The 144,179-nt window shown below is 39.2% G+C and overlaps 7 protein-coding genes and 2 long non-coding RNA genes across 12 annotated transcripts in view; 4 read left to right on the top strand and 5 right to left on the bottom strand.

The window, feature by feature from the left end:
• Positions 1-31, bottom strand: part of LOC125232976 — a 3,068-nt gene extending 3,037 nt beyond the window's left edge. Inside the window, exon 1 of the mRNA XM_048138839.1 lies at positions 1-31. This exon is cut by the window's left edge and continues 302 nt beyond it. The gene's annotated coding sequence lies outside the window, so the exon portion shown is untranslated.
• Positions 32-181: 150 nt separating this feature from the next.
• On the bottom strand, positions 182-2,655 carry LOC125232977. Its single transcript, XM_048138840.1, has 3 exons — positions 2,385-2,655; positions 1,391-1,460; positions 182-881 (listed from the first exon to the last, which is right to left on the bottom strand). Exons 1-3 carry the CDS (start codon positions 2,631-2,633, stop codon positions 580-582), a joined length of 621 nt encoding a protein of 206 aa, XP_047994797.1. The 5' UTR covers positions 2,634-2,655; the 3' UTR covers positions 182-579.
• Positions 2,656-34,459: 31,804 nt separating this feature from the next.
• LOC125232670 (general odorant-binding protein 83a-like) lies at positions 34,460-58,193 on the top strand. The gene is made up of 6 exons (XM_048138422.1): positions 34,460-34,510; positions 35,631-35,706; positions 40,360-40,412; positions 42,167-42,202; positions 53,099-53,278; positions 58,054-58,193. Exons 1-6 carry the CDS (start codon positions 34,460-34,462, stop codon positions 58,069-58,071), a joined length of 414 nt encoding a protein of 137 aa, XP_047994379.1. The 3' UTR covers positions 58,072-58,193.
• A 5,802-nt stretch (positions 58,194-63,995) lies between these two features.
• On the bottom strand, positions 63,996-67,517 carry LOC125232947 (phosphatidylinositol N-acetylglucosaminyltransferase subunit H-like). The gene is made up of 4 exons (XM_048138797.1): positions 67,153-67,517; positions 65,727-65,851; positions 64,970-65,050; positions 63,996-64,152 (listed from the first exon to the last, which is right to left on the bottom strand). The coding sequence occupies exons 1-4, from the start codon at positions 67,439-67,441 to the stop codon at positions 64,054-64,056; spliced, it is 594 nt and encodes a 197-aa protein (XP_047994754.1). The 5' UTR covers positions 67,442-67,517; the 3' UTR covers positions 63,996-64,053.
• A 596-nt stretch (positions 67,518-68,113) lies between these two features.
• Positions 68,114-72,030, top strand: LOC125232933 (cilia- and flagella-associated protein 36). The gene is made up of 7 exons (XM_048138782.1): positions 68,114-68,285; positions 68,371-68,447; positions 68,576-68,779; positions 69,095-69,231; positions 69,482-69,680; positions 69,813-69,939; positions 71,086-72,030. The coding sequence occupies exons 1-7, from the start codon at positions 68,171-68,173 to the stop codon at positions 71,235-71,237; spliced, it is 1,011 nt and encodes a 336-aa protein (XP_047994739.1). The 5' UTR covers positions 68,114-68,170; the 3' UTR covers positions 71,238-72,030.
• A 308-nt stretch (positions 72,031-72,338) lies between these two features.
• Positions 72,339-75,591, bottom strand: LOC125232791. Its single transcript, XR_007177782.1, has 2 exons — positions 72,746-75,591; positions 72,339-72,643 (listed from the first exon to the last, which is right to left on the bottom strand). It is a non-coding gene; the product is annotated as an uncharacterized LOC125232791 (long non-coding RNA).
• Positions 75,592-77,696: 2,105 nt separating this feature from the next.
• Positions 77,697-94,350, bottom strand: LOC125232550 (serine/threonine-protein phosphatase 4 regulatory subunit 3). 4 transcript variants are annotated; one of them, XR_007177761.1, is made up of 11 exons: positions 94,305-94,350; positions 93,506-93,919; positions 92,138-93,073; positions 91,711-91,903; positions 90,988-91,130; positions 90,111-90,286; positions 88,756-88,946; positions 85,680-85,895; positions 84,606-84,739; positions 81,934-82,084; positions 77,697-78,739 (listed from the first exon to the last, which is right to left on the bottom strand). XR_007177761.1 is itself a non-coding variant. In XM_048138257.1 (10 exons), the coding sequence occupies exons 2-10, from the start codon at positions 93,800-93,802 to the stop codon at positions 81,986-81,988; spliced, it is 2,385 nt and encodes a 794-aa protein (XP_047994214.1). In that variant the 5' UTR covers positions 93,803-93,919; positions 94,305-94,350; the 3' UTR covers positions 81,305-81,985. The 4 variants fall into 4 exon arrangements, 3 of the variants coding, with proteins under 3 accessions (XP_047994214.1, XP_047994217.1, XP_047994216.1); XM_048138257.1 differs by lacking the exon at positions 77,697-78,739 and having other exon boundaries at positions 81,305-82,084; XM_048138260.1 differs by lacking the exon at positions 77,697-78,739 and having other exon boundaries at positions 81,305-82,084; positions 84,633-84,739.
• Positions 94,351-95,014: 664 nt separating this feature from the next.
• On the top strand, positions 95,015-137,860 carry LOC125232309 (INO80 complex subunit D-B-like). Its single transcript, XM_048137935.1, has 18 exons — positions 95,015-95,119; positions 95,430-95,556; positions 95,637-96,418; positions 102,624-102,839; positions 123,340-123,506; positions 130,365-130,480; positions 130,979-131,228; positions 132,377-132,518; positions 133,568-133,678; positions 134,755-134,853; positions 136,445-136,566; positions 136,644-136,745; positions 136,823-136,924; positions 137,002-137,103; positions 137,181-137,282; positions 137,360-137,461; positions 137,539-137,640; positions 137,849-137,860. Exons 2-18 carry the CDS (start codon positions 95,525-95,527, stop codon positions 137,858-137,860), a joined length of 2,661 nt encoding a protein of 886 aa, XP_047993892.1. The 5' UTR covers positions 95,015-95,119; positions 95,430-95,524.
• A 25-nt stretch (positions 137,861-137,885) lies between these two features.
• On the top strand, positions 137,886-138,802 carry LOC125232405. Its single transcript, XR_007177739.1, has 2 exons — positions 137,886-137,998; positions 138,514-138,802. It is a non-coding gene; the product is annotated as an uncharacterized LOC125232405 (long non-coding RNA).
• Positions 138,803-144,179: the final 5,377 nt, after the last annotated feature.

Below are 144,179 nucleotides of genomic sequence, written 5' to 3'. Positions count from 1 at the left end.
GTATCTACAAGTACAGAAGGCTCACTCCTTTGATGATCACAAAACGCCGCCATTCTAAATTCTTATCGAATATATGTGTGAAAAAATATATTCTATTTACACCCGATGTATTTACACCAGAGCAAGACTGTTTAGCTTTTGACATTAGTTTTGTAAGTAAAAGGTTAATTAAACAATAAAACTGTGTTAAAAATGTATTTACACCAGATTACTGTCTAGCTTGTGACATTAGTTCTGACCAAAAACGGCAAGAACTTCGTCAGCGAAAACACGGAGGTCGATGCCATTCTCAAGCAGAGTATCTGCCTCCTGCTGGAACTGAGGAGTGTCCAGCAGAGCGGAGAAAGGTGGCTCTCCATTCGTCAGAGAAGAGGTTGTCGATAGCGCTCTTGAACTCTTCATCTTCCTCCTTCTTCTGTTGGAAGAGGGCGTCCAGCTTCGCTTTAGGGAAGAGGGTCATTCTATCCTTGATGAAGGAAGTCTAGTGGTACGTTATGGAAATAGGTTATTTAGACAATAAAACTGAATATAATGTGTAAAAAAATGTATTTACACCAGATAACTGTCTAGCTTGTGACATTAGTTCTGACCAAAAACGGCAAGAATTTCGTCGGCGAAAACACGGAGGTCGATGCCATTCTCAAGCAGAGTATCTGCCTCCTGCTGGAACTGAGGAGTGTCCAGCAGAGCGGAGAAGGTGGCTCTCCATTCGTCAGAGAAGAGGTTGTCGATAGCGCTCTTGAACTCTTCATCTTCCTCCTTCTTCTGTTGGAAGAGGGCATCCAGCTTCTCTTTGGGGAAGAGAGCGATGCTGTCTTGGATGAAGGAGGTTAGAGAGGTTCCGGAGGCCTGGCGGGTGCGGCGGGCGCTGGGGATGGCGTCTGTAGAAATAGAGAAAAGCCTTTAGAGTATCTGGTAAAACATGAGAAACGTAAGAAAATTGTGGAAATTAAGAAAGAGGCTTTGGATCAGACGTATATAGTACAGGGTGGCCCAAAAATACGTTGACAAACGTTTGTATAATTATTTTCTGTCCTTACACGAATGATTGTCCTACAAATTAAAATGTGGAACCTTAATAATTGTTGACCAAATTAATCGCACCGTCTTCAAAATATATTCCTTTGGCTTTGAAGTACAAATGCAAATATTAGAACAAAAAAATATTGCACATTCGTCTAACTTATTGCACGTATAACTTGTAAAATATCCTAATTCTTTGTCAACGTAATTTTGGGCCATCCTGTATACTCGTACCTACTTAGAATTGAACGAGATAGGCTGATATACAGGATAGCCTGGAGATCACGTGACACTACTACTGTACTGGGTACTAATAGGGACGAAAGTGAGGGTAGTCTACCTCCGTCTTATTTAAAAAAATACTTACTGACAACTTTGTCGAGTATATCCAAGAAGAAGGTAATGTCGATATTGTCGGCCTCAAGGAAGCCAACAACCTGTAGAAAAAAGCAAAACATGAAGGTAAACTTGGCTAAAATTGGGCAATTAGTATTAGAAAAGAGAAGTTGTAAGGACATCATAGACATAGACATAGACATAGACATTTTATTAATAATATTATAAATATTACACGTTCATCAATAAAATTATTTAACAGCAATTAAATTAAGATTATTACAATTTCAGTCTAGTTATAATTTCGAATATTTAATTGAAAGATGCATTCATTGATATTACATATGATATGTCATTTAGATTTGTTAATTTGATTTTATACATAATTATTATTTTATTCTAATATTATAAGTTATTTGGTAGGTCAAAGAAATATTTTATGTCATAGAAGGAGTACTCTAAGAGCCATCTTCTTAACTTTTTTAAAAATTGGTGGGTACTGCCTGCATTTTTTATTTCTGCTGGTAGTTTGTTGAAGACTCTAGGTCCTATGTGAGACATGATTTTAGACGACTTAGTCAGTTTGGTAGTATGAGTTTGGAGTTGATTTTTCGAGCCCTGTCTGGTGCGAGTGATTTTTTTGAACGGGTAAGAGTCCAAATTTTCATCTTGGTGTTAGGTAGGCTAGGTCGAATTTTAACTTCAAACAATTACAAAATGTCGAGTTTCCGTCTCATTTTCAACCTGAGTGTAGTATTTTTATAAATGTATGCATTGCACAATATATCATTTAAATACAAACGTACCTTCTTATCCCCTTATTCATAAACGTTCACTAAGTTATCAAGCCGATAAAATTCGTTTGTCCCTTTCTATCGCACCTATACGTCGGAAAGGGACAAACAAACTTTATCGGCTTGATAACTTTAGAGTACGTTTATCAATAAGGGGGATAGTCAGTCGCGTAATGTTTTAATTTACCCTCAATAGATCTCATGAGATTTATTTAAATAAGAACAACTTACAGCTTGGAACTCAGGCAGCGACTCCATCTCCTGAACGATATCCTTGAAGCCAGCCGTCTGCATGTAGCTCAACGCATTATTGAAGTCATCAAACTCTCGGTACGCTGTCATCAGCTCCTCAATCTGGTCTCCTGTCTCCTGCATGATCAAGTCAAGGAAGTCTTGGAAGTGTTCATGGAAGTCCTTCCTAGGCTGTGGAGCCGAAGCTACCAGGGCAACAAGGGCGAACAAGCAAACGGCTACCTTCATTTTGGACTAATGACTGATAGTGAACGGAATTTTTAGGCGTTTTTATACTGATCTGATGGTTTATCTGTCTGTCTGAATCAGCACTTGAGATGTAACCTTATCTATTCGTATACATGTCTTGTCTAGCGACCAAGAACGATTTAATACTGAACTGACAAATAAATAAATATTATAGGACATTCTTACACAGATTGACTGAGGCCCACGGTAAGCTCAAGAAGGCTTGTGTTGTGGGTACTCAGACAACGACATATATAATATATAAATACTTATATACATAGAAAACTTCCATGACTCAGGAACAAATATCTGTGCTCATCACACAAATTTATAAATGCCCTTACCGGGATTCGAACCCGAGACCGCGGCGTACCAGGCAGGTTCACTACCGACTGCGCCAGACCGGTCGTCAAAGCCCATACAAAAAAGTGTACCCCTGAAATATATAGCCCTTTTAGGCTTAATAATAATATAATAATAATAAATCATTTATTTAAGACCAACGTCACACCTCGGACACTGGCGATCAAATATATGAAAGAGGCGCGTTCCTAGCACACAGTCTAAGCTCGTGTAGGTGAACTCGTACTATGCTTGTATGAGTGACATATGACAGATCGACTGTTCGCGTTTTTGACAGGCGGTAACTGTGAGGTAACCGAGAGGGGGTGGGCGGCAATTTCAGCGGGGAGCGGGAGTGGCCATACTGTACGATAGTACTCTTTATTATACTGTGCCAACGTGGATCATAGTGTTAGTAACATAAATAATCTTAGTCTAGTGTTAGTTTATACAGAAACTTAATAGCTAGGTTATCTATTCCTGCGTGCGTGCAACAAGCAGCAGGCATTCAAATATAGGCAGTCAAACCTATTCGCTCACATATTCAGAATACTGTTGGAGCTAGCCCGGACACTTCGCACAAGCGATGTCGCTCGCTTGCGCATGGTGGTGTAGAAGCAGTCTACCCGCGCCTCCGCGAACATCCCCGATGCACTGCAGCTTAAAACTAGATGGCGCTGTTTGCAGCCTGGAAGTGGCCAAAATTATTTTTTCTCCAGATATTTTTGCGCGTTTTTATGTTTTATAAGAACAAATGACATATTGCTTTATTTTAAAATCATGCCATGTAGGCATCATCAGTGTAGTTATGATAGTATTTAATAGGTGGCGCTAAAAAATCGAGGTACGATTCTTAGTATGAAGTACGTAAATCCTATATAAATGATCCTTTGCTATCGACGAAGGATCCTTATCCTTATTTTTCGATAAGGACTTTTTAATTTGAAATGACTACAGAAATTCGCCCTTATCGAAGTTGAAACTTGACGACCAGGTGCCGTAGCCGAATGGTATTTCTGCGACGCGAAACGAAAACGAAATGCCGCTAAAGGTAGTCTGGCTCTGTCGCGCCAATACGCAAGAGCGATAGAGATAGATATCTACGAGCGTTTCGTTTCGTTAGCGTCTGTCTGGGCTATCGCGTAGTGACCCTGATGCCTGCTGCCGCGGTCCTGGGTGGATTCTGAGAGCAATGTGTGCGATGAGCACAGATATTTGGTTTCAACACAGAATATACAGGGTGTAAACCTAATACGGGCGAACCTCTTAACGGTGGTGAGTATAGGACGTATAAAATGTAATTAGATAACTTTTACTTAAAATTGATATATTTTTTTTATCTATACAAATTAATTCGGCCCGCAACGTAATGCAAACACACTCCCGTTAAACGCTCGTTGACAGTTGTCATTGATTGTCATCGCAACCACGTTTACAGTACATTGCTGATGAGATTTTTTTCAAAAATTAATTATGGGGTGAAAATTAAGAGTAAATCAAAAACACCTCTTAATTAATGATAACAATATTGAATTATACGCCTGGTTTCATTTATCGCCCTTATTACGTTTACGCGCTGTATAATAATACAAGTACAGAAGGCCCACTGCTTTGATTTTCACAAAATGCCGCCTTTTAAATGCCTACAAAATTCTAACAAAGAAACGAGCCGCACGTGCGCAGCGTCGGACGATAGGGTTGCCTATGGATTAAAACGAATTAATACTCCGATAAATTAATGTTATACTATTATATTCCAGTCTTGGGTACATTATAGGTATACATATATACAGTGATATATTTTTGTTTAAGTCCTAACATCACAAGCCTTATTGAATTTTTCCGTGGGACTTAATCAATAGTAGATCTATGTAAGATTGTCCTATTTTATTCATGATGTATATTTAATTAAGCATTATTAACCATTCACACTCGGACATCGCATATAAAACTAAAAAACTCGCGACGTAAAGTAACAATAGAAAGTTCGGGCATTCCGTGAGAACGCGCGACACCCCTGATTAGGCCGCGAACTCGCGACCGCCAGAGTGAGCCGCCCCTGGTTCCAGGGTCATGGATGTTTTCTATATTGATAAGTAGGTATTTGTATTATAGTTATAATCTGTTATAATCTGCATGTGTAAGAATGTCCGATAATAATTATTTATTTGACGACCGGTGTGGCTCAGTCGGTAGTGACGCTGCCTGCTAAGCCGCGGTCCTGGGTTCGAATCCCGGTAAGGGCATTTATTTGTGTGATGAGCACAGATATTTGTTCCTGAGTCATGGATGTTTTCTATGTATATAAGTATGTATTTATCTATTTAAGTATGTATATCGTCGCTTAGCACCCATAGTACAAGCTATGCTTAGTTTGGGGCTAAGTTGATCTGTGTAAGGTGTCCCCAATATTTATTTATTTATTATTTATTATTTATTTATTTATTTAGCTTAAGGACCCTCTAGACTAGGAGCGCCACATGAATTCCTTAGGACTTTATACATAAGGTTTGTTTTAAAATTATAATTGTTTAGTTTGCAACTTATCAAAAATATAGCATGATATTGGTATTATCAGTTGACAGACACTTGAGGGTGAGCACGTCACGTCATCTTATAATACATAATCATCTTCACTCTGTTATGTAATTCAAAATGTGACTCATTTTCATGAGTTACTGGTAAACACTTATAGTAGTTGATTTATTTTTATGAGATTCCTATCTCCTTGCTCCTGCAAACGAGCAGACAGGTCGCCTGATGGTAAACGATCACTGCCGCCCATGGACACCCGAAACACCAGAGGTGTTGGAGGTGCGTTGCCGGCCTTTAAGATGGGTGTACGCTCTTTTCTTGAAGGTTTGAAGGTCGTATCGGTCCGGAAATACCGCAGGCGACAATTCATTCCAAACTGTGGACCACAGTCTAGCTGTGCGGGGCAGGAAATTTCTGGAGAAACGAACAGTTGGGGACTGCAAGCCATCTAAATGATGGAAATGGCGGAAACCACCACCTGAATTTAAGCCATAATTTTATGTGTTGGAGAAGCGCGGTGATCTAGCAGTAAGAGCGTGCGACTTTTGATCCGGAGGTCGCGGGTTCGAACCTCTGCTCGTACCAATGAGTTTTCGGAACTTATGTGCGAAATGTCATTTGATATTTGCCAGTCGCTTTTCGGTGAAGGAAAACATCGTGAGGAAACCGGACTAATTCCAATAAGGCCTAGTAACCCTTGTTGGAAGGTCAGATGGCAGTAGCTTTCGTAAAACTAGTGCCTACGTCAAATCTTGGGATTAGTTGTCAAAGCGGACCCCAGGCTCCGATGAGCCGTGGCAAACGCCGGGATAACGCAAGGAAGATGATGAATCTGTACGTATTGGAGAGACAGTTAATTTATTTCACAAGGCAGCAAACTTGGTGTTTAACCGTACGTGCCAATTTTGATACCAGAACAAGTGAAAGATTCCAGTATTGAATCGCGAGCGTAGTGAGTGGTCTAAAAAGTGGAATATGGGCGTTACGAGGGACTCAAGGCATGAAGTTTAAATAAACTTTGCCACCGCGTGAGACATAAAATTGCGATCAAAATACTAACTGATTAATTCAATTTGTTTCAAAATCATTATTTATAGGTAAATTCAACCAGCCAGCTTAAGGCATCAAGTTAAAGCATGAAAATACTACACTCTTGTAGATAAAATGCAATTTTGCTATCTGTTTTCGAATAGCAAAGAGCCTTTACTAGTTGGTGTGGCGAAAAACTGATTGCACCATTCACATAAGTATAGGTACCTAATAAAAGTAGCAAGTATTATAAATTTAAATAGATATCATACACGAAAGAAAAAACGACAAAGCCCACTGGTGGCCGAGCCGGAACGCGTGGAAACGCACCCTACTGGGTCCTCAAGCTTACGCGGACTCCAGTGGGCCTTGTACGTTTTTTTGCAGGTTTGTACGGAACCCTCGGTGCGCGAGTCCGACTCGCACTTGGCCGGTTTTTTTTCTTTCGTGTATGATATCTATTTCAATTTATAATTTATATATAGTAGTGTGACTACTTGAAAAAATAACAAATCAAAAAATATTCAATAAAATAATTTGATTTGTTCCCTAGTTGTATTGTAAGTAGTAAGTATTTTAAAACTGCAGCGTCAGAGGGGTACGGGCAGGGAGGTAACGGCCAAATTACAGCAATCAACACGGTAGCGAAATTATCTAATCTCATGTCATTTATATGATAGTACATACTATGAATACCTACCTACTTATGAATCATGTGTATTTTCCAAAGTTTTAAAACCGCATCAAACATACTCGATAATACCTATTTCGTTTTGCCGATATTGTTTGATAATACATAATATTTATTCTATAAACATAACGTGCAAATTATGTTCTTCACACGTCACACTTCTTTCCTTATAAATTCGATAATAAATTATGAATTCATATGCTATAATGCCATAGAAGTCATATCATTTTATTTCTGGTAACTAACTACCTATCCAACAAGTACCATAACCAATCGTAATTTGTATTTGAATGGTCATGAAATACATAAATTTATAAATTCATATTATTTACGGAGATGGTTTGTTCTTTAAGACACTTGGAAAAAGTGTATTTTTTATGCACGGCAACACCATTTCTATCTTAACAAGTCACAAACACGACTTGAGTATTAACTGTAAGCATCACTACATACGGTCTAAAATATAACGTGTCAATTTACGGAATCTACTAAAAAAGGTAGGTTGTTAAAATCAAGATTTCAATGTATCTACCTAATTACAATAACTTCGTGACATGTTTTTGTCTCAATATAATCAGACGTCAAAAGAATTAAAACCTATAAGCATTTTTGCAATTTGTGAACAGTGTTTTCGAAAGCAACAATACATATAAACGCCAAGTGCCAAATCAGCATGGAAAATAGTGAAATATCGAATAAATCTACCAGCGACTTCATAGACGATTATTCACATCTCCGCTTATCCTATTATCAGCTACGAGGCAGGAATAACTTATCATTCGATCAGTCAAGCGCTTCTCAACGTTGTCAAGATAACTCAACAGTGAATCATACTATAAACGTTTCTGATCGTGAATCAACAGTGCAAGATTCAACACAAGCATGCACTGCGATAATGGGTATATCTGAATCCGAACCAGCCATTGTGGAAGATGCAGAATTAGAACGGCAGCGCCGACGTGAATATTACATATCGCAGATACCGGATTTGCCACATCCATCGTACACTATGGCGTCAATAATAGCAGCTAAGTCTCGCCAAATGGGGAGCAATTTTGCCTATAATAACAGGATTGAACAGGGCAACGCTGGGAAAAGGGAAAATTTTGAGTTTTCGCCTCGTGATAGGTCAACTATGCTGCCTTGTCAGTTTAAACGTGGAAATTGAAGATTTTTATGCGTATGACTATTGTTGACTAACTTTAAAACAGTGTTGGTATTGTATGTTTTGATTATTAGATGTGTTATGTAATGTGTATGCGGAAATAAAGTTGTAAACAAACGAAATAGAACTAAATACTCACTGATACTCTCATTTATTAATAACTAATGACGACTTTTATTTATAAATGAAGTAATATAAAATTCAATTAATTCATTTTCATGTGTGTCTTTTTATTTATTTCAACAGTAGGCATTTCCTTATTAGCTCTTAATGAACATATCTTTTACACGCAACATAGTAACAATATTAAACATAAAGTGTTATATGTTATATGCCCATACTGTAAATACAGTATGTAAACTAACGAAAACCATTTACTGTAACCCGTAAATGTCCAGGTGATACTGAGAAACTTTTACTATGGGATCAACCCCGAAATCACGAAAATATCTTCTGACAGTTTCATAGGTAGTTTTATTTTATAGTAAGTATTTCCTATGGGAGAGTAAATTTTTATTTCGCGTTTTGGGTGTTGGTCCCATAGTAAAAGTTTCTCAGTATCACCTGGACATTTACGGGTTACAGTAAATGGTTTTCGTTAGTTTACATACTGTATACATATATTATGTAACTAGTGGGTTGCAATGATTAGTCCTGAAATGGTTATCTATAATTAGATACGCATCAGTAACGACTCTTGTAACTAGATTTAAGAGCATGTAAGATATTTATAATAGGCTAATAGTTTCCTAATAGTCAAATCAGCTTCTTTTTAAGAACTGTCAAAACGATTTGCTAACATGGAATTACTATGAAATACTGAGGAGTGACGTCACGGTCAATTCATTTACTTTATATCTTTCTCTTTGACTCATTAAATAGAAATTATGCTTATACATAACTACTTTCCATATTTTTCTTCTAATTATGTACCACACCACATAAAATATTTTATTTTAATTATAGGAAACAGAACTAGCCTATACTGTTAGTAATCCTAAATAAATAAAATTAAAATTGAATTAAAATACCTACCTACCTTGATACGACATTCAATGTTCTCCTGAAGTGCTACTTATTTTTACAATAAAATAGAAATAAAAAGTGGGTTCTGATACCTATTAAAATACCTATTGATTTTATCTTTAAAAAGTCATAATACCAGCACTATCCAGCTTCGTCATCAAGACGTAGCGACAGAAAAAAAAGTGTAGTAATTACTAGCACGGCCGATTTCTGAGGATTACCATACTTACATCTAACACAGCTTACTTAATTATATTAAAGTTTATACATTAAATGTTATTCGTAGTTTACAATTTTTCTAAAATATTATATTTAAAATATTTTTAAAAACAATTTTTTACCACCTGATTTACCGCTGGTGATCTTTCGACATACAATAAGTAGGTACTAGGTACCTACAATATTGACCAATATTGTCTTTTGAAGTGCTATTTATATAAAATAGAAATAAAATTGTGATACCTAGTAAAACACCTAGATAAGGTACAGCGGGGCAAATCTCGACTGGGGGGCAATTGTTCCTAATCCATTTTTTCCATTATTACACTATGATATTTAAGTTCTACATGTATCCACTGAAGACGCCTACCACATATACCAGGTGGACACTCTATTTAATAATGCAAACATTGTAAAATTAACATGGAAACAATGGATTCGTTACATTTTCTCCCCAGTCGAGATTTGCCCCGTTGTACCTATTGATTTTATCTTTAAAAAACCGGCCAAGAGCGTGTCGGGCCACGCTCAGTTTAGGTTCCGTAGTTTTCCCTCAAAAACTACTGAACCTACCAAGTTCAAAACTATTTTCCTAGAAAGTCTTTATAAAGTTCTACTTCTGTGATTTTTTCATATTTTTTAAAGATAATATGGTTCAAAAGTTAGCACTAGGGGGGTACCAATATGTATATCAATCACGCCAACAAAGTGCAAAAATAAAAATGGAAAAAAATGTTTTATTAGGGTACCCCCTACATGTAAAGTGGGGGCTGACACATTTTTTTATATTGTTGGATAGGTATTGAAAAATGAATAAGGGTTTACTAAGATCGTTTTTTGATAATATTAATAGTTTCGGAAATAATCCTTTAGGAGCGAAGACCCTTATTCATCTTTAAATACCTATCCAACAATATATCACACGTTGAGTTTGGAATGAAAAAAAAATCAGCCCTAACAAAACATTTTTTTAACTTTTTATTTTACCACTTTGTCGGCGTAATTGATATACATATTGGTACCAAATTTCAGCTTTCTAGTTCTAACGGTCACTGAGATTATCCGTGGACGGACGGACAGACAGACATGGCGAAACTATAAGGGTTCCCAGTTGACTACGGAACCCTAAAAAGTCATAATACCAGCACTATCCAGCTTCGTCATCAAGACGTAGCGACTAGCGACAGCAAAAAACGTGTAGTAATTACTGGCACGGCTGATTTCCCCCGGCGCTGCGACACTTTTATATTTCCGCGTTATTTTGTTTTAAATAACAAAACTTGATGTTTTTCTTTACTTTTGTTTCAGTTATGATTCTTATTCATAATTTGTGTGCGGAACAAAGCGTCAGTTTTTTTAATAAATATGCGAAGTAATAAAGTTATGATTATTTTTTTTTCAGTACAGATGGTGTTTTTTTACGCACTAGTGCGAGAAGTGGTTCATTGTATGCCAGGTCGAAACTTCGGAGGTCCATCTGTACTGAAAAACGTCTTACGATACACGTGTAAAAAGGAAATTCGTAACTCGTGTCGATTTAAAACACTCCCTTCGGTCGTGTTTTAATTTATCGCCACTCGTTTCTAACTTCCTTTTTTACGCACTTGTATCGTAATGTACTATTTTTTTAAATTTTTAAGTGCCTAGATAAGAATTACTTACGATATTTCCTCAACTACTTTAATCGAAACCATGTAAGGTGAGGTGAGGATATAGATTCAATTAATATATCTATTTGTTTCAGCTATCGCGCTCTGTTCTATTGTTAACTACCCTTTATTAAATACCTATTAGCCTATTTGCAATCTGTTCCGTCCCAATAGATGACTGAAAAACCTACATAAAGTAACTCCACAATAAATTTAAACTAAAAACCGACGGCCATAAGTCATTTCCACTCCCAAAGGCCCTTTTACTGTTTGAAAAACACTCGCGGAGCTCAGATATGCTCCATCGGGAACACTATTTATACGGTTTAAGTTAAAAACGAACTGTCAAACAAGTTGCCCGGGGGACGAAACTTACTGAATAACACTAAACTTTAACGTATCCTTTCTTTTCTGCCTCACAAGCTGTTTCAAACCTTACCCGATATTATTAAGCCTTTTTTTAAAGTGGTAGTAAACTAGATCGTTTACTAATCTTTTTTTGGATGCTGGAAAATATGTTTAAAATGGACATTTAGTTGCATCTAAAAATGGAAGTGTGCTACCTGGCGGCTATGGTAGAACGGTGTTATCTGAATAAAAAAATCAGTCCCCACTATACATGTAGGGGGGTACCTTAAAAAAAAACATTTTTTTCCATTTTTTATTTTACCACTTTGTCGGCGTGATTGATATACATATTGGAAGCATATTGGTACCAAATTTCAGCTTTCTAGTGCTAACGGTCACTGAGATTATCCGCGGACGGACGGACGGACAGACAGACATGGCGAAACTATAAGGGTTCCTAGTTGACTACGGAACCCTCAAAGTAACAGGAGACGTATAGAATTTGTCGCCATTTATTTTTGACCTATTACGAGTATAATCCTTACAGTGTAAGGGACCGTCCACACTCAAAGACGCATGTCCGCCGACGCGGAACAAACGTCAGCGCCACGCCGCCTGAACGTAATTTAAAAAACGTCTCCTCTTGATAGTAGACCAACAAAATTTTCAAGCTGGGGATCGATTTTTGAATTTCGAACGCACGTTTTAAAGTTTGTGGAAAACGACGTAATGCTATTTTTGAAACAGGACGGCTAGTAACTTTAAAACTAGTAGTAATGACCGCTAGTAGTGGAGATATAGGAGTTATAGGAGGTAGGGCATAGCGAATGATATTCCGCTTTGTGTGGTAGGGCACAGCACAGCGGATATCGTCTCGCTCGAATCTAGAGCAGAGCCCAACTGGGGTAGTACCTCCGCCTTACAGAAGACCACAGCCAAATAGCACTAGACCCTACTCATAGTGTTGTGTTCCTGTCGGTGAGTAAGGCTGCCAGAGCTCAACGGGGGTGCGGTGTGCTGATGACGGGAGGACTTACGGAACTAACTTGTTCCGTTTATTGTCCTTTGAGTCGTCGGCAACCCGAACCCTCCTTAGAACTTGTACACTCCTTTTTGCTGTGTACTTAACACAGCAAAAGGGAATGTACAAGTTTCTAATGGGGTGGCAACGCGCATGTGACACTGTTTGAGTTGCAGGCGTCCATAGGTTACGGTGACCGCTTTACATCAGGCGGGCCGTATACTTGTTTGCCACCGACGTAGTATAAAAAAAAAAAAGATATTATTGAACGAGTTTTACAAAATCGAATGGCCGAGATTCAAAAATCGGTTCCCTGCTAAACTTACATTATTAATTGAATTGAATCCAATGAGTAAATATCTGTCCTTCCATACTTAATCAAATTAGCATAAGTGTGTGAAGAGCAAATCGCGCAATCAATGGGAAAACCTAGTCCCCAACGTCCCCATAATTACGCTCCAAAACTCGGACTAGGACTAAATTCAGAAACTGCAAAATTTACTTAGGAGTTGACGAAAGTTATTCAAGAAAACTATTAAAAACTAAGTGCATGGTCGTAAAAAAAGTATTGTATTATGCAACGGCGTTTAACTGAGTCAAAAAATACTCGTGGCGTCTTAATTTCACGCCACTCGTCTTTTTTGACCTCCTTTAAACGCCTGTTGCATAGAATACTATAATAAAGTCATGTTTACATTATGTTATAACTATTTTAAAAGTCAAAACAGTTTTCTGTAAGAAGCTAACTTTTATCGCCTACATTTTATTTTGCCGCTTTTTTCTATTGACGAAGTAGCTTGACAAACGATTAAGCGCCCTCTTGGGAGAACTGTTCAAAAACGCAACGCACTAGTTACTACTAAATTACATTACACAAGTTTCTGAACGATCCCAGCCATAAATTAAAATCACTCGGCGCAGTGCGTCGCGCTTTGTGGAGATAGCGCCAATTAGTTTCCACGCCCCGCGTAGCCATTCCATGAAACGGGACGCCATTTTCAGAGTCGAATGGAATCGCCGGTCTTTTTAGCTAAACGACGCGGGGACGATGCGATGCGATATAAGCTGCCCGGCAGAAATGCCCGACGGGCACATCCGTCCGTGTGTGGCAAGAAATAGACACGGATTTGCCCGCCGGGTACCCGTCCGCTGCCCGTGCTCAAAACCAACGAATCGGGCACGGCCCGGCAGATCCGTCGGCTGCCCGCGCGTGTGTGTTTAGCGCGGATGTGCCCACCGGATCGCACCTTAGTTAATGGCAAGGATATGTCCGACTCGGATTTGTCCGCTGGGCAAGCCGCGGATCAGGGTGGCTAGCCGAATGGCACAATCGCTCACGAAACGCTCACGAAACGAAGCGCTAGTAGATATCTATCTCTATCGCGCTTGCGTATTGGCGCGACAGAGCCAGATCCGAGCCTTGTCCTACGGATGTAGTATCTTCTTAGTTTGTGGATGCGATGAATGATTTGATAATTAGGTACCTACGCTAATTCAATAGGTATTTATTTTAGCTAGGGATATAATTTCAAAGTACCTTCTGTCCAAAGAATATAATACTAGGCTTCTGTCCGGGTAGTTTTCTGTGCGGGTTATTGTATTTTTGAACTGGTACTTGTGAAATTTTGTAAGCAGGGGGCCGATTTTTGAATCTCACGGCGTTCGAATTCAGAAAATTGTCACTGAAAATAGTAGGCAATTTCGGTGACAATTTTCTGAATTCGAACGCCGTGAGATTCAAAAATCGGACCCCAGATTCGATAATTAAATAGTCATGTTATCACCGATCTGTTTAAGTAATCATAATTATATTACACAGAAAATATGACGAAGTCCAATGGTGGTCAAAGCGGGAATCGAAACCGAGTAAATCACACTAATTATTTCCATTTATATTATTGTCCTGATCACTGGACCACTAGACCATTTTCGCTTTGCTTCCACGCCTGTCGTTAAGATTATTTCTTTCTTTTCAATGTGATTTTAGATCGTATCATATAAAGCGTCCCAATCGTGGCTTCGCCTGAATTCCGGCGATCATTAGAGGCAGCCGCGTCGATGCAATTGTCTCACGTGCGCTCCGAGCGATGATATCATTGTCGCTGGTTACGTTTAGACTTAGGTGCTCCCCATATTCGATTCCTCTGTGAATAGGAATGTCAGATAAAAGTGCGATATACATATGCATAAACTCACGCCTTTATTCCTAAAAGGGGCAACCAGAACCCATGTGATTGCTAAAGTTTATTTTTAGGTACTAAGGGGTTGAAAAAAACCGGCCAAGTGCGAGTCGGACTCGCCCACCGAGGGTTCCGTACAAACTTTCAATGGTTAAAATAATCATACTACTCATACTCATATTCATTTATTCATTCAACGCCACTTTACACGTCAAGATTTGATTTAAAAAAATAATATTCATACAACAATAATACTTAGAGAATAGACAGAAGATTGAAATTACAAAAAGTTTGGCAATATTCACATAAAAAATGCACAAAAATATTTTTCTAATTAGGTAAATAAAAAAATTGTCATAAGTGTAGAACGGGTGCTCGACCAGCCAATTTTTTAAGCGATAGGTACTTAAAGTTCGACACACTTAGGCGCTTCAACCACATATTGCGGCAATTTATTATAGACGGCAGGGTCCATCACATGTGTTAATTTGACCGTAAATTGGATTTCGCCAATTTACGGTCGATACCTACTAACTTTCCGGCATTTCGAATGTTGTACTTGGAACACATGTTGTTAGTTTTGTCACAGAATATATGTATAATAGTACAAGTACAGAAGGCTCACTCCTTTGATGTTCACAAAATGACGCCATTCTAAATTCTTACCTACATTAACAAACGGACCGCACGCGAGCAGCCAACATTGAATTTTTCCCCTCACTAGCTCGGAAACACGTGTTTTGTCCTTTAATACCAGCGGGTAAAAACGCATTTTATCCACTAGTGCTTTAAAATTGATAAAAGTAGGTGAATCTAGTAATAAAGATCATTTACCACCTGTGGAACTACTGGAAGCAGTGATAAAAGAAAATCTTGCAGTACAAAAGGCGGACTTATGCTTTAAGGCATTCTCTACTATGTTGATCTTTCTTTTATGCGGGGGGCTTCGCCCCCCGAGCCCTCCTTTATGTGCTCTTAAGGGTCTCAAGAAAACCCTATCCCAACTTATTTTAAATACTACGTTGATCTTTCTTTTATGCGGGGGGCTTCGCCCCCGAGCCCCCCTTATTCATGCTCTTCAGGGTCACAAGAAAACCCTATCCCAACTTACTTTAAATACTACGTTGATGTTTATTTTATGCGGAGGGCTTCTCCCCCCGAGCCCCTCTTTACTTGCTCTTAAGGGTCACAAGAAAACCCTATCCCAACTTATTTTAAATATTACGTTGATCTTTCTTTTTTGCGGGGGCCCCCGAGCCCCCCCCCCTTTATTTACTCTGAACGGTCACAAGAAAACCCTAACCCAACTTATTTTAAATACTACGTTGATCTTCCTTTTTTGCGGGGGGCTTCGCCCCCGAGCCCCCCCTTTATTTCCTCTGGAGGGTCACAAGAAAACCTTAACCCAACTTATTTTAAATACTACGTTGATCTGTCTTTTTTGTGGAGGGCTTCGATCGCCCCTGAGCCCCCCTTTATTTGCTCTTAAGGGTCTCAAGAAAACCCTATCCCAACTTATTTTAAATACTACTTTGATCTTTTTAGTAGTTCCAGTTCATATCTTCCGGCTCCATCATCAGACCTTGAAACCTAATCGTAGTCAAAGTTCATTACAAGACTTTTCTAAGAAACGCAAAAACAGCTATGATACGATGTTACATCATGTAGTTCCAGTTCATTTCTTCCGGCTTCATCATCAGACCTTGAAACCTTATCGTAGTCAAAGTTCATTTCAAGACTTTTCTAAGAAACCCAAAAACTGCTATGATACGATGTTCCATCATGTAGTTCCAGTTCATATCTTCCGGCTCCATCATCAGACCTTGAAACCTAATCGTAGTCAAAGTTCATTACAAGACTTTTCTAAGAAACCCAAAAACAGCTATGATACGATGTTCCATCATGTAGTTCCAGTTCATATCTTCCGGCTCCATCATCAGACCTTGAAACCTAATCGTAGTCAAAGTTCATTACAAGACTTTTCTAAGAAACCCAAAAACAGCTATGATACGATGTTCCATCATGTAGTTCCAGTTCATATCTTCCGGCTCCATCATCAGATCAGTTCAACAGTACCATATTATTGTACTGTCATCAGAACTACATACAGCTGCCAATTATCATTAGGTACGCTACGATCCTTGGAAGATGGTTAAATTAGCCTCCGTAGATTCCATTACATAGTTACATTAGTTACATACACGACGACCTAATAAAAGCGTTTAGATTTTTAGTTTAATTTTTATTTTTAATCGGTTGATATTTATTGTATGGAATTTTTATTTAAGTGTTTTGAATAAATAAAATTTATATAAAAGCGTGTTAATATTAATATTAGCGCCATCTAGCTGAGCCCTTCTTCTGTGTGGTACTGAGGTAAGTACGTTTTATTCTTAGACTTTATCTGTCTATACGGAGTTATATATGTCTTTGACTAGAAGTATAGGTACTCTAATGAGTATTATTGTATTTAGCGCCGTCTCTCGGCAAAATTTACTAAGTTATTTACGCGACTTGAGACTTGTGCGAACCTTTAGGCATGGAAAGTCACATGAAAAGTTGTCGAAACTAATAATAGATGGCGCTGCATTTAAATTTCTTGACTGATAACTCTAATACTAAATTGAATATACTCTAAGGTAGAGCAGAGTCTTAATACCTCCGCTTTACAAAAGACCGCAATCAAGTAGCACTAGACTTTACTCATTGTTGTGTTCCTGCCGGTGAGTAAGGCAGCCAGAGCTCAACGAGGGTGCGGTACTCCTTCCTTCCTTCCCCCTCCTTCCTTCAGTCGTCGGCACCCAGGCCCCTTCTAAGTACAGGTTTGTACAAGTTTCTAATGAGTAGAGTCGGCAACGCACATGTGCCACTCCTTGAGTGGCAGGCGTCCATATGTAACAGTCACCGCTTTCCATCAGGCGGACCGTATGCATGTTTGCCACCTACGTGGTACAAAAAAGAACTCTCGACGAATTCACCTTAAACATTAAAAACTAAATCAAAATCGATTGATTCGTTCGGGAGCTATGATGCCAGACAGACATGTCAAGCGTCAAACCTATTATTATTATAATATTTTTGCGTTGGTGGTTAAAAACAAGAAACCTCCTTCAAAACTATAATAAAACACAACTTTCTATGAAAATCGGTAAAGTGCGAGTCGGATTTCGACATTTCCATACAAAAAGGTCATGAGCGCCTGACTACACTAGATTTGTACTTTAAAGATTTTGCGTATATTTTGGAAACTATAAGAGATAGAGCAAATAGACTTCAGATTTTGGTTGTCGGTGGCACAATTTTTTTGTTTTCGTATATATACACCATTTTTTGGACCTATTAGGGCAATATTATGGTCAGTGCAGTTCTAAACAGTCGTAAGCGCCTCTTTTTTAGTAGGAACTTAAGTCATTTTGGCAAATGCTTAAAATTTTTAACAATTTCTAAACAGAAATGAATTTCTTTCTACCTGTCCATGGCGCTCACAAAATTTCAAAACATTTAGTAAGTACTTGCAGCGGCAGTGAGTGAAAAATCTCAATTTGAGTTTTTTTCTCTTAAGTCCGACTTACGCTTGACTGTAGATTTCTAATAGGTTTTCCTGTAATCTACAGGTAGAGGGCTATCTCGTGTATTTTTTTGAAAATTTTCCGCTAAGTAGTTTCGGAGATAAGGGGGGAATGGTAATTTTTTGCTTATTTTCTTAAATTACTTCTAAATTACCAAAATAAAAACTATAAAAAAAATATATTTGAGATGCTTATAAAATGCTCTTTCATTTGATATGTAGCACAATATAGTTCTAATAACTTTGATTTTTAATTTTCAATTTTACCCCCCAAAAATGGCCCCTATGATTAAATTTCGTTTAATTTCATTTAATTATATTACATGTTCGTCTTTGGGCCACTTGTTTACATACGTGTGCCAAATTTCAAGTAAATCGGTCAAGTAGTTTCGGAGAAATCGGCTGTGACAGAGGGACAGACAGACACGCGAGTGATCCTATAAGGGTTCCGTTTTTCCTCTTTGAGGTACGGAACCCTAAAAACGAAATTGTACCATTGTATTGACAGGTCACACAATAATTGAATGCATAGGTATTTCACAGCCGACTTCTATGACACCCAGAAGAACAAAGGGGGTGGCAGAATTTTTAACGTAAAAACAAAGGTTTTTGGTGACGAAAGTCTGGACATCACCTTCGTCTTCGAAATTCAGTACGTAGTGGCTTTTTTCTGTGATATGAACTGAGTACGATTGTAAAATATTAGTATAATATTCTGGCTAAGCCAATCTTCTTGTCATCATCATCATCCTCCTTGCGTTATCCCGGCAATTTCCACGGCTCATGGGAGCCTGGGGCCGCTTTGACAACTAATCCCAAGATTTGGTGTAGGCACTAGTTTTACGAAAGGGACTGTGGCATCTGACCTTCCAACCCGAAGCCTTATTGGAATTAGTGCGACGAACACGATGTTTTCCTTCACCGAAAAGCGACTAGCAAATATCAAATGACATTTCGCTCATAAGTTCCGAAAACATTGGTCAGCAGTTGCCAAAAAGTTTGTATAAAAATTAAGGAAAAACTCAAAATTTGTTTTTTTTATTCCTATTTTGTTACCAATATTTTTTTGATGAATTGAGATTTTAGTAAGTTTTATCTTGTCATTGAGGTTCTCTAGTATCTATAGTTTCTTAATTATAACAATTACCCTGTATATATCTTACGACAGTCAACTTATATTACTAAATGTTGGTAACAAAAGAGGATCAATTAAAACTTGCTGACGTGGCTATGTACAAACTTTTTGAGAACTCCTGTGGTACGAAACGGGGTTCGAACCCGCGACCTCCGGATCGAAAGTCGCACGCTCTTACCGCTAAGCCACCAGCGCTTTTCCCCAGCCAATCTTCTCGTATAATATATATAAGTTATTAATGCTTACTAATCTTCAAAGTCTAAATATAGCCTTCTCTATAATGTTACTAAGTACGCATTATATCAGCCTACGAAGTCTACTTGTAAGATCTAGTTTATTTTTAGGTTATCCAGGATTTTTACGTAGAACAAACAACAACTCCGTCGTTTCACCCCCTTAGGGACTGATTTCAAGGCTAGAAATATTTTCTGAGCTAAATCCAGGCAGGCAATTTAACCCGACGTTTCGGACATGACATTACGTCCGTGGTCACGGGTAGACTGCAAAACATGACATAACGTCAGCCTACATACAACACTCACGCATCCGTCGGAAGTTTTCCACGTTTACACTTGCTATCGCGCAACTCGTAACATATAGGGACGGCCTGATGTTTTATCATTTATCGCGCGACCATGTTTATACGCCAGGAATTTTGGTGACAGATAAATTATTAGTGTGAAAAAGTGTTATTTTCGTTCGATTTCTCAGAAATGTTTTGTCTCCCGACATAAAACTAGCTGAAAATTGTGTTCAGTAAATACGTATATGTATGTATAAGTAAATATAACATAGAAAAATATACTAAGGTAGTACTGACGCCCAAGAAGGCCCGGGTTTTAAGATTTCCCACTTTTAAAATTTCATGCTTTTATAAGTGTAAATGAGCTTATGTAAACTATGTGTCCGTATTCGTTAGCACCACGAAACTGTAAGTTTATATTGACAATAACAAAAATAAAAATAACTATCCAGTAACTTAGACAATGGACGTAATGGTTTAGAATATTTTATTCGAACTATTTACCTTTTCTAGCTATAAAAAATATAAAACATACACTCTTTCTCGGGCCTTAAATTAATTTTGTAAGAAACTTGTTCTCAAACTATTTCATAGCAGAAACTACCAAGTTTAGTATCTGACGCATTTCCGACTGTCAAAAAAAAATTTCCGACAAGGAAACTACGGAACCCTACACGCAAAGCAATTAAACCTATTATCAATACACACTTAGACACCCTAGCTAGAACACAGAACAGCCGAGTTTGCTCTGTGGGTATACATTAAATTATACCAAAATCACAGGAGACATTTCGAACGTCTCTTATTTTAAACTTTTTTCTTTTACACGTTATAGACTGAATTACTTTCTAATAAGCTTTACTTTCCGATATTTAATACAGACATGGGTTACTTAAGTAAATAATTAATTCTTTATTGCATCATTTTAGCATTTTACATGTAAAAAATATACAGAATGTTGAGTGAGAATATAACTAGGTGACAACAGGCGGTCTTATCGCTAAAAAGCTATAGAATATATATTAAAAGAAATAGTGCGTGGAGTACCTTCGCGCGAAAGAAGTGAAACTTCGTATTGCCATAAATTAAATATAACAAGATCATACCATCCCATACCTTAAAATGCGACCGCCTAAGACCGCGCTTACACTCCACCACATATAGATGGCGCCACAAAAAAAATGTCTTGTTGCTTTCGATTATACTTGTAGATGGCGTTAAGTGTCACTTTTGACATAGATTTACGGCTCGGAATTGACACTTAATGCCAATCTACAAATAATTGGTGGCAACATGGCATTTTTTTGTGGCGCCATCTATGTGTGGTGGAGTGTAAGCGCGTTCGTAGACGGTCGCATTTTAATGTATGGGATGGTATGATCTTGTTATATTTAATTTATGGTAATGTGTTGTTTATCAAAATTCGAGTTGGCAACACTGAGCGTTAAATGTTGAACGCGTTAAATATTTAACGCGCTAAAAGTTTAAGGCCGTCACTTGGAAGTCGCAAGTTTCACTTCAAAAATCAAACTTTCCCATTTCCGTAATAAGTGTTAAGACGCACTATTCACGATATTCAAAACATTTATAGACCCACCAGCAGCGGCTGGTCCACTCAAGCCGATTCCCACCGGCTTGCCTAAAATTGATTACTAAGTAAAGTACCTTATTGTTAAAGTGGGTTTCTTTATGCTCAGTTTGCCTAGCAAAAATCTTCACCAGTCGCTACCGAGACTGAGACCCACAAACATACTTACATCGTAACTTTTCCAGTAGCATTTGTCACGTGAAAGGAATAAGTCCGAAACCAGCTGGAATAGTTAATTAGGACAAATAACAGTAAAATTTGCCTTAGTAAATCATCTACCAAACTCCACATATGAATTCCTTTATTTCCGATGATGACTGTTCAGTTCTAGAACATTGTTTCTTTTTTACAGGAAAACCTCCAGCTATTTTTAATAATTCCCATGTAAACTCTGCTCTAAGAATGTTTACCCACATAATATCTAATATGCAAAATAGTTAACACTACTTGTGAGCGCATAATACGCTATTACGTTACGGTGACATAATAAAAGTTGACACGACACTAATTTAATTCTACCGCGCACAATCTCCCTCAAGGGGAAAGTAACTGACCGCTTCTTCATACACGCATTGACTTGGCCTTCCAAGTGAGGCAAGACAAACCTATTTTTTAGATTCACTACCACCCTGGAGAAGACGAATAAAATTAGAATTTCTTACAAGTGATTAACTTGTTACAAGTTTTATTTAAGTTGCCTTGTTAATATGTTAGTTTGGGTCAAAACGTAGAAGCTAAATTTGACCCACTTCCCGGTTTCCGATTGATCTGAAACTTTGCTCGCTTCACTCGTCGTCGTACCTAACGGTCACTCTGGGACAGTTTTTCTTTTCTGATAGCGAGTAATAATTCTGCTAATGTAATATTATGCTATAAGATTATTATGGTACATACAATTATGCTAAACCAAAGTCGACCAAAGTAATGTTCTGTTTCTACAAAATTATCATTCGACCGAAAGTGTTTCTGTGAAACATGTTATGCGAAGTGTGTTTCGGAGTAAAATTATTCTGCCAGATGAGGGTAACCCCGTGACAATGCAATATTAATGGTATCATGGGGCTGATCTGATGATGGAGCAGAAAGGTGGTCATAGGAACTCTATTATGAAACGTTGTATCCCCATCGAGTAAGGGGTTTTTAGAAACTCCTCGGAAAGCAGCAGATGACTGTTGAAAGAAAGGCGGCGATAAAAGCTTGCTCCAAAAATGAAATTTTTGCAAAAAAACTTATTTCAATGTTTACTTTTGACTTCTGCTGCGTGACGATGATGTGACTGTCAAATGCGGTTGATGCAACTGGTCCTTAGACGCACGGCCGGTTTACATCCTTACTTGGTAGATATTTCGCGAATTTGCACGAAACGCTTTGTTTCTTTCTTTCTTATGCGCAAAGCCAAGGAGTGCAATTCCTTGCTCCAATATTTCCGAGCTTCGAGAGAACCTTCAAATCAGGAGTGAACAGGCATCTCTAGGCGAGCTCACTCCATCGCGTAAAACACGTTTTTGCCTTTGGCTAGTCTGTGGTCAAGAGTAAGCCCACTTATAATAAAAGAAAAAACAATGCACATTTCCAATACATAACACAATTTTTAGCCCGTAACTTTGATTACATACATACATACAATCACGCCTGTATCCTATAACGGGGTAGGCAGAACACATGAAACTACTAAAGCTTCAGTGCCACTCTTGGCAAATAAGGGGTTGGAAGAAAACGAAACTGCATGTGACATTGCAGTGACAGGTTGCCAGCCTCTCGCCTACGCCACAATTTAACCCATATCCCATAGTCGCCATCTACGACACCCACGGGAAGAAAGGGGATGGTGAAATTCTTAACCCGTCACCACACAGGCTTAACTTTTATTAAAACGTTTTTACTGATCTCGGTACTAATAAACCAACGAAAGGGCATCAGTGTATCTATTTCCTAATTACAATAACAAAATGCAGCCTATTTGTACAGAGTTGCGACCGCCCACTTTCCCCTAAGTGTTCGCAACATCGAGTCTTATTTAAACTTAAAAAGGTGAAGTGGTGGGTGATCAAAAGCAGGAGTAAGAGGGTCGGCGTCTGATCTTTGATACTTGGCGTTCGAGGTTTCGCTTCCTGTAGTATTTTTACTGTTACATTAGCTTAGTACCTTGAGAATTCAATACAATTCTCGATAGCGAGATCTCAACTAGTGTCAATGATCATTATGTGCCTATTCCTGTGTTGAATTGTTGATAAGCAACATTTCCCAGCGTCAACATTCAGGCGGGTTTGATTGGGTCACATTGCCATGATGCAATTTCAATTATTAAGGTTGTTACAATTTTATTGACCGCTTGGTTGACTTGGCTCAAAGCCCACATAAAAAATTACGTCGATTCGTCGCTCCGTTTTGCCGTGAAAGACGGACAAACAAACAGACACACACTTTCCCATTTATAATATTAGTATGGATTATTAAAATGGTTCCAATGTCCTTTTGCCTCCACAGTTCACTTTCCCCATACAAAAATGACATTTTTCAAAACGTTCCCGAATCTCCTATATCGAGCAACGAATTAAGAACTCACGGTAGCTACTGATATTGGATATGCATGCGTTAGACTGCATGCCTTTATTAAATTTGATATGCGGAGGTATGACACCAGAGGAGCAACCACAGAATGTGAAAATCGAATTGCTATCCACTTCTCTTTCGCACTAGTATAAGTGAAAGAGAAGCAGATATCGGAATTTTGAGTATCGTTCGAAATAGGGTAGAAGAATGTCGAATTTCAATATAGGCGGTATTGTGTCTCGGTTTAAATTTAATAACGAGGTAATACTTGCACGTACATTAGAATAATGAAGAGGAAACATGTGTAGGGTGTCTTTTTACTTGTTTATGTTTTCGTGATGCGATCATATTATGCCGTAATGTTGTAAAGAATTTTTGACGCTTATTTCATTTAGCGACACCCTTTGGCATTTCAGACGCGACAGGGGACGGACGAGCTGGCAGCTTCCTCGCTCAACGTATCAGCTTAATAATCCAGCGAAGAACTGCTGTCAGGATTTTCAAGCAACACGACAATGTTACAGAGGTTAGTTTTAGGAGTCAAAATACTGTTATTTATTGACGGTCAAACAACTAGAAAAAGGCGTTGAATACAAAATTTTCTATGGGACGATAAATATTCAATTCACCCCTACATATTTTTAATTTCCCGCTTTTTTCTAGTGATGAAAACCCCTTGATTTTATCATTACTTTAGTATCAACTAGTCTTAATTTATTGGCTGTCAAATACAAATTTCCCGTCTTAATAGCAGGCTACCACGAGTTACTGTTTCATGCTGGCTATCGCATCAATCATTACCCATCATCACCTGCACGGGTAGCATGGTCGCGCGATAGACGATAAAATATTAGGCCGTCCCTATCGCACTATTAGTAAGTGCGATAGGGACGGCCAGATGTTTTATCACTTATCGCGCGACCATAATTGCCTGCCTGGTGCCGTAGCAGAATGGCAATTCTGCGACGCGAAACGAAAACGAAACGCCGCAAAAGCTAGTCTGGCTCTGTCGCGCCAATACGCATGAGCGATAGAGATAGATATCTTCTAGCGTTTCGTTTTGTCAGCATTTCGTGAGCGTTTGTGCCATTCGGCTACGCACCCTGTTCGGAAGAGAGCGAGCGCGATAGACTGCGACCAAACCCAGAAGTTAACTTAAACGGCAAATGTCAACTCATCGACTCATTGCAATAATTAACCAGTCAAATCAACTTCCGCCAAACTCGAACCGGAATCAAACAATCGAAAACGACCGAAAATGATCGATGGCCCAAACTTTCAATAGCACAATAAGCTTGCTTCGGGAGATTACCTTGTTAGGACCGCGGTTGATTGATTACTCCACGCACAATCTAAATGCTAATACTGCTCCCGATCTTTTTTGAGGCTGCATCCTTATTATGTAAATCTGTAAGACCGATCTACCCGATGACTGCGTTGGATAGATGCTGCATTAAGACGATGAGACTAACGGCTTTCATTAAATCGTGTATCCACTTGACATATAATTTACTTGCCTTACTAAGACTAATAGTTTGTCTTAAAAAACTGCGCAAGTAACATCAATTTTACGCAATTGGGTGTTGTCAGCCCCTGACATTGGTCTAAGCGCGACAGCCGTGAGCGGCGGCCATACATTGGAGCGAGACACAGCGATGGGTCTTTTCGTTCGCACGTATGGCTGCCGCTCACCGCTGTCGCGCTTAGACCAATGTCGTGGCTGGGCCGTGAGGCTGCCCTTATTTCGTCATCATGCCATGGATAGTCATAGTCACGTGATCATCATCATCATCAGCAATCGACGAAATAGAAAGTGCTTTGCCAAGGTGTCAATTTTTTATTTGTATGTTACACTTTAAGTATCCTTGGCCTTTCTAGTTCGAAGTGTCTTTTATGAAGCGGACTCGCAAAACTCGCAGCTAACTATGGTACTTACGTCGACGAACTCTCTGCAATCTCTGTATAAGAGCTATGCGTCAGTCCCTGGATTCGCACAAAAGCCATTCGGCTACGGGGCCAGTGAAGACGATTAAATGGCCAATGACTAGTGGCCAAGGAGACAGAAAGAGGCATACATTTAGTAACGGTATCTCTCCTCTGGCCAAGTCTTTGACAACCTTTGTGAGAGACAAGCCTAAGGCCTAAGGCACAGATTATTAATAAGTTACTAATGTTACTATCGTAGCAGAACTTGCCCGCAAAACGACAAATACCTACGCTTTATACGACTAATAAGTTACTACGTAAAACTCAGAAGAATAGTAGGTACGTGCCACGCGACTACACAGGCGGGCGCGTGGCGCGCCTCGGCCACTTGTTTCCTCGAGGCAACTGCTAGCGGGTAGGTACTTAACGCGCGACCGCGAGCGAGTGACGTAGGCCTGCCTAAGGTTATGATTGATTGTACTGGTAGTCGGAGTAGTCGATCTACTGAGAAGGTATCCATGGATTTACCTAATCCGTAGCGGGCGTCGGCGGGGTTGTTGTGATTTTTTCCCACTTTTCCCAACTCCCAGGGAGATATTGTCCGTTGCTATTCCTATTCGCGTCACATCGCAATTGAACTGACCTAAAAGGCCGCGATAAAATTACGACAAACTCCTTTATTGTATAAGTTTTTTCGTTTCTTTGTAATGGGGAAGGACATAATTTCGGTCGTATGTGGCTTCATACATATAAATGGATTACAAAGTAATTTTGTTATTTGTACAGGCTGTTATATAATACTACTTTTGAGCGCGGCTTCGCTCGCGTTAGAAAGAGACAAAATGCCTGTCACAATCCATCCCTTAAACTATCTCCACTTAAAAAATCACGTCAATTTGTCGCTCCGTTTGGCCGTGAAAGACGGACAAACAAACAGACACACACACTTTCCCATCTATAATATTAGTATGGATTAAAACCGTAATATTTATTATTAAAAATTTAATATTTTTAAAATTTGCTTAGGACGAACTGTTAATAACCATCCTCTATAGTCTCACCATGCTCCTTTGCCCACGGTATGAGTGAGTATTATATTATTTGGTGTGGAATATCATTAAGTAGATAGTTTTTTTTTTTTTCAAAACGAATTATGTTCTTGTCTTTCGAACAACTAGGAACTTATAGAGTCTGTCAACCAAATCTTGTCACTAGAAAAAGGCGCAAATTTGAAAAATCGCGGGCTAGCAACACTAATTTTGAAAATCGGTGGAAATTCGCGTGTCATTTGTATCTTATCTGTGGAAATCTCCACCCTACCAAAAAGAGAAATAACTAGCACATATCCGTCCCTTTTTAATACATTATCTAATATGTAAGCTCCTTCCTTACATATTAGATAATGTATTAAAAAGGCCCCTTGAAAAAAAAATATCTGTGGCTGTTCAACGTACATTGCTGGTTTTTGTTCGTTTCATAGGGATACCATACTTTAGTTTGATGTACATTGCTACTGCCAAAATTTGGTTGACAGGCTATACCTGATTTTTTTTATAAATAAAATAATCGCTGGACACCACCGTCTATGTAAACCGTTTCGCATTTGGCAACTATTGAGTCACTATTGTATGAGAATAAGTGTTGCTATGATAAAAAAAAATAGTTTCATTTCGTCTCTTTTCTGCCAAGCTGTAAAAAAAATACTTGAAATGTTTTCTTAAGAGGGCTTTCGCGTGAAAAACATTGAAATCGCAACCGAGTGCTTGATCATACCGTGTGTGGTATCAAATTAAAGGGCTTCGTGAGTAGTTTACAAATATATATCACATTATAGGACTTTTACAACTTGGTCTAACAAAATATGAGAAAATGTCCAATAGTGGTAATAATTGTACCGGTGAAGGCTCGTTTTCAAAAAATTGCCAAAAATAAATAACAGCAATTTATAATCACTAAGGCATAACAGCAATTTGAGTAAACGTTGCAGATTCATTAAATACAAAAATTATTTCAATGTGATGTAGATTTTCAAAGAAATTGTCACTTAATTTTAGGTAATTTTGTGAAAAAAATTGATTTCGTCTTAGCCTCGTTTACTCTTTTTTAAAACCTTACAATAAAAATGTAGTCTGAGAAGTTTGTAGTACAGGGTATAAGAATTATAAATTTACCTGTTTTAGTAATCAAAATTGTCCAAATTTTACAAATAAGATCGACTAATTCAGCTCTATACGTGAGTTTTTCTAAACGCGCTTTAGAGAAAAAATCATAATTAATTTAGTGACTTGGTTTTCTAAAATCCAGTCTTATAAAAATCAAGATAATAAGATGCTCTAACTGAAATTTGAATTAAATAAATCTAGTGGATAACGGAAAGTGTAGTATTTCACCGACTAAAACTATCAATTTTACATTATTTTGACGTTTTTTTTGAAAGCAGCCTTAACCCCCCGCTGCATAACAAATATATTCTGTCAAACAAGTCTGTCAGTAAATAAGAACTAAGAAAACTATAGGTATCCTTTTCTCTAGCACCCTAAAGAAAAGGATGCATATAGTTTTCTTTGTTCTTATTTACTGACAAACTTGGTTGACAGAGTATAGTGAACTAATGAGGGCCACCTTACAAATCCTCAGCTAAGGAAGCTTTGTATAGATATAAGGGGAGATTGAGGTGATTTAAACCGGAACCGAGCCATCCCTCACAGAAAGAGGGTAGAATGCAAAAATCTACAGCCACGGGGCGCATTTGAAATACTTTTAGTATGATACGAGTGCGAAAAAATAGGAAATTCTGAACGAGTTGCGTAAAATTAAAACACGACTGAGGGGGGTATTTTAAATTAACACTAGTAGCGAATTACATAAGTATTTATAGGCTAGGTACTTGCCTCTTAGTCAAATCAGCTTCTTTTTAAGAACTGTCAAAACGAATTTGAACGACATGCTAATACGAGTATGGAATTTATATGAAATCGAATTGAGTGACGTCACGGTCAACTCAGTTACTTTATATATTTCTACCTGACTTATAAAATAGAAATTGGATTTAAAAATAACTTCTGTCCATGTTTTTCTTATAACAATCTGATATATGCTTTATTTCGTGCATGGTATAGAATATTTTATTTTTCCCCTCACTAGCTCGGAAACACGTGTCCTTTAATACCAGCGGGTAAAAACGCATTTTATCCACTAGTGGGTAAAGTAATTTGACCTTGAATAAAGTCAAATTAACTGCTATAAAATTGATAAAAGTACGTGAATCTAGTAATAAAGATGATTTACCACCTGTGGAACTACTGGAAGCAGTGATAAACGCATTTTTTGAGTTGTAGTTTCCTCGCTATAGTGAGGGGAAAAGTTTTGTGTTACACTCGGGTGCAAATGTATTTTACTTCTCGTGTGTTAAAAAACTCGCAAGTTCAGGATTCTATTCTCGAACCACTCGCTTCGCTCGTGGTTCAACTATAGAATCCTTTCACTTGCTCGTTTTTCAATTCCACACTCGGCGTTAAAATACAACTTTGCCCCCTTGTATAACAAATAACTATTAACTACTGTCAAGTTCCCTATTTACAAATATATTACATGTTGTATCGTACATCGTTTTACAGCACATGACGTGTAATGTGCTAATTATCGTACATACTAATGCGGTAAAGTAGCACCACAATTATGAAACTCAGTCAACTTTGTTGTTTCAATATTTATAAGATTTTAAATATCTACTTATGTACTTATGGTTAAGAAGCTTATAACATGCAAATGTGTTTACAATTTTACGTTACTCACAATGACATATCATTGATACTAATCTATCCGTACTTAATATTATAAATAGGAAAGTGTGTGTGTCTGTTTGTTTGTCCGCCTTTCACGGCAAAATGGAGTCATAGTCGAAGGAATGGAGAGTGATATAGGTTACTTTTTGTCTCTTTCTAACCCCTCATTTCCCTAAAATGGGGGAAGGAAGTTTGTATGGAGCATTGCGCAATTAGCCAATTTAACGCGAGCGAAGCCGCGGGCAAAAGCTAGTATTATATAAAAGGCAAAGTCCTGACTGACTTAAATCAACCAAACGCGCAGCCCAAACCGCCGATGCAGAAATTCCAAATTTGGCACGTAGGTCTGGAGGAGCGCTAAGAAAGGATTTTTCAAAATTCATCCCCAAAGGGGGGAATGTCCAAAATTATATGGGTGTCCATTTGTATTGCGTACTGTCGCGTTTCGGGTCGCAGAAATGCCATTCGGCTACGGCTCCTGGGTGGCTAGCCGAATGGCACAATCGCTCACGAAACGCTCACGAAACGAAGCGCTAGTAGATATCTATCTCTATCGCGCTTGCGTATTGGCGCGTCAGAGCCAGCGGCGTATCGCTTTCGTTTGGCGTCGGAGAAATGCCATTCGGCTACGGGGCCAGCACGGAAGCATGGTCGCGCGATAAGTGATAAAATAGCAGGCCGTCCCTATCGCCACACGCTTCAAATTATTTTCTGCACTGGCCCCGTAGCCGAATGGCATTTCTCCGACGCCAAACGAAAGCGATACGCCGCTGGCTCTGTCGCGCCAATACGCAAGCGCGATAGAGATAGATATCTACTAGCGCTTCGTTTCGTGAGCGTTTCGTGACCGATTGTGCCATTCGGCTAGCCACCCTGGTAACTTAACATACAATTAAAAAAGAGTAGAGGCTCGTGCGCACGTGTGGTAGATAATTTGAAAATTACATAGTCACTACGCGCTTGATCGCTCATAACGCTCATTGAAGAACTCAAGAATGAAGTGTCTTGTAATTAACACTCGATCAACAAGTCGATAATTGGTAAGTGCGAACAATGTGTTACAAACTGTAAAGCTGGGGCAAGACATGTACATACATACATACATACAATCACGCCTGTTTCCCAGAGGGGTAGACAGAGATCACGTATTTCCATTTACTACGATCCTGACAAACCACTTTCGCTTCACACACTTTCATAACGTTTCTCATACACGCTCGTCGGTTTCAAGTACTTTTGACCTGGCCTTTTTGCAATATTTCCCCGATTTGAACAAGAAAAGTTCGCCTAGGTCTTCCACTTCCAACTGACCCTTCCACTCTTTTTTCATAATACTTTCTTCGTTACTCTCCTCTCATCCATCCTCTCTACATGCCCCAACCACCTTAACATACCCATCTCAATCATCAAACAATCATCAATCATCAAGACATGTGTTATAAAATAATGGTTTAGATGCAAATACTAGGGAAGCAATCAAATTATTTAATTTGGCTAAGTTACAGTTTTGTAGGAGAAGTTAGGCAAGTACATGTTTTTGGTCAACAGTTTAGCATTTTTGATACAAACTTTTATAACTGACTGTACTTTTCTTTCCTCAGGATACTTGTACCCATTAAGGTACATTAATTAATTCTGACAACCCGAAACCAACCCGAAACACGTTGCGTTATTTTATCCACCTCTTGTCTCCATCATCAGATCAACTCAAATATTAATTATAGCTCAATAGTGGACGTGAATTTCATTTTGTTTGCATTTTTGACACAACCAAACATTTAGGTCAAATTGAACCTTCTAAATCAAATAAAAATTTGATTTGCTATAAAAAACTTTGAAAAACTTTGATTGTATTTCTATACTAAACTGTCAAGAGCCTTTATTTTATTGGATAGTCTGACATTCGTTCGTGCCAGCTCTTGGGAATTAACCTGTACCTGTCTTCGAATATCACATTTAGTTATTATAGACAATACCTACCTGGAATACAATTTCAGACTAATGCTTCCAAGGATGACGTAGATACATATCAGGTATTTCGCCTTGAGCAAGCATGTATTGGGTACATAGGTATGAGTACCTACCCCTAAAATGATTCCGAGAATCGAACATCTCTATTACGTATAATAAATAGCTCTGCTAGCTCTGACTGAGATATAACATTCAGTGAGTTGCAAGTTGTTGAAGTTTCCAAAAGTCCGAATATCTTCTGATGTTGTTATTCGCACATTTGATTGACAAGGTTTAGGATCAATTTTATGGCATTTGATGAAATGATAATAAACGCCAGTGTGTAACTAAAATTTTAAATGAAGCGATCGTCAACTATTGAGAATATTGCTTAATAGTCAATAGGTACATCCTAATCCTAAGAGAATGTTCTCAACGCCAAACTTTCATTACTTTTCTCATGAAATTTTCCAGTAACTAAACTAAACGGAACTAAACGGAAATGTTCACTGTGTTTTGCGATATGTACAATGTTCATTGCCAATTTTTATAATTTGTTAAGCTTTTGTTTTATAGTTTAAATCAAGTCGGTAAAAATTACGCTGCTCATACTGATTGAGATAAATACCTAACAAAATAATGTATGGTGGAATTTTTGCAAGCGAAAGATTCCAATATTGAACCTGAGCGTAGCGAGAGGCACGAATGTTAAACAGACTTTAGCAACAATACATTCCTAGAGGTCAACATAAGGAAAGCTTCCATATATGTAGGTATTTAATATGGACTCGTTAGTTGCTTAGGTACAGGCAGAATTTCTAAAAAAATATATTTTTAAACACATGTCTGGAGCCAGCATTACATTCCTACCTGAAAACAGCGTTTCATCCAAGTCAAGGAAATCAACGCCCAGTGTTAATTCCGCGAATTAATTACCACTAATGTTGAACGTGTGTCGCGTTATAGGAAAGGGCGTGTGAATCGTGTGATGGGCACACAGACCATGTATGGATCTAGAATACACTCAGTTCGCAAATTAAAAAAAAAACGAGCGAGATTGATTCAGACATTTGCGGTAGCCATGCTGTTGGCGGTTATGTCGCTTATTTATACTGCTGTAGTAATATCTTCGCCTCGGCTAGTCTGTGGCTATGATCTGATTATCCATTCGTCAAAATATACTTTGCAAAACTTGAATAGACTTCAAGAAAAGAAAAAACTAAAATCAGTACGACCGATCGTATTCTTTACAGTTTACCTCGAGTAAGTGCTTTATTTCCACATTTTTTTAATATTATGTGAACAGCAATGCACAGTCGAGAAGTTTCCAAAGTTGCAGAACATTCCTCATGAGAATTTTCGGTAACTTCTGAGAATGTTCTCGAGAACGAGAATTTATCAGAATACTTAGTAACTTCGTAGTTTATACCATAATTTCGTCGAACTCAGCAAGTCAAGACGTAGTCCTGTGGTAGTGCGCTGGCTTCGTATGCCGATGTTCGCAGGTTTGATCCTGACAGCTATCTTTTTGTTTGTATTTTGTTTTTTTTTGTATATACATATATTGGCATGACCAAAAACAGGCATCAAGAAATAATAGTTCGGTACTTACCTAATTTAAAAAAGTCAGGACTAAAACTGTGAAGTCTGAAAGTCGAAATGTTCCCTGAAGTATAGAGAGAATTTAAGCAACTTATAGTGAGAATTTAGGTAACTTATCACTTATCAACAAAATAGCTAACTGTAATAGACAATATTATACCTATAATAACATATAGTTTTATATTATGCCCATTTAAACATTTGACGACCGGTCTGGCGCAGTCGGTAGTGAACCTGTCTGCTACGCCGCGGTCCCGGGTTCGAATCCCGGTAAGGGCATTTATTTGTGTGATGAGCACAGATATTTGTTCCTGAGTCATGGATGTTTTCTATGTATATAAGTATTTATATATTATATATGTCGTTGTCTGAGTACCCACAACACAAGCCTTCTTGAGCTTACCGTGGGCCTCAGTCAATCTGTGTAAGAATGTCCTATAATATTTATTTATTATTTATTATTTCAAGCATATTCTCTTGTTTAAATAATAAATTGCATGTTGCGGGAATGTTCTGCGAACATTCTCAAGAATGTTTCCGCTTTTTGGGAATGTTCTGCAATTTCTACATTACTATGTGAACCCATGTTTTAAAAGTAAGGGGTTAAAATCAAGAGTAACTCTAAAACACCTCTCAATTAATGATAACATTAATTAATGCTATGCCCGGTTTCATTAATCGCCCGTATTACGTTTACAGGCTGTATAAGTATGACCCACGTAATCACCCCTTAACGTTCATCAACTAGGTACAGTCAACCGATTAGAATCCTAGGCCACTCTAGAACCCTGTCGTATTGACACCGTGCTTTATTTGCTATAGAAGTCAGTTTGACTTTCACTGTAAAAGGGTTCTACAGTGGCCTAGGATTCAGATTGGTTGACTATACACTTGCTGCGTCTATGTCAGTGTATGGTCTGCGAATGGGCGTTTTTCTGTCAACTGTAATAAAACGAGTTGGCAGCACGGTCGTGCCGCTAGAAGTAAAAACATGGAGTGGCTGATGGTGTTATGTCTATTAGCTGGAGGCGTTCGGGCCGAGGTGATTTTTTTTTTTATTAATTACTATACTCTGGCATAGCGCATTTAGTAGATGAAGGCGAGGAATTAATATTTTTTAAGAAAAAAAACCGCCGCCTTTGGGGTTCTGGTGAAAGCTACTTGCGAATGTTGGATAATATATAAATGTATTATATTTTTAAAACTGATTTTAATACTTAAATTATTTGATGGCAACACACATGAATATACGTATACCGTTAAGGTTTGAGGAGTTTCCTCAACAATTCCTCATAAATCCGATTATAAGAAATCTAAGCTTGACAAAATTTGAATTGAAAACTCATTCTCTCTCAAACTATTCTTAACAAACATAACTAAATAAATGTCACTGCTCTGAACTTAAATGCATGCTATTCTTATAAAAATACCAAAGTCACTATAAGTGTGCCGTTCAGATTTAAGGAGTTCCGATCTGATCTTCATCAGCAGTTCCACTGCACCAAATGTCACTTTTCTGGACGTAAGTGCATGCTGTTCTTATAAAAATACCAAAGTCACTATAAGTGTGCCGTTCAGATTTGAGGAGTTCCGTTCTGACCATCATCAGCAGTTCTACTGCACCAAATGTCACTGTTCCGTACGTAAATGCGTGCTGTTCCTTAAAAAACACAAAAATCACCGTATGTGTGCCTTTCATATTTGAGGAGTTCCCTCGATTTCTCCAGGATCCCATCATCAGAACTGGGTTCTGAGAAAAATGGGACCAATCCGTATGCAATATACATTCAAACAAAAAAATTTTTTTTCAAAATCGGTCCAGTAACGACGGAGATATCGTGGAACAAACATTAAAAAAAAATACAGACGAATTCAAAACCACCTTCCTTAAGAGATTTGAGGCGGCGGTTAAAAAATATAGACGCGAAATATTTATACATATTAAAACTTGCCGTTGGTTATTAAAAACTTTTAATAAATGACTATCCTTTACCTATTATAACTTTTCCATTTTATTTTTTTAGTAAAAGTGAGAACAAGTGTTGATCGTAATGATCGTGTTTTAATGAACCTATCGCCGCTCCTTGCGAATTTCCCACTTTTTGCATGTGTATCGTAATTACTTAATACTATGTTATAAATCTAACGTATTTTTTTTTCAGTTTCCAACGAAAGAATTCCTCGAAGCCCTCAAACCTGTCGTAGCAAAATGCGAAATGAGCACTGGGGTGGATAAAGGTAACTTTTATACACTCACATCACATACACATACACACATACAATCACGCCTGTATTCCATAAAGGGGTAGGCAGAGCACATGAACTACTCAAGTTTCAGTGCCAACTTTTATACACTCAACAAACATATTACCGTTTTAGACGCTAGTAGGTATATCCTTAAACTACGTCCAAAAGAATATTCAATATTTTTTTTATTGCTGCACTTGAACCCACAGCCTCTGGATCGATACTACAGCGCTCTACTAACTGAGCTACCAAAGCGTAAGTAAGTGCGTTTTCACATTATCCGATCCGATATCGGATGTGGGAAGGAAATCAAAGGCAAAAATAAAAGATAGCTGAATAAATATATTCAATATCGGTACTACATCCGATGTCGGATCGGATAACGTGAAAACGCACTAATAGTAGCTAACATTTCCACCATATGGATCAATGGGACTCGTAGACATCTACCGCACGAGTGTTACGCCGTGGCTTGCGTGGGCGACGGTCGCGCGATGGTCGCGCGACGGCGATGCGACGCATACGAAATCAAACCTTATCGATATGGAAGTAGACGATGCGATGAGACGCGACGGCGACGGTCGCGCGACCGTCGCTCACGCAAGACACGGCGTTATACTTCTTTAACTTTAATTACTTACTTAATATTAGATGGCATCGATTTCGATGTATGTTTACTAAATAATTAATACTGTTAGATCTCGAATAAGGGAGCCGAAAGCGGAGACAAATCAAACACCGGCCATTTACATTGATAGCTGTATTCAACTGCTTTCGGTGGGTGCGCAGCCCGCCGTCTTTCTAAGACTACCCACATATCTAACAAATATATTATTTGGTAATACGTTATGTCTATGCATTACCTACTTAAAGTTTTAAAATTTAAACATAGAAATTGTAAACTGAAATGGGAGCAATTATCAAAATCAAAGCCGTGATCCAAATGTACAAACTGAAGTTTGTACATTTGGATCACGGCTTTGATTTTGATAAAAATTGGTAGGCTGATTAAGAGTCCATGACGCTGAACAAGATCCACTAGATTTCCCAAAATGTCCTAGGTAGTTGGTATGACACCTTCCTTTTTTGTTAAGAGATTTCTATACATTTTCGGTAACAAAAAAAGGAAAGTTTGATACAAACTACGTAGGACATTTTGTGAAACCTAGTGGAACTATCTCAGCATCATGGATCATCATCTCCTCAGTCTACCAACTTTTATGAAAATCAAAGACGTGATCCAAACATATGTACAAACTTTTCGGGAATTACTGATAGATTTTATATATTAGGTATAGTAGTCTTTCCCATCACGGAACAATGGTATTCCGGACCTTTGGGAGGCGTGCGCGGGGCCGAAGCCAACACGTAGAGGCCCTTTCGACACTTTAATGAAATGTAAGGGGTACACCGAGCGGATGTTGCCCTTGCCCGTATCATGGGACACACGCAGAGGCAACACCCGCCAGGGTGTAAGGACTATTTGAGAGTTAATGGAATCTAAAATGAACTGGTCTATTTTGATAAAAGTGATGGACTAAATACTGGGCTATGGATAAACATTAGGTATAGTAGTTTTATTAAATAAATAAATAAAAAACAAATCAAAAAATATTTACTAAAGGCCATTTCTCAAAATTTTGGCACCGACAGGTGAAAGATTTGCTTTTTTTTAAATGTCGCATTTAAAAAAAAAATTGTAGGGATCGTTTGAATGCGTCTCAAACATTTCAAAAATGTCAAAGGCACCGATATCAATTAATTATTTTAGAAGTTATAATCGATTAAAATTCAGGTGAACGACATCATGATCAGGTGAAGGATAAATATACACAGGTTATCGACAACAGCAGCAGGTTAACGACAAATTAATACAAATTTGTATGACACATTTTGACAAGTTAACGACAAGCGTCGCTAACCTGCGTCCGTAGTCGATCACCTGTAGTTTGGTGGTCATTCACCTGATATGGACGTCATTCACCTGCCCACCAGTATTATAATAGTTTTTAACCGCCGCCCAAATCTCAAGGAAGGGGGTCATTAATATTTTATACCCGACCTTTAAATAAAATTATAATATAATAGCTACTCTGAAGTATAATGAAGTGACTTCACTTCAAGCAATCACTTGCTTACTTACACGGTATTTAGACTTTAATTAATATTTCATTTTTAAAGGGGGCAAAAAACAAATGAAAAAATTAAAATATGTAAATAAATCACAGAAGAGTTACTTTTAATTATAAAAATATAAGGATACTCATTATTATTATTATCATAATACTCATATTCTAGATTATGTTTTAATACTCATTATCATTACTTATTGATCCGATTGATCGCCCCTCGTAATGGTTCATCTGGCTTATGACAAGTTATCGACGTGTCGGTTTCCTGTCACTGAGTCGTTCACCTGGCTTTATCGCACAGGTGAAGGACACACACCACAAAAAAGCAACAATCCTTTGAGAAATGCAGCCTAAACCGATATAACAGTAATACTTTTCTCATTTAACGCACAAAACAAATATTGAAGGTGTAGAAAAGTATTATTACGATTGGTAAATTTATCATTATTGTCATCACCCTGTCCCAAAATGTCGTTCACTTGCCTATTTTAGCCAGGTGAACGATGCACAGGTGACCGATTAAATGCCAGTTATTTCGCCAAAACTCAAAAAGTATTTGCCAAACGAACTAAATATTTAGGCGCCTAAAAATAAGCAACAAAATACGAAACATATGTTACAGTTAATGCATTATCTCAAACAATAACCAGTTTATGATTGACAGAATAACGACTACTTACCCGTTACAAACTCCCGTTCGAGGTAATTAAAAATTTCTATTTTCTAATCAAGGCGTAGTGAGCACGTGCCGTTGCTTACAGGTGATGGCCGATACTGGCGGCTTCGATTCATGTGGGGTGGGGCGGCAGAGGTGGAGTAGGGATCGCACAGTGCTTGCGAGTTTGTCTCGACAGGTCAACGACAAAAACGGCCGTGGACAAACTTTAAAGCCAAATAACTTTGAACATAAGTGTAATATTACTATCAGATACTCTAGTTTTAAAAGTTAAGGATATATGCAAATAAAATACAGCAATAAAGGTAAGTAAAGTTAATAATTTGTGTACTTTTAACAACTCGAAACATGAGTACTCCGCGTTGGGACACGGAAGGTGAACGACAAAACTTAGTTACAATTATTATTTATTTCATTAATATAAAATAAATCGATTTCAAAGCATCAGGCCTCTATGTAAAAACTGTCTTTTAATATGTATTGATAATTTATTTATGAAGATATTGTATACTAAAAAAAAAGTTCTAACATAAACGTACTGACAGGTGGGGGTGGCAAAATTTTGAGAAATGACCTAAAATAATTTGATTTGTTGTTTGTTCCCTACATCGTTAACCATAGAAAGTTAGGTACCTAGTATACCTAGTATAGTATGAATTTTCTGAGATGCACTTTTCGCTTTTGCCCTAATCTGTTAAACAAAGGCCTTTGTTTCTATTATTCGCCGCGGTTAGCTCCCGTTTCCACAGCACGTGCCAAAGTCTCAGTGTAGTTAAAAAGCAACTATCATGATAGCAATAAGGTTCAAATCCATAAAAAGCCCTTTCGGAGATAACACGTTTTGTCATCTTCAAAAAAAGTTACCTGCACACTGCAAACTGTTTAATAAATTTGAACCTTATTGCTATCATGATAGTTGCTTTTTAACTACACTGAGACTTTAGCACGTGCTGTGGAAACGGGAGCTAACCACCGCGAATAATAGAAACAAAGGCCTTTGTTTAACAGATTAGGGCAAAACCGAAAATTTCATCTCAGAAAATTCATACTATACCAGATTTCTATACATTTTCGGTAACAAAAAAGGAAAGTTTCATAAAAACTACCTAGGACATTTTGGGAAACCTAGTGGAAATTTCTCAGCATCATGGATCATCATCTCCTCAGTCTACCAACTTTTATCAAAATCAAAGACGTGATCCAAATGTACAAACTTTTCGGGAATTACTGATAGATTTTATATATTAGGTATAGTAGTATTATTGTCTTCGGTTACCGCGATGCGATAGTTACTCATGAAATAAAACTATGGAAACGGAAAAAATCGCGTATAATGAATTTTAAATAACAGCATCATGGTATTTTTGGCTTTTTTGCCAAGAGTGGCACTGAAGCTTTAGTAGTTTCATGTGCTCTGCCTACCCCTTTATGGGATACAGGCGTGATTGTATGGTATGGTATTTTTTTTTAATATTGTATAAATAGCTTTATTAATAGTGTGTGAACCTGCCTTAGAAATCTATATTATTTGTGGTCATGGTTCGTTAATATTTCTTGTATGTGGGTAGCTTTTGCACATTGTAATTTTTCCTCAGTCACCCGTTGACCACGAACGCTGTAAAGAGTTCGAAACGTCGGGATGAATCTTAAATTCATTATACGCGATTTAATCCGTTTCCATAGTTTTATTTTATAGTAGTATTATTAAATAAATAAATAAAATAAAAAAACAAATCAAAAAATATTTACTAAAATAATTTGATTTGTTGTTTGTTCGTACATCGTTAACCATAGAAAGTTAGGTACTTAGTACCTACAAGTATTTTCAATTTTCAGCACTCGTAGATGACTTCAGCAAAGGTACCATGGTCGACGATGAGAAATTAAAGGTAAATAATTAAGTAAGGTACAGCGGGGCAAATCTCGACTGGGAGACAAATGTAACTGGTCCATTTTTTCCATGTTTTATTATGTTTGCATTATTAAATAGAGAGTCCTCCGGTTATGACAATGTATGGTAGGCGTGTTCAGTGGATACACGTAGAACTCAACATTATAGTGTAATAATGGAAAAAATGGATTAGTTACAATTACCCCCCAGTCGAGATTTGCCCCGCTGTACCTTACCTTCAAAAGTATTAAAAAATACCTTCAAAAGTTTACCGTCATAGTTTTAGTACATATATATGTTATGGACCAAGTGATAAATCGGGCACTATACATAATGCCCGGGCATTATGAATAATGCCCATTGTGAGTGGGCAGTTTGATAATAACTATTCAAATAATCAAATTGCCCGGGCATTATACATAATGCCCAGCCTCTGTTGGGCAAAGTAATAATAACACATCGAATAGCTGAATTTTGCCCGGGCATTATACATAATGCCCATCCTCTGTTGGGCAAAGTGATAATAACATATCGAATAGCTGAATTTTGCCCGGGCATTATACATAATGCCCATCCTCTGTTGGGCAAAGTAATAACACACCTAATCTATTATATACACACCTAATCTGAATTACTGAATTTAAATGGCAGTTACCTGCAAATCCTGCTATAATTATGTTAAACTGCAAAAAAATTGTGACTCCCTACTAGTACGGAGTCTACAACATAGATAAGAGAGACACATATTTTGAGGTGCTTGTTCAACACATTATTGCAAGTTTATTACACACTGAGAGAAACTTGCATTGTGAATTTAACAAGTTCGACTTGTTGCGGTTTATCCGTTTGAATCAGCCAAACGTATGTTTAAAACAATATGTGTCAGGTTGTTTTTATAAAATCGACTTGTTGATTCAAATATAAATGCCGATTCATATGACAAGTAGCTTGTTGTTTGAACCAAAGAGCACGTAGGCGCTATTTTAACCAAAAAACTTGTTGAACGAACATGAAAACTGGTTGTATTTTCTCTCAGTGCAAATCACTAAAATTTCATAAAACCCCAAGAGCCAATTATCTCAAAAACTTTAAAAAGAACATGTTGCGAGTTGGCAGTAACGCTTTACCTATACTTTGTACGGCACTCTTGAGATTTAATCTCGCGTAGTTAAACATTTTGTTACACCGTGCGATACAGCGCCCGTGGGACGCGGAGTGAGAAATTACGTCTAACTATTTCTCTTCAAGCCAGTGCCTTCAAGCCGGTGTTGCAGTGACAAAATATTAAATTAGACGAGTAATTCCCGAAAAGTTTGTACCATCAGCTGCAAAGTGCATGGCGAATTTAATCAATGAATTCATTCATATTTTCTCCATGCAATTTTGCAGCTGATAGTACATTTCGATCACGTCTCCGATTTTGATAAAAAATGGTAGGCGCATGGACTTTACCATGATGCTGTGCAAGATCCACTAGGTTTCCCAAAATTTCCCAGAGTACCGAAAATGTATAGAAATCTGGTAACAAAAAAGGAAGTTTTCATACAAACATACATTTTGGGAAACCTAGTGGATCTTGTTCAGCATCATGGACTCTATCAGCCCCCTTTTTATCAAAATCGGAGACGTGATCCAAATGTACAAACTTTTCGGCAATTGCTGAGATATGAGGTGTGTGGGAGTTTGAAAGTCAACTTTGAAAGGACAAACACTAAAGTCTAAACTTATGTATGCTTGTATTATTTTTTTCAGTGTTATATGAAATGCATTTTCCTGGAATTTCAAGTGGTAAGTAAAAAACTTTGTATTGAAATTTTGAATCTTTGTATTTTAGTCAAAAGCGGAACAAATAACACCTGCAGGCCTAGTACATGATGGCCGCGAGAGTATGTCGCCGCGAGATAGACTACCTGTCCTTATGTCATTAATGCAATTAGACAAAGACGTGTCATCTATCTCGCGGCGACATACTCCCGCGGCCATCATGTGCTAGGCCTACTGGACCTATATAGTCCTTATTCACTTATACTTTGTAATTATCAGGCAGGCAATTATGGTCACGCGATAAATGATAAAACATCTGGCCGTCCCTATCGCACTTACGAATAGTGCGATAGGGACGGCCTGATATTTTATCGTCTATCGCGCGACCATGCTACCCGTGCAGATGATGGTCTTTATCAAGCTTAACGGCCTAGCCACGACAATGGTCTAAGGCGGCGAGCGGGGCGGCTGGGCTGCGCGGGAAACGCGCGCGGGCGCTAGCCATGCCACGTAATTTTAGAAGCGGCGGCAGGGCCTAGTAGCGGCCAGGACGCTTTCATATTTAAAAACATGTTTTTTACTGTCTAATATGACTCTAAAGTGCATAGAATGCTTTAATTAGTCAATTACGTCTTGTACAAGAAAATATGTGTGATAACTAAATACAGGACATTTATTTTATGGCTAGTTAAATGATACTTAATATAAATAACCAATCAGAAAAAAAAATAAGAGTAAATACGAATAAATACTATACAAAAATATTAAAATATGTTTGAAAACATTATTACATACTACACACGCGAAAGTACATTTCAATTTTTAGTCAATAATGGTTTCGGGTTCAAGACGCTCATAATAAAAACAAAATCTTTTGTTTCGCGTGGAATCGCTAGACCCATCTAGCCGCCTAGGCCGGCCGCGCCGCTCCAATGTCGTGGCACCGCCCGCGCGGCACGCTACAGTTGTTCGAGTCGCGCGCCGCCCCGCGCGCCGCTGCCGCGGGTAGGCCCGTGAAACCCGCGCGCGATTTCGAACAGCGGCGCGAGTCGTGGCATGCCTCGCGCGCGCTGCGTTTTTGTTTTTGTGACTTACCGCTTGCCGCTGCCGCAAGACGCCTTAGACCATTGTCGTGGCTAGGCCGTTACGGCTCAGCCACGACATTGGTCTAAGCGCGACAGCGGTGAGCGGCGGCCATACATTGGAGCGAGACACAGCGATGGGACTTTTCATTCGCACGTATGGCTGCCGCTCACCGCTGACGCGCTTAGACCAATGTCGTGGCTGGGCCGTAAACATGAGTCACGATCTTATGACCATGTTCCATTTATTCACGGTGCAAGTTCCAGTGATAGTCGGTCTCTAACAAAGACATATGTAACTCCGTATAGACGGATAGTCTAAGAAAAAAAAGTACCTCAAAGCCATAAATAGAAAGGTACGGTGGCAAAGATGGCGTTACACCTTTGGGCTAATATTAATATTTGACATTTTAACACAATATATCAAGCTTGTATGGGCCAAATTGTCAAAACTGAGGTTCAAAAGTTTTAAGCTTGTGTCGAGAGATGGCAGCCTATGTACTGTGATTACACATTTTACTTTGACGGCCTAGCCACGACAATGGTCTAAGGCGGCGAGCGGGGCGGCTGGGCTGCGCGGGAAACGCGCGCGGGCGCTAGCCATGCCACGTACTTTTAGAAGCGGCGGCAGGGCCTAGGAGCGGCCAGAACGTTTTCATATTTAAAAACATGTTTTTTACGGCCTAGCCACGACAATGGTCTAAGGCGGCGAGCGGGGCGGCTGGGCTGCGCGGGAAACGCGCGCGGGCGCTAGCCATGCCACGTACTTTTAGAAGCGGCGGCAGGGCCTAGGAGCGGCCAGAACGTTTTCATATTTTAAAACATGTTTTTTACTGTCGAATATGACTCTAAAGTGCATAGAATGCTTTAATTAGTGTTCCGTCGAGGAACAGAGATTTTTAGTTTTAATTTCTTTTCTTGATATAGTTAAATAGTTATTTCATTTTCATACATACAAGGCAACACAATTTTGAAAGAATACTTGTTTCCATGTATATGTAGCACAGTTTTTTGGAGCTGGCAATTACAGAAGTCCCAAAGCGACTTTCCGGTGCCCCACCACGCCACCTGGCGGATATATAAAAAAAACTCTCTCTCCGACCGTGCGAGCGCCATGATCTGCGCTCCCGTTATTACGAATTAAAAATAGTTATCGGTGCACCGGCGCGACACAAACGTGAAAATTGACATTTTAAGTGATATTCCGACCAGTGACCTAAGCTTCCTTTTATATGTGACAATCGTTTTAGTGTGAGGATTTTCTCAAAGTGTTTCCACGTGGCCCCACAAGCGCCTCTGGACAAATGTAAGTAGCCTCACCAATTAAACGCCGCTACATATAGTTTTTTGATCCGTTCGATCCGGATTTTTCTTTCTCACGTTGTGTTGCCCGTGTATTTTGCGGTATTACGTACCCATCATTCCAATTACATACGTTTGTAGTTCAATTTTTCATTGTAATTTCCGCCATCTTTGCTCACGGCAAAATGGTACCGAATCCTACAGACGGTGTCGAAACCGACACATCGTGTATGACACAAGATTTATTCGAGCGAGATCTAATTCTCGACGAATTAAAACGAACATTACAGTTCGCAGCAACGAATATAGAACAATTTCGTTCAAGAACTTCCGATTTAACAGCGCACCAGCGAAAGTTTACCAAAATTCAAACTAAGATCGAAAAGGCATTAATTAAGTCTAATAGCTTCAACAAAGAAGCCAACATTAAGATTCGAAATGATTTCAACGATTTATATTACGCGATAGTTACGCATTTAAATAACCTAAAGGAGGTAGATGTAGAAAAGCGGCGAGCGAGCCGCATTCCTGTGCCTAGCCAACACGACACGTTTATGAACGACCGTCGAAACTTGCCTAAATTGTCGCTTCCTGAATTTCACGGTGAACCTACGGGCTGGCCCGCCTTTTTCGACTTATTTCAATCGTTGGTCCACAACAACAATGCCTACACTGACGCGGAAAAGTTTAGGTATTTACTACTTTCGGTTAAAAACGAACCATTTAATTTAATTAAATCAATTCCCATAACGGAAAGTAATTATTCAATTGCGATCGATGTTCTAAAATCCCGTTATGACAACAAACGCATTATTGCGTCACAACATCTAGATAAATTATTCGATATCGATTCTTGTTCCGCGCGCTCATCAGTTGTTGCTATGCGAAATTTGCTTAATGTTTACCACGAAAATATTAAAGCACTTGAAGTTTTGGAGTTTCCGGTTAAAGAATGGGACTTCGTTCTGTTAAATTTATTATTACGTAAAATTCCCGTTAATACGCGAAAAGAATATGAACGTTCTTTAACCAACCCAAGTGAAATACCTAAAGTCCAAACCTTAATAACATTCTTAGAGCGCGAACTTACGGCGGAACAGATGATTACAGTTTCCCATATACAGTCCACAAAAAATAATTCCTTAAGTACAACAAATAAAAATAATTTAATTTCAAATCAAATTACACCTAAACGGGTTTTAATTACGAATACGTCAGACCAAACTCGACCGTATGTCGATACGAATAAGGTTCGATCTTGCGTGAAGTGCAAAGCTCGCATGCCCTTCACAAATGTTTGGAGTTTTTAAATTTGTCTACTAAAGATAGATTCACATTTGTTCAAACAAATAACATTTGTTATAATTGTTTATGTTCCGGACATGACTTACGTAATTGTAAATCAAGTTTTAAGTGTCGTAAGTGCAATAAGAAGCACCACACCTTAATTCATTTAGATTCGGACCTTACGCGTACGCGACCCTTCCCGGCGAACAATGAAGCCGCGGAACTAGTTGCCGTCTCGCTCGCTCTAACGGAGCAGTCGCAGCCCGGCGCGGGCGCTGTCCCGAGCCCATCAGCTGTTCACGGCGTGAATCAAAATAATCTAGGTTTAGGTATTGAGCCTCATACGGTGTTACTGTCAACTGCGTTGGTTGACCTTTATTACGAAGGTAATAAAATTGCTACAATTCGTTGTATGTTAGACGGGGGCTCACAAGCAGCTCTTATTACTGAATCGTGTATGCAACGATTAAATTTACCGCGACGAAATGTCAGCGAGCCGTTGGTAGGTGTCGGTGATTTACCGCTCAACCCTAGGGGTACCTTCGTGTGCTCAATTTCGCCCAAGGGCAAACAAAGTCCAAGTATTCCTTTGGAGGCTACTATTTTGTCAAAATTAACCCGTCAAATGCCTAGTGTACCACTAGCACCGTACGGGGAATGGCCTCATTTGCAAGGGCTCGCTCTAGCCGACCCTGAATTTCATAAACCTCAGCCGGTTGACATGATACTTGGCGAGGACATTTTCATGGATGTCATTCGTGAGGGTATAGTCAGGGGTAAACCTGGCACACCCACAGCAATCAATAGTGTATTTGGTTATTTACTAGGGGTAAAGTCAACTTTACTTCTAATATTTCGACTCCACGCCATACTTGTTTTACGTCGTTCGACAACGACAATCTCGAGAAGTTTTGGGAGCTGGAGTCAGTTCCAGAGATGCGGAGTTACACTCCCGAAGAAAAGCTATGCGAATCCTTTTTCCAAAGGACGCATACGCGCGATGAGACAGGGCGATACATAGTTGCTCTGCCATTCAAGCCCGATGCACCGCCCCTCGGCGAGTCTCGGCAAATTGCTCTAGCACGTTTCCACAAACTGGAATACCGTCTAGAACGAAACCCCCAGCTGAAGGCGGAGTATCACGCGTGCCTCCAGGAGTATGTGGATCTTAACCACATGGAGCTCGCGGACGATAACCCCCGCTGGCGCGAGTTATTACATCCCGCACCACTCGGTGTCGAAGATTTCCGACACTACCCGAACTCGTGTTGTCTATGATGCTGGTTGTCGCACAACGAGTGGCTACGCGCTCAATGATGCGTTGCTAAAAGGGCCTAAGTTACACTTAGACATAGTAGATGTACTTCTAAAATTTCGAGTACATAAAGTTGCATTTTGTTCTGATATTAAACAAATGTATCGGAATATTCTTGTACGTGAGAGTGATAGGGACTTTCAGCGCATCCTGTGGCGCAAGTCGCCAGAGGAACCTCTGCGCGATTATAGGCTGCGTACCGTTACTTTTGGTATCAGTAGTTCCCCTTATCTCGCCTTGCGCACAATTAAACAGCTCGCGCATGACGAAGCCGAGCGTTTCCCGCTCGCCTCGCCAGTCCTCCTAAATGACGTGTTCGTCGACGATGTGGTGACCGGCGCAGATACCTTAGCCGAAGCCCTCAATCTGCAGCAGGAGCTGATAGGTATTTGTGCCACGGCCGGGTTCGAATTGCGAAAGTGGCAAAGTAACTCGCCAGCCATTCTCGCTGCCACGCGACCGACAGAGTTTCATGGTGAGCGGCGCGAAAATGTTCATTTTGCCGAAATGGAAAATGACAAAGGGGTCAAGGTCCTTGGACTTCAATGGAATCCAAGATCTGACGCATTTAGTTTCAAAGTTCAAAGTTCTTCGCAGGCCTGTACAAAGCGGGCGATTCTTTCCGAAATTGCAAAAATTTACGACCCCCTCGGGTTATTATCTCCGGTGACATTGTTTGCCAAACATTTAATTCAATTGCTATGGTTAGCCAAAATTTCCTGGGACTCAGAACCCCTATCGATATTATTAACTCATGGACGAGTTTTATTAACGAGCTACCGCTCCTATCGCAAATTTCTTTTCCTCGTCATATTTTCAATACTGACGACTTCGATTCAATCGAAATTCACGGATTTGCCGACGCAAGCAAAATTGCATACGCAGCATGTGTTTATATACGTCTGACGGACAACACCGGGCGAGTTCAAACCTATTTAGTCATGGCTAAAAGTCGCGTTGCACCTCTTCGGGTATGCCTTACTATACCTAGAATGGAATTGATGGGTTGTGTAATCCTATCAAAATTAATTGAAAGAGTTATGCATCTTTACGGTGGTCACATTCACCCCGATCAAGTGTACGCATGGTCTGACAGTTCCGTCGTGCTCGCGTGGCTTCAGTCACCCCCGCACGAATGGAAAACGTTTGTCTCGAACCGCACTAGTGAGATTTTGTCCCGTGTCCCGGCGCGCTGTTGGCGTCACGTCCCGTCAGCTGATAACAGCGCTGACCCGGCGTCTCGCGGTCTGCTCCCCGCCGCGCTCGTACAAAATGACTTGTGGTTCCATGGTCCTACATGGCTCCAACAAAGTCGCGACTCCTGGCCTATACCAAAACCGGTGGTAAACACGAACGAGGAAAAACGCAATACACATGACTCGGCAAGTCTTAGTTATGCATGTGTGTCCACATTGCCACCTTCCCCGGACGACGACACTCTTATAACGCGATTTTCGTCGCTAGGTAAATTAGTTCGCGTCACGGCAGTCATATTTCGTTTCTACAATAAATGCAGGAAACATAAACAAACATTCCCAAAGTACGTCACCGTACCAGAGTACAATTTTGCATTAAATCGACTAATATTGATTACACAACAAAAAGTGTTCGAAGACGACATTAAAAGGATTTCGTCAAATAAACTTCCGTCAATTCGTTTGCGGCGTCTCACGCCCATGATAGATAAGGCTAGTTTGTTACGCGTCGGCGGACGTATTCACAAATCACTTTTACCTTTTGAATCAAAACATCAATTGATTTTACCTAAAAGACATCCTCTTACAAATCTTATTATTGACGATGCGCATATAAAGGAACTACATGCCGGTTCGCAGTGCGTGCAAAACTCGCTCTTACAGCGATACTGGATTATCTCTGGTCGTGATATTGTTCGCCTCCGCGTACATCGTTGTATCAAATGCTTCCGCGCTCGACCGACTCGCTGCCAGCCGCGCATAGGAATGTTACCCTCGGTTCGGCTACGCCCCGCACGTGTGTTTAGTAAAACGTCTTGTGACTTTTGTGGGCCATTCTACGTACGCGCTAATAAGGTTCGTAATGCAAAAATAATAAAATGTTACGTTGCAGTTTTCGTATGTATGAGCGTTAAAGCTGTACATCTTGAGTTAGTTTCCGAACTTTCCACGGAAGGTTTTTTAGCTGCGTTGCGACGTTTCACGTCCCGTCGAGGATATTGTACGGATATATATACCGATTGCGGACGTAACTTTGTTGGTTGTAATAATTACCTTCAAGAGTTATATATTTTTTTACGTAATGATTCGGTCATGAGTGCCCTTAATCAACAAACTTTAAAACAAGGATTAACTTGGCATTTTCAACCACCTTATGCTAGTCATTTCGGTGGATTATTTGAAGCAGCTGTTAAGAGTTTCAAAACTCATTTACATCGCGTAATAGGTACACAAACGCAAACATATGATTGTATGCACACTTTGACGTGTCAAATCGAAGCTGTATTAAACAGTCGTCCGCTCTGCGTTCTAAGTTCGGACTCCGCGGATCCTTTACCTCTTACGCCGGCCCATTTCTTAATCGGTGAGCCCTTAACGGCCCTACCGGACGTTTCTCTGATAGACGAGAACCCTAATCGTCTTACACGTTGGCGCTGGATACAGCAAGCTGTCCAGCATTTCTGGCGTCGATGGAGTCGTGAATATCTCCATCAACTGCAACAAAGTACAAAGTGGCTGCAAGACCGCGGTCCCGCCGTTCGTGAAGGTACTGTTGTTGTGGTATGCGACGACCACCTGCCGCCGCTGCAGTGGAAACTCGCGCGCGTTCATGCTGTCCATCCGGGCAGCGATCAAGTTATTCGCGTCGTAACATTGAAAAGCGGGAACACGTTGTTCAAACGACCTGTTGTGAAGGTCTGTCCCTTACCTTTAGAATAAACTTATACAATCGTTACGACTCTTAATGTTAAGTTAAATATAAGTTTCATAAAATATTTTGGTATACTTTCGTATGGTTTCTTTTTTTATTTTCTTTTAAAAGTCACTCCGTGTCTTTTAAGGTGAGCGGCATGTTCCGTCGAGGAACAGAGATTTTTAGTTTTAATTTCTTTTCTTGATATAGTTAAATAGTTATTTCATTTTCATACATACAAGGCAACACAATTTTGAAAGAATACTTGTTTCCATGTATATGTAGCACAGTTTTTTGGAGCTGGCAATTACAGAAGTCCCAAAGCGACTTTCCGGTGCCCCACCACGCCACCTGGCGGATATATAAAAAAAACTCTCTCTCCGACCGTGCGAGCGCCATGATCTGCGCTCCCGTTATTACGAATTAAAAATAGTTATCGGTGCACCGGCGCGACACAAACGTGAAAATTGACATTTTAAGTGATATTCCGACCAGTGACCTAAGCTTCCTTTTATATGTGACAATCGTTTTAGTGTGAGGATTTTCCCAAAGTGTTTCCACGTGGCCCCACAAGCGCCTCTGGACAAATGTAAGTAGCCTCACCAATTAAACGCCGCTACAATTAGTCAATTACGTCTTGTACAAGAGAATATGTGTGATGACTAAGTACATGGAATTTATTTTATGGCTATTTAAATGATACTTAATATAAATAAACACTTAGAAAAAAATTAACAGTAAATACGAATAAATACTATACAAAAATATGTTTTAAAACATTATTACATACTACATACGCGAAAGTACAATTCAATTTTCATTAAATAAAGGTTTTGGGTTCAAGACGCTCATAATAAAAACAAAATCTTTTGTTTCGCGCGGAATCGCTAGCCCCATCTAGCCGCCTAGGCCGGTCGCGCCGCTGTAATGTCGTGGCACCGCCCGCGCGGCGCGCTACAGTTGTTTGAGTCGCGCGCCGCCCCGCGCGCCGCTCCCGCGGGTAGGCCCGTAAAAACCCGCGCGCGATTTCGAACAGCGGCAAGGTCGTGGCATGCCTCGCGCGCGCTGCGTTTTTGTTTTTGTGACTTACCGCTTGCCGCTGCCGCAAGACGCCTTAGACCATTGTCGTGGCTAGGCCGTTACTGTCAAATATGACTCTAAAGTGCATAGAATGCTTTAATTAGTCAATTACATCTTGTACAAGAGAATATGTGTGATGACTAAGTACATGGAATTTATTTTATGGCTAGTTAAATGATAATTAATATAAATAAACACTTAGAAAAAAATTAAGAGTAAATACGAATAAATACTATACAAAAATATGTTTGAAAACATTATTACATACTACATACGCGAAAGTACAATTCAATTTTCATTAAATAAAGGTTTCGGGTTCAAGACGCTCATAATAAAAACAAAATGTTTTGTTTCGCGCGGAATCGCTAGCCCCATCTAGCCGCCTAGGCCGGTCGCGCCGCTGTAATGTCGTGGCACCGCCCGCGCGGCGCGCTACAGTTGTTTGAGTCGCGCGCCGCCCCGCGCGCCGCTGCCGCGGGTAGGCCCGTAAAAACCCGCGCGCGATTTCGAACAGCGGCAAGGTCGTGGCATGCCTCGCGCGCGCTGCGTTTTTGTTTTTGTGACTTACCGCTTGCCGCTGCCGCAAGACGCCTTAGACCATTGTCGTGGCTAGGCCGTAAGGCCAGTTGCACCAAACCGTCTGTTACCGAATTTAGCGTTCGCTAACTTTTTTGTATGGGAACTTCCATACACTTCTGCTACGTGACGTTGCTGTCTGTTAAACCGTGTTTGATGCAACTGGACCTTAGGGCCACTTGCATCAAGGAAAATGTAGGGTTAACCCGACGGTTAATCCACCACTTTATATGCAATTTGACAGTTGACAGCCCACTAACCCTGAGTTAAGTCATTGGTGCAAGTGGGCCTTACTTAATGAAAAGTGTTTCGAAGTTTAGCTTTATTCATTGATGCAACTTATAAGAACTAGTAAAGCATAGTTAACATAGTATTGGCACGCGTTTAGCGACGAATAAAAAAAATATATTTAAAAATTAAAAAAAACTGATAATCACATCTTAATTTTAATACGTTGATAACTCTATATTAGAAATTTGGTTGATCTAACTTTTTGCGTTTGTAAGTTATTGATGATGGACGTTGACCGGCGAAAATGCACTGTGAACAAATACGTGAAAAATCCCCTTGGTCTGGGTCAATGATTGCTAAATTGTTGAATTTCCAGAAAACTACTAGGCAATAATTATTGCCCAAATCATTATTTCATTAAAGGACAATTAAATAATAGTGGATATTATCCACTCCTTGCAGTCCACACGGAATCAACAAACAAAAAAGATGGATGAAAATCTTGTTCAGAGGATGATGAATACTATTTTCAGAAAAGTCCGCAATTTTGTGCATAAACATACTGAATGATTGAAATATATGTGACACGCTATAAATTAATAAACGATCTTTTATATTCTACAATAAAAAATATTGTTTACTTTTTTCTTTTCATTTAAAAATTTAATTCCTCCCATCGCGTACCAATTCTAAATTAACTATGCTTTAAGTTAAAACTCGCCTATGACGGTCCACAATCCTGTAACAAGTTAACAACCCGCACTGTATCCGCCAAGTCTACCGATCTAAAACCTAACCTTACTTTCTGGCCTACCGGATAGTGACCCTGCCTGCTAAGCCGCGGCCCCGGGTTTGAATCCCGGTAAGGGCAAGGGCATTTATTTGTGTGATGAGCACAGATGAGTTCCTGAGTCATGGATGTTTTCTATGTATTATATAAGTATTTGTATATTATATATATATGTCTGAGTAGGTACCCACAACATAAGCCTTCTTGAGCTTACTCACACCACACTCAGTTAATCTGTGTAAGAATGTCCTATAATTTTTTTTATTAGCCTTTTTTGTGTCCCACTGCTGGGCAAAGGCCTCCCCTCGTTTTCTCCAAAATCCAAATCCAAAATTTATTTATTATTTATTTTATCTTTACATCACCAGCTAGATGAAACAACAGGCCACTTCCGATACGAGAAGATGCTAAGCGCGCTCCCACAAGAGATGAAAAGCATCGCGTACGAGATGGGACGGAATTGCATCCACTTCAAGGGAGAGGGGGGCGCGAACCTGTGCCAGGTGTCCTACGACCTGCATAGATGCTGGCAGAAAGCAGACCCAGAGGTAATTTACACGGCAGACAATGATGAAAATTGGGTATAAAATGGAACGTAATTGCATCCCATTTGATCCAATCAAGGGAGAGGGGGGCGCGAACTTCTACCAAGATTTCTACGACCTGCATAGATGCTGGCAGAAAGTAGACCCAGAGGTAGATAAGTTATATTGCAGAAGATAAAAATAATTGCGTTTAGATGGGGCGTAATTGCACCAACTTCAAGCGAATCTTTGCCAGGTGTCCTACGACTTGCGCTCGCAAACAACTGATGAAATGGGAATCTTCTCAGTTTAGAGGTAGGGAGGCGCCAATCTATATCAGGTGTCCTACGGCCTGCATAAATTCTGGCAAAAAACAGGCTGCAGTTGTAGTTTTATGGAATTAATTGAGCACCACAAGCAAATCTAACAGGCGTAGCGTAAACTATAAATTAATTAAAGATAAATATAAATTACATATGTGAAATTAAATTATTGGCCCATTACAAAGATACCTAATAATGTACTTACCTAACATACATTCTAATTGGCAGTTCAGCACATCTCAAGCCTCACTAGAGAAGTCTTTAAAACGAATAGGTAACAATTGTTTCAGACAAAACGAGAACGTAATTAATTACCTTAATGATGTTCCCTAATTGTACACGACGAATCACGTAACAGGAGCTGCTCTGAATTATTTGCTTTTCATTTTGTAAAGTGGCTTGTGTGGATACAAGTGTGCATTAACAAGATGGTACAAATCGTTAGTTTGTTAGGGTGTTAAGGGTTGCATGATACAACGTCATTCATGGAGTCAGTTGGCAACTTGGCAACGATTTTTTTTAATAGCCTTTGAAAGGGTTTCTTGGACTGATTCGTATACACAATTAATTACACATACATTAGCTCGCGCCTGTATTCCCAAATGAGGTAGGCAGAGCATCATGGAACTGCACAATTTCAGTGCCGCTATTAGAATCTAATTTTAGAAGAATGTTCGTAATATAAACTCATTTTGACACATATTTTGTGGTGGTTGAAGAATGCTGTCGCTTCCGAGTAGAATGAGCCCAAAACCAGGATTTGTGAGATTAAGGGCCAGTTGCATCAACCAAATTTAACAGACACATCATCGTCAACCAGCAGACGTCTATGGAATTTCCCATAGAAAAAAAAATTAACGAACGCTTTAACGGTGACAGACGGTTTGATGCAACCGGCCCTTAGGTTTCAAAATTATTGCCACTCGTTTCAGACTTCCTCTCGGACTTTTAATACCCTTACAGGAAAATGTTTTGTTTTTATACTACGTCGGTGGCAAACAAGCATAGGGTAAGCCTGATGGAAAGCGGTCACCGTTTCCTATGGACGCCTGCAACTCAAGGAGTATCACATGCGCGTTGTCAACCCATTAGAAATTTGTACACTCCTTTTTGCTGTGTTAAGTACACAGCAAAAAGGAGTGTAAATGTGGTACCTACTCTTTTATGGCGACACGGTTTTAAGGCAGTGGTCTTTAGTTTCCAAATTCTATTCCTGCCTATAGTATTGTTTGTTATATTTCCCCTCATTAGCTCCGAAACACGTGTTTTGTCCTTTAATACCAGCGGGTAAAAACGCATTTATCCACACTAGTGGGTACCTAAAGTAATTAAGTCAAAATGAATAAAGTCAAATTAACTGCTTTAAAATTGATAAAAGTAGGTTAATCTAGTAATAAAGATGATTTACCACCTGTGGAACTACTGGAAGCAGTGATAAACGCATTTTTTGCGTTGTAGTTTCCTCGCTATAGTGAGGGGTTTTGTGTTAGTTTTTTTACTTCTCGTGTTACACTCGGGTGCAAATGTATTTTACTTCTCGTGTGTTAAAATACAACTTTGCACCCTTGTATAACAAATAACTATTGTATTGTCTTACATCTTAATTGTAAAACGGTTGCGTAGGTGGATGTTACATATTAATCCCATAATCTATCCGTAAGCCGGCCGAAGCGGATAGATAATTGATTGCCATGTTATATTCTACTAACAGTATTGATTACTTACTATAAATAATTGAGATGCTGTGTTACGTCATAATACCTACACATGAGTAGGTAGTATGAATTAGTATTATCAAAGACATATGTAACTCCGTATAGACGGATAAAGTCTAAGAAAAAAACGTACCTCAAAGCCCTAGAGAAAAAGGTACGGTGGCCTAGATGGCGTTACACCTTTGGAGAACGCTCGGCTAGGTGGCGCTAATAATAATATTTGACATTTTAACACATATCAAGCTTAACAATATGGGCCAAATTGTCAAGACTGAGGTTCAAAAGTTTTAAGCTTGTATCGAGAGATGGCAGTCTATGCACTATGATTACACATTTTACTTTTACAGGAACTCTCTATAATAATCGATTCTCTTTGGTATTATGACGTGCCTAAGGATTTAGTATAAAAATTACTATTATTTTGTTTCTAAGTACCTGTACCTAACACATTTCATCTTTAGATTTAAGAAAGTGTAAATAATAGGTACTTAAATACCCTAAAGATATTTTTTTGCCCGACTGGCTCAGCGTATGTATTAAAAGAATTATGGAAACCACGCTCATACACTCGATTAGGCACTGATGTTTATCAGTTCTTCATTCTTCTGAGTCAGAATCAACATATAAAATACGTTTTTTTTAAACTGTGTAGGTACCTACTGATCGAACGAGCAAGCGTAAGCGAAGCTTTTTAACCGTAACACTGAGACGAATATTTTAATTGTGTCAGTTGCATGAGATATTCGAAGATTGTACGGAACCTTTACAGAAGTTAAACGAACTCGTTTCAATTTAAAAAAAAAATCTCAACTCCAAAAGCACAGCTCCAGAACAACCGAAGCAGTCAAAACAGTAGTCACCATTTTTAGGGTTCCGTAGTCAACTAGGAACCCTTATAGTTTCACCATGTCTGTCTGTCCGTCCGTCCGTCCGTCCGCGGATAATCTCAGTAACCGTTAGCACTAGAAAGCTGAAATTTGGTGCTGAAATAAAAAGTGGACAATGTTTTGTTAGGCTACACCCCCCCCCCCTGTTCCCCCCGCCAAGATTTGGTTGATTCGTTGGTTGGAAAAAAGTCTACTTAAGTTGCCAAAAAATTACACGTCATATTGGCCAGGGGGAGGGGGTCCTGAAAATATCCCACCATACATATAACGGGGCCCCTACATATAAAGTGGGGACTAATTTTTTTTTTCATTCCAACCCCAACGCGTGATATATTGTTGGATAGGTATTTAAAAATGAATAAGGGTTTACTAAAATCTTTTTTTGATATTAATATTTTCGGAAATAATCGCTCCTAAAGGAAAAAAAAGTGTGCCCCCCCTCTAACTTTTGAACCATATGTTTAAAAAATATGAAAAAAAACCACAAAAGTAGAACTTTATAAAGAATTTCTAGGAAAATTGTTTTGAACTTGATAGGTTCAGTAGTTTTTGAGAAAAATACGGAAAACTACGGAACCCTACACTGAGCGTGGGCCGACACGCTCTTGACCGGTTTTTAGATTCAAACATTTAAAGCCCCTACGACACGCAACAATGAAATTGGCAATCAGACTAATAGCATCGAAAACTGTCCGATTAGCTTCTGAATTCTCGATTTGATCGGAAACAATCAAAATCTACAGTACCTTCCTATTCTAACTGTGCCCAAGTACAAACAGTACTACGAACTTGGTCTAGAAAGTGAACGATTTATTTAGGCACTAGCTTTTGCCCGCGGCTTCGCCGCGTTAGAAAGACACGAAAAGTAGCCTATGTCACTCTCCATCCCTTCAACTATCTCCACTTAAAAAATCACGTCAATTCGTCGCTCCGTTTTGCCGTGAAAGACGGACAAACAAATACACACACACTTTCCCATTTATAATATTAAGTATGGATTACTTACATGAGCAATTCACGGTAACTTTGTACATAGCCACGTCAGCAAATTTTAATTGATCCTATTTTGTTACCAACATTTAGTAATATAAGTCGACTTACGTAAGATATATACAGGATAATGGTTATAATTAAGAAAATATAGAAACTAGAGAACCTTAATGACGAAATAAAACTTACTAAAATAATTCATCAAAAAAATCTTGGTAACAAAATAGGAATTAATAAAAACAAATTTAACTTTTTCCTTAATTTTTGTACAAACTTTTCGAGAACTGCTGACCTACTTCACTGACTTAGCGATCTAAGTGGATATTGGCCTCCGATGGATGGAAGTTTTATTCTATGACGACGCAAGCTAACATGCTAGCGCCATCTAGAATCCCAATGTTAGCTAATCGGATAGTTGACCCAATTTTGTGCAGACAACCTTACGCTTTTCTCACAGTCAAATCATAAAATAGGTCAGTCTATGATCCGCCCAAAACCCGGAGAGAACAGATTACTCATTTTCCTTGTATCTACAAAGGGTAGATTTTGTCGTACCAAAGACATATGTAACTCCATATAGACGGATAAGGTCTAAGAAAAACACGTACCTCGATGCCATAAGAAAAAGGTACGGTGGCCAAGATGGCGTTATACCTTTGGGGAACGCTTGGCTAGATGGCGCTAATATTAATATTTGATATTTTAACACATATCAAGTTAAGAATATGGGTCAAATTTTCAAAACTGAGGTTCAAAAGTGTTAAGCTTGTGTCGAGACATGGCAGTCTATGCACCGTGATTACACATTTTACATTGACAGTAACTCTCTATAATACCTACTCGATCCTCTTTTGTCGTACTAATGTTTTATTTATTTGTTTCAGCATTACTTCCTCATGTGAGCGGAGTCTTCGCTCGACTATGAAGGATAATCCGAACTAATTCTTTCACTAATACGAATTTATGATCATCCCTTGATATGAAAGTACAATAAAGAAAAGCAATAAAGCAACCACATTCGTAATATTGTTGTTTATATTGTTTTCATCACACCCGCACTTTAAATGTACTATTGCACGCATGCGGAGCGTGAGTTATAGAAAAATCGTTCTCCCAAGGGAATAATGAAATTTCTTGCACCTTACTTAACTTTTTTACATCTATTTACATATTTTTTACATTGCGAGTGTGATGAAAAACATTGTGTGTAACTCGGGGAGTATGAATATTACTAACTCGAGTTTAAATCGCTCCGGTAAACTGTCGCCACAGAACTTAATTTAGATAGAAGAAACAAATTCATATATTTGTATAGGGGCCGAGCGTGTCAAATTTTGTACTGAAGTTGATTCTTGCCTGTAATTTTAAATATGTCTCAGGCTCTTGATTGTTCATAATTTTTGTGTTGTTGCAATTGAATATCACGTAACGAGGCATTTTTTATGTTTTGGTTGACTTCAACTTACAAAAATTGACGCCCGAAAGCTACAAGCTGCGAGTAAAAACAGACAACTCAGTGGATTTCACTGAGTTCATTTGACACGCTAAGTAGATACGTTTGCTTGATCTATGGTATATATGACATCTGTGGCTGTCGCGATTTAACTTACTCTCGTTAGTAATATTCAACTTTCTCCCCTTGTTGCACAATGTACTATAGATTAACGCCACAACCTATCTTCCTAAGTGTAGGGCCTGAGTGGACGCTCGGAGCGGAGCGTTCGGCGGGGCGTGCAGCCGGGCGGACTCTCCCGCGTATAAAAAAAAATACGAATCTTCTGAGATGTTTTTTTGGCTTTTTCCGTTTCTGATAAACAAAAGCCTTTTCACCACACCAACTGGTAAAGGCTTTCTTTGCTATTCGAAAACAGATAGCAAAATTGCATTTTATCCACAAGGGGGCAAAGTAATTTCATACAAAGTTTAACTCAATGTCTTAATCTGGCTGCTAGATTTTACCTATAAATGATGATTTTGAATCATAAATATTGAATAAATGGATGGATTTCATTTATTTTGATGTTTTATAGTCAGTATTTTGTTCGTGTTGGTGTGGTGAAAAATTTTGTGTTTCACTCGGGGGCAAAGTTTGTTTAACCTTCGTGCCTTGATACCCTCGCAACTACTTTGCCCTTGTAAAACAAATAACTATTGTTTCTGTTATTCTCGGCGGCTAGCTCCCGTTTCCACGGCACGTGCTAAAGTCTCAGTGTAGTTAAAAAGCAACTATCATGATAGTAATAAGGTTCAAATTTATGAAACAGTTTGCAGTATGTAGGTAACTTTTTGGAAAACGTGTTATCTCCGAAAGGGCTTTTTATGGATTTCAACCTTAATTATTACTATCATGATAGTTGGTTTTTAACTACACTGAGACAATAGCGCGTGCCGTGGAGACGGGAGCCAGCCGCCGTGAATAATAGAAACAATAGTTATTTGTTATACAAGGGGGCAAAGTTGTATTTTAACGCCGAGTGTAACACACGAGAAGTAAAATACATTTGCACCCGAGTGTAACACAAAACTTTTCCCCTCACTATAGCGAGAAAACTACAACGCAAAAAATGCGTTTATCACTGCTTCCAGTAGTTCCACAGGCGGTAAATCATCTTTATTACTAGATTCACCTACTTTTATCAATTTTAAATCATTTAATTCGACTTTATTCAAGGTCAAATTACTTTACCCACTAGTGGATAAAATGCGTTTTTACCCGCTGGTATTAAAGGATAAAACACGTGTTTCCGAGCTAGTGAGGGGAAAAGGCTTTTGTTTAACAGATTACGGCAAAAGCCAAAAAACCATACATACTAACAAAAACATACTATATACACACCTAGGGTTGTAAAAAAACGGTTTTTTTTCTGGCTTGAAAAAAAACATGAAAAAAAACCGTGAAAAAAAACAGTTTTTTTTCTGGAGTATGTTTTTTTTCTAAAGTACGAAATCTCAAAATTTGCAAAGTAGTTAATACTTTTATACGGTTTTTTAGACTTAATGTTAACTATTAACGAATTTAATCAAATAACTTTAATTTCTGGTCTTATAAAAGTAACATTTACGAAATCTGTAGTTTGTAGTTATCACTATTTACTGTTGGCAACACCACCGCCTCTCCACGCTACACGCCGCATCGGGGATTCCCCAATAAACGTTTGTATACTGAATTAAAATGTACGTTATTGTTATTGAAACACGTTACAACTCACGAAAAACCGTTATTGTCGTATTATTTGTTCATCTGAAAAAAAACCATATTTAGAAAAAAAACCAAGGTGCTCGGTTTTTTTTTCATGTTTTTTTTCATAATTCTGAAAAAAAACATTTGGTTTTTTTCTATTTACAACCCTATACACACCCTATGCAGCGTCGACTCAGGACACTTGTGTGAGCTTCAATAGGCTAGTTTCCTATACTTAAAATAAAATATTTTGTGCACTGCACGAAATAAAGCTCCACAAAATTTGAAGAAATATATGGACAGTAGTTGTATTTCAACAAAATTTCTATTTAATAAGTCAAAGAGAAAGATAAAAAGTAAATGAATTGACCGTGACGTCACTCCTCAGTATTTCATATTAATTCGAATCCATACTAGCAAATCGTTTTGACAGTTCTTAAAAAGAAGCTGATTTGACTAGTAGGAAACTAGCCTATTGTTTCACATGCTCGCCGCACGCCCCGTCCCGCCACACCCAATATGAGCGTCCACTCAGACCTTACACCAGCATTTTCAAACTGTCTGTCAAACTGACAAACAAACCAGAAAAGGCTGCAGTACTATACACCGTGCTTTTTTTGTTTTCCGTTAAATTCAACACGCAGTTAGGTTCGTCATCAGGAACCACCCTGTAGGTATATCCGTAAAATGTATGTATATTCATAAAATTCGAAAAACACACACACACACACACCCACACACACCATACATATTCTCACACACTCTCTCACACTACCTAAATCACTAGTTACGGAACTCTCTGTTTTCATTTGATATTTTCATTCTTAGTTTAACGTTATATTTTATATTAATTGTAATAGGTACTTATATTTGTAAGTTTGCATGCACTTAGTATTTATTTTTTCTTAAGCCGCTGTTATCTGGTCAAATCACGCATGTAGCTGACTTCCACGATACAGGCTTAGCCTAGCGTGGGAGTCGTCGATTAATTGCAAATCTTATACTTTTAAACGAGCAATTCTTGTATATTTATTTATTTATATATTTATTTATTTATATATACCGACGATCTCGGAAACCGCTCTAACAATTTTGCTGAAATTTGTTATGTGGGGGTTTTCGGGGGTGAAAAATCGATCTAACGTAGCCTTAGATCCTGGAAAACACGAATTTTCGAGTTTTCATGAGTTTTTCTTTCGCGTTAGTAAACGTAAAATATGGTCGTTAATTTCGCCGCGCGCGCATCGATTCCGCTTAGCTCAGTCGTACGAGGTCGGTCTAATGTACGCAGATAGATCGTAGGTGTCAGGGTTTCGAATCCCGGCCAGAAATTAAGTTTTTGTTTTTTGTCTTTTTTTTTGTTTTTGTATTTATAAGAGTTTTTTTTTTATCTAAAGACGTGATATATTAAAATAGAACCGAGCGAAGCTCGGTCGCCCAGATATTTGTATTTTAAACTAATTCTCTTGGTTAATAAAATATTTTTAATATTTCTTTTTTTTTTTTTTTTCGTTTCCATACATCATAAATTAGGGATGTACCTACCGGCTATTGATTTGGCCGACTAGGCCGACTACCGACTAATAGTCGACGCTAGGGTGGCTGATTAGTCAGCTAGTCGGCCAGATCATAATTTTCGACTAAATTCATCAGAATTTTAGAATTACATTTTTGGTCCTTCGTTCGCGCTTGAAATTTTTTTTACAAGTTCAATTTTTCAAAGGTGAGAATATTAATACATTTTCTATTTTTAACAACCGCTTTGGCTTAGTGATACTGCCTATGACACCCGGTAGCCCTAGGTAGGACATTTATTTTTGTGATGATCAGTTCTTTTGACTAACCAAGGTACATGGAATCGGTACATAATACAAGTATATCAGCTGTTAATTTATTTTTGTACTATTTTTCTATGACTTATAAAGTGCCGACTAATTGGCCTATTTTGCCGTCTATTCGCCGACTACAAATGTGGCCGGATAGTCGGCTTTCCCGACTAGTCGGTACATCCCTATTATAAATGCATTAATTAGTGTGAGAGGACCTCAATCATAACATTAAAGTCAGTGTCAAGTGTCTGACGGCACGTGTCAAAACAAATAACATTAGGAAGTGGTAAGGGATGCCACACACGTGCTCAGTAATTAAAATTATTTTTAGTGAGTTAGGTTAGGACGCTAGTTTCTTAGAGAAATTAATTGTATTTGACCTAAAGAACCTTATTCCCTTAAAGTTAACGGAATTCAATAATAACACGGTGTATATACTAAATCAAAAAATCTGTATATTTTTAATTCTGCATTTATTAATGAAAGAAACTTGATTGATTGTCAGATTTATTTATTTCTAACAATTTTGAGCATTTTAATGTGTATTAAAAATCTTGACACTTAAGGTATAGCTTATATTATGTAATATAAATAATGATGAATGACTAGACACAAATAGAGCAACGACTACCTTATTATAATGGTACTCCCGCACTGGCTGTCATAAATGTCATATATACATGGTGTGACAGGGATAGCGCGATGACGCGATGGCGCACTGTCCCTGTCACACCATGTGATGTAAAATTTATATCAGCCCAGTATGCCCCCCCCCACATCTAGCGTCTCGCAAGCGTAGCGTCGGGCCAACTGTATGGAAAAGACGCCGACGCGGCAGTTGGCCCGACGGTACGCTTGCAAGACGCTAGATGTGATACCATGATAATCATAATGGAATGATTTAGTTTCAGACAACATACAATTATACATTATTTTCTTATTGAAAAACACTAGAGATGCATAACACTACAGTCTCAGTTACAGCTAATGTGTAAATGGCAAAAAAGTATACAAGATTTAAGTTTTATTGCCATTTTTAATGGTTTTGGTACGAAAATATCAGTTTCTCGGCACTATATCTTTTCGACCCCCGACGCAAAAACGACGGGGTGTTATAAGCTTGACGTGTCTGTCTGTCTGTCTGTCTGTTTGTGTGTGTGTCTGTCTGTGGCTTCGTAGCTCCCGAACGGATGAACCGCTTTAGATTTACTTTTTTTTTGTTTGAAAGCTGAATTAGTCGGGAGTGTTCATAGCCGTGTTTCATGAAAATCGGTCCACTATGTCGCGGTCGGGAGTTTTTTTTTTATTTTAGGCACGCCACTGTCTTAAAATTTTATAATCTTAAAAAATATTTGTTTGCAACCTGTCAGTTTGAACTGACAGGTTGCATACAAATCTTTTTTTAATTATGATTTTTTAAGACTGGATGGCGTGTCTTAATTTTGTGGTTAGGTTATTATTTTAACTGACAAGCCATTATTGTCCGGTAAACTGATAATAGAGGTAATCTGTGGGATCATTCATACCTATGGCAGAAATGAAGATCATGTAACATTATACTTTTTCCTTATGCAGCATTTATGGGATGGGACAATAACCTAACCACCAAATGAAAATTTTGAAAAAACCCCCGACCGCGAAATAGTAGACCGATTTTCATGAAACATGGCTAAGAACACTCCCGACTAACTCAGCTTTCAAACAAAAAAAACTAAATCTAAATCGGTTCATCCGTTCGGGAGCTACGATGCCACAGACAGACACACACACACACAGACAGACAGACACGTCAAACTTATAACACCCCGTCGTTTTTGCGTGGGGGCTTAAAAATTGTATTGCCCAGGTGATGTTTTTTTACCCTCTATGTTAATTTAGTCCCCTATGTCTCCAGCACCAATGGCTTCTTCTGTTAGCAGGTCCTGGATCTCCTTGTATATGCTCTCCAGCATCAGAAGCCTTGGCTTGGTATACTGTAACATAATTGAAACAAATTACTTTTGTGCCAGACAACTAAAACTAGAAGCATATCTCGGACACTGGCGATCAAATATATGAAAGAGGCGCGTTCCTAGCACACATTCTAAGCTCGTGTAGGTGAACGCGTACCATGCTTGTATGAGTGAGATATGACAGGTCGACTGGTCGCGTTTTTGACAGGCGGTAACTGTGAGGTGACCGAGAGGGGGTGGGCGGCGCTTTCAGTGGGGAGCGGGAGTGGCCATACTGTACGATAGTACTCTTTATTATACTGTGCTAGAAGTATATGACTTTTGTCTAGAGGGCGCTCTAATTCTGATGTATAGAATGACAGTTCAGTATAGTATGAAGAAATAGTTCTAATGTAATTCCGCAACATGGCGCATAGTCATATATTTCTGGTCAGGCTTTACTTAGTGTTATAAGTAGGCTTAGGACTAGGGTTGCAAAAATACGGTTTTTTTCTAGCTTGAAAAAAAAACATGAAAAACAACCGTGAAAAAACAGTTTTTTTTTTTCTGGAGTATGTTTTTTTCTAATGTACGAAATCTCGAAATTTGCAAAGCTGTTAATAGCTTTATATGGTTTTTTAGACTTAATGTTAACTATTAAACGAATTTAATCAAATAACTTTCATTTCTGGTCTTATAAAAGTAACATTGTCTAATTATTTGTTCATCTGAAAAAAAACGTGGTTCTAAAATCTGTGGGGTCGCTATATGACAAATCGACTCCAAAGATTTTAGAACCATGGTGTGCGATAAAAAGTCCTAAGCCTAGTTGTAAGAAAAGAGTTGGTTGGTAACTTACCTTAAATAATGGTATTAATTTAACTGGTTCATATTCACTATTGACTTTTACTAATAATGTGAGAAAATACAAAACACGATTCTGAAACAATAGGTAAATTAACAAAATACAGGGTATTTACTCCATAGCGGTAAGTACAGTCAACCAATCTGAATCCTAGGCCACTGTAGAACCCTTTCACATTAAAAGTCAAACTGACTTCTATAGCAAATAAAGCACGGTGTCAATACGACACGGTTCTAGAGTGGCCTAGGATTCTAATTGGTTGACTGTACGTGCGACTTTCGTTCCGGAGGTCGCGGGTTCGAACCCCGGCTCGCACCAATGAGTTTTTCGGAATTAATGTGCGAAACGTCATTTGTATATTTGCTAGTCACTTTTCGGTGAAGGAAAACATCGTGAGGAAACCGGACTAATTCCAATAAGGTCTAGTTTACCCTTCGGGTTGGAAGCTCAGATGGCAGTCGCTTTCGTAAAAACTAGTGCCTACGCCAAATCTTGGGATTAGTTGTCAAAGCGGATCTCAGGCTCCCATGAGCCATGGCAAATGCCGGGATAGCGCAAGGAGGATGATGAGGGTATTTACTTCGTACATATGATATTAATAATGTTACTAAAATAAAATAACAAATATATGTTCATTGAATTTTGGCTGCCACATGACAGGCTTAGCCTAGTGTAGGGCCACAGGACAAATGTACCTTATTGTAATTATTTTTTATTCTAATTCTATTCTGTTCTTAATAATGTTACATACCAACTTAATAGCTTCATTTATAATAATGTCATCTATTTTGGTCCATGGCACAAAGTTGTCTTCCCGGCCAACAACATATTGTACTGAGCTTTGTATGCCCACAGTTGGTATGACTAGAAGTGTCTCTGAAAATGTACTCAATACTTAAATACAGGCCTCAGTATATACTACATAATTTACTTCTGATAATATGTGTGTTGTTCAATAATTGCGGGTTTATTTTTAACCCCGATGCAAAAGATGGGGTGCTATAAGTTTGACGTGTCTGTCTGTCTGTCTCTTTGTTTGTCTGTGTGTGTTTCTGTCTGTGGCATCATAGCTCCCGAATGGATGAACCGATTTAGATTTAGTTTTTTTTTTGTTTGAAAGCTGAATTAATCGGGAGTGTTCTTAGCCATGTTTCATGAAAATCGGTCCACTGTGTAGGGGTTTTTTCAAAATTTTAATTTTGTAGTTAGGTTATATAGCTGTAAAAACAGAAAAAAACCTCTAAAATTACAAATGGTGACTAATATTTTGTTAGGATCTTTATGAAATACAAAGGTCATTGACCTCTTTCACTTATACAAAATACAACAAAAAATACAAAAAGTTTATTTCATTACCAGACATAGATAAAATATAGGATTAAACAGTAGGTATAGTTACATTCAGAGATAAAATACAGTATGGTTAGCAATAGCCCTCACACTACGACACTACTTATGCCACAGTATCTTATACTAAAGGTATCATTAGGGTTCCGTAGTCAACTAGGAACCCTTATAGTTTCGCCATGTCTGTCTGTCCGTCCGTCCATCCGTCCGTCCGTCCGTCCGCGGATAATCTCAGTAACTGTTAGCACTTAAAAACTGAAATTTGGTACCAATATGTATATCAATCACGCCGACAAAGTGGTAAAATAAAAAGTGGAAAAAATGTTTTGTTGGGGTACCCCCCCTACATGTAAAGTGGGGACTAATTTTTTTTTCATTCCATTCCCAACGTGTGATATATTGTTGGATAGGTATTTAAAAATGAATATGGGTTTACAAAAATCGTTTTTTGATAATATTAATATCTTCGGAAATAATCGCTCCTAAAAGAAAAATAAGTGTGTCCCCACCGCTCTAACTTTTGAACCATATATGTTTAAAAAATATGAAAAAAATCACAAAAGTAGAACTTTACAAAGACTTTCTAGGAAAATTGTTTTGAACTTGATAGGTTCAGTAGTTTTTGAGAAAAATACTGAAAACTACGGAACCCTACACTGAGCGTGGCCCGACACGCTCTTGGCCGGTTTTTTTTGTTGTTGGTCAAAGAGAATTTATATAGGTAAGTATAATAGTTCCCAATAGCATATTTATGCCAATAGTTTCATAGTAACTAGCAACCAAGTAGGTTCTTTTGTAAAGTGTTATTTAAAGTAAATTAAAATACATACCTGACTGAACGCTGTGGGTTACCCAAAAGAATACTAAAAATGATAAAACTGTGACTATTACTACAAGTATAGTCAAATTAATTCGCACATAAATAAGAAATAGAATATTAGCCAGTATAGCTACTATTAGTGAAATTATAGACCAATTGCTTCTTCTTTCTTCGTTGCTACTGCTGTATGATATGGTAAATTGTCTAGATTTCGGCGAACTGTTCCTTCCGTCCACTTTGAGTGATAACATGACACCGTTAACATTTTCATACTTTAGCGTTTTGTCGCCTTTCGACATATGGCAGTGCTTTGGCTAATCTCGTAACTTCACGAGTATTTTAATAGAATAATAGTATTGATCTAAAGTAATTTGTTTTCAAAATATTTATCAATATCTGATACTGATAAGTGATAATGTCACTTTGACAGTAACGTGCAAAAGACATATTTTTTTTGGAAATTGATGAGTCCAACTCAAGCTATAATAATTAGCATAAAAACATATTTTCGAATCAAGTGTTACTAAAGAGTTTTACATGCTCGGTTTTCAAGGTGAAGAAATATTAAATTGCATAATTTGATTATGACAGTATATATGATAACGTTAATATAACTAAATACAATAATATATTTTCGTGTTTTCAATTACTACAATTCGGACATAAACTTGCTATCAGCAGAAAAATACTTTTTTACTAAGTTCAAGTAGACGAAAAGTTGTCTCCTTAAACTTTATATTTATTTTTTTAATGTTGAATTCGGATGCCAGAGTATTTGAGCCAAACACACTTTAAATAACTGAAAAACTGTTTTATTGTATAGATTAATTTTATTGAATAATTCATAATAATGAGCTATAATTTGTTTAAAAACATGAAGGGGTTGACAAACTATACATTGATGTGGATATTAGACAGAAGGTAACCATAACAACTTCTAATACAAATACATACACATTAGCGTAAAAGTATTCTAGGAGGAAAGTTTATAAAAGTGTAGTTGAAAAGGGTTTAGAAAAGATTTGGTCATGTCGACGGAGAGTTCAGATGGCAATGCATGGGTGTTTGACTCCCTAGTGGGTTTTCTTCACGGTCCTGTATGGAATGTGCCTTTGCAGACTTTTATAGAAGAGAAATCTCTGCGTGAGTAATTTTATCATCGAATACAGTGATATCAAATTTTATATTTAGCTATTGATTTTTTTTGGTTGGTTCGTTTTTCAAATAGCTTTTGAGCCAACGGACAATGGAGATGTATTGGACAGGCCAGAATACAAGAAGATACATGATGAGTATCGGAATCTGGTAAGTGGAGCAAAAAAATAATACCTACCTATTTCTTTGGCTAATATCTCAGCTAGTGGGTAGTCCCACCATCCAAAACTTATATTTTTATTTAAGTATTTACAAAATATCGTTAATACCTACGACAGGTAGATGTGATGCTGGGGTCCTTCATGGACGACATCGGGATCTCTGCAGACCAGTTCGAAGCCGCCTGCCGTCTGTCCGCTCGCGATTTGGCCGGACTACCCGCCCAATTCCATCGGAGGCTGTTTGAACAGATCTGGGCCGCCAACGACTATGATATCTTCGTGAAGATGATGACGCATAAAAATGTAGAGCTTCAGTTGCAGGTAAATGGTCAAAATAATATAGGAACTACGTAGAAACCCGAACTAAGGAACCACTAACTAAAGATTGTGGGAACATTTTGTCTGCCAAAAATCATGACTTAGGCGCGCTGTTCATTTTCTACTATACTCCTAACTGTTGTAAATAACTGACTGTTGTCGTCCAGCGGACTGATTGTATGGGGAGAGCCTATTCTCCAATTTCAAAAACCATTGCTAGGTTCCATGGGCCCGGTTGGCCTATTGGATATCCGGCCCTGCTTACCTTGAGACATTGATATGAACAATTTTGTTGATACCTGACGTTTTTTGTGAAAGGCCCTAGAGTTGATCGAGAGGCGATTTGGAGCACTGCCCAACATATTTGCAACTGTACCGGAAGACTTGGAGACTTCCCGAAGCGACGATAGTGAAGACTGGCCGGATGCTGACGACGTCATGACTGAGATTAAAAAGTAATAAATAAATCTACCTATTCGATATGAGGTGAATCGGATCAAAGGACGAATTTAATCGCAATGAGGTTAAGATTAGTGCTGTACTGTGTATACAACAGAATATTACAGATGTCAGCAGATTTTTAATCCTGATCCGATCCACCTCTGTCTACCCTATCGTGAATTCAGCGCTTTGTAAGCATACTGTCACGGGTATGTAATGTCTGTACGTAAAACGTTTTATTATGATCCTACACATGTTTTTTAGATTACAATTGGAGGATTTTGAAGATAATGCCGTCGTGAGCGTTCCTCCCGAAGAAGTGGTGGCTGAAAAGCAAACTCTTTTAACCAAAGCGTCAAAGCTTCAAAGCTTTGAAAGGAAGGAGGATTCCACTGAGAAAGCTATCACTCCACCTGAACCTACATTTTTGGAGCCACCAAAATCGGCACCGAAAAAAGTTGAGGTAGGGGTAGTAGGTGTTTAGCTAAGTTATAATTACTATTGTACAGAAAACGTTACCTACCTAACATTTATGTATGTAGAATGGTTTTCTTCTATGGACCTTCACTTTTCCATTATATTTATTGCATTTTAGGTGAGCGAGGAAGAAATCCGTGCGCGTCAAGAGTACTTAAAGCAGCAGCGAGACAAACTTTTAGCCCTGAAGAAGCAAGTTCGTGAGAAAAGGTTGGGCGCCGCTGAAAATGGGGCAGATGGAAAAGGTAGATTAGCAGCTAAGTATAACAGTACATTACATTTGGATCAAAGAAGCTTGTGTTTAATGTGCAGAAATACTTCCAATATGCATTATGACGGGTCCTACTCTACGATCTTGATAAAATGACACAATGTCTTGTTCTGACAACCCACCGCGATCGTAAAACGGCATTTTGTTCTCTGCTTATACGAGAATAGCTATCTCCACACGAATAGATCGTTTTAGAATCAAAGTTAATTAGCTATCCGTCTAGTGTCCAGTCTCCGACAAAGCTTGAATACGTAGCCGAATGAATGCACAAACGTTTACTGCCTAATATCGTTATGGTAACTAGCTATCTCTATGAGCCAAATAAGAAAAAATTTAAAAACGCATTAATACCTCTTGCAAACACTTAAATGACAGTTACAAACGTGTAAATGTCATTTAAGTGTTTAAATATGTAATTAATATTTTTTATACTATAAGTACCTACATAAGTAGTTTAATCTACATATCTGCTAACTAGAGACTCATACCTGCAGACAAACTGTAGATGCAGTTTTGCAGGGATATGTTTTAATTAGAAGGAAAATCTATAAGACGATTGTGAGGCCTGTTGTATTGTATGGATCTGAATGCTGGGCGACAAAGGTGGAGGATGAAAGGAGAGTGCACGTAGCGGAAATGAGAATGTTGAGATGGATGTGTGGAGTGACCAGAATGGATCGGATCAGGAATGAGTATATTAGGGGAAGTTTGAAAGTTGCGCCTATAACGGAAAAGACGAGGAGTGGCAGGTTGGCGTGGTACGGTCATGTAATGAGGAGGGATGAGTGTCATATAGGCAAAAAAATGTTGGAGATGAATGCTGATGGATGGAGAGGGAGGGGTAAACCCAAACAACCATGAGATGACGAGAGATAGGGGAGAATGGAAGAGGAAGACATGTTGTACCGACCCCACATTACGTGGGATAAGGGTAGGAGGAAGAAGATGTTTTAATTATAAGTCCTATACTGTAATTGATAATAACAATAAAATTAAAAATATATCGCTCTTCCGTATTGGCGCAAAAGAAACAAATTCGATCGGCGTCTATCGGCTATGATTGTCATGGCCTCTGGAGACAGGACCTAAAAGAACGTCCTTAAACTCTGGTTGGTTCCAGGAGAAGGCCCTTGCGGACCCTCGCGGCCGCGCTCGGCGCGCGCGGCGCAGGCGGCGCTGGCCGGCGCGGCGCCGCCGCCGACCCCCGACGCCATGCAGCTGCGCAAGGCGCTGGCCTCCAAACTGAAGACTGAAGTCGTCGATAACCATTAAGCTGACTGTACCTTACCGGCCGTTCCGAATACTCCAGATAATGTATAAACCCTAGAAAAGGGGTTCGTAAAGCCTGACCAGAAATATGACTGTCAGGAGCGTGCTGTTATTATGATGTGTGATGGGTTGACAGTTCAGTATATCGTCACTACTTTTTAAAAACTTGTATCTTCGTCTGTCAATGAAAAGAAAATTGTAGTATGTATGAAATGCATATAGACTTACTGCGTTTTAACTTTGAGGAGCAGCGTGAGATACGAGATTTTTTCAAAGTAGTGACGATATCATGAAGAAAATAGTTGTAATAAAATTCCGCAACATGGCGGCGTAATCATATATTTCTGGTCAAGCATTGTGTATAAACCCTAGAGTTAGGCATAGACAATGTCAAAAGGCTCAAAAGCCTTCATATCGTAAGGGTGAAGTCACATCTATCAGCATCGAGCGATTTCTCATACAAAATGCCGCTCGATGCTAATAGCTGTGATTCAACCCTAAGGGTATTTGACATTTTGTGAAACCTAGAAGACTAGGCGATTTGTGCCTAGGCGATTATGACATCCACAGGACATCGTGCAATATCAAATAGTACCGTAACATGTCATGATAACTAGCAAATCATATAAAAACCAACATAACTTTTATCTCGTTCTAGTAGTAATAGTTATTTCCACTCGTATTGCATAGAAATAACGTTCATAATTTGAAGGAATGATAATCTAACCACAAAATTAAAATTTTCAAAAAACCCCCGACCGCGACCTAGTGGACCGATTTTCATGAAACATGGCTAAGAACACTCCCGACTAACACAGCTTTCAAATAAAAGAAACTAAATCGAAATCGGTTCATCCGTTCGGGAGCTACGATGCCACAGACAGACACACACACACACACAGACAGACAGACAGACACGTCAAACTTATAACACCCCGTCGTTTTTGCGTCGGGGGTTAAAAAGGCGCTTAAACATATTTTAGTTTTATACAGAATTAGAAATATGTAACTATCGGAAACGGCCGGTACACCTTATATGTGATTTCAAGATAATAAGCTAACTTGATTGTGACTAGGTAATGGAAAATAAAATAAAACTTGACGTCGTATTTACCTTATATTTATATTGCTTACTTAACTAGTGACATCATAATAATAGCATTATGTATAGTAAGCTTATTTATTTTACACAACTTGCCAATAGGTTAATCTATTTTTCACTTTAATTTGTGTATAAATTAGTTTTATGATGGTTATCCATCGAGAGATAAAAAATAGTCATCGTTACAGTCTACATTCACCTACGACTTCGTATTTTATTCATTGAGGGCATCCGCCGGTTGGTGGTGGCCTACGCGCGCGGGTGCCACTGTAGGTAATAATTTATTACTAAACTCTGTCAAACAAGTCTGTCAGTAAATAAGAACCAATAAAACTATAGGTATCCTTTTCTTTAGCACCCTAAAGAGAAGGATGCATATAGTTTTCTTTGTTCTTATTTACTGACAGACTTGTTTGACAGAGTATAATAACGTCGCACGCGTCACGACCACGTAGCGTCGCTCTTTCCGTTAACCAGGTCACCCGTTCCCTGCACCCGCGTCAACAAGCGGACGCCCTAAGAAATGTTATTTCAAGGAATATAAGAATTGCATGTATAATAATCTAATTGACGGCTCAATGCTATTAACACGCGGCTGTTGGCATATTTGAAATAAAATTATTACATAAATGTTTCATATTTACAATATACTCTGTCAAACTCATACCACGTATGTAATAATGAATTTCCCCTCTCGATTACTGTGCACTTTTAATTTATGAACGCCTAGGTTTTTAAATAAATAGCTTTATACGAAAATGTCCGAAGGACTAGCAATAATTTACAAAGTGTGACCATTTTCCGATATATGGCAGTAACTGGATGCAGAGATCAAATTTAATGTAGCGGTCCAAAAGTTGATATGTATCAAGAGAAATTTGTAGTAAAGTGTTGTTTTTGAAATTGTGTTTTGTTTTTTTGCAATATCAGTGTTTAATCTCCTAGTTATTTTATGCAACATTATTGTAATATGACACGGGTAACCTTACAAGACGCAATTTCTGATGAAGTGATGATTTTTTTATTAATCCTTTGGTAGCCAAATATAATCGTTCTTCTAAAGTAGTTACAAGTAAAATTTAAAGCTCTTAAATTAGATAATGAGCATGCAAGTAATACCATGCAAATAGAATCCCCTACTTTGCTCTAAATATAATCTATAACCCATTGAAGTAATTAAATTAGTACACGTCTTTGAGTTAACTGAAAGATTTCACGTTACGTGAATAGAGAAAATTGGTTAGCGATTGTAACCTAAAATCATAAACTTAAGCTGAGTTCAAGTTATTGCTGTAAGTTTTGAGACGCAACTATAGGTAAGAGTGAGTGGCAAATATCTTCATCTCTTTCTTGCATATACTTCCGTTTCATAACTGGCTGTAATAACTTGCATGTCTAAACTCAGCTTTAGAAACTGTTCAGAACTAGACGATCAAGTTAAAGAAAAAGGCGACCAAAGGACAATTTTTTTTTAAATCAGATACAGTTCTACCGGTCAGCATACATTCCATTAAATGTATCACATTTTCGATCCTCACATTTTAAATTAACTGAAACATGGCTTTATACTAACTCGCATACCATTAACGATTATATGCAACAATTAATAAGATTCATAAATTATACGGGGCAAAGTTGATACGATCGCGTATCGCCCCGTAATAGCAAGCCGAAATAATTGCTTTGGTCCTGAAATTTATTGATTCATTACTTTTAAATCTAAATTTTCGTACCGAAAGTGTAGTACTTAACAAATACTATAGGATTATATGATGCTGTGTAAGTTTACTGTACATAATAACGTTTGTTAATATTTTACAACCTTATGGCTACGACTTGACCCAAATCCTAACCTTCGAATGGGTTTTCATCAAGCGAAGAATTAGCTCAACATAATATGCGAATTAGCGTATTATAAGACCAATTTCTCACATGTTATGTTGCATTAAGTTTTCGCTAAAGCCGTAGCGAAGTTTTTCGATCATTTTGGACGTTGCGTGACGCTACATAGCACTTCAAGCGTTCTATGTAGTGCAAATAGTTTAGTGCGATTGTGTTATATAAAATTATTAAAATAATGCTCTGTTACGCTGCAAATACCAATGTAGCGTAGCGTACCGTCGATCTTACGTCGAGTGACTGCGCGAATCAACGAAAGCCGGATTTTTTCTATAAAACGTACTAGTACTAATTTTAAGCAGTAAAAGACAGTTCGTTGATTTGCGTAATCAGTGACAGATTTATTCGTCTCGTTCAATCATTGTCGAATAAATGCAAGGACGAAAACAGCTGTGTTCAGGAGAAAAACGTTTTCCTACGAGCGACATTATGACGAAATGACACGCAAGAGACCCAATTAATATTGAAATTGATGATAATCTTATGTTAATAGAATTGAGAAATACAACAAAACAATTAGATGAGATCTTATCGAGTTGTTTTAGGTTTTTCCTCGGAACACAGCACCAACCAATAACTAGACCCCAGTTGACATAACGCAATTAAAACAGTTACTTTTATGATTTATTTTTGTTTTACCAATCTACCTTGTGCTAATATAATAAAGTAAATTGTTATAATGCTGTTCAAACATTAAAACGGCTGGTAGATGCTCACATGTTATATCCACACATCCAAGGAGGTGTTCTTAACGTATCAACGAAGTATGTTGCAATTGGCTATTAACTTGGCATTTTAATCAGTTTTATAATTCCTAAATAAATTAAGATGTTCAATATAACATAACATGCTTTATTGAAATATACGAATCAAATATTTTCAAACTATTTTTATTGACAAATCCTTTAGTTACACAGCAAAGATTAAAAATGACTAGCTAATAGCCAAATAAATATATCAACTGGGGTCGAGATTATGCCAAAATCTTCAACAAAATCGATATTCCCTTCCAAAGCGGATTTCCATCAGTTACGATAACGTACATTACAAAAATTAATTTTATTTACAAAACACGAACCGTAAAACTAGAGGTTAACAGTAATAAAATGAAATGGACCTTAATATGATACGATTATCACATACACATTACTTTCTGCAGTATAAAACCTACAATCACCGTAAACAGACATGAAAGAATTCGTTGAGAGTACAGAAAGAGTCGTATACAATTTCAAATTTGAATAATAGTTATTTGTTATACAAGGGTGCAAAGTTGTATTTTAACGTCGAGTGTGGAATTGAAAAAACTAGCAAGTGAAAGGATTCTATAGTTTAAGCACGAGCGAAGCGAGTGGTTCGAGAATAGAATCCTGAACTTGGCGAGTTAGTCAACACACGAGAAGTAAAATACATTTGCACCCGTGTGTAACACAAAACTTTTCCCCTCACTACAGCGAGGAAAGTACAACGCGTTCATCACTGCTTCCAGTAGTTCCACAGGTGGTAAATCATTTACCCACTTTTATCAATTTTAAAGCAGAAAATTTGACTATATCCATGGTCAAATTACTTTATCCACTAGTGGATAAATTGCGTTTTTACCCACTGGCATTGAAGGATAAAACGCGTCTTTCCGAGCTAGTGAGGGGAAAAAATAATACGTAATATGATTGAGGAAACACCAATGTTCATGGTCTGTGCCTCTGGACGACTTATGTCAAAATTGAATACAGATATAGTGCGAAATGTTTTTTCTGCGTAATTTCACGGAAACTTAGGAACATGTTGTGCTGTTTCAGTAAGTCTCAGTACAAAAAGTACTACCGTTGATCAAACTAGCACGACGAATATGAACGTTTCCGTGAAAATACGTAGGAAAACATTTCGCACCTGTACCTACTTAGGGTGTCACGTATTGGAATCAAAGTATTTAGAATTTCCTGGATTAAGGGCATTATTGACGAACGTAGGGCCGTCAGACTGTTTGGTCGACGTGGCACTCTAAAAGGACCAATACACCCCAATAAATAAATAACCTTTTTACATGCCACGTCTAACGTGTGCGGCGCGTTGATATTTGGCTTAAAAATGATGCCCTCTTCGGAAATGTTTATAAACGAAGGCTGGTATACTGAAGAGTTTGGGTAAAGTGCTCTAATTGATTACTAAATAAACTGCTGAAATTTTCAATGAACTTAGTAGTATTGGGTTGGTAAGAAAGTAATGAGCGATCGATTGAATTCCACATAAAATTTTTGAGAGAGTTCTAGAATCTTCTATGGTCGAAAGTATATAAAGGGCGAGTCGCACAGTTTCTCGTCAGTCATTCACTAGCTGTCGCCGAGCTAATATAAGGAAGAAAATGGACGAATTAAAAGTGCATGTAAGGCATTGCTTACTATATGAATTTCAGTCTGGCCATTCAGCCGCCGAAGCAGTGCGTAATATATGTCAGCGTGTTGCTCCTGAAGTTGTGTCTGAGGCCACGGCGAAACGATGGTTCCAGCGGTTTCGTAGTGGCGACTTTTCATTATCAGATCAACCTAAGTCTGGTCGACCGGTGAAGATTGATGTAGCCAAATTAAAAACCTTAATTGAAGGAGATCCGAGGCTAACGAGTCGTACTCTTGCTACTTGAGTTAGGCTGCTCTCATGTCACCATAGAAACACATTTACACGAGTTGGGAAAAAACTACAAATACAGTGTTTGGATACCGCACGAACTTCATAGAAATCAACTAAACCGCCGTGCCGATATCTGCATACAACTTCTGTCTTTTCGCCGCACATTCAACTGGTTGGACCATCTTATCACTGGATATGAAAAATGGGTCTTATATATAAATCACACACGCAAACGTCAGTGGCTAGCTCCAAACGAAAAAGGAATAGAGGCACCAAAAACAGAGCCTCACCCGAAAAAAGTTATGCTGTCCGTTTGGTGGGATATTCATGGTATTATTCACTGGGAACTCCTACCAAGTGGAATGACTGTTACCGCATCAGTATACTGTAATCAGCTTGAAAATTTAAACCAAAAAATCTGTCAGAATCGTCCACAGCATGCTAAAGTTTTTTCTTACACGACAATGCTCGCCCACACATTGCAAAAGTGACTCGGCTAAAGCTATTGGAGCTAGGTTGGAAAGTGATACCTCATCCACCGTACTCTCCAGACTTGGCACCTACGGATTACGCATTTTTCAGATCGCTAAGCAATGCCTTGAATGAAAAAAAGTTCGATGATCAAGCCCATCTACGACAGTACATAGCTGAGTTTTTTGAATCTAAACCTAAGAACTTCTTCGCCGATGCTATTCATTCTTTACCAGAACGATGGAGACAAGTAGTAGATAACGAAGGCCGTTATATTTTTGATAAATGATTAAAATAATAAATTAAATAAAAATTACAATATTGGTTATGATTCGCTCATTACTTTCTTACCAACCCAATAGTATAACCACATTAAGTTTGTGGTTACATATTAGAATTGAACTCTTTGAACGCCCCTTTACGACTGCGCTGACTTTGTAGGAACAAAGTATGACAGGGCCACTATAAACAACTTTTCTTTCATAGGAATCTGACGTTTATGGCTCGCCACACTATGTCACCTGCCAAAACGGTGCAGAATTAGCTTGTAACTCTATCAATACTGAATTTAAGTTTCTGTACTCTCAACAAAGAGCGCCTAAGATTAAATTTAGAAAAAAATAAAATTATTCTCACAATAAATAAGATATTTACAAAATGGATGTTCAATATGAAGGCCATATCACCTTGGTCAATGCCTTACATAACCAACTAATGACATGACGTATTTGATAGTAGCCGTTATAAATAATTTGTCATTCGAGTAAAAAGAAAATATTTATGGCTTTCTGCCAAATATTGGAAACTTAGTCTAAGGTGACTGTAGTGTTCATTTTTCTTATAGCTTTTTGTGGAATATTTTATGCAAATGTAGCATAAGAGATTTTTAACACAATTATTACTGCGAGTAGCGTTAGGGTCTCCCCAGACGTATCCACACGAAATCGGCAAAAGACGTCATAAAAAAAACTTCATGTCTACACGATCTGGTCGTGAGACGTCGGCCGATATATCTTTATCGAGCGTAGTATTATGATATACCGACTTTTGCCGATAGGTGTGGATAGACCTAACAGGCCACAGGCAAGTGTTATACAGAAAAGAAGTAGAAAGGTGTATTGCCATAAAAAGCGATAAGAAAAATGACTAAAAATAAATTCAAAGTCCCTTAGCTAAACGAGCCTCGTTACCTTTTTTTATTTCAATCATATAAATGGTTCAGAGCTGCACATCAAATTGGTTACAAATAAGCAAACTGGCCTTCACGGAATATGTATGTAATTTGTAAACGGAACTAAACTATGATTTCTACATACATTTTTACATTTGCATCTCACATTCAATATGTATCCAAATACCATTCAGTTTTCCTTTGTACTTTGTGATTTTACTCCTTCAGAATAACGATCTAAACAAAAAAAAACATTTCACATTAAATACGTTATCCTACGTTTTAAATATATTTGTTCTAAACTGTAAATGTATCGGCGTGGAAGCATTTCTTGGTATTTTAGTACCTAGGACCCTCCGTAACTAAATAGTTACTATTTTACATAATTGTGGCATTCCTACACATAGGGACGTGTTACGCTCCATATACAATAAGGAACTTATCGACTCCGTTAGAATTTGAGAATGTTACCTTATTGCACTAGAAGTATAAGGATCCTGTTTAATGGAAAGCCACACAAGATGAATCCAACGGTGACTGAACTTGCGCAGCGATATTTGTACGACTAGTATTTGCGTTTACATAAAGAACATTTGTTGTTTGAAAATTATTCAACAAACTGAATAAAATAATATTAAATGCTACAGAACAAAAGGACATAAGTATGTTACTAAAAAACTGAAGTTTTGACATCGATTCAAGGACGAATCGTGTTGTCTTATATGTGAACGCAACAACTTGATGTGTTGTGAAGATGAAGTTGAAAGATGCGAGGATACATGCAGGACTTAACGTAAAACATTGGCTTGTGTTCTGCCTTAGTGGAAAGGCAATCTACCATTCTTTATATCAACGCAAATACTTACAACAGTTAACACTATTCTGGTATAAAGTAAGGCTACGCTGCATATGTCATACATCAGTCCCGTTGGCCATAAACAATTCCTGCTTCACAGTAAAAATAACATCTAACACTCTTGAGATGCCATATGAAGTTAACTTTAATTAGTATGAAGATTTCATATGTTACTTAATTGAGACTTTCCAAATAGGTACCTTATGGCGATCAACGCTTAGCCACTGGTCCCACCAGAATGAGTAAGCGACGAGCTGTCGGCAATAGAAACGAACAGATAGTCGCTCCCGTGTCAAATAAAAGACAGGGCGAGCGATTTATAGTTCATAGCTCGGCGACTAGGGTTGCAAAAAAACGGTTATTTTTCTGGCTTGAAAAAAAAAAAAAACATGAAATAAAAACCGTGAAAAAAATGTTTTTTTTTTGAGTACCTATGTTTTTTTTTCTAATGTACGAAATCTCAAAATTTGCAAAGCAGTTAATACTTTTATACGGTTTTTTAGACTTAATGTTAACTATTAAATTTAATCAAATAACTTTAATTTCCAGAAATTAAACCAGTTTTATAAGACCAGTCTTATAAAAGTAACATTTACGAAATCTGTAGTTGGTAGTTATCACTATTTACTGTTGGCAACACCACCGCCTCTCCACGCTGCACGCCGCATCGAGGATTCCCCAATAAACGTTTGTATACTGAATGTTAATCGAATTAAAATGTACGTTATTGTTATTGAAACACGTTACAACTCACGAAAAACCGTTATTGTCAAATTTGTTCATCTGAAAAAAAAAAACATATTCAGAAAAAAAAAACCATGGTGCTCAGTTTTTTTCATAATTCTGAAAAAAAAAGTTTTTTTTTTCTATTTGCAACCTGCTATCGGCGACGAACAATAACTCGCTCGCGCTATCATTGCGTCTTTTTTATTTACACGGGAGCGAGTATCTTTTGTTCATTTCTATAGCCAATAGCTCATCGCTTAATCGCTTTTGCCAATGTAAGGGCTAAATGACATAAGGTACATTCGTGGAATATCACAATTAGATTTACTACGTTACATGGGCGCGATACGGCTACGGCACTTATTACGAACACTCAAAAGTATTCGTTGATAATCTATATCTACTCAATGGATCACACTTATGCGAATTCACACTTCGCTTCGGGTTGATGTGCAATTTAGAATTGTGGATTGTGAAGACAGTTTAGCCTCTGCCAAATGCCTACAGACATTTATAAAGAGTTTTAGAGTATCTCTTTATGTTGTGAGTTAGAGCTCAAGTTTATTTATGAGTCAAGTTCTAACTCGCAACACATAAACTACGCAAAATCAGGCACTTAGCAGATTTACACTTTTCGAACATCATGTTTTTGAAATCTCTGCATGTCACGATTTTTTAAGTCACCGTATGTTTATTTCGGTTTTAAATTTCCAATTCCTAGGCAGATCGAGCCGCTATATAAGTTATAAATTTTCCTTTTGCACACTTGATGTAAGTTCAGATCGTGCGAATGTGTATCAAGCGTAGCTCACACGAATCGCGCCAGTATTTAAGAGGGCGCACAAACACGCACTGTTCTCTCAACTATTGAGGACCGATCGAATAAAACTCGCATACGAGCCTTAAAGCCATTCCACATTTGCATCCTGAGCGTCGGCATCTAGTCGAAGTTTGTAACTGCTGCTCAATACAGTAATGTACATGTACTGTCAAGCTTGTTTACAAATGCCGCCTTTTTAAATGCCACAAAATTATTACAAAGAAACGAGCCGCACGTGCGCAGCGTCGGACGATAGGGTTGACTACGGATTAAAAAAATTAATACCTATTCAATTATATTCAAGTCTTGGGTCCTTTCTAGGTATATATACAGTATTTATATTATTTTTGTTTAAGTCCCAACGTCACAAGCCTTATTGAACGTTTCCGTGGGACACACTTCGGACACTGCTGATCAAATATATGAAAGAGGTGCGTTTCTAGCACTCAAGCTCGTGTAGGTGAACGCGTACTATGCTCGTATCAGTGAGATATGACAGGTCGACTGTTCGCGTTTTTGACAGGCGGTAACTGTGAGGTAACCGAGAGGGGGTGGGCGGCACTTTCAGCGGGGAGCGGGAGTGGCCATACTGTAAGCTAACGCGTACAAAAATATCACGACATGAATATTATGAGCATAAGGACGTTAACAGTAAATTCTTGTAAAGATGCAAGCAAATTTCTCGACAATGTGGTTTTCTTGAGAACGTCGCATTATAGTGTAGGCGTAAACGAACTCGACTTTACAACAGCGCAGCGAAGCCATCTTCTATAAGGCTAACTACACACCGACGCTCAGAAGACTGCGGTAGCCTAGGTTCGCCAAGTCTCGCCAGCGTGTGGGGTAGACTTTATCTCGGTCCTCAAGTCAGCCAGTGTTAAACTGCCCATATTGCGTCCTGACGTCACATGCACAGGCCGGAGGGGTGTACTGTATGTGTTTGTGTGTGTGCACACGCCATTTTCTATAATGCTGAGTGCACACCGACGTCCAGAATACAGTATTGTGGTAGCCTCAGCCATCGCTAACCTTAGTGCCGACGTTGGCATGGCGTGCACAGGGAGGGGTGTGTGCGCGCGCACTACGCGAGGCGCGGGCGCTTGGCGTCGCGCTCGTCGGCGCCGGCGCTCGTGGCGCCCTCTTCCTCTTCGTCTGAGTCGCCGTCGTAGTCTACTAGACCCTGTTGGAATACAAAATGTTATAGTAGTTACTGAAAAGTCCGTAATTGCAACGAATATTTGATATTATGAACATAAATTCTCTGGCAAGCCCAGCCAATTTTTTTTTCCAACAAACATGTTTAAGTACTAACTACGAAATCCCCACTACAATCCAACGCCTATTTTCAAATGAAAGCGTTTGTATGGAGAACCTAGTTTTGGAATGGTATAGAAATAATTCAAATAATCAAAAATTTAAAATGTGAGTTATATACTAAAAATAGGTTAATTTTACGACTTAACTCAAGCAGTAATAAAGTAAGTGTACATTTTCAATATTTTCAATGACTAACAGTGCATATTTCAGTCGTCTAGCAGCCCAATAGCGTATTCTTATTAAATCAGCGTGAACTGTGAAGTCAATCGTAAAATCAGCTAAATATGATTTAAAAACTTTAAATAGCTAATAAATATAATAAAGCTAATGTTAAAACATCAACTAGTGCTTAAAAAAAGACCTCATAACATAGCATAATGATTTAAAAAGTTACATATTGGCTGGTACTTTAGCCTTTGGCTCCATTCGATATTAGTAAATGAATACGAGCAAACCACACGAATCATTAGAGCTGATGACAGTTCAAGGTACAGTTGACGAGCGAGGTCATACTATCAGTTACTACGAAATGCCAAGGGCTACAAAGTTAACTGTAATGTGAAGGTAATATTGATTATTTAAAACCTAAGTACAAACTCTAGTCAAACTGAATTGATATTTTTGAATAAGGAGATTATACAGAGGTTTTCCGTCGTATTTTCTCAGAAACATTTTAGTACAGTCGAGTTCATAAATATGTGTACACTTTTTCACCTTATTGCAACGAGTTAAGGTGAAGAAATGTTACAAACCTACAGTGTGTAACAAGGGGCGCAAGTTAAATATTGTAAACTGAAGTAATTTGCGTAGACGCGCACGTGTTCTAAAATCGTCCGTCCGTAATCGCACACGTCACGTTCTCGTTATGACGTATTTCGTAGTTATCCATATATTACAACGCGCACTTGCACGTATACAGTGTGCACTGGTCTAACTTGAAATGTTATCACTCAAAATAAATAAGCGCAGAAAGCATACAATATGATGTAAAGCATGCAACTAAAAAACGTTAAGCATCACTTACTTTTCAACCCGACGAAGAAGAAGATTAGAAGACTGTTTAGAAGATGTTGATACAACTCCCAGACCACGGACGTAATGTCAAAACGTCGGGTTAAATATAAAACGTTCCGTGTTAGTTTAAATCAATAAGAAAACGTTCCCTCTGAAACTATTTTTTTACGCCTTTTGATTACAAAAACGATGTAAAAACATGCAAAATATAATCAAATATAACATGCTGATTTAAGTAGAAGTTTATTTTTCAGTTTTCTACTAAAATGCTAAAGATGATTCATTAGGTGAAAAACATTTTACAAGAAAAATAAAATAAGTAATTGAATTGACGTTGAAATGATTTATATAGCGTGATATGGATAGCATATACAAAAATATACTATAATACGATGATCCTAGCCAAATATTCATTGATTGTGTAAAGTCTAAGACAAGTTTAAAATTTGACAGCTGAAATGGCACTCTGTAGTCTGTGGAACTTCACATAAATATAGTAAAGGTGATCAAAAGTTTATATTTGTCAATTATCCCTTTATCCATATTAATATTATAAATGGGAAAGTGTGTGTGTCTGTTGTTTGTCCTTCTTTCACGGCAAAACAGAGCGATGAATTGACATGATTTTTTAAGTGGGGATAGTTGAAGGGATGGAGACTGACATAGGCTATTTTTTGTCTATTTTTATCCCCCCATTTCCCTAAAATGGGAGGTGAAAGTTTATATGGAGCATTCCGCAATTTTCGAATTTAACGCGAGCGTAGCCACTGGCAAAAGCTAGTATTAATATAAAACAAAAAATCCAGCTCATTTCGTCACATTATAAGAAAGATCTTCATATCGTCACTACTTTTAAAAAAACTTGTATCTTCGTCTGTCAATGAAAAGAAAATTGTAGTAAGTATGTATGAAATAGGCAGCAAACGATAGACTTACTGGTTTTGATGGTAACATATAGACTTACTGCGTTTTAACTTTGAGGAACAGCGTGAGATACGAGATTTTTTAAAAGTAGTGACGATATATGACGATTTCCTACCAGTGTGCAGCGTAAGACCGTTTTCACATTATCCGATCTGATATCGGATGTCCGGACCGATATCCCAATACAAAAATCAAGAGGCGCCTGTAATGTATTTTGCCATTGAAATCGGTCCGACATCCGATATCGGATCGGATAGTGTGAAAACGGACTAACGGCGACACGAGCAAGCCTCGAAGAAAATCTCTAAGCGGTTAAAAGGTTAACTGACCCCAAATCATGGCCGTGCCGTCAAACTAGATAGCACATGTAATTTTTAGACTTTCACACAATCAACAAACATCCGTCCCAGCGAAGCGTGTAAGGCGAGAGGGAACCAAAAGTTTACCTTATCGAGTAATCTGGGTTCAGATACCTGAACGTCGGTGTGAGCGGGCTTGGGCGAGGCCGCGTTGAGCAGCACTCTGCTCGGCCCGTTCGCGCTCTCTGTACTCGCGCATACTTTCTTTTCTACTATTTTACCTGGAAATGTAGGCAGTTAATTACTTAGTTATATTAGAACAAAGATTTGGGAGCTGAAAATTTTACTATTGTAGCTGCAGCATCTGTGTAGGTAGTCAACGTCAAGTTTTTTGATATATTTATTTTACGGGAAGTCAAATCCTTAAAAAGTCTTCAACAGCTCATTTTAAGTAGAATTCAATTTGTCCAGGTTTACGTTTACGACTCAATGTCGAGATTTTTCTTTTAAGACAAAATATTAGCAAACTACAGTGTATTGAAAAGAAAAATCAAATATTGGCAGAAAAAATACTCAATAGAAATATCTTCCAAAGTGGCGGCGGTTCGACAGCCGCGTTTTGTCCGTCCATCTCCTTATTTATTGAATGCGATAAGAGGTAAACAAGGAGACAGGTCGATTGATGGTAAGTGATCACTGTTGCTCATGGACACTTGAAACACCAGAAGAGTTGGAGGTGCGTTGCCGAGAAGGTCGTATCGGTCCGGAAATACCGTCACTTCTAAGTAAAAATTGTACCTAGGCGTGATGTCACGCGAAACTTCAACGCACTGTACCGTCGTCATTTTTCGTTTACGAAAAAAAATACTCTTATTGTAACTCGATTTTTGTAATTTGGAGAACTATAGGTCTGTAATTAAATAAAAATTTGGCTATATAGCTAAGTTTACATATGTATTTGTATGACTGTTTGTTCTTGAAAAACAAAAAAAAAAAGTGTCTAAAATTCTACTCTTATCGTAACTCGATTTTTGTAATTTGGAGAACTAATAGGTCTATAATTAATTAAAATTTGGCTATATAGCTAAGTTTACATATGTATTTGTATGACTGTTTGTTCTTGAAAAAAAAAAAACATAATGTGTCTAATTTTTTTGATAATCTAACTGACGGACAAATTAGTTATTTTTATTCGTCTCGCCTATAGTCAGTATATATTACCGATGGCGTCGAGCGCGTGGTGCGGGGGGTGCGGGTGCGGGGAGTGCGGGGCGTGCGGGTGCGGCGGCGCGGGCTCGAGCGGCGGCTCGTCGTCGAGCTCGTCCTCGTCGTTGAACCACATCTCCTCCTCGTCGTCCGGCGCGCGCGCCTCGCGCCGGTAGCGCGAGCGCAGCAGCGACGGCACCACGGCCTCGGCGACGCCGACGCTGCCGCTCACTGGGAAACGATTACACATTACGACCCCCGGCCGCGGGGCATTTTCGCGAAAGATTCAAAAACAGGTAAATTTAATGTTTTTCCAACTCATCTTCCATCCTACTAGGCGGAAAAAAGCGTCCCAAATTTAATTTTTCCACTTTGTTACAATTTTTCAAACACTTTGTACAGCGGTTATAAAGTGAAAAGTTTGCAAAATAATAGAAAATCTTGGGACCATTTTTTCGTCTCTTGTTTTTTGTCCTAGATCGAAAGGGCTCGTGATTCTGAGTAGGAAAAACATAAAATTTACCTACCTTGGAAAACATAGTTGATTCTTCTCGCGAAAATGCCCCACGACATTGATCACAAATTGGCAAAAGATTGGAGCGAGATAGTGATGGGACTTTTCATTCGCACTTATGGTCGCCACTCGCCACAGTCGCCTATTCCAATGTCGTGACTGAGCTGTTAGGCGGGTCCAGAGCGGGTAGTAAGTATCGCGACACAATATCTTCCATCACAATCATCACATCAGTCGTTTTCCTCGGTCGAGGCTTATGCTCATCTACATTAAGCTGTTACCGTGCGAGGATATTGCCTAGTGAAGTGTAGTGGCAAGTATTGTGTGGACTCACCTATTCTCAGGCAAAATATTTAAAAATTTTAGCCTATTGTGTAAACAGTAGATTTGGTAGTCATACATGCAGTCGCCATAACAAAAATAGGAGTCAAAATAATATGTATTCTAGTGCTTTGAGAATGGAGGCATTTCGCCTTGATACACACATCTGATTTATCCAGTATAATTTTGAATTTGTCGACGAAAAAACGACCTGTTATTGAAAATAAATAAAAGACACACGTAATATGCGCTTCAATTAAATGTCTAAGTATAAATAAATAAATAAAATAAATATTATAGGACATTCTTACACAGATTGACTGAGTCCCACGGTAAGCTCAAGAAGGCTGGTCAAAAATAGGTAAATTTAATGTTTTTCCAACTCATCTTCCATCCTACTATGCGGAAAAAAGCGTCCCAAATTTAATTTTTCCACTTTGTTACCATTTTTCAAACGCTTTGTACAGCGGTTATAAAGTGGAAAGTATGCAAAATAATAGAAAATCTTGGGACCATTTTATCGTCTCTTGTTTTTGTCCTAGATCGAAAGGGCTCGTGATTCTGAGTAGGAAAAACATAAAATTTACCTACCTTGGAAAACATATTTTAGTTGATTCTTCTCGCGAAAATGAAAATGAAAAAAAAAATGAAAAATCGTTTATTGGTCACAGATATTGTGTTACAAGGTAAGAAAGGGTTGGGACCTCCTATTAAGTATATAAATACTTGTGTATAAATAATTGAAAATGCCCCACGACATTGATCACAAATTGGCAAAAGATTGGAGCGAGATAGTGATGAGACTTTTCATTCGCACTTATGGTCGCCACTCGCCACAGTCGCCTATTCCAATGTCGTGGCTGAGCTGTTAGGCGGGTCCAGAGCAGGTAGTAAGAATCGCGACACAATATCTTCCATCACATCAGTCGTTTTCCTCGGTCGAGGCTTATGCTCATCTACATTAAGCTGTTACCGTGCGAGGATATTGCCTAGTGAAGTGTAGTGGCAAGTATTGTGTGGACTCACCTATTCTCAGGCAAAATATTTAAAAATTTTAGCCTATTGTGTAAACAGTAGATTTGGTAGTCATATGTACATGCAGTCGCCATAACAAAAATAGGAGTCAAAATAATATGTATTCTAGTGCTTTGAGAATGGAGGCATTTCGCCTTGATACACACATCTGATTTATCCAGTATAATTTTGAATTTGTCGACGAAAATGTGACCTGTTATTGAAAATAAATAAAAGACACACGTAAGAATATGCGCTTCAATTAAATGTCTAAGTATAAATAAACGAGATAATCCGCAGGGCTTTGGTTTCTGCCAATGTACCCTGTGTCCTGGAGCCTCCGGGATTATGCCGTGATGATGGCAAGAGGCCAGATGGTCTTACGTTGGTTCCTTGGCAGAAAGGTCGGTGCCTCTTATGGGACGCAACGTGCGTTAGCACCTTTGCACCGTCCCATCTGAGTCACACCATCAGTGCTGCTGGTGCGGCTGCCGAATATGCTGCGAAGCAAAGCACTCAAAGTACTCTGTCTTGGAACCAACGTATGATTTTATACCAGTTGCGGTGGAAACTGCAGGTCCTTTGGGTGCGGAGGCTAAAGAGTTTGTGTGGGAATTGGGTCGGCGGCTTAGAGGCAGGGGTTGCGATCCTCGTTCCGGATCGTACCTGGTCCAACAAATTTCCCTGGCTGTTCAACGGGGCAACGCGGCCAGTGTTATGGGAACTTTTGGGCCAGCTGCGGTCCGGGGTGGCACCATACCCTAGGTTATTTAGTGTTTAAGTATGACAAAGCCTGTTGCGGATTATTTCGTTTGTATATAGTCGACAAAGCCTGTAGCTGATTTGTTTTATGTCCACTTGACGAAGCCTGCGCTGCTGATCACGATCTATTTTGTTTTTATTGGATGGGTTTTGGGTTTAGTTTTAATTTAGTTTTTTTTTTATTGTATTTATAAATAAATAAATAAAATAAATATTATAGGACATTCTTACACAGATTGACTGAGTCCCACGGTAAGCTCAAGAAGGCTGGTGTTGTGAGTAGTCAGACAACGATATATATAATTTACAAATACTTATATACATAGAAAACATCCATGACTCAGGAACTCTGTGCTCATCGCACAAATAAATGCCCTTACTGGGATTCAATTCCGGGGAGTATATTTTAACCGAAAGGATTATTCTCGTCATGAAATAGGAGACACTGAAACCTAGAAAAAAAAATACAAAATAACTCACCCCGATCCCGCTCTTTTAGTTTATCCTGATGCTGATCATACCGCGTCTTCAACGCCTTAAACGTCTGTACGTACTCCACATCCTCTAAAATCTTGCCGTAGTTCTCCACAACGTGTGAACAGAGCGACTTTATGTCTTCCAGCTTTATGAACTCGAATAGTTCTAAGATAGCAGAGTCGAGTAGGTTATACCTGAAAATGGCAGTTGATGTGTTTAGGGATTGATCATGTTTTGTATTGTTACTGTCCCAATGATTAGTGAGACAGTTTTTTACTCTCGGCAAGGTATCAAACGATAAAAAGATACAGAAGGCTTGTGTAGTACATGTACTAATAGTACAAAAGACACGATGCCCTGTACTGTACTAGACCAAACTACTCCCAAATGATTCTGCTCTCTAGTACATTTAGTACACTCACATACGCGCAACAGAATGAGAGCGAAAGGAGCGAAGAGCCGAGAAGTGACAATGACAGCAAGGCGATCCGTGTGATCCAAACCGCAACCGAAATGTAACCGACTGACTCGGACCGAGAGCGCGCGAAAACGGCCGATCAGCTCTCGGCTAGTACGATCGAGCGTTACTGTACGCCATATGCACTATTTGTCTCTCGCTCCCTCGGTGTACTACTGTACTAAATGTCCTAAAAGAACGAACTAGTACACTTCGGAGATCGTACTAGTTGGCAGCGATCTTTTCAGTGAACGAGCAGGCCCAACAACACTCTACAATTCAGTATTTTTCCGTTGAACGTCACTGGTTGGAATTGAATTCAATTTATTCACTCTTGAATGGTTGGTACTAAATATTTACAGATTTTTTTCGTCGAGGCCAAAATAACTCTACCAATTTGAGTGTGTATATTACAGGTTTTGCTACCTGCATTTATAAGCACCAATAAATACTGGCATTCAAGATTCTAATAACTATTCGTTTATATTGCATTTCATTTTAAACGAAATTTAAGCGAAATTAAAACAGGGTAAAATTTTGGAAACTTATTTCATACCATATTCATATATGGAAATTTAAACTTTCATGTTCCCTAAAAATAAAGTTAAAGTACCTAACCTCGAATCATCTGTAATAATGTAATAAACACGAGCCTTTGGGAATGTCATATACTTGAAAATTTCGACCCTTGCCTTCGTGTACCGATGGCAGAGTGGTTCAGGCATTCGCCCGGTAAGCGGAGTATGCTGGTTCGATTCCAGCTCGGAACACTGGAGGCCTTGGTCACTTTTTCTTTGTATATGACATTTATTTAATGTTTAATGTAATAAACATTAAAAAAAAAAAGAAACTTAACAGTAATATTAATAAATTATCCCTAAAACATTTTTTTCCAACATACCTGCCATTATTTCTAAGGAAAGCATCAATAACCGGCGCAAAGAGATTCCCCTTGATGATGTACCGGTTGTAGTACTCGTCCTTGAGCGCTGTAATCTTGCGCATGAATCTGAGAGCACCAAGCACTAGGAAGGTGTGTGTTGACCGCATAAGGACCAGTATGCGGCGCAGGAGATCCTGTACACAGGAGAATACATGAAAACTTGTGGTTAGGTAATGTTTTTCACTTACATAACAACTTCTGCATATAGCCTGAGCTCGAATTGTTCATTTCAGAACTGTTTGTATCATGCAAAACTTGTATAAGGTAGTAGTTTTCATAAAATTATCGTAGGTTTAAGAGGGAGTTCTGCTTTCTTAAAAGTGGCACTGGTGGAGGGTTTCATAAATGGTCATGGAAACCTTACATATTATGGTTCTACCCAAATATTACTCATGTAATGTGTGCGATAGTCCCACGGTCCCGCGCCCCCTTTATAATGTTGCTAGCCCGCGGGGGCGCGTTTCCCAGTTTGAAAAACGTTGTCTTACATAATTTAAACAAATGTATGGATCCTTGTTACATATTTTAGAAAAAATAATTGCATTTATCAATCAATCAAAATATTCTTTATTCAAATAGGGTTACAATAAGCACTTTTAAATGGTCAACAATGTACAATTTTCATCTTAACTCTAGTCAAGGAATTACTATCTATCTACCTACTGCAGACCCTTGAGGTCCCACTTTAAGTACACTAAGGATTAGGATCCAACTATAGTTTAGTCAGACCTAATAAAATAGGTTTTCTAGGATTCACAAACCAAATTGAACTCAAAGCTTACTCGTAATATACAAACATTCTGTATAAAACGAGTTAACTTTTATGAAAACATACCTTGTTCAATATACAAGTTTTGATGTGGTAAGTGTGATGCTCGACACAGAAGGAGAGCAATTCCAGGACGAGGCCCAGTAGCTGCACAGTGTGGTAGTCCTCTCTTAGAGGCTTCTCTCCCGTTGTGTTCTGTAGTAATGGCGCTGCGGAAAAAATATATTGTTAAGGAAAACACCGAATTATGGGCCATTGTTTAGATGAGGTTAGGAATATATTTGAGCTTAGTGTAACATGGGAATCATTTTGTTAAAAAGTCATATCAGTTTCTATTTTTCCTTTGAATTTTATTGACATAATAAAACATATTCCAGCCGGCATCGCCGAAATGACAATCGTTGATAGACGCCGATCGTAATGGAATCTCGCTCAGTCGCGTCAATACGAAAGAGCTAGAGATAGGTATGAAAAAGATATAGTCAGCGTTTGTGCATTTGGCTAAGTACCCAGTTATGAGTAGGTAGACTATGAATATCAAATCAATTAACAAATAAAATCATCTCAACCTCAATACTTTTCAACCTCTTGGCGCCCAATGTACTTTCTGAAGTACATTTGGTTTCAATGGAATTTTAACTTTCATGTAAGCAAATGAAATGTAATTTCTTTTGTTTCTAAAATTTTTCGAACAAATGAAATTGAATTCAATCTCAAGTACAATAAGAATCAAAATTCCCTAGCAAAAATTTTGTATGGTGGGTGCTACGAGGTTATGAAATCACATACCTATAAGCGTCTGTATACTGTGTTTGTAGAAAAAGTTTAAAAAGTCCGCCTTTTCACTCTTATTGACCGAAGCTAGCATGCTCTCCGGGTCCAGAAGGATACGTAGGACTCCCATCAGCTGCACAGCGCCTCCAAGTTCGCGGTCACGGTCTCGCAGCATCTGTTCTATCACTATGTTGAGCAGCATGTGCTCCTGAAAGTAATAATAAATTATGTAATCGTAGGTCAATATACAAGGTCATTGTCAAGGCCAGATCTTGATTAGATAAAGAAAATAGTTGTCTTTACATAGTCTAGCTAGTGAGAGTAATATTAGCTCTGTAATACAACTATCTTGCTTTTAGGATTGTAATTAGATTACATTGTAACAGGAAGTAATCATTACATAAGACAAGATGTAAAAATAGTAATTTAATGAATATTTTACCTCTTCTGTGTTGTTAGCTTGCTGTAAAGTGTAATCCCTCACAACTGAGGGTGAGAACTCCACAATATAAGTTAATATATCTATAGATGCAGTCTTGGTCTTCTGGTCATCTATACTTAATGTAATTTCTAACGCTGGCAGGATCCCCAATGAAACTAACGTTTTGTAAAACGCATCTTTATCTTGCGGCTGTAGGTTTTGTGAAAAATTACAAAACTCTTTTAAAAATAAAACTAAATCTCTCCTTTTCGGGTTTGGTGTCTTATCATCCATTAGCAACTTAAACAAATCTGTCAGAAACCGGTCATCTTCCTCTATAAGTTTTACTATTTCTACTTTATTAAAAAATATAAAACTAGATAATGTGCTAAGCAGATTATCCTCAAAGACTGTGGGTGTGGGTAAAACAATGTCCTGAATGTACTGGACTCTGTATGTTTGATGTATCTTTGCCAGCAAATCTTGATTTTTAATAGGAATGGCCTCTCTAAATTTTGCTAGCTCTCGCAGATATTCTCTATGTTTTTTGGGCTGTGGTAGACTTGGGTCATACTCCAGGCAGCCAACAACATCAAATATAGTGTCATCTGCAAACATTGTGTCAAACAAAGTGTTTTTATTGAGAAGGAATATGCTTTTGAATATCTCATAGAGATGATGTAAGCCTTCAATGTTTTCTATGTCTTCACACATATGGAAGAGATTGAGTAATTTCTTTATATAGTGCTGGGATTCTAGAGCAGCAGCCAATTTGTCTTTTCGAGCTGGTGAGACCAGGCAGCTGTTGACCAACTCGCTTATGTCTTCCAGTCTTCCCATTTCACAGGGTGGAAGTTCCACGGGTTGGACACTGTCTGACATCTCATCAAAACGCTCATCTTCTGATTCTTCTACAATATCTTGTGTGATTTCAACTGATGGATCTTTTCCTTGAACCTACAAAAATCATAAAAAAAATTAACAATTTCATGTAGGTAATTTCTAATTAAAATTATTTAAGTTATTGTAATTATAGTCAGAAAACTATGGAACAGTATTTCTTCATAGTTGATCAATGTGACAATAAATAGTTACATAAACTTATTGTATAATACAAAATATAAGTTTTTATGAAATAAGTATTACAATACAAATGACAGTATCAACTTAGATTGATAAAGGTATTTGGTATTAAAATGTGAAACAGTAATACTATTAGTATTCTGCATAAAAATCTAAGTACTCTGTAAAGTAATCATGTTGTAACAAGTCTACCTTAGTCTAGAGTGCAGTTTAAGCTAGAACAACCAAGACCTATGTCATAATATAGTACTTTATTGAAGGTGAATGCACATTATGCACAATGTAACTTGCTCTAGAAAGACTTACCTGGCAAATCTTCTCCCATATTTCATCACATCCTGCTTTTTCTTGAAAACTTAATGCTAAGTCAAAATTGTCACCTTCTGACCATACTATTAGTGTGTCTTGTTGCTTCTGATAGGCTGTGTCTGGTTGAATTTTACTTTCTAAAAGAAGAGATCCATCAGACTCTGCTCTAACAAGTAGTGAGGTGCCCTTGAGCCTGTCCACATAACACGAGGAGACGTGCCCTGTGCCCCTGTCGTCCCATTGCCGGTCAGCGTTCAAAGCATATAGCTTTACTCTTCTTCTCGTGTCAGTCATTATAGTCAACGCTCTTTCCACTATGTATTCAAATAGTGACTCAATTATTAGGCGCTACTTTATTGCACCGTTGTATACTTCTATTTAACTCCCATTTGTATGAAAACATGTGCACTTCTGTAACACAAATAAGACACTGATTCTTCTATGAAACATAAAATTTCCACTTCTAATTACCGTAATTACATTCAATTTTACTTTCGGGTTTTACAAGCAAAGCAGACTATTTAGGAATTACACATATGTTTATAGGGAATATGTAACAAGGTGGCAAGAGAATAAACACTACAAATACATTTAAAATGTTTGTACGACAATGGATTGACCATTAAAATTATCGGGAATCACAAACAAAACAATACAAACTGTACGCCTTTCACAGAACCACAAGATCTCAATAAATCACTACACCTAAGCTTTCTAAGCTCTATTAGTACACACTTTGGCGAAAAACAAGATATTTACCGGACGTAACATTTATAGAATCGTCAAATTGACGTACCTTTAAAATAGCACAACATCAAATATCGCCATATTGGATTCACAACAACGCTTCGAGGACGGGGTTCTCAAAATGGCCGAAAGGGCGGCATTTTCAAACATTACGGAGTTGTCCGCTATGTTTTGGGGTTGAATTTTAATAATTATATCAATAAATATATTTTACGTAATATAATTCCTGTATTCCTTTAATTTAGGTACTAATTTTGTATATAAATTATATAACTTTATATTACACAAGAAACAGTCCACATTTTAACGGGTGTGTTCAAGTTGATTTTAAATATTTTTTTTTTATTTAAAATTTATTTTTAAGTGACATATTTTTCTTTCAATTAATTTTAAAGTTACTTCTAATTCCTTGCATTCTAATATAAATATAGACCGTGTTGTAAAAGTTTAGGAAGGTGCATTTGAAAGTGAAGTTGCTTATATAAAAATGAAAGTAAAAATATATTAGGTAAATATCATTCGGGTCATCAATTTGTTTTAATTCGAAACACAATATGATATCAGAAAAGTAGAATAAATACATTTAAAAGAAGAAATATTGTATTTATAAATTAGGACTTCATTAGGGCATAAAATGAAAAAAAAAAAGAATTACTAATTTTGAACGTAGCCGCATTTTGGCTGCCATTTGCTGTAATCTGTCATTCATTTAATGTTATTGAATAGGTGTGTTTTTAATTTGTTTTGGTATAAAGAAGCTTAATTTTTTCATAAATTTAAGTGGTTGTTGTACGAAATTCGTTGATAAAGTAGTTCTAAAGCCCGCAATGATGAATATGTGCTTAAAATAGTCAAAATTAAAATGTAAGTAACCAGTCACATTATCGGCATTTGTTTAAGTAAAAATACAAAAAACAATGGAATGTTAACTTCCAATCGCTCCTATAACCTTAATTATATCCTTAAACTGGCTGTTTGAACACCGAAAGAAGGAGAAAATCTCAAATAAAAGTATTAATTTTGACAGATGTCATTGTAATTGTCAGTACTATACAAGAATTTCTTTTCCATGAATAGTAATGAAAATACATCGAAGTTACTTGTTTAATACTACTTGTGATAATTATCAACAACGCCTCCTTTAATTGTCTCATAATATACACCATTATTGCAGTATGAAGCAGTGGGACCAAGTTTATTTAAAGGCATTTCCTGTTATCAGACAAAATAAGCATTGTTTGTATCTATAAGTTGTAAAATGAACACAGCATGTCTTTTTTGAGTACTACCGAAAATGTGGGGTAAGTAAAATAGCTACATAAATGTGCTGTTGTGTTATCTTTTCAAAGAAATTTAATTGTAATACATGTTATAGTTTCAGTGGCATTCCACAAAATATATCAGACGGAAGCTGTGCAACTCAATACAAGTTGGCAGTGGAGGGTGTCTCGGGGAATTGTGGAGATGTTAACATGTTCATACAGGACAGTTCGGGTGATGAGCAGACTTACATACCACACTTGAATGAAAATTTCTTCCAAACCAAATTTAAAATAGATCCCAACGAGCTTTACACATTTCATGACTCCGACATCATCGCTGGAGAAATAACTGTTAGTCATACAGATGACAACTTCATGTTCCCTGATAATGTAGAAGTAAAGGCCAAGTTTTTGGACAGCCCGAACAACGAGGTGGATCTTCAGATCAAAGGCTCTCTTCCTAATGGAGAAGTCATCAGGGATGAAATCAAGCTTGAGATTGTTCCTAATGGTCATTTTATGCCTGAGCCTAAGCAACCCATGACTCCCAATTACAAAGATGTGAAGAGTACTAATACCAAAGTTCAGAAAGCAAAGAATCCAAGTGTTGGGAAAGAAATCAGTCGGAGTAACTCTGTTGAAGCGAGACGGCCAAGTGTTCACAGCCCTAAGGGCCAATCTAATAATGTAGCGTCATGTAAGAAAGTCAGTATTAATAGTGTTAATACTAATCATATTAAGTCCTCATCAAATCCTAAACTGTTGGGGTCGGAAACATTTCTGGATGTATTTAAAAGAGAGCAAGGGTTGGTTGAGAATGCCCCAGCAGTTATAAAGACTGAGTCTCCTGCTGCACCCCCACCTAAAGCGCCACCATCTTCGGTGAAGAAAACACCATCAGGTATGTTGATTTTTCATTTTATTTATTTGAAATAGATTCTTGTGATATTATTACAACTTGAAAGTAATCGAACAATATATCTTTAATTCTATTTTGTCTGTTACAAATTAAAAAAAATGAATAACGAAGGACAATAAATTTTTTGTTGCAAATCAACGCTTAAAAATCAATATTGTCAAGTAACATGTAATCTAATGTTAGTTAGACAGTATTGATTCTTAAGCGTCGAAATAGTACTATAGTTTATGCAACCAGTGTATAAGAGGGGTCAAAAAAGGCGAGTGGCGTGTTTAATTTGGTTCGCAGCCGAAAATTGTTAATAATGACACTAAGCAAGCATTTTCTGACTCAGATTGACAATGTTGCATGCAATACTTTTTCTACAACCATGCGCTTAATTTTTTAATAGTTTTCTAGAATAACTTTCATAAAATACGCGTTGTTTCCTGGATTTGGCACAAAATAGAGGCTATTTTGAACTTCTAGTAATCGCACTTATTTACAGATCGACAGGGTGAAATAAAAAGGACCATTCAAACTTTGCATAGTGACTTTTGAGGTCATTATGAACAACTTTTATTAAGGGTCCAATGCTGAAACATATACGAAAAAAAATTGGATGTTCCATAGAAATGAGCTGTATCATGACAGTCGAAATGTATAAAATAGATATTTTTTTTGCGTTTTCAGCATTAGTCCCACAGTAAATAGAAGCACAATTTGATTTGATTAGAAATTACGAGTTACAACTATTTACCTGCAAATATATACTGTGTAGAGAATTTTATGGAAATATACCTACTTCTCCTAAACATCATAACTGTAGCTTTTCCTGAATATATAAAAAAAAACTGAAAATGGGGACATAAAAATGGGGAGGAGGGTGAAGATTAACATCTCGGCGAGTTTTCTACTTCATGTACAAGTTTTTTCTTATAAACCTATTGTTAACAGAACACAGTAACCGTCAGCTTCTTTGACCATAAACTTTATGTAAAAAGATATTATGTCATGTCACTGCTGTTTAAAAATACACATTATTTTTTTCAGCCGTGAATAAATAACGCTTTTTCATTTTCATATTGAATACCTTTAACCTGTATACATGCCAAAGTTTCGAATTTTATTCTTGTTGTTCATGAACCTACTAATAGCAGGGTGGCTAGCCGAATGGCACAATCGCTCACGAAACGCTCACGAAACGAAGCGCTAGTAGATATCTATCTCTATCGCGCTTGCGTATTGGCGCGACAGAGCCAGCGGCGTATCGCTTTCGTTTGGCGTCGGAGAAATGCCATTCGGCTGCGGGGCCAGGTTACTTACTCGTATAACGTATTTTGATGATCATGATGAAATCACTCATCCAGTCACTGATGAAATCTGTGCTATTTATATTAAGATATGAATAAAATCTATAGTATGAAAACTATGCAATTGAAACTTTGTCTATTTAATAAAGTTGCTATTGATATCATATCCTGACAATTATATTTATCTGGTTTAAACCAGACCCCAAATTCGAGGATTCAGAAGAACGACAAAATGCTTCAAGAAAACAGCTTTTCTCTTCGCTTGACTCGTGTTGCCACGGGGGCACTACCGCCACTAATATCTCCAAATAAAATACAACCCAGCACAAGATAAAATATCATACTTCATAATAATTTATTGATAAATCAATACCATTCTATGCCTACCTCGAATTCTCAAGTATATTCAAATCAAGTATCAACTTTTGTCAAAGGAGTCAGACAGCTTGCTGAAGGATTCGTATAATCTTGCAAATTAGACAAATATCTGTAAATATAAAGTACCGTAATCATACCCACCAAATAAAAATAAAAAAAATTGTCCAGCTTTATCAATGTATGATTATGGACTTTCATCAAAATTTATTGAGAAGTTAAAATACTGAAATCTTTTAACTATTATGGAAAAATGGCGACAGTTGACAAACAAAATTCTGTCAGGCTGGCCACATGTTTGGCATAGACATAGAAAAAATATAGACGGAGGGTAGCACGATCTAATTAACCTTATACCAAATTTTGAAAGACAGAAATACCTACCCTACCTGATCTTCAATCAGTACTGTATCTACCGCCGCCTTTTCTTTCGAACAACTCAATATGTTTATGAAAATTATACGTAAGTTTGTTCACTAGTTGGACATCAGTCATATATTTTCTAAGTGGAAAGTTGTGCTGTAATGACGTCACAGACGCGTCATCTAGGGGTTTCTACAATCTATGATGTTTAGATATCGTAAATGTCACTTGATAACATCATATGAAAATGAAATACTTACGAGTATATATAAATTATCATTTTCTTACCTTTTCACAGTCTTTGGTTAGAATTTTCTTTATTTATTTGTTTTCTAGCACGCAATTATTTTTTCTGCCTCCTCAAAGCTTTGTTCCCCATTGTTTCAATGACACGTGACCACGCGGAGAAAACTGACACAGGTCCGTCCTAACAGATTTTCTCCTTCTAGATAGCATAAGTAATTAATGACTAACAGTCCTAAGAATGACATTAAATTGATATGTCATGCCAGTACCGTTAATAAACCTGTTTATACAACTATTTGATTTATTGGTATAATTTACAGTATCCAATTAAGTTAGTCCTCCAGTATGTAAATTAAATAATTGTGAGGGTAGGCATTTAAGAGATGTTTCACATTCTCTTTATTTATGGCTTCAGTCTGCCATCTTGTCTAGCCATAATCATACATCGGGGTTTTGGGAGCGGGATGAATTCATGTATTTGTAACTCTGTTTATAGTAATTTGAATTACTGAAATATATATTTAACTATGTAACTGGCTCCAAATGTACCTAGAAATGTTAAAGTAATGTTTATCTTTTATCGTTTTCACCATTTTTGGGCTAGTGTAAATCATTCCCGCTCCCAAAACCCCGATGTATGGCCATAATACACACCAGCCAGCCTAGTGACAATAGTTGACGCTATGTGGCAATCGAAACGTCGTCCGTCTCTTTCGCGCCACTACTGAAGAGCAGTAGAGCTAGCTACGAAACACTGATGAAGTTTAAGCTATTGTGTCATTGGCTAGGTAACCAGGCGGGCAAGCATGGCCGCGTGATAAAGGCTATCACGTCGGGCCGTCGTCTTCGCACTATTTGAAAATGCGATAGGGACGCACTGACGCGATAAAGTTTATGACACTTGTCTATGTCCTCAGGTGTAACTTACCCCTTACCTTACCTTACACTTGCCCTGTGTTGGCTCCGCGCACACCGTCGAAATGTCTAGAAAACTTGTGCTGTTGTGCCTTTCCAATAGGCATATAATTAAAAAAAAGTTTTTTTTTTACTTGGATTAATCTGTTATTATCTATACATATTTTGTTTACAAACTTACTATCACTTCAAAACCGATACATACATAATTGATACATGTTGTGCTCTCCATAGATATTTTTACCTCGAAATAGTCTGATTTAGTCTATAATATAATAACAATACATATTGCAACCATATTTGTGCAATAACTGTACGTCACCTGTAGTGGAATTGATGCATGCGTTTGGCTGAAAAAAATCCAGATGGCGCTAGCGTAGGTCAGTTAATATCTAGAACATCAGTGTCCAATTTTTGTTTTTTGCGTAAAAACAAAACACTAATCAGTAATACCCGAAGTATTTCCATATGGTACCTATTTTTCCAGTCAGCACGTCATCATAAATTCATTCTCGATTTAGTAATTTCAAGATCTCGCCCTAATTTTCTAGATTCGATGTCGTTGACAAGTAATGTCGATTTATGCAATCTCGGTCGAAATTAATATTTTAAAGATCTCGAACCTAAAAAAACAGCACAGCAGTCACGTAAACAGAAGCCTAAGAAATAAGTTAAAGAAACAAATCTTAATTAGAGCGCCCAATGTAGCTTTTTTCAGTCCATTGTTTAAAATTTCCTTTCATTAAAAAAAATGCCGAAAACTTCAACTAAGTTCTTGTTACCGCAATCTGACACGCACTTAATGACTGTACTTAGATTTTAAACTCCGGAAATGTTTTTCTTTCATTCTTTACCACAGACTACTTGTCTGAGTAGTGAGTAGTCTTATGCATTATGAAGCGTTTGCAAAGAGCGTGTGGTTACCCTACAAAAGTTACTGGTAAATTACTACGATTTGAGTAGCATCTTACACAATTACATAGTACGACAGTTAACCCAGCCCAGTTAACCCTAAAGTATTTTTTTATAAATATTCCTAAACTAGCTTTTGCCCGCGGCTACGCTCGCGTTACATTCGAAAATTGCGGAATGCTCCATACAAACTTCCACCCCCATTTTAGAGAAGTGGGGGGGGGGTTTAGAAAGACATAAAAAGTAGCCTATGTCACTATCCATTTTTTCCGCTATATCCACTTAAAAAATCACGTGAATTGGTCACTCCATTTTGCCTTGAAAGACGGACAAACACACACACTTTCTCATTTATAACATTAAGTATGGATTGCATGAGTACGAGTTTAGTACGTTGACAACACACAACTGGATCGTGCGATTGCGTCCGTAGTAAATTAACCGTGTGGTGAGTTGGCTTGAATGCTCCGTCTAGTTAAGGTGGTCTGTGACTAACCATACATTACACAGAGTGACAGGTGAATGATCTGAGGTCATTTCTCACACGAATCCTTGAACAAGTGAACGCTGAATGGTATTTGCAAACTTGTAGGTCTTTGACCTTTATTAGTGTAACGAGTGAACATTGATTTTAGTTTGAATACTGACTGCGTTTCCACTAGAAATGTGCGAGTATGCATCGCCACATCTCGGACACTGGCGATCAAATATATGAAAGTGGCGCGTTCCTAGCACACATTCTGAGCTCGTGTAGGTGAACGCGTACCATGCTTGTATGCGTGAGATATGACAGGTCGCCTGTTCGCGTTTTTGACAGGCGGTAACCGTGAGGTAACCGAGAGGGGGTGGGCCGTACTTTCAGCGGTGGTTACAAAATGGTCTTATATACTAGATAGTTCTAGCTTCTTTCCAGGCGTGCGAATTTTAAACTAGTCAAGAATTCAAAATTCTTTAACTACTTATACCTAACATGCAACTTACTATAACTAATGTCTTAATAATAAGAGTCCTCATTGTAAGCGAAGAACTCGTTTACTGAGTAAAATACTCTAAGAGTAAGCCATTGGTGGAGTTGAGCTTTAAATTTATTCAAAGGCAAGTTACGCAGTTCAGCAGGCAGTTGATTAAAAACTTTGATGGACATAATGTAGGCATTCCTTCTACAGTAGTACAGATTTGTTTTCGGTAGCACCCATAGTACACTTTGGGGCTAAGTTGATCTGTGTAAGGTGTCCCCAATATTTATTTATTTATTCTCGTATTAAATATAGATGCGGAAAAAGTACCAGGAATATGTGTATACACGACTTTATTGCTTATGCTTTAAGGTTGTGATTGTGAATACATATTTATGGCACAGTGGCCGCATATCTGATAGAAACGTAGCTTTAAGTTGTGAATCCCTTGTAGCCGAAACTTCGACAACTCGAGTAAATTATCCTATTTAACTTAAATTTATGCGATAACTAAATAAAATAAAAATATAACTAAATTACCAAAGGCTTGACTATTGAGACATAAATGAAAATATGCGGCTCTAGTTGCGCTACATATTTTAGACTACCAAGTCCAAGGTTATGGTATTATTGTGAAAAAGCGCTCATTTTTGCCCAGAACGTGCAAGTTGTGGCATGAGTTACCTTCTGAGGCGTTCTCCTTGCGCTATGACTTGGGGTTCTTCAAGAAGCAGGTATTTAGGGTTCTTAAAGGTCAGCAACGCATAAGTGGCTCCCCTGCAGGCCTAGCACATGATGGCCGCGAGAGTATGTCGCCGCGAGATAGACTACCTGTCCTTATGCCATTAATACAATTAGACAAAGACGTGTCATCTATCTCGCGGCGACATACTCCCGCGGCCATCATGTGCTAGGCCTACTGATGTTGCTTATGTCCATAGGCGGCGATGACTGCTTCCCATCAGGCGGCTCGTCTGCTCCTTTGCTGCCTATCTTAAAAAAAAGTTTACTTAAACGCAACACGACCTTTAGGTTTTTACAACAGAGCTCCCATAGTCCCAAAAACAAACTCCAATAGTATCTAAGTATCTTTTCATACTGTTTCTGCAACATACCAATATTTTCCAGCCAAGTCGTCCCAAAGCAAAGTCCGACGAGGCCGTGGGCCGGCGGTCCACGAGGCCCTACAACGGATACCCACACCTCGCGCCGTACCCGTCCCAAACAGGGCTTGGCACGCCCCTGGGGACAGCCTGTTTGACTGTGGACCTCTTGACGATAGGAAACCGGGGCTGAGACAGCTTGAGAGCAGTAGTAGTGACGATGATAATATTCCTGAGTTTGGTAAGTTTTCTTATAGTTTTTGAATAAAAGTCAAGTCAGATAAGGTCTTGCGTCGGTTACCTACAAAAGTGCCGTACCAGTCCCAAACAGGGCTTGGCACGCCCCTGGGGATAGCCTGTTTGACTGTGGACCTCTTGACGATAGGAAACCGGGGCTGAGACAGCTTGAGAGCAGTAGCAGTGACGATCACAGAACTATATTTAGATAGAAGAAACAAGTTCATCTATTTGTATAGAGGCCGAGCGTGTCAAATTTTGCACTGAAGTTGTTTCTTGCCTGTAATTTTAAATATGTCTCAGGCTCTTGATTGTTCATAATTTTTGTGTTGTTGCAATTGAATATCACGTAACGAGGCATTTTTTATGTTTTGATTGACTTCAACTTACAAAAATTGACGCCCGAAAGCTGCAAGCTGCGATTAAAGACGGACAACTCAGTGGATTTCACTGAGTTCATTTGACACGCTAAGTAGATACGTTTGCTTGATCTATGGTATATATGACATCTGTGGTGACGATGATAATATTCCTGAGTTTGGTAAGTTTTCTTATAGTTTTTGAATAAAAGTCAAGTCAGATAAGGTCTTGCGTCGGTTACCTACAAAAGTGCCGTACCAGTCCCAAACAGGGCTTGGCACGCCCCTGGGGATAGCCTGTTTGACTGTGGACCTCTTGACGATAGGAAACCGGGGCTGAGACAGCTTGAGAGCAGTAGCAGTGACGATGATATTCTTGAGTTTGGTAAGTGTTATATTAATTTAAAATAAAAGTCAGGTTTTGCCACAGATCTTATATAATTTAATGGAAAACAAAAAGAACACGGTGTCGTGTTTTTTTTGTTTTCCATTAAATTCGACACGTAGCTAGGTTCATTATCGTGAACCACTCTGTATATCGCTTTTAGTTAAATTCGCAAAAAAAAATCATCCATTTCATACATTGCGCCACCGTTCGTTGTAAGTCGCTCCGGCGTCACACCGCCGCGATGTTGGTAGTCCCATTTTCCCCCACCTGCAACAGAAGGCTCCGCGCGCGCGCCCCGACTCGCCACCAGCTACCCACATTGTTGAGGAGAAGTGCCGTCGGTATATTAAGCCTACCAGGAAGGCATTACTCAGACCTCGGATATACCAGGAAAAATAATATCAATTTTATTGGAAGGTAAAATTTTTATATTATTTGTTCCGTTGTATATCCGAGGTCTCCAATAGAGACCTGTTTATTATCTCCTGGTGGCGAGTCAGCTGGCGCGCAAGCCTTTGGTAGCCCTATTGGCATAGCATAGAAGAATAAGTGAATCAGATGATAAACCGATTTGACCGATATATCAGTCGAAATCGCCTTCGATCTGCGAATATCTCAGTGGCAAAAAACGCCTAAAGAGATTTTCGTGATGACGTCTAGCTTTAGTCAGCGTATAGTTACAATAAATAGAAATTACATTGTTATACATCGCGGATCAAAACCAGTGAAAAGATGTAGACGAGGCTGGCTTGAACAAGATACAAAAAACTCAGATACACTATTATTATTAACAGGCACGTTATTTTATCTGGTTATAAACCGAATTTCAGACACAAAGTAATGTGGAAATTAACTGTAAAAGTAGTGTAACTATCTGGACTATACTGTAGCAGGGTAGCGTAATTGATCCTGCTTTTGTCAACCCTTCGTAAAAATTATCAAGATCAACATTAGCTTTGATATGACTATTTAAAGTCCGACGTCTTATGTTCGGATCCATATCAAACACAGAAAAAGGTCATCACTCACGCGCCCAAGGGCTGTTTGTTACAATACTGGTATTTTCGATCAGACTATTTCGCGTCCCAAGCCGGTGGCTGCAAGCGAGATTCCTGAACTCTGAACCCTTTTTAGTGAGGGCATTTGAGGATACTGATCGCACGGTAAGACTAGCCTAGAAGATGAAAAGTACGAGCGGTGTCGATTGCTACTAGGTACACTGGATGGAAGTACCAGTCGATTTCTGCAGGTCAGTCATTGACTCTTAGGGTGATCCATTACCTAGTCCAAAAACCCGATGCGACGGATTTCTACTTCGTGCAATGATGGTCGACAGAGTAGACTGACAGATGGAGACGTCTGTGTCGCATCGCTGGTGGTTGCTGAACACGTCGTGGTAGCAGGTCAAGGGGTGAATTAAAGACTCCGCCACACATGCGCGCTTTGAGAGCGTAGGCGGAGCGCAATAATGGCGGTGCGCCGCACGAACGCTTGCGTTGCGCCCAGCGGGCGCCAGCGGGAACTAACGAGCGCGGATTGCGAGCGGAATGCGCGCGCATTCAGCGGGCTGATAGCGTAGCGTTAGCGAAGCGGAATGCGCTTTATGTGTTGCGGAGGCTTAATACGTACCGTTATACGGCGTAATGAAGGCTCTCGCAGACGAAGAGGTACGATGACGGGCGAAGCAGAAGAAGGCGAGGTCACCGAAGATCACTTCCTTGGCTCCCAGGGGGGGCATACTGACCTCGTACGACAGTCTGCTGGAATCAGTAGTTAATGTCGTGGTACTCGTAACAGAAGAGATGTAGTCCTGCAATCGTACAGCATAACATAGCATAGAACCGAACTGTGCATAGCATATAGTGCTATGTGAACCTTAATCCGGCTGTATGTCACTTCAGTCGCCAGCGCCACCGCCTGTTGAAGATTATTTTCTATCGGAAGAGCTTTACTTCGTACAACGTTACCATTATTGAAGGTTTTATCGGACTGCAGATGCAAGCAAAAGAAGAAGAGAGATCGGCCTAAATCTATCGGCAGCTGTACAATGTAATGCTGGAAACTGCAGCGGTGCAACCTTCCACTGTAGACTACAAAAGTTGTGAAATTGATGAAATCAGGTTCTGCGATCGATTCAAGCACTATATTAATTCAATATAGTCGAGCCAGATGATAACTACAGAAGTCCTCCTGAGTTCCTGGCCCCTTTCCCTTTGAGCTGGAATCTCAAGTTCACTAAGGCGAAGCGGGTTTATTTTTCCCAATTTGTTTATTAAGAGGCTCGGCGAACAAGTTCATCTCTCGAATGGACAGGGGGCGCCACAAGCCTTCGGGGAATTGTCGTGTACTTGGAAATATCGACCCTTACCCCCGCCGCGGCCAGATTACCGATCGGTTTTGGTGTCCGCCCGGTAGACGCACGCTCAGGAAGCAGGACGCTGGCTCGAATTCAGATCTGGACATTCGGTAAGAGGTACGGCTCCTCGTCCGATTATTGACGTCTTACCTCGTTCAACTATGGGTGGCCAAGCCACGCTAGGACGTAGCATCTTTAGAATTTGTCTGCTCTCACTTCGGCGACGGAGGAGTCTTGATCAAAATAGAGTGTAAGTACTGGCGCCAAAGTACTTCAGCCGGAATCACAGGAACTGGGAAGAGAAGAGTGGATACCGTAGTGTACAGGATGTCAGCTGATAGCGGCGCCCGGTGTCACATTGGAGGGTAGTACTAGTATCAGCCTAGTCAGCAATAGAGTCTGCAACGATACCGAGGCAGACAGAGCCTGGATAGTCATGGCACCATTGTAGCGGAAGACAGTGTTCGCGTGACAGTCTTAGGTGCGACGGGCGTTATCAGCGCGGGGGCTAGCAGCCGCCGACGTCGGCGTGGCGGCCAGCGACACCAACGGACCGCATCAGCAATCTTACCAGCTTGTCACGGCAGCAGACGGTGTTACGTTCGGCGGTGAGATTGAGGGGGCCGTCGTCAGCTCGGAAGGCGTCTTCGATGCCCCTGTCGCGTCACGCAGTATCGTGCTCGGTGGCGCTCTCGAGGTCGCCGCCGACAGCGCGGGAGGCACCGGCGCCAGTGTGGCAGCCAGCTACATCGGTGAACAGCATCAACAGAGTTGGCGGCGTCGTCACGACAAATGCGGTAGGAAAATTAGCGACGCCTTCGCGGCAGCCGCAGTGTTGCGCTCGGACTGGCGCCAAAGTTGGCGCCATGAAGGTCGCTGCGTCTGCAATCTTACCTTGTGCGATCGAGGCGACATCAAGGCGCCAGCATCAGCGTGGCGGCCGACGATACCGGTGGACAACTTCAAGTAGCTTGCGGCGTTGTCACGGCAGACGCAGCAGAAGGATTGCGACGCCTGTGCAGCGGTCAACAGTATTACGCTCTGCATCATCACTGAGGCACCAGCATAAGCGTGGCGGCCAGCGATACTGGTGGACAGCTTCAGCAGGATCACGGCGTTGTCACGGCAGACGAACGCTCTGCATCACCATCGAGGCGCCAGCATAAGCGTGGCGGCCAGCGATACTGGTGGACAGCTTCCGCACCGAATCGGATACCGAACAGGCTGACATTCTCTCTAAAATAATATGAAGCTGCTCACCCATTCGTCGGAGAAATTCAAACCTCCTTGGAGCGCGGTATTCCTTCACCGCGCCCTCCGCCGCCGCCGCCGCGCAGCCCGCGGTCGCGAAGCACGTGGTTCCCGGAGCACGTGGTCCCCGGCGGAGCAATTTACCTACGTTACCGCTTATATTCTCGCGCGAAACTTTGAATACGCGGATAACACTTCCTACTTTAGTCTCGGAAATGCGAATAGTTTAAAAACTGATTAACGGTAACGATTTTTGCAGCATGGAACTTTCTTACAAAAAAGTGGGTGGAATCATAAAGCACCGCTCGTTCATTTCCATCGTGAGAACCCCGAAAGACGAATAATGATCGCTAGCGAGGCATGATATATCTCATTATTCAAAACAGGGACCGGACAACCCCTTCCGCGCTACAAGCCTTTCATTGGGAATCCCTAACGTAAGGACGACCCAATCGAGAGACTCTCCCTTTCGAACTGCAAGCCCATTCATTTGAATAGCCCTTACAAAAAACTAAGCAAAACAATAAAGCTAGCCCTGTGCATTGGCTTAGCGCTATCCGATACGGCTTGCAATCCTTTAATAAGGGTTACCCTTATTTTAAGCGCTATTTATAAGGCTTTCCCTTTTGTTAAAGCGTAGTCGAGCCTTGCGTAAAAGAGACAGGATTATGAATCTAAGCTATTGTAAGAACAGGAAGGAAAATGCGCTGTTGCCACTCCGCACTATGCGCCCCATTTTTAATTTTGCAACTAAACATGTTTTCGTTGGATAAAAGTAGAACACGGCTAGAAATTATTTTTAATGAACTGGGAGACAAGGAACTGATGGATCGCCTGATGGTAAATGATCATCGTCGCCCATAGATCAGTATGTATGTTCGTACGTATGAATGTATGTAGGTATGTATGAATGTATGTAGGTATGTATGTATGAATATAATTATGTAAATATGTATGTATGCATGTAAATATACAGTGTTGGCCGAAAATCAATACAATTAACCATTGACGTTCAGATGCACTCTTGGAGTGATAACAGTCAAATACACATGTCAAATACACATTAACATTACACATTAATTGCCAACATAAAAACAAGCCGTTTTCGTCATCCAACTCGCCTTGATGAGTTAATTGGGTGAGCAGTTCCTAAGATAGAGCTGATGCTGAACCCTGGCTTTTCCCAGGGGAACGCGGGTTTGGTTTAACATAGGCAAGCGCTGTTTTCGTCATCGGACTTGTTTTGATGAGTACTTGAGTGAGCAGTAACCAAGGTAGAGCTGATGCTGAACCCTGGCTATTCCTAGGGGAACGCGGGTTTGGAGTAACATAGGCAAGCGCTGTTTTCGTCATCGGACTTGTCTTGATGAGTACTTGAGTGAGCAGTAACCAAGGTAGAGCTGATGCTGAACCCTGGCTATTCCTAGGGGAACTCGGGTTTCGTGCAACATACGCAAACGCTGTTTTCGTCATCGGACTTGTCTTGATGAGTACTTGAGTGAGCAGTAACCAAGGTAGAGCTGATGCTGAACCCTGGCTTTTCCCAGGGGAACGCGGGTTTGGAGTAACATAGGCAAGCGCTGTTTTCGTCATCGGACTTATATTGATGAGTACTTGAGTGAGCAGTAACCAAGGTAGAGCTGATGCTGAACCCTGGCTTTTCCCAGCTAGGGGAACGCGGGTTTGGAGTAACATAGGCAAGCGCTGTTTTCGTCATCGGACTTGTCTTGATGAGTACTTGAGTGAGCAGTAACCAAGGTAGAGCTGATGCTGAACCCTGGCTATTCCTAGGGGAACTCGGGTTTCGTGAAACATACGCAAACGCTGTTTTCGTCATCGGACTTGTCTTGATGAGTACTTGAGTGAGCAGTAACCAAGGTAGAGCTGATGCTGAACCCTGGCTTTTCCCAGGGGAACGCGGGTTTGGAGTAACATAGGCAAGCGCTGTTTTCTTCACCGGACTTGTCTTGGTGAGTACTTTTGTGAGCAGTAACCAAGGTAGAGCTGATGCTGAACCCTGGCTATTCCTAGGGGAACGCGGGTTTGGAGTAACATAGGCAAGCGCTGTTTTCGTCATCGGACTTGTCTTGATGAGTACTTGAGTGAGCAGTAACCAAGGTAGAGCTGATGCTGAACCCTGGCTATTCCTAAGGGAACTCGGGTTTCGAGCAACATAGGCAAACGCTGTTTTCGTCATCGGACTTGTCTTGATGAGTACTTGAGTGAGCAGTAACCAAGGTAGAGCTGATGCTGAACCCTGGCTTTTCCCAGGGGAACGCGGGTTTGGTGTAACATAGGCAAGCGCTGTTTTCGTCATCGGACTTGTTTTAATGAGTACTTGAGTGAGCAGTAACCAGGGTAGAGCTGATGCTGAACCCTGGCTATTCCTAGTGGAACTCGGGTTTCGTGCAACATAGGCAAACGCTGTTTTCGTCATCGGATTTGTCTTGATGAGTACTTGAGTGAGCAGTAACCAAGGTAGAGCTGATGCTGAACCCTGGCTATTCCTAGGGGAACTCGGGTTTCGTGCAACATAGGTAAACGCTGTTTTTGTCAGCGGACTTGTCTTGATGAGTACTGGTAAAGCTGATATTGAACTCTGGCTGTACCTAGGGGAACTTAGGTTTGGTGCAACATAGACAAATCCGGTTTTCGTTATAGGCCCTGCCTTTATGAGGACTTGGGTGCGCAGTACCCAAGCCAGTGCTGTAGCTGAGACCTGGTGGTACCTAGGGGAACTCAGGTTCGGTGCAATATAAATAAACGCTGTTTTCTGTTCATAGTATGTTTCGTGTGAAATATCTTAGACTCGTCTTTATGACTGGTACTTGGTTGAGTTGAGTAAAGACTGTATCGTTAAATATGGAGACAACTTTGAGTAGCCGTATTTATTTGCTATTATATTTTTTTCTTATAACAAGACATGGGCTTAATAAGGCACATAGTAAGGTACGCATTTTGTCCTAGAAACTCGACGTAAAGCATGTGGTTTAGACAGCATTGACTTAATCCTCCCGAGTACCAATTACGATTTCGGACAAATGCTACTAGAAAATTCACAAAGTGCGTACAAGACGACACAATTGCGAAAAAAAATTGTACAGTGTGAACCTCAACGACACATGATCCACAAAGCAGAATATCTAGACATAGTCTAGCCACTGTTATTTAAAAAAAATAAAGTTCATGATCTGTGTATGGCGGCCATTTAGAGAATGTGGCATGGCGCTTACGCTAAATCCGACTTTGATGTCGAATTTAACTATCATACACTGTTTATATCGATCTGGTTTAGGCACTGTTCAAACACCATGAATGTCTATTAGACATTGGCCTATGCCTAATTTTTTTTATCTATTTCTCTTATCCTGCTTGTATCAAAAATTTACGGCAATCCGGAACGTTGCTCGAAAATGCGTTTTTTTTTTTTAATTATATAAATTCACCGCATTTATTCTGCAAGTACCCAATTGAACAACCATGAAGAGGACTCTTAAAAAATATATTTTGGCAGCATATTAACCTTTGTTTGTCGAAATCGTACAAAGAGTCTTTGAGATATTCTCAAATTAAGCCAGATTAGGGGTTGTCCGAAATTTATTTGCTAGACCTTAATGAAAGTACCATAAAGTCCCTAAAATAAAAAAAATATCAGACCTTCTTATATCAAATAGTACTTACCAATACCTTCAGATCATACTCTCGGACCATAATAATACAAAATTATGCACATGTCAACATTTAGACGAGGTTTGTTTTGTCCCTATAATTAACGATACAGTCCTTAGTACCATAGAATCTGTCAAACTATTTCTGTTGATTGTTGTGAATTCTATGAAGATCGTTTGAAACAGAAATACTTTTCTGGTGGCAATCAAGCATACAGCCCGTCTGATAGTAAATAGTTACCGCAGTCTATGGACGCTTGGAACTCCAGTATTCTCTTTATTCCCTGTGTTACTATTAGCGAAATCGACTGTACTTAATTTTGATATTCAAATGGATATACATACGTATTTTTTTAGACATAAATAAAGTGTTTTATGTATGGCAAATTAATAAATTTGTTCTAACTACTTGATGTTAATATTCACTTCTGGTAGGATTTTTGTTCAGTTAATATTATGTTTTATGCCTAACTTGACATTGCATGAAATATTTCTATATTATAATGCACCGAAACCAGAGTTGCCCTAGATACCGCCAGGGCTCAGCTACAGCACTGTCTTGGCTATTGCGCACCCAAGTCCTCGTCAAGACAAGTCCGATGACGCAAACAGAGTTTGCCTATGTTACACCAAACCCGAGTTCCCCTAGGTACAGCCAGGTTTCAGCATCAGCTCTATCTCGGGTACAGCTCACCCAAATACTCATTAAGACAAGTCCAATGACGAAAACAGCGTTTGCCTGTGTTACACTAAACCCGAGTTCCCCTAGGTGCAGCCAGGGTTCAGCATCAGCTGGACTTTGAGTATTGCTCACTCGAGTAGTCATCAAGATAACTCCGATGACGAAAACAGCGTTTGCCTGTGTTACACTAAACCCGAGTTCCCCTAGGTGCAGCCAGGGTTCAGCATCAGCTGGACTTTGGGTATTGCTCACTCGAGTACTGATCAAGACAAGTTCGACGACGAAAACAGCGTTTGCCTGTGTTACACTAAACCCGAGTTCCCCTAGGTGCAGCCAGGGTTTAGCATCAACTGGACTTCGAGTACTGCTCACTCGAGTACTCATCAAGACAAGTCCGATGACGAAAACAGCGTTTGCCTGTGTTACACTAAACCCGAGTTCCCATAGGTGCAGCCAGGGTTCAGCATCAGCTGGACTTTGGGTACTGCTCACTCGAGTACTCATCAAGACAAGTCCGATGACGAAAACAGCGATTGCCTGTGTTACACTAAACCCGAGTTCCCCTAGATGCAGCCAGGGTTCAGCATCAGCTGGACTTCGGGTACTGCTCACTCGAGTACTCATCAAGACAAGTCCGATGACGAAAACAGCGTTTGCCTGTGTTTCACTAAACCCGAGTTCCCCTAGGTGCAGCCAAGGTTTAGCATCAGCTGGCCTTCGGGTACTGCTCACTCGAGTACTCATCAAGACAAGTCCGATGACGAAAACAGCGATTGCCTGTGTTACACTAAACCCGAGTTCCCCTAGATGCAGCCAGGGTTCAGCATCAGCTGGACTTCGGGTACTGCTCACTCGAGTACTCATCAAGACAAGTCCGATGACGAAAACAGCGTTTGCCTGTGTTTCACTAAACCCGAGTTCCCCTAGGTGCAGCCAGGGTTCAGCATCAACTGGACTTCGGGTACTGCTCACTCGAGTACTCATCAAGACAAGTCCGATGACGAAAACAGCGTTTGCCTGTGTTACACTAAACCCGAGTTCCCCTAGGTGCAGCCAGGGTTCAGCATCAGCTGGACTTCGGGTACTGCTCACTCGAGTACTCATCAAGACAAGTCCGATGTCGAAACCAGCGTTTGCCTGTGTTACACTAAACCCGAGTTCCCCTAAGTACAGCCAGGGTTCAGCATCAGCTGGACTTCGGGTACTGCTCACTCGAGTACTCATCAAGACAAGTCCGATGACGAAAACAGCGTTTGCCTGTATTACACTAAACCCGAGTTCCCCTAGGTGCAGCCAGGGTTCAGCATCAGCTAGACTTCGGGTACTCATCTAGACAAGTCCGATAAAAAAAACCGGCCAAGAGCGTGTTGCTGTCGGGCCACGCTCAGTGTAGGGTTCCGAAGTTTTCCATATTTTTCTCAAAAACTACTGAACCTATCAAGTTCAAAACAATTTTCCTAGAAAGTCTTTACAAAGTTCTACTCATAGCTGGGCACCGTTAATCAAATAGTTAACTTCGATAATCGTTAATCCGTTACTTAAAAAGTTAACTTCGTTAATCGTTAAAGCGATACATTTCGGTAGATTTAACGGAAGTTAAAGTTAATCGATAATCCGTTAACACGTCATAAAAATAGGACTTCACTGTAGGTATTATGTATTTGTATTTACTAAGTATCCACCAAAAACCATTAAAACCTGTGACGACAATCGGTAAAAAACCGAAATGTAATAATTACGGTTTCTTCGGGCTTTTACCGCCGTTGGTTGGCTAAATCCTAGGTTTTACTTCGGATTGGTAATTATTGGGTCATTCATGCGGTCGCGATCGTGGTGTGTCGGTTCTTCAGATTGAGATTTGAGACGACAACTCGATGCTGTGGGCCACGATAACTTGGTAGAGTAATCTAAGGCCCGTTGCGCGATTTGTCTGTCATGCCTGATGATTGCACTCTATTCCCAGGTTACGCCGTGGCTTGCGTGGGCGAGGGTCGCGCGATGGTCGCGCGACGGCGATGCGACGCATACGAAATCAAACCTTATCGATATGGAAGTATGAGACGCGACGGCGACGGTCGCGCGACCGTCGCCCACGCAAGACAAAGGCGTTAGTGATCGATCTAGCACATCTAATAAGATTTAGAAGATCTCGAATAAGTGATCCAAAGTCGCCAATTGGTCTTTAGACTGTTTATAAGTAACCGACGGATCTGCTTTTACCGATAAATCCTAGGTTTTGCCGTACTACGGGCTTTTACAGTAGCAGTTAGGACGTGGTATTCGCGGCGCAGCGAGCCGCTTGGGGTGCTGGATTAACGATTAACGGACTCGATGAAATTTAACGGAAGTTAACGAATCCGTTAACATTTTTTAAAGTTAACTTAAAAGTTAATCCGTTAACCGAAATGTTAACTTCGTTAATTAACGATTAACGGATTAACGAGTTAATGCCCACTGCTATGGTTCTACTTTTGTGATTTTTTTTCATATTTTTTAAACTTGTGGTTCAAAAGTTAGAGGGGGGGACGCACTTTTTTTTCCTTTAGGAGCGATTATTTCCGAAAATATTAATATTATCAAAAAGCAATCTTAGTAAACCCTTTTCATTCTTAAATACCTATCCAACAATATATCACACGTTGGGGTTGGAATGAAAAATATTATCAGCCCCCACTTTACATGTAGGGGGGGTACCCTAATAAAACATTTTTTTCCATTTTTTATTTTTGCACTCTGTTGGCGTGATTGATATACATATTGGGACCAAATTTCAGCTTTCTAGTGCTAACGGTTACTGAGATTATCCGCGGACGGACGGACGGACGGACAGACAGACAGACATGGCGAAACTATAAGGGTTCCTAGTTGACTACGGAACCCTAAAAAGCAGCGTTTGCCTGTGTTACACCTGAGCAAAGAAGGAGCCTATCATAACTATAAGTATTTGGTATTGAAAATTGAACCTTATTTCATCTACAGCCGTTTCCATCAAACAGAAACGCGCAAATATCACACACAGTGCCGCCGTAGGTAACGATCGTATGTTATTTCGTTCGGAGAAATGTGTGCTTTATGAGCGAGGTACAGGATTTAAACTCGCACGATATGCTATAAGGGAAAGCAAATAAAACCCCATATAAGGCTTACCCTTATGGCGTTAGGCTGAGCCGATGATAAGGGTTTTGAAAGGGTATTGGGCTATTTTAGGTAAGCGCTTTCGTTAGGGCTTTAAAAGCAAAATGAAAGGGTATCGCGTCAAAAGGGTAGGGTAAGTTAAGCCTAACGAAATACCCATACAAAACCCCGTATAAGGGATAGCGGGCCGGTCCCTGATTCAAAACGAACGAGCGTAAATTAAAAGGGAAGAAAGAATTGACGGATGAAATTGAAAAATTTCATGATTCCGAAATGTTATAACTTATAAGCCACTTTTTAAATAAAAAACACGAATAACTCTGGTTTGACCAGAAGTAACAAGGAAATAGAAACTGAAAGATTAATTTCGAGACACCATGCTGTAAAAATGTTCGAACGGAATACGCGACAACCGGTCACTTTGGCGTTCGACGAAACAATGTGGGTAGCTGGTGGCGAGTCGGGGCGCGTGCGCGGAGCCTTCTGTTGCAGGTGGGGGAAAACGGGACTATAGCTTGACCACAACCGCTGTGCCGCTCCTTAGGTATGCGCGGGGAGGCGGGGTGCGGGCAGGAAAGATCACGGACACACAAGAGTCTGTCGTCGTGTCGGATAGATCTGAAGATACCGAAGTACAATATTTTGGCTCTGTATAGGTACATACTTATTATATCCAATTTTTATTATGGTACAATACGATTTTTAGGTAAGCACAAATAAAAAAACCAATATAAGTCAAATTAATGTGTAATTATCGGAAAAATTAATAGTTTCGAGAGTTAAAACAGAATCAGTTCGAAAAACAAAAAAACATAAGCTTCTAGTTAATGAATACAGTGACTATTCTGACATAGATTCACTTTTATCTTCATCTTCCATTTCGCTACCGGAACTTGAATCATTGTCATCCTGCAAATTTATTATTATGGGGTCAATAATATTGTCGAAACGGTTGTCGCGATCCCAGTAATCGTTTTCATTTTTTTGGACATGGTCATCACACCTCTGCCATTTTTCTGCCGTGAACTCCGAAAATAATAAATTCAGTGCGTTTATCTTTTCATCTAGAGAAGAATGAATATGGTTTTGCGCTATATTGTTTTTAACATCAGCCCATACCAATTCGATGGGGTTCAGATCTGGATGGTATGGAGGTAAACGCAGGACTGTGTGCCCATGAGCTTTTAAGAGGTCATCGATTCTGTAAACAGGCTCTTTTTGAGTGGCATTTATAAGAATTTGCAGTTGATCTTTTTTAATTTTTTCCGGAAATTCAACATTGTGACGCCGCAGCCAGTTCTGCATTTCACTTTTGAGGTTTGTCATGGTCGGTTTCTTATCAACTTGAACGCTGTGGTAAGACGCGTTGTCCATCACAATGACAGAATTCGGCAGCAGTTTATCTTTCAACTTTTCATCCACCCACTTATAAAAAGTAGGCCCGTTCATGTCTCCATGGTAGTCGCCAGTCTTAGCATCGGATTTAAATATAGTCAATGCACCTTCGACCAAGCCATTTCGACTTCCAGCGTGAACGATTACCAAGCGTCGTCCTTTCCCGATGTCAGTGTGAATTCCAAGTTCCGACGATGATTGCCAACATTTGCTAACATTGTGACTGGCGTTAATATATGTCTCATCTAGGAAATATATGTTGCGGTTTTCACTTCTATATTTTTTTATTTCTGTCAAATATTTCCTCCGCCACTCTGTAATATTAGGCTGCTCTATAAGAAGATGTCTTTTCGATCTACATTTTTTGAACCGGTAACCCATTGTGTGTAAAAGTTTTCTCAAATATTCTCGTCCACAATTCAAAACACCATCTTGTCTCAAACTTGACAGTAACTTACGAATACTTGGCACTGTTTTTTCGATCTCATAAAACTGATGAATCTTTCTCCTGATCACTCCCAAGTCAAAATCATCAATTACATATTTTTTCTTTATAACTTTCGGTTTTTTGGGCGAATTAAATTTCGGTTGGCCCTCATTTTCAATTGATGAATTTCCTACAGATATTACATTTATTACGGTTCTTTGGCAGTACCCAGTAGCTTCGGCCACAAGTTTGGCGATATTTGCGTCACTTTTATGTTCGAAACTATCTTTGTCTGCTTTTCTTTTCCTAAAATATTCCGCCACTTTGAAAATGACAGCTTTAACATCTCGAGATAAAGCACGACCCATCTTTGGATATTCTATCTCATGTGCGTCTGACATAGACAGCCCGCAACAGATAACACTACACGCCGCCACGAGCGACGACGGCGGAATGACAGAGCGCAGTGGCTGCTCTGCCCCCCCGTCTCGCCGCTCGCATACCTAAGGAGCGGCACAGCGGTTGTGGTCAAGCGGTGTGACGCCGGAGCGACTTACAACGAACGGTGGCGCAATCTATCGGTTCGATGCGACGTCTACGACGTACTCTCTATTGGAGACCTCGGATATACAACGGAACAAATAATAAATGAATTTATTAGTGTGAGACCCTTAAGAATAACATTCAAGTTAGTGTCAAGTGATTGACGGCACATGTCAAAACAAATAACATTAGGAATTGTAAGGTTGTCACACACGTGTTCAGTAATTATCTTTATTTTTTTAATAACTCGATAACAGTAAGAGTTAAGACGCTAGTTTCTTAGAGAAATTAATTGTATTTGATCTAAAGAACCTTCCCTTAAAGTTACCAGAATTCAATAAAAACAGGGTGTATATACCATACATCAAGCAAACGTATCTACCAGCGTGTCAAATGAACTCAGTTAAATCCACTGAGTTGTCCGTCTTTAATCGCACCTTGCAGCTTTCGGGCGTCAATCTTTGTAAGTTGGTCAACAAAAACATTAAAAATGCCTCGTTAATACGTGATATTTAATTGCAACAACACAAAAATTATGAACACTCCAGGGCCCTGAGACATATTTAAAATCACAGGCAAGTAACAACTTGAGTACAAAATCTGACACGCTCGGCCGCCATACATTGTTTCTTCTAGTGGCTTATGCCCCGCATCAGTATTTTTTTTTAAATTATAAATGGGCTTACTCTTGGCCAGAGACTAGCCAAAGGCAAAGACGTGGCCTACGATGGAGTCAACTCGCCTAGAAGATGCCTGTTCACTCTTGATTTGAAGGTTGCCGGGTTATATGAGCTCGGAAATATAGCCGCCGGCAAGGCAGATATCCACGCTTTGCGCCTTTCCCTTTCCCTAACAGGGCTTGACAAGCTTTAAATAAGAAATTGTAAGCTTTCATAACTTACAATTTCTTATCTTAAAATATCAGTAGACAGGCTGACTGTAGACCCCTTGATTATAGAAAAACTAAAAAAATTATACCTGAATTTAGTAAATGTAAAATCTCGAATCAAAAATTGAAGCTAAGGTACAGCGGGACAAATCCGACTGGGGGGCAATTGTAACTACATAATCCATTTTTTCTACTATTACACTATGATGTTGAGTTATACCATATATAACCGGTGGACACTCTCTATTTAATAATATAAACGTTGTAAAACATGGAAAAAATGGACCAGTTACATTTGCCCCCCAGTCGAGATTTGCCCCGCTGTACCTTATAGATTGTTTAAACATGATTTTTGCGTTTTGCGGTAATCACCAAAAGTTGTCAAAATTTACTGTAAAGTAAACGTAACTTAAGAAAGAACCCGTATAAAAATAAAGGGCGGAGTAGGCGTAGTCCGATTTCATAACGCTACCTGGAAATTATAATTTTCGATATCAACTTAAATACTTGATTATATAAGTATACATGAAATAAAACTATGGAAACGGATTAAATCGCGTATAATGAATTTAAAATTCATTCCGACGTTTCGAACTCTTTATAGCGTTCGTGGTCAACGCGTGCGTGGTGCGTGGGTGTCACCCGTTGACCACGAACGCTGTAAAGAGTTCGAAACGTCGGGATGAATTTTAAATTCATTATACGCGATTTAATCCGTTTCCATAGTTTTATTTCATGAGTAACTATCGCGGTAACCGAAGACAATATTATATACGAGCCCCAATGCAAATGATATCGTCTAGTCACACTTCAACGTGCGATATTTATTTCCGAAACTGGTATTTAAACCCAGATTGACTTTGATGATAAATGGAATACACGACACACTAAGCCATTAAAACTAGTTTAATCTTGCGCCGTACAAAATGCCCTAATGTTATATGTTTTAATATAATCATATCATAAAAATAACATACCTAAAGCAAAAAAATACGCCTAGTTCATATTTGAGGCATAATAAGAGTAGGTCGTCTATTTTAAATAAAAATAGTTTAGTAAGATTAATATTATACAATAATATTTTAAATTGAATTAATAATATTATAAGTCGTCTGATATGATATACGGCTACATAAAAAGGTAAATTATGTAAAAAATATAATTATTCTACAACATTTTTATACCAAAATAGCAAGAGGTAAGTCGGTGCCTGAATCAGTGAGGAAAATTATAATTTCCAGTAACAATAGCGGCAAATCTACGTTCCAAAATATCCAAAGACCTTTTTTTGCCAAGATCTACGGCGCATACAATCATCCAGCATCAACTAAAACACGGAACCGTCTCCTGTTTAAATAAATCTGGCCGTCGAAGAATAACTGCCAAAGAGAAAACAGGATTTTGAGGAGCATCATCAGGAAAAATCGTCATGCAAGAGCAGGAGAACTTACCTAACTATGGCATGACGCGATCAAAATAAACATTTCAGTCGATACCTGAAAGACAGTAATGAAAATAATGGGCTTCGGTTTTCACACCGCTAAACAGAAACCGTTACTTACTCAAAAGCAGAAAACTAACAGGTTGAAATTTGCACAAAAGTACAGAAACTGGACTGCCGATCAGTGGCGAAAAATAATATGGAGCGACAAATCCAAATTTGAGGTCATAGTTGGCGATGAACGAAGTAAAGTCATTCAAGATAAAGGAGATGCATTTCACAAAGACTGTCTTGAAGGCAAGGTGTAGTTTCCGGCATCTTTAAATGATTTGGGGCTGTATGTCGGCACAGGGTGTGGGATGTCTGCAATTTATAGATGGAACCGTCAATGCAGAGAAATACAAAAGCATCTTGGAATAGAGTTCACTACCGTCTATAAGAAAGTTCAAGTATATAAATGGATTTACTTTTCAACGAGATGGTGCCTTATGTCATACTGGCAAGACAACGATGGAGTGGCTGAAACAAAAACAAATTCCTACCATATCATGGCCATCCAGCAGTCCAGACTTGTCTCCCATAAAACTTTGTAGTGGTAAATGAAGAAAAAGTTGCGAAAAGATCCTTCTAAATCCAAAGCTGATTTTAAGGAGAAACTTGTGGGTGTCTGGAATGGAATAACCCCTGAGGAGTATAGACAGTTGGTAGATACAATGCCGCTCAGAATTAAGGCCGTTTTAGATGCAAAAGGTGACGCCACCAAGTGGTAGTTGTTCTTTTCTGCATCGGCTACGCTGAAGACGAACATTTTTGCAAGTGTTACATTTGGTGAAATTATGTTTTTTTGTTTACTAGTGAGGAAAATTGTTAATTTATGTTTTGAATAAATAAAATATGCATTATAAGCTCTCTTGTTTTTATGTTACATGTTCTACTAATCATCTAATTCATCCTGAATTTTGAGGTCGAAGTTAGGACATAATATTTTTTTCATACTAGACGATATCATTTGCATTGGGGCTCGTATAAGTATATTTAATGAAATTGTTTTTCTGGAGTTAGCGTGCCCGTAGGTACAGTCTCGTTTAGTTACCTAGTTACCTACGCCAAAGAGGATCGAGTATTATAGAGAGTTACTGCCGAAGTAAAATGTGTAATCACAGTGCATAGACTGCCATCTCTTGACACAGGCTTAAAACTTTTGAACCTCAGTTTTGACAATTTGGCCCATATTCTTAGCTTGATATGTTTTAAAATGTCAAATATTAATATTTAGCGCCATCTAGCTGAGCGTACCCCAAAGGCACAGATATAATAAAGAGTACTATCGTACAGTATGGCCACTCCTGCTCCCCGCTGAAAGTGCCGCCCACCCCCTCTCAGTTACCTGACACCGCCTGTCAAAAACACGAACAGTCGACCTGTCATATTTCACTCATACAAGCATAGTACGCGTTCACCTACACGAGCTTAGAATGTGTGCTAGGAACGCGCCTGTTTCATATATTTGATCGCCAGTGTCCGAGATGTGCCAAAGGTGTAATGCCATCTAGGCCACCGTACCTTTTTCTGTATGGTACTGAGGTACGTTTTTTTCTTAGACTTTATCTGTCTATACGGAGTTATATATGTCATTGCCTACGCTAACTAAAATATGTGAAGTATTTCATTTGACGACCGGTCTGGCGCAGTCGGTATTGACCCTGCCTGCTACGCCACGGTCCCGGGTTCGAATCCCGGTAAGGGCATTTATTTGTGTGATGAGCACAGATATTTGTTCCTGAGTCATGGATGTTTTCTATGTATATAAGTATATATATATTATATATATATCGTTGTCTGAGTACCCACAACACAAGCCTTCTTGAGCTTACCGTGGGCCTCAGTCAATCTGTGTAAGAGTGTCCTATAATATTTATATTTATTTATATTTATATTATTTCATGCTCTTATGGCACTAATCCCACTAAAACCGAGTAAGCGATGAGTTATCGGCAATAGAAACTAACAAGAGATAGTCACTACCGTGTAAATATAACCTAACCACAAAATTAAAATTTTGAAAAAACACCCGACCGCGACATAGTAGACCACAGAACTAAATCAAGATAGAAGGAAAATGCTCGGCGATTAACAGCGAAACCGAGCGTGTAACGTTTTGTGTCGAGCCTATGACGTCACGAGTGTACTTTAGTGATGGGAACGTTGTCGCCGCGTAACCCATTCGATCGATTGTGGAGGTTGCGTGCGGGATGCCCGCCGAAGTTAAAAATATCGGATGTTCATCTTCGTTGTGAAATGAAGTAAGTATATACCTGTATTCGTGTGATGACAAACAATTCACTAGTAGGTATATAATTTGCCTAAGGCCAGGAACAAAGATTTTAGTAGGTAGGTATTAATACTAGTTAATATTTCGTAATATTTTTACGAAAATCGACCATGTACTCACAGCATTATCCTCATGTTATTTGTTACAACTTTTTTTTTATTTATTTTTTTTATTATAAATGGGCTTACTCTTGACCACAGACTTGACTTGACTTTTAGTAATATATAAATATAATTAACCATTAACACATTTTTAGAGTTATTTTTATTCATAATAAATATAGAGTGTATTATGTTTGTATTTGTTTTTCTGCCGACCACAAATTCAACGTTAATACCGTAACTGTAACCTATTTTAAAGTTAAATTTACTTTTCACTCGTACTTTATATGTATAGTTTCATAACAATATAAAAACATAATTATAATTTCCACTGCTTCGCAAAATCGATTTAAATCGAATAAGGAAATCGCAGCATACATGACGATATAGTTCCGTGGTGCACCACTATTCTTAAGTTCGACGTGAGTTCGACGGACAAAATAACAAATCTACCTTCACTTTGTCTCGACAGTTTGAATAGCCTATTTTTATATAGCTTGCTTTAAACGCACGCCAAGTCGGACTCGTCAAATTAAAGCCGCAATGGAAAACTAGTTTGACGGCCGTACGTCAGTTAATGTTTTGATGATAAAAATAGGAAAATCGTGTTTTTTATTTAATAAAAAATATTTTAGGACAAATGGTACTTACCGATGATAGGAAACACTTTGTTTAACACTCTTGCTTTTATTGGTGGTGTTTGAACAGTTAATTATCGAATACCGACCCATTTTGTATTTTTCACTGTATGTCACTCGCGGGCAGCGGTCGGGAGCAAACTGACTTGCGCGGCGAACAATGTTGCTCGCTATTTAACTTTTCCGCACGCAAAGTAGATACACTTTTTCCTTCTATCTTGATTTAGTTCTGTGTAGTAGACCGCTTTTCATGAAACATGGCTAAGAACACTCCCGACTTACTCAGCTTTCAGACAAAAAAAAACTAAATCCAAATCGGTTCATCCGTTCGGGAACTACGATGCCACAGACAGACACACACACAAACAGACAGACAGATAGACAGACGGACAGACAGACAGACAGACAGACCCGTCAAACTTATAACACCCCTTCGTTTTTGCGTCGGGGGTTAAAAAGTGCATGATGACGACGTATTTTCGATTCAAAATGTGTGTATTTTTTATTTGGCCACTGAAAACGATGTCAGCGATGAAGAGACGTCATCGAATTCGAATCTTACTGCATGTCAAAACAATCACTGACATATTGAACTTTATGCCTTAATACTTAAAAAGTCAGAAAATTTTGTTTTCGAGTAGAATGACCTGATGCGCAGAAAATCTATAGATTAACATGGCTGTGGTGTTTTCGCCTGATTACGTAAAAGTATACTTTAAAAATATTTTTTGCTGTTGTTAAGTCATAATAAAATATGGTAATACAATTTTATTTCGGTTAATTGGACAGTACTTAATCATATAAGACAGACTTTCAAAAAGGGTCAAGTAGCCTATATGAATAGCCGTCTTTGATGTAACTGAATCGTCAAACTCACCATTTATTATATTTTTTCTTAGAATTAGGCACCGGGCCAGTCTGCGTGGAAGAAAGCTCAGCAGAATCGCGAGGGGCTCGCTTAGCGCTTCGCAGAGCCGCTTTAAGAAGGCACGTGGTCAGAGCGGACACCTCTCTACGTCTAGCGAGAGACTATCGGGAGCATAAGTCACTTGCTGCTATCATCAAGGTAAATATTGTGTTCCTGTCTTAAAGGCCGGCAACATACCTACCCATCATGCGGATGACCCGTCTGCTCGTTTGTCTCCTATATGAAATATGCTTTTTTGCAAAAAAAAATCATTTTTGGCACAAGCTTTTATCACCGACTGTACCTTTCTTTGAACAGTCATTTACTGCTCTTCGAGACGTTTCTAAAAACCCTTACTCGATGGGGATACGACGTTTTATAACAGAGTTCCTATGACCACCTTTCTGCTCCATCGTCAGATCAGCTCCATGATACCATAATATTGCATTGTCACGTGATTTACATAAAAAATTGCGTTATCCCGGCATTTGCCACGGCTCATAGCAGCCTGAGTCCGCTTTGACAACTAATCCCAAGATTTGGCGTAGGTACTAGTTGTTATGAAGGCGACTGCCATCTGACCTTCCAATCCGAAGGGTAACTAGGCCTTATTGGGATTAGTCCGGTTTCCTCACGATGTTTTCCTTCACCGAGAAGCGACTGGCAAATATATGTGTGCAAAATTTCAACTCAATGGGAAACCGGGAAGTGGGTCAAATTTAGCTTCTACGTTTTGACGCACACTAACACAAGGCAAGTTGAATAAAAGCTTGTAAAAAGAAAGAATCCCGATCATTTTGTTCGTTAGAGCTCCTCAGAGCTGCTTTAAGAAGGCACGCGGTCAGACACTACACTTTTCTACGTCTATCGAGGCAATAGCGGGAGCGCAAATCACTTGCTTCTATAATTAAGGTAATGTTCTCGTATTAGTACACGGTACACGGTACATATCACAGAAGGAACGCCTACGCTTAATTATGTTACTTTTTAAACTTACTAGCTTACTAGTTAGAGAGGAAAACCGAAGAAGAGGTGGATGGACTGTGTGAGACATGATATGGAACTCAAACAGGTTAATGATGAGATGACGAGTAACAGAGATGTATGGAAGAGAAAGACATGCTGCGCCGACCCCAAGTGACTGGGATAAGGGCAAGAGAATGATGATTAAACTTACTAGTCTTAAAATACGTAGATGATGTATAATCAAAGATGCAAAAGGCTATGTTAATTTTTTTACACACTCTTCTGTTTATAAGTCGAATTTATTGATAAATCATTGGCTACGATTTTATCAAAGTCGGACAATATTTTCGTCGCTAAGTACACATGGTAACTATAATAAGATTACAAACATACTTAAATAATTATATGCTTACCAAACATAACTAAATAAATGTCACTGTTCTGAACATACTTAAACACACAACCAAACAGTAAACAACTATTACTACATTTCTACTAAAGCTAAAGTGATAATTTATATGAATTATATAATAATTATATTATTACTAGCTTTTACCCGCGGCTTCGCCCGCGTAATAAAAGTATTCCTTAAGATTTTCATTTGGATCCGTAGGGACCGTAGGTTTCTCTGTAGGTATATTTATCTGCGATTATTTCGATTGCACATAATACTTTTGCTTGCAATGATTGTAGAAATATTACACATCGACCACAGCGTAGGTAATTCTATATACGCTGGGGAAACCTTTATAAACATCCCACATAGCCCGTATTTCGACACTATGATCGGTGGGTAAAAAGTACTTTTTTCTATTATCCCTTACAATTTTTTACATTTTGCTTATACTTATCGCAAACGTGATTGTAAGAGACCGCCGACCGATTATCCGTATCCCGCTAACGATACCCATATTATCCGTATCCGTATCCGTATCGCTATCGCTAACGCTATCGCTATCGCTATCGCTATCGCTATCGCTATCCCTATCGCTATCCCTATCGCTATCCCTATCGCTATCCCTATCGCTATCCCTATCGCATTCCCTATCGCTATCCCTATCGCTATCCCTATCCCTATCCCTATCCCTTATCAAGATGTTTAATGATATAACACTTTAAGTTCTCGCGCTTTGTACACATATTTAAAGTCACATACAGGTCGAACGCGATTAATTAACATTATTTTTACCTTTTTTCCCAACGTTTCGGCCAGGTTGCACTGGCCGTGGTCGCGGAAGACTGACGTGCCAGCAAAATGTCACCGGAGATGTAAACAACACAAAACTACCCGATATTAATTTATATAAATGTTCGGGGTAGACAAATAAATATAATCTACCCGCTTTTAGTTAATGTTTATTTCCCACCATGTTTATTTTAAAGGTAAAAATAATGTTAATTAATCGCGTTCGACCTGTATGTGACTTTAAATATATGTTTAATGATTTCTTATCAAGTGCTAAAATATAAAGTTTCATGGTTTTATCATTTAAAATTAAGAAATCCCATACAAACTTTCAACCTCTTTTTCAACCCCTTCATCCCTTTTTTTCGAAATAAAAAGTAGCCTATGTTCTGTCTCAGGGTCTAAAGATTGTCTGTTCCAAATTTCATCAAAATCGGTTGCGTGGTTTAAGCGGGAAAGCGTAACAGACAGACAGACAGACAGACAGACAGACAGACAGACAGACAGAGTTACTTTCGCATTTATAATATTAAGTATGGATAGTATGGATATGGATAATGTTCAGTACAGATGGTGTTCTTTTTACGCACTAGTGCGAGAAGTGGTTCAGTATATGTCAGGTGTCAGGATGTAACTTTGGATGGCCATCTGTACTGAAATACGTACGGAGATACTCCGTGTCGATTTAGAACACCCCCTTCGGTCGTATTTTCATTTATCGCCACTCGTTTAGTACTTCCTTTTTTCGCACATGTATCGTAATGTACTATTTCGACATGCACCTTGTACTCAGCAGGACTAAGATGGACGGTTGTCTATCTTTTGCCACCATGTCTGTCTGTATGACTGATTGACAAGTGACAAAAACACGACCATGATATAGTATGAATTTTCTCAGATGAATTTTTGGGTTTTGCCGTAATCTGTTAAACAAAAGCCTTTGTTTCTATTATTCACAGCGGCTAGCTCCCGTTTCCACAGCACGTGCTAAAGTCTCAGTGTAGTTAAAAAGCAACTATCATGATAACAATAAGGTTCAAATTTATGAAACAGTTTACAGTATGCAGGTAACTTTTTTGAAGATGACAAAACGTGTTATCTCCGAAAGGGCTTTTTATGGATTTGAACCTTATTGTTATCATGATAGTTGCTTTTTATCTACACTGAGACTTTAGCACGTGCTGTGGAAACGGGAGCTAGCCGCTGTGAATAATAGAAACAAAGGCTTTTGTTTAATAGATTACGGCACAGCCAAAAATTCATCTCAGAAAATTCATACTATACCGCCACAGGTAAATATAAACACAGATTAACAAATTCGCGTGACATACTCAAGAACTTAAAGCGATTTAATCGATAAGGGGAATAACAATAATTTACGCACATGTTTTAAAATGTGAATCAGATTAATGATAAGCCATTGACGGCAAACGATTAGAGAACCACGTGATACATTATCTGCACCCAAACATTATAAGAATTATACATAACATTTGCAATAACTTATTCAATTGAAGCAAATAGAGTCACCAGCAAAATGTCAATAAAGGCAAAGCGCCAAAAATATGTATAGACGACCGATGACGACCACAACAACGAATGTAATCCATACTAATATTATTAATGGGAAAGTGTATGTGACTGTTTGTTTGTCCGTCTTTCTCGGCAAAACGGAGCGACGATTTGACGTGATTTTTTATGTGGAGATAGTTAAAGGGATGGAGCGTGGCATAGGGTACTTTTTGTCTCTTTCTACCCCCCCCCCCCATTTACCTAAAATGGGAGGGTGGACGTTTGTATATGGAGCATTCCGCAATAGGGAACTTGACTCTAATTGAAATAAATTATTTTATACCATGCACGAAATAAAGCATCAGATAATTATAAGAAAAACATGGACAAGTTATTTTTAAAACCAATTTCTATTTAATAAGTCAGGTAGAAATATATAAAGTAACTGAGTTGACCGTGACGTCACTCAATTCGATTTCATATGAAGTCCGTATTAACAAGTCGTTCAAATTCGTTTTGACAGTTCTTAAAAAGAAGCTGATTTGACTAAGAGGCAAGTCGCCTATTTAACGCGGGTCAAATAAAAGCTAGTCTGTCATATTTTCGTTTCTGACTGAACACAATTGTATACATTGCTCAGTGTATCAGCTGACATTAGCATAAATTCCCTTTCAATTTTGCACTTTAGTATCATTACATAAGGTACATACATCATATGCAAAGTTCAGTAAAACAGCTGATTTCTGCTAATGTTATTATAGTTGATAACCTAGCCTTCGTACTGACGTGATGCCTACCTACCTAACCAACGTCAATATCGCTTACGATTCGTAGCTCTCCCTATTCCGCTCTTCTATAGTGGCGCGACAGAGTCAGACTGCGTTTCGCCACGTAGCGTCAACAGTAACTTCGGCTAGATCGGCAGTTCTCTTATCAATATTTATCGCATTAATGTTTGTAAACATTTCGATGACTTATACAATTGTAGTCCTAAACAGGCGTTATGATTCAATTCATTTGAATTATGACGTACTTTATATGGTTGGTAATGTTGGAGTATTTATGTAATGATCAAAGAGGATCGAGTATTATAGAGAGTTACTGTCAAAGTAAAATGTGTAATCACCACAGAACTTAATTTAGATAGAAGAAACAAATTCATATATTTGTATAGGGGCAGAGCGTGTCAAATTTTGTACTGAAGTTGATTCTTGCCTGTAATTTTAAATATGTCTCAGGCTCTTGATTGTTCATAATTTTTGTGTTGTTGCAATTGAATATCACGAAACGAGGCATTTTTTATGTTTTGGTTGATTTCAACTTACAAAAATTGACGCCCGAAAGCTGCAAGCTGCGAGTAAAGACGGACAACTCAGTGGATTTCACTGAGTTCATTTGACACGCTAAGTAGATACGTTTGCTTGATCTATGGTAATCACAGTGCGTAGACTGCCATCTCTCGACACAAGCTTAAAACTTTTGAACCTCAGTTTTGACAATTTGGCCCATATTGTTAGCTTGAAATGTGTTAAAATATTAATATTAGCGCCATCTAGCCGAGCGTTCCCCAAAGATGTAACGCCATCTAGGCCACAGTACCTTTTTCTCTGTGGCTTTGAGGTACGTTTTTTTCTTAGAATTTATCCGTCTATACGGAGTTACATATGTCTTTGGTAATGATTCATTTGAATTTTATAAGTAGCGTAGTCTGAGCCTCTGAGGTATGAATAGGAATGAGCTCGAGTAATTTTTAGGAAAACGGAACATATTTTTTTTATTTTAACCTTTATATTTTTTTCTAAAAGATACAGATTAAAATTGAAGATCTATTTCTGCAAATGAATTTGCCCTTTTCAATATGTTTAAGTATATTGAACCCGTGGGTGTCGTATGAAAGTTGACTGTGGATCGTCGTATCCTACTTGCAAATATTTTTATAGTAGGCTACGACGTACAGTCACTTGTATAAATATGTGATGATTTCTATACCTTGTCACGTTAACGTCTTGTTTGAAATGTCATACGAAATTGTCAAACGATTAAAAGCGACAAGGTACAGAAATCATCACTTATTTATACCGGTAACTGTACTAATAATATTTATATGTTTACCATTCAGAACCTTCAAATCAGGCAAGCGTTTTGTAGTTTGTATCACATGATGTCATCGAGAGGAAACCGGACTAATCCCAATAAGGCCTAGTTATCCTTTGGGTTGAGAGGTCAGATGGCAGTCGCTTTCGTAAAAACCAGTGTCAAAGCGGACCCCAGCTTACCATGAGCCGTTGCAAATGCCGGGATAACGCAAGGAGGATGATGATGATGATGATGATGTCGTTGATAGTGCAGAAAAATACAGTAGGTGCAAAATGAAAGGATTATTAAAATTCTTTTCAACTTTCTGTTTACGTGACATTGACCCCTGTTAACATATTGTTATTTTTGGTTGTAGTACGTATATCTCACAGAACAAAAGTCTTATTTGTTGGTGCGTAACGTTGAAAGCAGGATTGGCAAGCCGTTACGGCCCAGCCACGACATTGGTCTAAGCGCGACAGCGGTGAGCGGCAGCCATACGTGCGAATGAAAAGTCCCATCGCTGTATCTCGCTCCAATGTATGGCCGCCGCTCACCGCTGCCGCGCTTAGACCAATGTCGTGGCTGAGCCGTTATAAACCTGCAGATATATTTTTTATAGGTTATTGTAGTTGCATTTTATTGGCCCATTGACTTTTCATCAGCCATGACGAATTCGCACAATAGGCTAGTTTCCTATACTTAAAATAAAATATGCAGTGCACGAAATAAAGCACCACATAATTAGAAGAAAAATGTGGACACTAGTTATGTTTAAACATACTTAATTTCTATTTAATAAGTCAAAGAGAAAGATTTAAAGTAAATGAATTGACCGTGACGTCACTCCTCAGTATTTCATAGTAATTCCATATTAGCAAATCGTTTTGACAGTTCTTAAAGAGAAGCTGATTTGACTAGTAGGAAACTAGCCTATGTATCTAAGTATCATACTAGGTGTCAAATTGGTGGATCGAGTCCGGAAAACCACGTTACACTCCAAAACTCAAATCGTCGGTGTAGCTCGGAAGGCGGTCAAGTTAAAATGGGACTGGGCTGGTCTGATCGGGAATCGGACAGACCTCGCCGGCGATGGCGGGATGGACTGGACTCCTGGAGGAATGGCCAAGACATAGCACTGAATAGAGATCATTGGAGAAATTGGGGGCCTTTGCCCAGCAGTAGGACACGACGCCCTGGGCCCGATGTGGTCTCTGTGTCCATGATGTTTCTTAAAACTCACTTCATTATATCTCGTTTTTTTTTTAAATTTACAGAAACAGCTGAACGGGCAAGGATCGTCGTGCCGGCTGCCAACCCAGATGGTGAATCATTTGTTGGCGATGCGCGGCATGCCCGAAGTACTGTCTTCGCGAGAACGCCGGAGGCTCAGGTACGTGTCTGTATTGCGCTTACGAAATCGGATATTTGATCGTATTGTGGTCCCCGATTAGCTACCTAGCAACAAAATATATACTTACTTAAATTATTCATCCTCTTGCGTTATCCCGACATTTGCCACGGCTCATGGGAGCCTGGGGCCCGCTTTGACAACTAATCCAAGATTTGGCGTAGGCACTACAAACGAAAGCGACTGCCATCTGACCTTCCAACCCGGAGGGTAACTAGGCCTTATTGGGATTAGTCCGGTTTCCTCACGATGTTTTTCTTTACCGAAAAGCGACTGGCAAATATCAAATCACATTTCGCACATAAGTTCTGAAAAACGAAGGGAGACAAAAATTTGGATTCCGCATCAAGACATCTGTTTGAGTTTGCGCTCAAAATCTCCTTGATATCAAAAAGTTTGTAACAAATTCTAGTTTTTGACAAAAATATTTGTAACTTCAATTTCAAATAGGCCTTTAACATTTGTATAAACACTTCACAGAGAAATCGGCTGGTCAGGCGGCGAGAGCGGCTCTCTAAAGCCCTGCCTCGGCTCCGCCTGTTCCGAGGACGGTTGCGAAGCCCCGCGCCTCCCCTGCGGGCGATACTGTCTATCACACGTCACGTTGGCGCCCGAACAACGACTATATGCGTCGTGTGCGGCGGTCTTTGCCGGCGGAGCGAGATGCAAGCAGCCCATACTGCCACTTCAAGAGCAAACGCCGCTGTGTGCTGAACATGCGTGGAAGCGGGTAAGAATGATATCTCTACAGTACCGGTCAAAAGTTTGAGTTCACCCTTTGATTTCGGTACAAATAAGTACTTTTGTACGATAATTATCTTCGGTTTGGTAGTCGAAATATGTTTTCAACTTATATTTATTGTTTTGTGGAGATTTGTTTTACTAGTTAGACACAATTCACGTACCTTTCTTTCACTAAAATCTAATAAACATAACGGCAAAATGCTAGTTATTTTTATGGCCTTGCCTTTGCCACTAATTGAGACACATCTTTACATGAAACACAGTTTTAGCCAGATAATATAGGCCAAATAATTATTTAGCCTATAAGATTTGAGGGAAACAGATGTTAAAAAAATATAAATTGTTTACGAAACAAATTTTGACGTCTGAACTACAAAAAACTATCTCTCTAAAGCAGTCAATTGTACTGAAAACAAGGAGTGAACTTAAATTTTTGACCGGTACTGTATCTCTTGTGGGTGATATTGTCTATCACACGTCACATTGGCGCCCGAACAACGACTATACGCGTCGTGTGCGGCGGTCTTTGCGAGATGCAAGCAGCCCATACTGCCACTGCAAGAGCAAACGCCGCTGTGTGCTGAACATGCGTGGAAGCGGGTAAGAATAATATATCTATCTCTTGTGGTTGATATTGTCAATCACGCGTCACATTGGCGCCCGGACAACGACTATATGCGTCATGTGCGGCGGAGTTCGCTGGAGGAGCGAGATGCAAGCAGCCCATACTGCCACTGCAAGAGCAAACGCCGCTGTGTGCTGAATATGCGTGGAAGCGGGTGAGCATTATATCTCTATCTCACGTTACATTGGCTCCCCTGCGGCCCATACTGTCTATCAAACGTCACATTGGCGCCCGGACAACGACCATATGCGTCATGTGCGGCGGTGTTTGGTGGAGGAGCGAGATACAAGTAGCTCATACTGCCACTGCAAGAGCAAACGCCACTGTGCTGAAAATGCGTGGAAGCGGGTAAGCACTATACCTCTATCTCACGTGGGCGTTCTCTATTCAAAGGTGGTTGTATGTGTGGAAGTGATTACGTATTGCTATGATGCTCTTGTGTTCTGATGTTGCGTTGTTAGAATGCGATGTATAATCACGTATAATCAATAAGCCTGTCATCGTTTCAGGACAACTACGACAAGCTAAGCCGCGACAACAAGCCGAAGAAACTCGTCCGCAAGCGCGTATTGCCGCCAACGCCGCGCCGCGCGAAACGCCGACGGCGTCTGCCCAAGCGGGCGGTGCCTACACCCAACCAATCGCTCTCAGGTAACATTATCTTAGCCAAATCTCTTAGGTACTCTTGCAGTACTGCAATCAAACCATGACACGAAACTTGCCTGGAAGCGCCTAGTGTTACAGTTACAGGTTACATCCCCACTCAGGTAACAGTTCTACTGCACGCAAACCCTGACTGTGACAAGAAGCTCAGAGCCTACGCCCACTCAGTCTCTCTCAGGTAACAGTATATATTAGAGAACGTACCCAAACTACGTGACTCGCTCGTTTAGTGCTGGAGGGGGGGGAAGACGGTGGGGGGGTCGTCAAAATACTACGCTTGGTCACAGAGGGGCAGGGGGGGGGTCTAGTTTCTTGTCACGTAACCTGTGCAATATTGTCCTAGCCGTGGCCAGCAGTGGGACGCATATTATTTTATAGGCTGGTGATGATGATGAAGGTTATGGGATGTAAATCATTGTTAAAATACTGAAATTTGAATGCGTGAATATTTATTGACCACTTTTTGAAAAAATTGATTTAAAACTTCATGTATAAATACTACGTGAAAACTACAGGGGTCTCCCCCTTGGCATATACTACGCTGGGTCACCTAGGGTGTGGGGGGGGGGGGGGGGGGTTAAAAAACGGCACAAATATGGTCACGTAGTTTGGGTATGTTCCCTTAGCTAATTTTCTCAAGTAGACAAGTACTACATCATGTAAACCTTACTCGTAGAATAGTAGAATGCGAGTTTTGTCACTCACGCTGCGCTGCGCCGCGCCAATGCCCAAGCGAGACTTACCTATCCTTTTCGGGCACACAATACTACATACACCTTATCTTTTGACACCAAGTAGATATTTCTTCCAGCGCGCTTAACACGCGCCTTTCAACTTAGAGAGAAAACTAAGACTTATGAGACGAATATCACTGGAACACTGGTAGTCATCATCATCATCATTGGCCACTGCATCCGTGACGGATGATTTTTTGCAACGTCGTATTAGGAGCGATTAAGCCGACCAACGCATTTCCGCCTATGACTGTACAAGCCTATCGCTCGACACTTGGTATTAATACTTTCTTATGTTTGTAGAAATCAACGTGTGCTCGAATTCGTCGGCATACGACAGCTCGGAAGACACTGGTATGGGTGCGCTCAGCGAAAACGAGTTCATCGTCTCGGCCACCAACTCGCACGAACTTGGTAAGTTCTCATATTCATAGTTACAAATCGTTTCACGAAAGCTAGCACGAATGAAATTGAAAAAAAAAAAAAACATTGATTGTATGAGTATGAGTGACACCATTGGTTGTATGCATGCATATTACATATCGTCACTGTCAAGAACTACCATTTTATACAGTACCGGTCAAAAATTTAAGTTCACTCCTTGTTTTCAGTACAATTGACTGCTTTAGAGAGATAGTTTTTTGTAGTTCAGACGTCAAAATTTGTTTCGTAAACAATTTATATTTTTTTAACATCTGTTTCCCTCAAATCTTATAGGCTAAATAATTATTTGGCCTATATTATCTGGCTAAAACTGTGTTTCGTGTAAAGATGTGTCTCAATTAGTGGCAAAGGCTAGGCCATAAATATAACTAGCATTTTGCCGTCATGTTTATTACATTTTAGTGAAAGAAAGGTACGTGAATTGTGTCTAACTAGTAAAACAAATCTCCACAAAACAATAAATATAAGTTGAAAACATATTTCGACTACCAAACCGAAGATAATTATCGTACAAAAGTACTCATTTGTACCGAAATCAAAGGGTGAACTCAAACTTTTGACCGGTACTGTAGGTTAATCTGTTCCATTAGTGCTAGTGCTCTTGTGAATCGACCTGCACGTACTACGAGGACCTATCGACTAAGGTATGTGCCATAACTATGTCGCTATGTCCGAGGTTCAGCAGATCTTGTCTTGAGTTACTACTACTGCTTCCACCGATATCGTGCAACATCCATACTAATATTATAAATGGGAAAATGTGTGTGTCTGTTTGTTTGTTCGTCTTTCACGGCAAAACGGAGCGACGAATTGACGTGATTTTTTAAGTGGAGATAGTTGAAGGGATGGAGAGTGACATAGGCTACTTTTTGTCTCTTTCTAACGCGAGCGAAGTCGCGGGCAAAAGCTAGTACATAATATTTTCATTTGCCAGTTAAAAATAATTTAAAATAATTTACTCTATCCATCATACACTTGATACACTTAGAAACAAAGCTAAAATGCGTATTGGCGGTTTAGATTACATGTCGGTGTTCATTTTTCAGAAGTGGGCGAAGTGGGCCAAGTGCCGCCTGACGACATTCTCGACCCGGCCGTGCTCAGCCAGATCCCAGACGAGGCGTTCACGGAGTTCTTCAATCAAGGTGTGTCTTACGTCCTATATTGTTACGTTATTTAAATCACGGGAGTTATATTGAAGCTGTATGTAAGTCACAGTTCAACAGAAAAAGTAAGATACGAAGGGTTGTAACAGGAAAAAAGACGGAAAACACATGGATGGAATGCTAGATGACGAACGACGGAGTAGAGATGGAAGAAAATTACTAACTGCGTCGTTAAACAAGTGCCGGCTTAGCCGAAGTAATAATCGTTGACACTACGGGGCGATAGAAACGGAACGGGTTCTGTCGCACCACAGAATATATAATAGTACAAGTACAGAAGGCCCACTGCTTTGATGTTCACAAAATGCCGCCTTTTTAAATGCCTACAAAATTCTAACAAAGAAACGAGCCGTACGTGCGCAGCGTCGGACGATAGGGTTGCCGCGCATTATCGCTGCTTAATGCACTCTTGACATCAGCACCGGAGTGTGACTTGTTTGCATGCAGTTGGGCGAATGTGTGCCGAGAGTGTCTGAGGTTTTGTGAGAAGATGGACGATAGGCTTCCCAGCACTTGCATGGTCTGAGGTATTATTTATTACTTTTGTAATTTTTATTTTACACTACTAGTTTGCACACTACAGATGCAAGTGCCAGCATCCGTGGCGATGGAGATGTCGACAAGCGCGCCCTCATAACACACTAACCTAATGTTAAGCTAAAATATACTATGTACTACAATAGGAACAAATTCATAGTCTCAAAGAGTTGAAATTAATTTCTTCATGCTTTAAGTTTTGTATGTGAAATGAATGTGGAGTGCCGTGTACGTGATATAAGTTGGGTTAAAAGGAATTAATACTCAGATAAAATGTTATACTAGTATAGTCAAGTTAAGGGTACTCTCTAGGTATATATACAATATTTATATATTTTTGTTTAAGTCCCAACATCGCAAGCCTTATTTAACTTTTCCGTGGGACAATCAATAGTAGATCTGCGTAAGATTGTCCTATTTTATTAATGATGGCTATTTAACTAAGCATTATTAGCCATTCCACACGCGGACATCCCATATGAACCTTAAAAAAGTATTTGCGACGTAAAGTAACAACGGAAAGTACGAACGTGAGTTCCGTGAGAACGCGCGCCACCCCTGATTAGGCCGCGAACTCGCGGCCGCCAGCATGTACTTGTAGCGCGGCGATAGAATCGCGGAGTGAGCCGCCCCTGGTCGCACCAAGACAGAAGAGCGATAGAGAGAGATATGAGCGTAAGCGATCGTGACAATGGCAAGTTGCCGTAGCCGAATGGCATTTCTGCGACGCGAAACGAAGAAGAAAAGCGACGAAAGGTAGTCTGGCTCTGTCGCACCGATACGCAAGAGCGATAGAGATAGATATCTACGAGCGTTTCGTTTCGTGAGCGTTTGTGCCATTCGACTACGCACTCTGATGAGAAAAGAGTTCGAATAGTTATCACTTTATGACTTAGTGAATCACGTGATTTTTGTCTTTACACGTTGAAATTGCTTCAAGGAATGATTTTGTTATGGGAATACAACGTAGCATAAAAAGCATTTCAGCGTGTTTCTGAAAATTTGATTCTAAATATATTTTGTTATTTTTTAGGTGGCACGTCATTCGCTGAGAGCTCTGAGCTGGCCGCGGCATTGGAGGCCGTGCTGGACGAACGCGCGCTGGACAGTATCGGGGACGTGTTCCAGCATTCGCCGCACCAGCCCAAGCCTAAGGTAAGCTGAGTCTGTATAGTACTGGCGAGGTCGCCATGTGAAGTGTTATCTCCTATCATACTTCGTCATTGGCTGAGAGTTCTGATCTGGCTGCGGCTTTGGAGGCCGTGCTGGACGAACGCGCGCTGGACAGTATCGGGGACGTGTTCCAGCATTCGCCGCACCAGCCCAAGCCTAAGGTAAGCTGAGTCTGTATAGTACTGGCGAGGTCGCCATGTGAAGTGTTATCTCCTATCATACTTCGTCATTGGCTGAGAGTTCTGATCTGGCTGCGGCTTTGGAGGCCGTGCTGGACGAACGCGCGCTGGACAGTATCGGGGACGTGTTCCAGCATTCGCCGCACCAGCCCAAGCCTAAGGTAAGCTGAGTCTGTATAGTACTGGCGAGGTCGCCATGTGAAGTGTTATCTCCTATCATACTTCGTCATTGGCTGAGAGTTCTGATCTGGCTGCGGCTTTGGAGGCCGTGCTGGACGAACGCGCGCTGGACAGTATCGGGGACGTGTTCCAGCATTCGCCGCACCAGCCCAAGCCTAAGGTAAGCTGAGTCTGTATAGTACTGGCGAGGTCGCCATGTGAAGTGTTATCTCCTATCATACTTCGTCATTGGCTGAGAGTTCTGATCTGGCTGCGGCTTTGGAGGCCGTGCTGGACGAACGCGCGCTGGACAGTATCGGGGACGTGTTCCAGCATTCGCCGCACCAGCCCAAGCCTAAGGTAAGCTGAGTCTGTATAGTACTGGCGAGGTCGCCATGTGAAGTGTTATCTCCTATCATACTTCGTCATTGGCTGAGAGTTCTGATCTGGCTGCGGCTTTGGAGGCCGTGCTGGACGAACGCGCGCTGGACAGTATCGGGGACGTGTTCCAGCATTCGCCGCACCAGCCCAAGCCTAAGGTAAGCCGAGTTTATATCGTACTGGCGAGGTCGCCATGTGAAGTGTTATCTCCTATCATACTTCGTCATTGGCTGAGAGTTCTGATCTGGCTGCGGCTTTGGAGGCCGTGCTGGACGAACGCGCGCTGGACAGTATCGGGGACGTGTTCCAGCATTCGCCGCACCAGCCCAAGCCTAAGGTAAGCCGAGTTTATATCGTACTGGCGAGGTCGCCATGTGAAGTGTTATCTCCTATCATACTTCGTCATTGGCTGAGAGCTCTGAGCTGGCCGCGGCATTGGAGGCCGTGCTGGACGAACGCGCGCTGGACAGTATCGGGGACGTGTTCCAGCATTCGCCGCACCAGCCCAAGCCTAAGGTAAGCCGAGTTTATATCGTACTGGCGAGGTCGCCATGTGAAGTGTTATCTCCTATCATACTTCGTCATTGGCTGAGAGTTCTGATCTGGCCGCGGCATTGGAGGCCGTGCTGGACGAACGCGCGCTGGACAGTATCGGGGACGTGTTCCAGCATTCGCCGCACCAGCCCAAGCCTAAGGTAAGCCGAGTTTATATCGTACTGGCGAGGTCGCCATGTGAAGTGTTATCTCCTATCATACTTCGTCATTGGCTGAGAGTTCTGATCTGGCTGCGGCTTTGGAAGCTGTGCTGGATAAGCGCGCGCTGGACAGAATCGGGGACGTGTTCCAGCATTCAACGGTATCGGGATTCTGTTTTTAGACTTGCGGTGGTATTAGTAAAATGTTAACCTCTGTTAAGTTTTATCAGAAATGTCAGAAATCAGAAAAGAAAAACAATTATTAATGGTTTGATATAGCACCATAAGTATGTTCCAAACTGTGTTATCTCAATCTCGTAAAGAGCGAGCTTTTTATAGCGCTCTGAACAATTGCGGTACTGGTGGGGTCGCCATGTAAACTTTTACTTCATCTTTACAAGGAAAGTAGTCACCTATTGAGATTTTAGTAGAGAGTGCTTGAAGTAAAGTTGAATTAATGCATATTCGTATATGCATTTTACTTCTTATGATGACAGTATTTTTACAATTTCCAGATGCAAGTGCCAGCATCCGTGGCGATGGAGATGTCGACAAGCGCTCCCTCATAACACACTAACCTAATGTTAAGCTAAAATATACTATGTACTACAATAGGAACAAATTCATAGTCTCAAAGAGTTGAAATTAATTTCTTCATGCTTTAAGTTTTGTATGTGAAATGAATGTGGAGTGCCGTGTACGTGATATTAGTTGGGTTTAGGGTTAGCCGTGTTTGGTAAATTTCACTATAAATAAAGGTTTTTTGGAGCAGTTTTTGAACGGCTACGCAACTTACGCTGAAAACGGTATAAAACAATTTTTTTTGCGAACTAATACATTACAATACAAGGTAGAATACATTTTAAAAATAAAAATGTGTGTGCATGCTAAGCTGTCCTAAAATAATTCATAAAATTACGATATTTACGATGTATTGGTAAATTTAATATGAAGTGAGCAGTGTGCGTTGTCACTCTATTTTAATGAAATGTAACAACTCTACGTGGTTCGATGAAATATTAAGTGGGCAGCTCTTATTCGAATTTGTTCGAGGGATCCGCATGATTTATATTTCGTCATATTTGACTAATGCTCTTCAATGTAGACTCGACAAATTGCTTGCATTTTTCACTCTTTACGAAAAGTTTCATCAAGGGCATGTGTTGGTGAACTACGCTGACGAATAAACTACGGAGTCGTTCTCCGTAGCGTATAAGCTTTAGACATATATTACTAGCTTTTGCCCGCGGCTCTGCTCGCGTCAGAAAGAGACAAAAAGTAGCCTATGTCACTCTCCATCCCTTCAACTATCTCCACTTAAAAAATCACGTCAATAAGTCGCTCCGTTTTGCCGTGAAAGACGGACAAACAAACAGACACGCACTTTCCCATTTATAATATTAGTAGGGATTAATCGGCCCAACGCAGTAACTTCTTTGATATTTGCTGTAACAAAAGAAAAGATAAGCGAATTTAAAAATTGTGCATATTTTGCAAAGGCACAAGGAGGAGACGGCGCCTGTGCAAGTGTGAGAGAGATAAAAAACATATCATCTTCTCGCTCTCACTCGAGTGTGCCTCCTCATTCTTATTAATTAAATAATGAACAATGAGTTTGTTTTAGATGTGTCTTTCACAGTTGACATGGCGATTGGTTGCGTAGCTATTCGAAAACGAGTTTTAGACCGTGACAGAAGCTTCTCGACTAAATATGTGAAGTTTTCGCTTGGAACAGAAAGATCTTTTGTAGAAATGTTGCTCATTCGAATATTAATAAAGTTTTTTAGGGTCTGTTTTGGAGACTTTTGACCTAAATCTAACAGGATATGTATATGACTCGAATTTATTGCAGACATAGACGAAAGACATCACCATCTTTACATCTCTGTACATTATATGGTAACTGGTTATCAAAATTTGACGTTTATCAAGTCGCAAAAACAGATTCTGAATTACGAAGTGTAATGTCCTTATAATGCCCAATGTGCAATGTGACGTACGTATAAATTTTATGGTTTTAAATGTTTAAAAGTAGCGACAATATTCTTAACATTAGAGTTATTCGCAAAAAGTTTGTACATCTGGATAATGATTAAAATGAGGAGGCACACTGACATTTTATCCCGCCAGGTGGCGCCTGTGCAAGTGTTTAGGCATGTCACTTTCATTCATATGTGAGAGAGAAAAAACATCATCTTCTCGCTCTCACGTATGGACTAATAGAGTGGCGCTATCTGTCATAACCTTTGAGTGTGCCTCCTCATTGGTAGGCTAAAAGAGTTCACGATGTTGACTATGTTGAGCAAGATTCACTAGGTTTCCCAAAATGTCTCAGGTAGTCGGTAAAAAAAGGAAGGTTTCATCTTTTTTACCGAAAATCTGGTAACAAAAAAGGAATGTTACATACAAACTGCCTGGGCACACTCTTTCAACATCATTTACACAGTCAAAGACACGTTCATGTCGGTCTGTCCGTCCGTCCGTCCGTCCGTCCGTCCGTCCGTCCGTCCGTCCGTCCGTCCGTCCGTCCGTCCGTCCGCGGAGCCCTTTTTGGTACCAATATGTATATCAATCACGCCAACAAAGTGCAAAATTACCATGACATTTTGTGACAAATATTGTACACTGGGCTTTAAAAGGATACCGCAGTGTCTTCACTATATAGCATGCATGTACAAATCAAACACCAATACATAATAGCTAGTAACCCTTCCAATGTATCGTCGTATTTAGCTTAGGAGAATTGTTGCTACGTAGATATGTGTGTTGTTACTGTTAAGTCGTGGTTAGACCAGGGGGGGTTACCATCAGTTTAGGTTGAGAGAAAGGGACACAGCTATAACAGTTATATAGCTCCGTTCTTCTCTCAACCTAAATTGAACGGCTTTAGTACTTTGGTAACCCCCAGGTAGCAAGATCTATAGGAATCCTGAGGAAAATGTTAACGGCCCAGCCACGACATTGGTCTAAGCGCGACAGCGGTGAGCGGCCGCCATACGTGCGAATGATAAGTCCCATCGCTGTGTCTCGCTCCAATGTATGTCGTGGCTGAGCCGTAAGACAGTAAAGTAAAATGTGAACGAAAAATTTTAAGTAGATGGCGCCACTGTTTATGTGAAAATAATACAGAATATCACGCGTTTGGCAGTAGGTATTCTCAAAAAAACTTCAGTGAAAACTTCTGAAAACACTGGTAAGTTTTAAAAACTCTGTTCTATGGTTTATGATATGTGATAGTGATGAACATTGCAGTAATATCCCCTATTACTATTATCAACCTCGTTTTCTTACCATTAAAGTGCACTATGTGTTTGATTGTCACCTGTAGAGCTAGCACATGATTGCCGCGAGATAAACTACCCGTCCTTATGTCATTACTACAATTAGACAAAGACGTCATCTATCTACCGGCGACATACTCTGGCGACAATCATGTGCTAGCTCTACTGAAACTGATGAATTGTTAGCTCTCAAAAACAGTTGTGTCGATCGCACAGTGCCATCTACTTCACCCGTCAATTATGAGCCTACAGTTGCATTACTCTGCGCGTCTTACCCCCTTATTCATAAACGTTCACTAAAGTTATCAAGCCGGTAAAGTTCGTTTTCCCCTCACTAGCTCGGAAACACGTGTTTTGTCCTTTAATACCAGCAGGTAAAAACGCATTTTATCCACTAGTGGGTAAAGTAATTTGACCTTGAATAAAGTCAAATTAACTGCTTTAAAATTGATAAAAGTAGGTAAATCTAGTAATAAAGATGATTTACCACCTGTGGAACTACTGGAAACAGTGATAAACGCATTTTTTGCGTTGTAGTTTCCTCGCTACAGTGAGGGGAAAAGTTTTGTGTTACACTCGGGTGCAAATGTATTTTACTTCTCGTGTGTTAAAAAACTCGCAAGTTCAGGATTCTATTCTCGAACCACTCGCTTCGCTCGTGGTTCAACTATAGAATCCTTTCACTTGCTCGTTTTTCAATTCCACACTCGGCGTTAAAATACAACTTTGCCCCCTTGTATAACAAATAACTATTGTCCCTTTCTATCACACCAATACGTCGGAAAGGGACAAACGAACTTTACCGGCTTGATAACTTTAGTGAAGGTTTATAAGGGGGTTAGTGTTTTCCTAGAAGTGTTAGGTAAACGCAAGTAGTATCGACGTGACTTTGAAAATTATAACTGTAGTTTTTGTAGCATATTTATAACTTATACAAATTTACTAACGAAAAAAATACATAACGGGAAGTCATGCGGTCTTTAATATCTTCGGAATCAGCAATATTTCAATTTGCATCACACTCCAGTAATTGAGCATGCGGACAGAGTTATGGAAAAATCGTTTCCCTTAGGGTCACTTGCGCCACCGAAAATGGAGGGTTAACCCGAGGTGAACCCTTCGAGTCCCAAGCATTTGAACCTCAGAATCTTATCTTCTGTAACACTGACATCATTATCTCCTGTAACATTGACATCATATGATGTCGCTGGGGCTCGAAGGGTTAACCCACCATTTTATATGGGATTTGACAGTTGACAGCCCACTAACCTTGAGTTAAGCTCGTGGTGCAAGTGGCCCTTAGAGAGATGAAACCGTTACCATTAACTTTTGTTGTCTTTTTACATGTTTTTTTTTATATTGCAAGTGTGATAAAAACATTGTATGTGACGGGGCGTAAGAATTGCAAACGAGTCTTTAAATCGCTCCAAGTGAGTACAAAATGGTATTTGATAGAAATTCGTTCTAATTATTTCCTTCTCTAGCGTAATTTTAGCGTGACCGATGAAAAGCGATTCGTATAGTAAAACCACGTAACTAAACGGAAAACAGTTCAGTATTTATTATAAGAAAGAACCGCTTGTATATACGCTTATAACGGTTATTAGTTGCCTACGTAGTTATTAAATAAAGTATGTACCGAGTATATAGACAACCAGCTTTTGCCCGCGGCTTCGCTCGCGTTAAATTCGAAAATTGTGCTTTTTTTGTTTTTTTTTTTTCAAATGTATTAATGCAGGTTTTATTTTTATTAAAATCGATGACATGGTTCCCAAGAACACATCTTCGTATGTCTTATATTTAGTTTGTCTTTCCCATACTGACCGATTTGAATGAGCCATCCTGTATAATAGTATGAAGAAAATAGTTCTAATGAAATTCCGCAACATGGCGCGTAGACGCTGCTCCTCAAAGTTAAAACGCAGTAGGTCTATATGCATTCCATACATACTTACTACAATTTTCTTTTCATTGATAGACGAAGATACAAGTTTTTTTAAAAGTAGTGATGATATATTTCTGTTCAGGCTTTAACGCACTAGTAAATGCGTAAAGTGAAAGTACACAACGTCATATGAGGAAAACCCATTTTTCTTCACCGATTATGCGTTGCGTGCGTAATTGCACTTTTTTCCGTAACGAATTGCTTTCCATTTTTTTCTGATTTATAATACTGGTTCTACAATGTATCCGGATGATGGTTGGACGATTGCGTGGCATTTGTTGTTTCGTCATAGGATTAAATGTGTAGTACAGGGGCTGACTGCAAGATGCCTTGTGTCGTTCGTTTTTGCGTTTTGACATGAAACGTTACAAGTTGACCACAAATTGAGTTTACTAAATCGCAGCTTATTTATACTTACAGTAGGTACATATATCCATGCGCTGAGTGACTATAGTGATACAGATGTCACGCATAATTGTTTACCATCGTATTTCCTCGGAAATTTTCGTATTTGTCGTGCTAGTTCGGTCAATGTTAGTACTTCTTGTACTGAAATTGACTGAATAACATGACACGTTAGAGAGTCTCCTTAAAAATAAACACATTTCGGACTACATTTGTATCATTGTATGACGCATATCTTGCAAATTTCTCATGTCACTACATTGGATTGATTGTTGGTTTTAGGCACATCAAGGTACATCAGGTCATTAGGTACATCTTAACACGTTCGTCCCCGGCATTGTTTTAAAAGCCTACACTATGCCGGTAGAAATTACTAAATTCTCAGTCCTATGCCACTGGCATACGTCAACTTCATACTAGAAGCGGTGTAGAAATATGAACGTTTTGAACACAGCTGCACGGGAAGCATGGTCGCGCGATAAATGATAAAACATCTGGCCGTCCCTATCGCACTTACTAATAGTGCGATAGGGATGGCCTGATATTTTAT

The sequence above is a fragment of the Leguminivora glycinivorella genome, chromosome 13, assembly GCF_023078275.1.
Source record: "Leguminivora glycinivorella isolate SPB_JAAS2020 chromosome 13, LegGlyc_1.1, whole genome shotgun sequence".
In the NCBI taxonomy this organism is placed as follows: Eukaryota; Metazoa; Arthropoda; class Insecta; order Lepidoptera; family Tortricidae; genus Leguminivora; species Leguminivora glycinivorella.
The sequence above is the reverse complement of the archived record's forward strand: the minus strand, read 5'-3'. Positions and strand labels throughout refer to the sequence as shown.

Excerpts from the sequence above, each read along its gene's own strand:
- LOC125232977 (XM_048138840.1), bottom strand. The coding sequence starts at position 2,633 with ATGAAGGTAGCCGTTTGCTTGTTCGCCCTTGTTGCCCTGGTAGCTTCG. Across the intron at positions 1,461-2,384 it reads CGCTGCCTGAGTTCCAAGCT|GTTGTTGGCTTCCTTGAGGC; the intron begins GTAAGTTGTTCT and ends TTTTTTCTACAG. Across the intron at positions 882-1,390 it reads TATACTCGACAAAGTTGTCA|ACGCCATCCCCAGCGCCCGC; the intron begins GTAAGTATTTTT and ends CTATTTCTACAG.
- LOC125232670 (XM_048138422.1), top strand. The coding sequence starts at position 34,460 with ATGGAGTGGCTGATGGTGTTATGTCTATTAGCTGGAGGCGTTCGGGCC. Across the intron at positions 35,707-40,359 it reads GAGCACTGGGGTGGATAAAG|CACTCGTAGATGACTTCAGC; the intron begins GTAACTTTTATA and ends TTCAATTTTCAG. Across the intron at positions 42,203-53,098 it reads TTTTCCTGGAATTTCAAGTG|CTAGATGAAACAACAGGCCA; the intron begins GTAAGTAAAAAA and ends TTACATCACCAG.
- LOC125232947 (XM_048138797.1), bottom strand. The coding sequence starts at position 67,441 with ATGTCGAAAGGCGACAAAACGCTAAAGTATGAAAATGTTAACGGTGTC. Across the intron at positions 65,852-67,152 it reads AACCCACAGCGTTCAGTCAG|AGACACTTCTAGTCATACCA; the intron begins GTATGTATTTTA and ends GTACATTTTCAG. Across the intron at positions 65,051-65,726 it reads TAAATGAAGCTATTAAGTTG|AATCGTGTTTTGTATTTTCT; the intron begins GTATGTAACATT and ends CTATTGTTTCAG.
- LOC125232933 (XM_048138782.1), top strand. The coding sequence starts at position 68,171 with ATGTCGACGGAGAGTTCAGATGGCAATGCATGGGTGTTTGACTCCCTA. Across the intron at positions 68,448-68,575 it reads ATGATGAGTATCGGAATCTG|GTAGATGTGATGCTGGGGTC; the intron begins GTAAGTGGAGCA and ends TACCTACGACAG. Across the intron at positions 69,232-69,481 it reads GTCATGACTGAGATTAAAAA|ATTACAATTGGAGGATTTTG; the intron begins GTAATAAATAAA and ends CATGTTTTTTAG.
- LOC125232550 (XM_048138257.1), bottom strand. The coding sequence starts at position 93,802 with ATGACTGACACGAGAAGAAGAGTAAAGCTATATGCTTTGAACGCTGAC. Across the intron at positions 84,740-85,679 it reads CCACGCGCTCGACGCCATCG|GTAAAATAGTAGAAAAGAAA; the intron begins GTAATATATACT and ends CTACATTTCCAG. Across the intron at positions 82,085-84,605 it reads AACCCAGATTACTCGATAAG|GGTCTAGTAGACTACGACGG; the intron begins GTAAACTTTTGG and ends GTATTCCAACAG.
- LOC125232309 (XM_048137935.1), top strand. The coding sequence starts at position 95,525 with ATGTCTTTTTTGAGTACTACCGAAAATGTGGG. Across the intron at positions 132,519-133,567 it reads ACCCAACCAATCGCTCTCAG|AAATCAACGTGTGCTCGAAT; the intron begins GTAACATTATCT and ends TTATGTTTGTAG. Across the intron at positions 133,679-134,754 it reads CACCAACTCGCACGAACTTG|AAGTGGGCGAAGTGGGCCAA; the intron begins GTAAGTTCTCAT and ends TTCATTTTTCAG.